Source organism: Dermacentor albipictus, chromosome 3, assembly GCF_038994185.2.
Source record: "Dermacentor albipictus isolate Rhodes 1998 colony chromosome 3, USDA_Dalb.pri_finalv2, whole genome shotgun sequence".
Taxonomy (NCBI): Eukaryota; Metazoa; Arthropoda; class Arachnida; order Ixodida; family Ixodidae; genus Dermacentor; species Dermacentor albipictus.
Window position 1 is genome coordinate 18,627,547 of NC_091823.1, and position 117,256 is coordinate 18,744,802.

Here is a 117,256-nt window from a genome sequence, read left to right on the forward strand (position 1 = left end):
AGAACGTAGTTACTTTGGCTGGCTTTAGTGTCTTGACATGGATGTTCTGGCGTAGGTTAAAAAAAATGTTGATATTTTTTTATGTGACATGACGGCACAAATGAACCACCCCAATGCTTCGTCTCATTGGACCTCACTGCCTGCTTTGTCAACTCGTCTGCTAGTGTGTTGATTTGGCTTGTCTCGTTGTATGTTCCGATGTAAGACTTTAGAAAAGTCAATAGACCTATGGCGTCAAATGTTTATAACAACATTAAACTCACAAAGTTCCGCAATTGAAAACCCAAGCACAACTTTGGAAATGTCAATGCAGCTTTCACATCAAGAGCTTATGAGATTTATACCCATAAAGTTTCGCAATTGATATCCATGCGCTCCATAGATTCCGTGGCCTCAGTGAGATGCCGCAGCGAGCCCGCTCACCATCAAAGCGCCCTTGAAGCTTTGTGCTCGGATGGGACTGCTTGGCGTTATGCGACTCCCGGTGTATGGGCGTTGCCACGAAATCCAGCCCGAGTTTGCAATCTTCGCGGTTAAATGTCTTTTCGAGCGTCAAAAAGACATTCTAGACAAAATCCAGAGTGATTTCCCGCGCCGGGGGTCGCTTTGGTCAGCGGTGCATGGACAGCACGAAAAAATTTCGGGGGGGGGCTGAAGCCCCATAAGCCCCCCCCCGGCTACGCCCCTGGTATGTATGTATATATGTATGTATGTGTGTGTGTATGTACATATGTGTGTGAGCGTGCAAGCACGCGCACATAACTATATATATGAATGAGAAGGGACTGTTGGCTTCTTACAATATAGTTTACTGATCTGCTTCTCCTAGGCCATGCAGAACGCAGAAAAATTTACCTTTTTTTTTTGCACACAAATGCCACAAGTTGTTTGCGCTACAAAGTGGTTTTTAACACACTGATCGCAACGCTAACTCTAGATCCCACGTCACCCGGACGCGAGACCACAGTGCACCTTGCATGCTTTAAAGTGCTTGTACACAGTGCCGATTGAAGTGTTGGTAAAACACTCCTACAATATGAAAAAATTGCAAGGCCTCACATGTTTCACATCTACCACTACCTGCCATGTATTACATAAAAAATTAAATTATGGGTTTTTATGTGCCAAAACCACAACATGATTATGAAGCATGCCGTAGTGGGGGGCTCGGGAAATTTGGACCACCTGTGGTTCTTTAGCGCGCACCTAAATGTGTGTTCTCGCATTTCGCCCCCATCGAAATGTGGCCGCTGGGGCCAGGATTCGATCCCGCGACCTTGTGCTCAGCAGCCCCTCCACTAAGCAACCATGGCAGGCATGTATTACATGGCGAAAACGTATGAGCACAGCCATAGCGGTATCAATGAAAGACTGTAAACAGTGAAATGGTGAACCCAAGAGGATTAAATTATGACTATAGAGATCTCTAAAACGATGTGACAGAGAGCAGTTGAGACATTTAAACCCTCCATTCGGTACAAAACAAAGGACACCAGAGTAAATATGTATGAACAAGTGATGACTTTATTGGTCATGCACTGAATGGGCAAAAATACCACTGCTTTAATGGGAGAAAAAGTTGCACAAAAATATCAACTAAACATCAAGGTCTCGATGACTCCTTGCTATAAGATAGAGTCCACTGCTTTTGATCTATAAATGCTCCAGGTTCCTGCAAGAGAAAGGAAAAAAAAAGTGTTAATTGTTTTTCTGAAACATGCTACATTCTAGAGCAGTTCCTCAGATGCCTAACAATCTGTGATCTCGCAATGATCTGGGAGGTACATGTGACATTGGCAAGCTGAACCTATGCCTTGAAGTTGACCTCTTAAATATTGTCACTATATCTTGGTGTTATTTCTTATCAACTGTTTATATCTTTAATATTGCTCATAACAATGACGGCAAGAAAATGGCAAAATGATGCAGCTTCTAAACAAATGCGGTGTGTTAGTTGACAAGATTAATAGTAGTTTACAATCCAGCTTCTTTCTTAAGCATACAACAATGCATTTTATCTGACAGTATGATGCGATACAGATATTTAAAGCTGCACATTTAGGGTTGTCACTGTTGCCAAGCAAAAGAACTGGCACCGAGAAAGGGTGTGGGTGCGGGGTATGGTGATATATACTGAATGCAAAAATAAAAAGAGAATGAAAACAAAATAATGTAGCGATATGCTGAGTAGGAACTTTGCATGACTAAAATTTATTGAAAGCCTTCATATCAAATTTGGTATATCGTTAAAATTTTCATACGGATGCTGCTGCAAATAACTGCATGTCAGTATTCTACTAAAACACAGTAATATGCATGTCCAGATGACAAATTACTTCATTCTTTAATTAAGTATTCAGGGAAGGCTTAATAAATTAGGAATAAATTTGTTTGCGGCAAGTTCCTTGCTATGTATGAATGCTCGACAGAGAGCTTGCAATGCAACTTATAGTGCACCAATTTAGAAGGACCTTAAAACTGGCAAATAGTGCACTGATGTGAGGGCGGAACCAGCACCATAGAAGAAATACCGGTTGGGCCAGTGAAAGGCCAGCCAGGTGGCAAACCTATGCACACATGTTGTTCCAGTTAATGTAGACGGCAGATTCTCTGTAACTCATGAATAACAGCAGTAAGGGACTGAAGTATAGCGAGCCAGCAGCTTAGCAAGGACTGCATGTTTCTTACACGTGCAACACTTTTAAAGATGCTGCACCACTTGCGGGAAACCCATAGGTGATGCCACTGGGGTCATCTAGTTGACATGTGTACCCCATGCGAGGCTCGTGCTGCATAGGGCAAGTTGACCTTTGATTGTTTTTGCATGTTTGGTTTTTGAATGTGGGAGAGGGTTCATTGTACTGTCGGTGTTGATAAGCACGTCCCTGTCACTGTATGTCTTCTTAAGTCTGAACCGGACCAGCCACCTTTCAGTGGGGTTGCTATTGGTTGTTAGTTTGTCACTTGTGGGCCAAACTCCCGTGCTTGATGACACCTGGAAAGATTGTTCGAGGCTTCTAGTCTAAAGTCAAGTGCTATACATCTTCAGCTTTGCTGAGTGGGACAGGTTCTTAGTGTCAGCCAGTTCCAAAAGTTCTCTCCATAACTATGTCTTGCCTGTAAATTTTTGTATGCAAAGCTGCATTACTGTAACAACTTCAAGCCTTCTCCAGTCTTTACAGTCATATAATGATCAAGTAGCTCGTTCCTAGCAGGCACACCTCTAGTGTAACGGGGAGAATCTGCCTTCCTATAGTCACTGATTAGACAGTCTTCAGTGCTTCACTGAAGTTGCAGACAAGAAGAAACAATGAAGAATACAAACCAAGGTTTACTACAACACTTGTGAATAAGAGATATGCAAGTACGCTTCCCGACACATTTCGTTTAACCTACATATGATGGTGGACATTGTTCTAGCAATGGAATTAAAGCAGGAGTGCATGAGCTGATGCTACTATCTTTGCCACCATCTCCTTCTCACTACTATGTCCTCACTGTTTGCTAGCCTACTCTCAGCTCAATGATGCTGTGAGTGCAGTGGTCGACCATCTTGTGTAGGTGCAAACCAATATTGAAGGAAAAGCCTCCTTCTAGTATTTCGTGTATCCCCTATGGCAGCGACTTAACATGAAAAAGGGCTTTCCTACCCCATAACTAGCTAGGTGGAGGTTGAGAGCCGTCATGCTGGCGAGGAGGGCTGTCTTCTGATTCAGTCCTTGGCACTGCTTCTTCATGGGAGACTTCTGATGCATCCTGGTGTAGTAAGGAGGAGAAGCACACAGAAAAGAGTGGCAATCACTACTTTTATCAACTGATTGTGTTCGACGCCCTTAAGCAAAATATGGGCTATGAGACACAGTGAAGGACTCCAGATTAACTTTAACCACTTGATGTACTTAACGTGCATCCAAAGCATGGTAAACTAGCATTTTTGCATTCTGCCCATGTCGGAATGCGTCCACTGTGGCTGGCAATCACACCCACAACATATTGCTCAACAGCAGAACACTGTAGCCACTGAGCAATTGTGGCACGTATTTACCATTTCAGACAGTTACTCTTAGTACTAGACTCGAACCCGGATATATCGAACCCACATATAAGGAATTATTGTATATAATGAATATATGCGAATGTATACATGCGAATGTATAGGGCTGGTGCACATGTATATAGAATGCCCGCACACCAGCACATTCAATATATCGAACATGGCGCCTGGAGGTGGAGAAGAGAATCGCGCGCCGGGGAAAGTACGGAGGAGCATGCTGAGCGCGCGGCAAAGCAAAGTTACCTAGAGAAAAGTCCACAACCTGGTGGACACAACGGTCCACCAGGTTGTGTCCACCAGGTTGTGTCCCTCCACGTGCGACAGGCAGCTTCGTAAAGCCTTAGGCCTAAAGCGTCGCTAGCCTGACAACAACCGGCATCCAACAAACAACACCCAAAATGGGCGCAAAACAGGCAGCCGCGAGGAGACGTCAGCTCTGTGAGGTGGTCCTACTCCGCTCGGTGCACACAGCATCCGAGTTGACGGCGCCCACCGTCCCAGACGGTGTCGGAGTGCCCGGTGCCAGGCCGCAATACCAGTCAGCCCGTAGTGGCACCCGTGGCCCGCGGCCACTCGGCTCCCAGAGCCGCGACTCCATCAGAGTCAAAGAGATAGAAGAAGCTATTTACATAAGAAATTCGGACCACCCACGAGGCTTCCGTACTCACTCGCTTCAGGCTTGCCAATATGCTCCGCGGGCGCTATGCCTCGCTCTCCCAGGATGCAGACCACGTGGCTCTCGTCCCGACGAATGTCATTAAAAAAAACGCTTGCGAAAAGGCTTAGCATGTTGACATGTTCAAACACACTACAGCCACCGTCACCTCGCTCAAGAAAGCATGCTGCCGATGCTAGCGATCAAAATTCACGCTAGGCCTACGCTTCGGTTCAAACAAAGGTCGCGAACGAAGCAAAACTGTTAAAATTATCGTCCAATGCCCCAAGAGGTCCACGTTGGGCAGCCAGATGTGGGGTACTCCTCCGTGCTCTTGGGACAAAGGAACGACAACACAGTAGTGCAAACAATCACAAGGGCATTTATTGCACCTTTCATACATCAATGCCTGCTAGCCGAGTTGCTATCCACAAAACATGCCGATGGGCACGCGACAAATCTAGAAGTCCGACTCACCGCGACCGGAAGCGAGCGAATATGTTCGCCCCATGCTGGATCCCAACGCCTGGTCGTTCGCGTGTATAGTCACGCGAATCGTGGCGCGTTCGAAGGCGGCCACGTGAGGCGGTCTCGCAGAAACATGGGTCGGCGCGCACGCGGGAGACGTCCCCGCCGTGCGCCGACCCGCCGGGAAAGAGGGTCGCTGCACGTGCGGCACGGCACGTCCGTCCCGCTTGCTGTATCAAACCCCAGAGAGAGCGCCTTGTCTCTCCCGCACCCAAGTAACCCCGCAGCAGCGCAAAACTAGCGCCATCTCTCGGACTGCGCTTCAACCACATCGACCGCGCGGACATCACGCAGGCCACGCGGCGAAGCAGGATTACAGGAGACGCGCTATGCGGGAAAAACATCAGGGGAGGCGCGAGGGTCGCGCATCCCCACAATATACAGACTGACCAGATTGTAGGCAAGCGTACAAGTGCACAGTAACGCACTGACAAATTTCAACTTTATTTTTGAACGATCCCTTTTGGGAATGCTTTCAGTTCCACGGCATTTTACGTAACTAGCACAGGAGATGTCGACGAATGATAGTGTTCCTGACACAGTGCCAAGAATGCAGCCACTCATAGACACCGATGCGTCTGATGATATGATGCGAAATTCTGCGAAAGTGAACGTATCCCTGAAAGTGGCCATTCTAGAATATGGCACACTTTCTTAGCCACTTGTGGAATAAAGTCGCCTGTTTTCTGGCAAATTTGGGTACAGTCGAACCAGACTATATCGAAACCGTTTACATTGAATTATTCTATATATAAAAAAAAAATAGCAGCGACTCCCCATATATCGAACGTCAAGTGGCGGAAATGTGCCCCCAGAAGTTGGCTTTCCCTCGCGGCGACAAATAAACGCAGCGGTGCGGCTTCATGCAACTGCTCTGCCTATCATGACCGCGCTGCCTCGGACAAGCCATCGACACCCCCCTGCAAAAAATGATCCTGGCCCGCCCGCAGTGCTTGCTCAGACAGCCAATCAGGGGCTCTTGTGCCCTCGTCGTGCAAGATGGCGAAGGTGCGTGTTGTCTCGCTGTTTTTCTGGTTCATTGTGTTTGTGCCTTGTGGGCCTTCTCCCGCAGTGTAGCCGTGATGAAGCGGCAGAATTTGCCTTTCGTCATGAAGCTCGAAATCATAAATCGGGTCTAACGCAGTCAGAAGTCGGACGTCCCCACAGCGTGCAAGATTCTGAGGAGCACTCTCAGCACTATCTTGAAAAATAAGGGGGAGATTAGGGTTAAAGTGGCCAAACGCGCAACCTGGTGCCTGCGGCGCCCGACGCGCACACGCGGCCGTGTACGAGTGGTTAATCCGAAATTGCTTCAGCCGTGGCGGCTTCCGCATGCTCGGTGATGACTGTAAATTCTGATGAATGCGACGAAGCCGTTGCCTGTGCTGCCGAAGTTTGGAGCGAACTGTCAGAATTTCCGGAATCTGTTGACGAATCAACAGTGGATGAGTTTGTGAGTGCAAATGATGGTGTCACGACCATGGGAGAGCCAGAAAACGAAGACTACATTGCCGACATCGTACCGAGCACAAGTGAAAGTGGGCAAAATGAGGAAAGCAACGATGGTCCTTTGCCCACATCCTCTGAAGCGATTGGTGCGCCCTGCACTAGTCCGGTGCTTCTGCACAAATGCGGAGTTGCGGCCTCAGCTGCTCCAACTTCTTAGACAATATGGAGAAGTGCGTGCGTCGCAGGCAGAGAAATCGCTTAAGCAGAAAAAAATGCAAGACTATTTCATGCGAAACTAAGCTAGTTTCATCAATAAAGTGATTTTATAAATGGTATGTGCTTTCACGACATCCAATTATTTAGCAGGCTTATATCGAACTGATAGGCATTTTTTTGTGAGTTCGATATAGCCGGGTTTGACTGTATTTCGGACTCCCGATTATGCGGACATTTAGGCAGTCTCCATTGAGCCTTAATTATCGGTTTGCAATGTATAGATAACATAAGTTCGATTTATTATGTTGCTTTAGTCATGAATGCTATGCACGTTGGTAGACCACAGTGCCAACACACATATTGCACGGTCACTAATTTTGGTGTACTTCGGCGCAAAATTGTGCTTTTTATAAGGATGGTGCAGGAAATCTTGTTTGGTGCAGGAGTGGGAGCACTGAGTGGTGGAAAGAGTACCACAAATGTTTTATTTACCTACAACAATCTTTCTACCGATAGCTTCTAGATAATGAACAAAGTTCTACAATCTGGCAAGTCTCATAATTAGACCGGTGAATGAAAATTATACCACATAAAGCAACCTTCTCTTCAAATACCAAAAAAAAACTTCAAGGGGCCCTCAAACACTTTTCTAACTAATCATAGAATGGCCTCACTATTAAAGGGGGTTGTCTTGCAAATGTCACGCAGAAAACACTTTTCGAACTGTTCGAGTATAAGTAGAGTTATTGCACTGACACGCGACTTTCTCTCTCTTTTCGTCTTCGCTATGCGCTGAAAGCTACACAGAGGAAAAGTCAAGGGGGCAAAGCCTCACCCAAAAGTTGAGTGTGTTGACGGCGAAAGGGCTTATACTGGCACCCATGGTGACTGCAGTAAGCTACACTACACAGCATGTTGCTGCTATCTCGGAGACCATGCACAGCAGACACTGCTATGCGCATCTGTCATGCGTAGACCGGCAGGGCAAAAATAAAATTATCTTTCTCTCTTCATTAGTTCAGTGACACACAAATGTTTCGTTAATTTATCTAAAAGTTAGCAATTATGTATTACTGAGAATTTTCTCACACTAACAAAATCAGCCAAATTGGTGGGTCCAGGTGTTTGTGATGTGTTTGCAGACAACATTCTGGAAGCAAAGGCAAGCAAGTTTTCACTGCTTTCAACACGAGATTGTAAATTTGTGCTGCATGCAGTGCAATAATATTTGGCTCATACGTTTACAGGAAACTCTTGTACAGGTAAACAATGTTTCCTTACCGTTAAATATTATGCTCTGGAAAAGAGGAGAAGAAGTTACAAGCGAGCGTGGACATGAGCGTACATCTGCATTTTTTTAGTTGTTTCTGCAAGTGTGCCATAACCAACATGTTCTATACTTCGCCTCGCTTTGTGTTTTTCAACAGTATGATGCTGTGACCAGGATAAGATCCACAGTTGTAGACACCTGACGATGAAAGGAGCTCCCTGGAGAATCACTGATTGACACGATCAATGCAATGATGCTGCGACAGAAACAAAGAATGATCCCTGTAATCATGAGTCCTCCGATTCCCGATGTGACATAAACATGCTACTGCTCGAGCGGCGGTCACCACGATCATCAACGACATGACAACTCTTATGCAGATGGAACCAACACCAACTGATGAGCTGCCCAACCATCTTAGCCTATTGAAGATAAAGGAAACTATGCTTATGGATCTTTATAACCAAGTAGAAGAGCAGGTTACCATTGATAATATTGAGGACGAGCTTCAAAGCATTGGACAGTATCAAAAATCTATCGTCCTTGCGAAGTCTCACGAACGCATTTTATCCATGCTCCAAGCAATGACTATGCATGTTTCTCATGATGACTCTCATCAAGCACCTGCACAGGTTAAGCTACCTAAGCTCAATGTGCCGAAGTTTGATGGTGTCCCCATTAAATAGCCAGAATTTTGGGAACAACTTGAGTCTACCATTCACCAGAACCGGTACCTCACCAACATAGACAAATTGAAATATCTTCAGAGCTACCTGAAGGGTAAAGTGGACGGAGTAATCAGCAGTCTGCCGACAACTAACGAGAGTTATAGCACAGCTACAGAACTTCTCGAAGAAAGATTTGGTCATAGGTTGCTGTATGTTAACGAACATATGTGCCGTCTTCTAAACCTACGTAAAGTTCATTCCTATGAAGAGCTCGAAGGGCTTCAAAGGTTGCATAAAGAAGCGCAGACTTGTGTGAGGTCCCTTTATAACATTGGCGTCAAAGAAAAGAAATATGGATTGCTTTAGAAAACTGCTATAATACCGAATCTTCCACAAGGAACGGTACTCTGTTACACTCAGCACATCTTATTTTAATCAAACACAAACATTACTAATGACAGATTAGATGAAATGTTGGTTCTTCTAGACTTCTTGAGCCTTGAAGTAAGAAGCTGGGAACAGGCCATACTGATGGCTGTTGACAAGAGAGAACAAGCCTTAAATGCAAAATGACAATCCAATGAACATTTCCAAGGTTCTGCATCTATGTTAACCTTGAAACTTACTCCAGAGAGTTGAATACTATGCTGCGACAAAGATCACTCAGTAGATGTTTGCCAAGCTGAACTAACATCAGATGAGATAACAGAGAAGCTACACAAATTAGGATGCTGCTTCCGCTGCGCTAGACAATTTCACAGAGCGAAGGAATGCAGAAGCTGGAAGAGATTAAGCTGTGCAAAATGCAAGGGGTGACATATCACATTGATGTGCAACCCAAATTGGAAGCAGAAAAATACAGAAACGGAGACAATTGCTTTCAGTTCATAAACAAACTCGCTAAAGCACACAGTTCTTCTGCATACCACACAAGTATGAGTTCAGTGCACTGTAAGCAATGGCCTTGTAAGAATGTTGATTGATGGTGGCAGTTAATGCAGCTTTATCACGGAAGAGTTGTCTAGGAAGCTGAAAGCCCCTGTGTTAACCGAAGAGCAGCTTACCATCTCGGGATATAGAAACATTTCAGCACCTCAGAAATATTATTGGAGAGTAGAAGTCATGCTGTGTAGTCAGTACAAACTCACTTGAAATAAAGGCTAGAGAAGTTCCAGAAGTATGCAACGACTTGTCAGCATTGACAGAGACAAATGTACTTGAAAAGGTGAAATGCAAGGACTTATGTTTGGCTACCGCCACCGTATTTCAGGTCTTGTCTGAGCATGGGATAAGTGTGCTTGTAGGAGCAGACTGGCAACTCGTCAGCGGAAAAATTCATAGACTGGACTACTCCTTGAATGCCATCGAAACTATCATAGAATGGACACAAGCATGCGGCCGCATTCTTTTTAGCTGTTTTTGCAAGTGTCAAATAAACTGGACATTTCCTACTTCGGCTCCGCTTTCTCGTTTTCGACAGTTACTATGCTCAAAAAGTGTTTTGGGCCCGTTTAAAAGCTGCATGGCACAATGATGCAACAAGACAACAAAATGGTGGCTGAGAAAGGAAGCCCAGAAAGTGATTGTTTTCATCAAAGCAGGGGGGTGGGGGAGTAATAATAAAAGTAAAGAACTTCGTACAAACGTGGTAACTGGAAAGAGAGCAATATGCTTACGGATGCTGCCTGCCTTGAAGCAGCATCATCAGTAGGCTGTTCTGCCGCACCACTTTCAGCTCCACCAACCGCCTGCATGGATGCACAAAAGACAGCAGTGAGACTACAATCTCTTCAAATGTGAAGATGTGAGTACAATCATCAACATCAAAACAAGTGTTTTAGTGTGATGTGTTAATAAAGAAAGAACAAAAATTGGAGGACGCTTAAGCTTCGCCTTCAAGAGTGGAACGCGATAATGTTACCCGTTCGCACCGCCCACTCATTCGCTCGGCATGCTCTTGATGAGACGAAGGGGAGAAGCGGGCGAGTGGCACGCCACTTGTCGGGGCAGCGCCATACATTGCGAGGAGGGGGTCTTCTGTGTTTGCCGCAAGATGGCTCTGCGTGTGCGCCAAGCGCATTAGAAATGTAGCAAAAACGTACTTCGCTACTTGTTTAACTGCGACTTCTGTAATTTACATGTCCATTATTACCGATATACACAGCAGTATAACTTTCTACGGCACGTTTCTAAGGCAACACCACATTCACTAGAGGTGCTTTTGTCCCGATTTGAACCATCGAACTCATGGCTGAGTGGTAGCGTCTCCGTCTCACACTCCGGAGACCCTGGTTCGATGCCCACCCAGCCCACCTAGCAAGTTGTTTTTATTTATGAATTGCCTTCCGAGATTTTTCACTCACGGTCAACGCCGCCGACACCGGCATTTCTGCAACACGATCTCCTTAACGCGGTCGCATTAAAACAAGAGGTAGTGTTGAATATTATCGACCTCTTAGCCTGTAGCCAAAGCTGCCTGCCCATTTCATGAGCTATACCCCTGTGAAGCGGGGAAGTCAAGTGCACTTATAGAGAGTACACATCGGAACCTTTAGGCTACTTTCGGCTACGCGGTGCTAAACGCGAAAACAGAGTGCACTAGCACTAAAAAAAAAAATTTGGCGCCAGCCTAAGAGCCTGTTTTTTGATGATGTAGATTAAAAAGAAAGAACTTCTAAAAAGATATTGCTTTACATTGTATTATAGAAAAAAGCAACCATAACATAGATTTTCTCAACAAAAATGAAGATTTTTATTATAAGAGTGTTACAAGTCAATGCCGGCCAAGACTAATGTCTAGCCAATCCAGAACATGGTGGCATGCAACGAGATTGCATTTTATGCTGCTAGAAAAGAATATGAGCAAGTTCTGTTCTGATTGTTTTGGTAAAAGCTGTTCAAGAACTAAAATGACTCATAATGGCAAGACCTTGAGCGCAATTCAAAAAAGACAGGGATGTGACAGGGACACAGGACAGCCCTGTCCTGTTTCTGTCATGTCCCTGTCTTTCTTGAATTGCGCTAAAGGCCTTGCCATTACGAGTAAACCATACCGACTAGCCTAAGAATCAGTCTTGTTGAACTAAAATGAACTTGTGCATCCCTTTTTTATGAATTTCCTTTTGTACCATTCAAACTGCTGGCGGTGAGGCTATGCACTCGGCCAGCAAAGTGCATTCTTCGGCACAAACACTCCACTTGCGACGTTTAGATTTGGCAACCTGCACTTAAACCGAGTGACACTCTCCGTAAGTGCACTTAACTTGCCCGATTGACAGGGGTATTACACAATGTGCATCATTCTCAAAATTGAGTTGGAACACCAAGGACAAGGCTAGGCATGTTGTTAGGGAAAATAATTTTTTCGCGCTTTGCTTATGATACAAGTCAACAGCACTGCAAGGAACAAACACCTGTAGACTTTAGTAACAGCAGCTGGCACACCATTTTTAACACACCAAATACTGAGTCTGACGTACCGTGTTTATTCATAAATAGGTCGGCTTGGCAATGATGGTAAATTGCTCTCCCTTAAAAGTGTTTTATTGCGATTGGCCCATTTTTGCCATCGCCGTGATGTTCCGTATAAAGTCCAAGGATGATAACACTGCCACCGTGCGCTGTATGCTGTGTGTGTGAGTGAAAGCATGTTAGGGTGAACTGACAACTGCGGCTCAATCTCGCATGCACAAGGAAGGAAAGCGGCAAGGAAGCGCGCCGTCTTCCGTAGTGCGCAAGAAACTGGGGGGAGGGGAGGTTGGGGGGGGGGAGGCTGTACTTTGGCAGCGACTGTGTATGATGTGCAGTCGTGCGGGTCTTATCTTGAAAGTGATCTGTTTTGGGGCAAAGTTTAGGTTGGTTGACAGCTCGCAGCTTTGCATGTGCTATGTTCTTGCCACTCAGTTTACGTTTACGCAACAGACAGCACATAAGTCACTTCGCTCGCTGCTGCCGTCCTTCCTCATGCCAGCGTTCTGACAGCGAGTGTCTGAAGTCATTGAATGTGATGTGTGCATGTTTGCCTGTACACGCTCATGCTATGCTTGTTAAGTTAGTTACTAAGCGAGTGTTTGCAAGTTTATACAGCCGATAAAGCTGCTATCCTTACTTATTATGGCTGTCTACTAAATTGCTATAGCAATCAATGCTTTGCCTTTCAGGCGAAACTGCAACTATTTTATTGAAGTCGAGAAATGCATTTGATGATAAAATAGGCTACTTCAGAAATATCGTACAGCAAAAAGTACCTCAATGCTCTCAGCAGAAGTGGAGTTATTGATAAGTAAAGATCCCCTTCGTGGTGCTTTCGCTCTTTCACTGTCTTGCACTGCGAAGGCTATGGCAAGGCGGAGCGTGCCCACAGTGGTTCGCCTACTGATCATCACTGTGGTGTGTACTTCATTACGAAGTGATGTCTGCCAAGGCGTCTAGCCAGGAGCAGCCAGGAGTGAGCATGTTGCAAGCGTACATGCAGTCTGACCTTAAGCAGAAGAGGAGTTACTGGTAATCAAAGATCACCTTTGATCCCCTTCGCAATGTTTCCACTCCTTCTTCAATGCCTAGCACTGCAAAGGATACGGCGGAGTGGGGCGGGCACACAACAGTCTGCCTACTGAATGTCATTGTGGCTGGCAGCTCAAATTTGATTTTGGATGTTTACATAGGCGCCACTACTTCCGATTTTAGCGCCTACGACAGGATTTCCAGAATTTTGCATTCTTTTTCTATTTGGCACAGACTGCCAGATTCAATCGTTATCATCAACAATGTGGCATGGGAACATTTAGTAGGCAGGCTTATTTTACTAAAGAACAGAAACAAACATTAATGGTGCAGTGGCTGCTCATTGTTATATTCGAATATTGCTAAATCCAGGAATTTTACAAGTAGTAGGTTCGACTGGACTTTCAGCCTAATTAAAATATTTAATGTTGGTCCCTTCTTTGATATTTTTCCTGTGCAAACCGGTTATACCAAATATCGGTTGTAGCAATAGAATTTTCTTGCAACTTAAAACTGAGTTTAATTGTGCAGTGGATAACTTGTGGATAAAATCTGTGATAACATAAACAGTTCAGGGACCCTTGTTTAGTTACTAAATATTCAGCAAACTGTTCACACAAACTCCTCATAAACAGATTTTTATGGTATTTCATATGTTTGTCCTAAAGGGTATCTACTGCAAACATGGTAAGCAATACATTTTACATTGATTCATTCTCATAAATAAAGTTTAAGTTTTTTGACACAGGATGTACTTAACTGTCTCTGAATTCTTTGTAACTGGATTACCCTGTGCCTTTCATACATGTTGTCTCCGCCACTAACCCTAATGGCTGCTTCAGCAAGCAAAACCATGCAAAGTGGCACAACTTACCCCTAACAATGCTGGTGCTGCCACATCTTCAGGCTGCTGGTCTGCGGCATCTTGCTCAGCAGCAGGCGACTGATCTGCTTCGGCCAAATCTTGTGTTCCCTCAGCCTCAGGCTCAGTTTCCAGCTCACGATCTTCGTCGTCTTCTGCTTCCTCGCCTTGCTGCTCACCGCCAGGTGCAAGGCCCCTGCAATGGACGATACACTAATTTCTGCAAGCAGGTTTTCCTCTGTGTGTTACCTGCCCTAACCAAATAGTCAACCCCTCCCGCTAGTTGAACTGTTAGCCGTGAAAAGCATATTTTTAAAGTTTGGATGGTGTGAGGAATGGAGTGTGACAGGGATGCTTGCATCAGACTGCACACTGACGAGTTATTTACGATTTTAGTTTGAAGTCTGCCATCTTGGTTAAGTCAGATGAGACATGTGGAGAAGTACACTTGCAGGTTCTGCACACCGTAAAACCTCCTTAAAACGAAACCACATAGAATAAGTTACCCTTCAGGTGTGTGTTGGGGGTGTGTGTAATCATTTAACTCTACCTCAAAGATTCCAGTAATTTGGGTATGGCTCGTTCTACTGTATGTACAAGTGGAAGGCACCTTTTCAGGCATGAACAGGCCACCATTACAATGATAATGGGCTTCGTTCCTTCACTACACAATTTAACAGAGCGTTCCAAGATAGACACATTGCAATGTGAGTTCAGCAGTGTGCACTTGTAGTTGGCTGTTGGGAAGAACTACAACGGCACAGCAGGCCCATGGGACTTCTGTACCATTTTTACTACTTGAAACAGTGAAACACATTTCGAAATCAATTCTACTGAGCTGCTACCACAATTCTGTGAAAGGTTCTATTGGACGCAAGGTCATGAAATGATTTGCATGGCCATTTATAATTTCTATAATCCAGTGTTAGGTGTTCCAAACAGCTTGACACCCAGACAAACTGGAAACTACCTTAAAAGGGCAGCGGTTTGGGCTAGTTGGTGTGTCAATTAGCGAAAGCTATAGCACTAAGCTAAGGACGAGTGTACAATATGACAGCACCTGTTGTCTGTCACATTGTGTATTCGTCCTTTGCTTCGCGCTATAGTGCTCGCTAATTGTGGGAACTACCATTAGGTTAACACCTTTTCCAAATGTTTTTATGACATGAGTGGTGCCAAAATCTTTCCTAATTTAACCCTTTCAGTGTTACGTTTTTTCTCGGATATTATAAAACAGACAGAACGGTTTATTTCTGGTTGTGCAGAAATGAATAAATGACACAAATAATGGCAAATTCTCTCTTGGTGTGGTCCTCACATTCCTATCTGAAAAAAGAAATGTCAAAAGGAACATGGTGGGACACAAATGCAGAAGTGTACCGGTACATCACTGACACTGAAAGAGTTAAGCTAGATACAGCAGAACTTTGTAAACGTGGGAACTTTAGATTGATCAAAATCGGCAGACTACACTTCACTTAGTTAATCACAGGGGCCTCTTCCACCTCCAATGCACTTCGGTGTAACAAATTTCATATTTCCCATGTTTCATCTGCTGAGTAGCAGAGTTTTCTATGCAGAGAAGCTGGTCAAAACTTCAATTCAGGCCAACCTTCAAGCAAACCAACTACAACAAATTACTCCCTCTCATGTTTTCAACTATGCCTCCGCCAAATGCATTCAGGTGTTGTTTCATGAATCACGTTCAATGCACATAGACTGGATAAATGTTCGTGAGAGTGCTATAAAGACTGGGTTCAGTTTTGTCGGAAAGAGATCTTACACATCATGAAAATGCACTCTGTGACCATAAAGTCACCTAAGGTGCTGTAAGTGTGGAGTTGCGTGCAAGTACATTTGAATAATATGTGTCACTCACTGTTGCAGAAACGCCAGTTCAATGTTGTACATAGCCTGCTGCACATCTTGGTTCACACCACGCAGCGCATGGGCCTGTAAATATGATAGAAGACATATGTGTTAGTTTGACTCCAGTTAATTTGATTTTTTGGTCAATTCAATCTTGGCCGAAGGTCCCGGGCAAATACTGCCAAATGAATCAGCAGTGTTTTGGCTTTTTAACAGCGGAGCTGCTTAAGCTTTCGTTCCGCCGTGCAGCGTTACCAGAAAACTCAGCCCAGCTGTGGGCCGCCTCACGTTGCCTAACAACCACCCATGAGAGAACCGAGCCACGTAACCTCCTTGCACCCCACGCGTGCAGGGTGGAGTTGTGACATCGCAGGTGAGTAAAAACTCGGGCCGGCGTGGTGCACATCTCTCGCCTCCTCTACTCCGTGCGTATGCGCTGCGCTGCTGCCATGGGAAGATCGAAGAAAGTCTGGATGCCCGAAGAAGAAGTGGCTTACCAGGAAGAGCGCCGTACTGCCAAGCGAGAAGCAATGCATTGCCACTGAGCTGATCCGGAACACCAAGCCGAAGCTGCGGGTGAGAAGAGGTGACGCCGTGTCAAGGATCCCGAGTTTCAGTCCAGGGAACGCGAGAGTCGGCGCCTGAATGCTCGACACCGCCGAGAAAGCGATCCCGGCCTGCGACTGCTCGAAAACTTACAGCGTCAAGCCTGCCGAGACACGGGGGGTGTGAATGGCCAATTACTGCATGAATTTCTGGGCATAGAGTTTGGGCACAGTTGTCGCGTCTGGGACCTACAAGGAAGCTCTGTGCATGGCTCAGAGGGACTACGATCGATGCCATCGTGCCAAGGCCACCGCCAACAAGCGTCGTCGCCGAGCCGAGGATCCCAAGTTTCGGGTTAGAGACAATGAACGCTGCCAACTGAATACTTGGCGCCGCCAGAATTGTTTCCGGGCCTGCACGTCACCAAGAGCTTCCAACACCAAGCCCGCAAATCCATGGGAGGTGCGAACGGCCGCTTCCAGCACAAATTCCTTGGCATAGAGTTCGGGCACAGCTGCCATGTCTGTGACCGGCTCTAGTTCGACGTGACTCTCTCCCCGGTGAGCTCTGAGCGGAACTTTGAACAGCAGAGTTTAAGCTTACGAGTGCTTCGCAAAGCCTCCCCCGATGCTACAGACCACGACGACGACCACAAGAACGGTCGGATGTTGAGGACAAGGAACGGATTGATGACGATGACTGGTATTGAAGCACTGCACATATTAAATTGTGATGCACATACTGTGGCTTGTATGTGTGTGTCTTGCTAGGGATTATGTGGCTTATCGACCTCGCAAAAACTTGGCGAAACTTAGCAAATCTTGGCGACACTTAGTATAAGCAGAGTTAAGCCATGCATAACCTCGTAAGACTTAGCAAAACCTAGCAACACTTAGTCTACCTACCCGAGGCATGTATAAGCTAGCAAAACTTAGCAAAACCTAGCAATACTTAGCAAAAGCCAAAACTAGCTCTGCTGTGACCCAGCCTTGCACCCCTAGTGCAAACTGCCCACATTTCTTTTTTCTGAATCTTGTTTAATTAGACCTGCTGATAATTCGACCAATTTCGTCGGTACTGTCAGGGTCGAATTTACAAAAGTTGACTGTAGTACTACATGGTGGCACAAAGTCTAGGACAATACTCAATGCCCTGAAATATATATTCACTGAGTAAAAAGAACTATAAACATAAATTAACATGAATACTCCCTTCAGTCAACAAATCATGATGGACTCTTAATAATTGTATAAGCATTACATAATTTTATTCAAAGGTGCTGCAGACTCCCTCGAAAGAAGGTCGAAGTGGCAGGATGATCCTTTGTGTACTTTCACAAAAGCCCTCCTAATTAGAGAATAATCAGATACTGATTTAGTGAACAGTGAATCATACCTACTTAAAATAAGAAAGGAAGTCAATAATTGGATCAAAGCACATGCACAAACTAATTATTCGCTGTAAGCTTTACGAGGAAAAAGAAAATTTTTCCTTTAAATTACTGATGGAGTGCGGCATGTTGCACATCCTGTCAAACACAACAGCGCTTTCAGTAAAGTGATTGTGTGTAGCAGTATATACTGCAGACTAAAGTGAAGTGGAGTCACAATAGGTAAGCAGGTTAAATTGAGGCCAACTGTAAAGAAATACTGGACGACACAGAATGCCTTATTTCAGATAATTGAGCCTCTGTCGAAAATTTTACACTTTAAATTCAAGTGGGTGCTTCATAAAACGATCGCAAAAATATATGTTTTTCATACCGAAACTGAAAAAAGCGCCGCCATTGCCCTTCACTGGAATTGATGTACTAGACTCTAGAGAACCAGTGCCCAGGTTGCCTGCTTTCCTTGCCTGTATACCGTTCCCATACATCAGCAAACAGGTCTCGCAAGCCAGCTAGCCACAGAGTTATGGTATACTCTGCTAGCGGCTATGTGCATTGTGCCCGTGCCGTTGTGTGCTCGCTATGCTGTTTTAATGAGAAATATTCATCGAGTCAAGCAGGTTTTCTGTATCTGGTTGTCTATGTTTAATGAGAAGAGCCTTGATGCGTTCTGTCTATGCTCGGAGAAGAAGAGTGCATTGGGGGTGACCAAGCTTAAGGCGTGAATATAATCTGGTGTAACGCGGACACAATTTCACGTGTGGTGCAGTTACGCTACGTTAATGAAAATTGGACCCTCTGAAGTCTAACGTGGCTGACGTGGGAATAGAACATGTCCTTCCTCACGCTGGAGCCGCTGGAGCATAATGCATCACGCGCTAGCTTGGCTGACCAGCAGCATGCTGGCCTATATACAGTTTGGGTTCACTAAAGTGAGCGTCTTGAGTTTGAGCCTTCGACAAACAACAAAGCGCTCGTTTGCTGTGCCCTCACTTGTGCTGCGCCAACAACTGATTGCTGCGCTGCTGCAAGTCACGCTTAACACGGAAGGTAAAATTTTAGCAATATTAAGGTCTCCGGCATGATGTATCTGACTTCACTGGCCATTGCCTGGCATGCTGGAAATGCCGGACATGTCGACCAATTGAAATACTAATGCCATCTTTAGTAAAGGATGAGGAGTAGCTGAGGCCCAGCTGTGGGCTTGACACAAAGTGTGTGTAAGCTATGAAGTCACAGTCATACAGGCCCGACTCTGGCGGTGGTAAAGTTTCGCCCATTTCACTCTGGCGGCATTGCATACCTGCACGGCTTTCCGCCGCATCTACACCACGGCCGCCCCATCACATACTCCTTCGAGACAAATGCAGCGTGCGGTTCCTGCGGACAGCGTTGCTGGTATTGTGTCAGAAAGGCTTTTGTTTGTCTATTTCGACGCGTCCGATGCTGAGACGCACGAAATGTCTTTGCTTTTTGTGTGCCAACAGGGCTTACAGTATCTATAGTCATCCTAAGAAAGTGTTTGGCGAGATCTCGCACAGGTAAGTGACTGTGCTCGCGAAATGTAGCTTGTGTAGCTTTGTCAAGTACAGTTTACATGCTTTGTGCACGTTGACTGGTCTGTGTTGCAAGCTGTGGCGCAGTGCATGCTTGCGCTCTGAAAGCTGGGACAGGAAAGATGTGTTCAGCCTTCCTCTACACAGCATTGTGTACTGCACAGCCATCGCTCGTGTTCGAGTACAGTTAGACAATGATATACCGAACTTCAATATAACACAATTACCAATATAATGAAGTATTGAAATTTTCATAACATCTTGTCCATAGAACACCATGTATTTAGAACGTCAACTTAACGAAGCGTGCTTGTATGCGATTTCGATATCATGAAATTTTGCTTCTGCTGAAAAGGAATGCCGAGACAATAAATTTAAACTTCCATGGATGTAAATGGTCAAATGGTTGAATTACAAGCGGCTGCTTGCAAACGCACCTCTCAAATAGCCCATGCTATAAGAGCGAACAATGCAGAAGTGGAGCCGCATCACGTTTCATATGCCCTGTGCACTTTGTGCTTTAAGTGGCTTCTCATGTGTCGCCTTCCTGTGCGAGCAGAGGTAAAGAGGGGTGGTGGGGGAACTCCAGTAACACGATCAAGAATGTGCGAAGTGTGGCTGAGTGCAAGCGCATCAGCGCACACTGCTTTAGAGATAATCTGCGGTGTGCGCAGACCGTGTGGCATCCCGTAAGCTGCCTTACCAGTGGGTGGACAGTGGGCTAGTTTCGGTATTCACAATAAAGTGTCGCCATGACACTCGTAGCCAAAGAAAAATTCAACAACTTTTGCATATGTTGCTCTATCTTTTCAACCCACATAGCAATTAAGTAAAATAATGCAATTATGTGTAGAAATAAAATGTGCCTTTGGCTATTTTCTTTTTCGGCGTCTCATATCTTTATTTAGTTGCTTCATTTGTTGCGCCAACAGGCGGTGCTATCACTCACCGCTTCGGCTGCCATTCTCTTAGTCTGCTCATGCCGCTTTCTATGCACGTGCACCTTTTTTCCTGTGTTCTGCAGTTAAAAATTTCTTCCTGTGCCCGCAAATGTTCTGGCAATGTCGAAAAAACTGAGGAAAGGGCACAAGGCACGCGTCACGGCTGCGTGTTGTGAAGACTCTGGGAGGAACAGTAGAGTGAAATTTTTCAGTTTTCCAGCAGACGAGAGGCAAGCACACTTTTTCTGCAGTTGCTATGAAGGAACAAGCACAGCTATCCCTATCAAAACAGCTATAGGTCGAAACGAAAAATCTTCCACGGTTGTTTGCAAAGGGGTTTGGTTTGGCGCGGTGAGTTTTTCTGCTGTGTTGTAAGAAACTGAAGCTACTTGTTGACAGTTTCACATAGGCCGATTGATGCTAGCCGACATGCAGATGGAAATTTCACTTCATTATATGTGAGTGGTTGCCCTTCATTTCTTCCACGAGTAGAAAACTTGCAATGTATATTTGCCGAAGGTATTCAAATGCTTGCTGCACAAACTGGTTATGCTGGAGAGTATTCCGGTGACCAGTGTTTTGTTGCCATTACAACCTTTGAATGTTTATGAACACGGCAGAGGCTGAAAGAAAAAATCTACTGCGTAGCAGTCACCCATGTGATGACCTAGGTTTGATTCACTTTTCGACCTGTGCCTATAGAAGGACAGAATTTTTTGTCGCTTCTTCACACTCTCAACTTTGGTTTCGCTTTTAGATGTTTTTTAATCATGATTACGCACTATTTTGCCCAATTTTCAGATATGACATGGCGAAATGACGCTAAATGGGGAGTCCTGACGGAGGTGACATGGGAGTAGATGTAGTACGATGGCTACCACCTGTGCTTGGACCACTTCACAGAAAGGGCCCTCACCAACCTGACCAAAACAAGACTGTTGTGGTCAGCTGTGCAACTGTTGCAGTGGAAGAGTGGTCCCTGATCGATGAAGGTAAGGAAAACAAGTCATTAGTGGTTGCAAATCTGTGCTTCTGTAGCTCATTATTTTCGTAGAGAAACCACAGGTCGTTTGTTACGGTGCCGGGTGCCTTGTGGCATTACGCAGCGAAATTTGCTCCGCGTGCGCCAAGAAACCACATACTTGCCAGTTTATTTTTATTGCTTACTCGTCTGTGGTGCGCTATGTTGCCGATTATAGACAAAAATAAAAAGCCGAACAGTTTTCGCTGACAATGAGCGAATTCGCTTTAGTAAAAGGTCACGCTGCGCTTGGCACTACAGCATATGATACGGCGAACACAGTTCTTGCCTCGCGCTGACGCGTTCTCCCCAAGTTTGGTTTGCCGCTTTATAGTAGAAATTCTTCCGGAGCAAAGCTTCCAATGCTCAGTTGACCAGCAGCTTTAAACTATTGGAAGTTAGTTTGCCTCTTATGGGTATTCTGCAGAAAAATTAAGTCAAATATTATGCTCAATTACATAATCTTTAACCCATTGAGGGTCGACGCCGTAAATATACGGCGCCGCGAACAGGTCCGAAAATGGTCGATGCCGTATATTTACGGCGCCGTCTGTACGTTTAAAACGCGCGCTAATTTCCTAACTTTTTCTTGCCTGGAATGTGGTGCTACTATGTGGGAATACATGAAATTTTTTTCTCGCGTCTCTCTCTTTCAGTTTTCGTTCTATAGTTTTTTCTTGCTCCGGCGCGTCTGCTACCGCTCGCGCATTGGCGCGCTCGCGGGCGCGCGGCGGTTAGTTTCGGTTTTGTTCCGCACGCGGTTTCGGCTTCTTTTGCTCGCAAAGCTGATGGCTATCTCCTTCTTGTCACTCAAAGGGTGACCGCCTGTTACCCGCTCGGTTGTTGCTCACAGGGGTCCGCATACGAAGGATGCCGCCGTGCATGCGTTTCCTTTTTTTTGGCCCTTTATTCCGAAGTTGCCTCCCACGTCTGCTCAGGGAAGCAGTACCTAGAGGAGGTGCCATGTCTGCGCCAACACCACTCGGCAGCAAAAATATCGCGAGGACACAAGGTACATGCGCGCTGAGTGCAACAAACCGATCTGCGTGGAGCCATGCTTCAAGAACTACCACACGCTGAAGAAGTATTAGTGCAAAAGGAACATTTGAGACTTGCAAAAAATTTTCGTGTGCGCATTCTTCTTGTGTATTTTTCGCGTGTGCACATTGTGTATAACAATGCGCCAATTTTTTAAAAAATCTTATAACTTTATTTGCTATTTTTTATTGTTTTTCATGAATAAACAGCCCATATATGCCAACGCCAAACATTTTTTTCTCACTTTACGGTCACCCTAGAAAAATTACAGTAATTTTTTTTCGAAATAGCTCCCTCTGAAGAATTTAAATGAGCAATAAAAAAAATCGACCCTGAGTGGTCGCATGTGGCGAAAAAAATCGACCCTCAAAGGGTTAACAAGATGAATCGATCATAAAAACTACCTCTAGGAAACTGATGCCTAGTAGTCCACCTAGTGGACTGTCCATTTCAACTGCCGCTGATTGGCTGGGGCCGCTCGTCTCCTCCTCACTTGCACAGCTCCATCCAATCAGCACATCAGCAGCAGTCGAAATGGACAGTCCACTAGGTGCACTCTTACGGAATACTCCTGCTGTTCTGAGCAGGTTGCCTTAACGTATTGAATGCAGCTGACTTACGTTGCTTTTAAAAAATATTACTCCTTGTTCCAAAGCTACTCATTCAATAATACCTTTGTGCATCACTTTGTCCTTCATTGGCACATGCTTCTCTTGCATTTTCTATTTCTCAACAAAGAAATTTGGCACTATTTGTTGTTATTGTCTTGGAAATGTGCCATTTATGTCTAGATGACGATAGAACAAATGAATTGCATTACAAATTTTATGAAACATCTCCAATATGCTCGAGAGGAATTTTTCAATGAAGCTTTAGTGGTCTTACATATTGTATCGCGAAACAAAATCATATATGAAAAAAAAGCTATACACATTTTCAATATAATTTGCTGAATAGTTATTGGCACATTAGCATCAAGAGAGATGTGCAGAAAATTGAATAGTTATGGCATGGTTTTTGGACAAGCAAGTATACTGGTTGCATTAAATAAAAAATAAAGTTGTTTTTACTGGTATGCGAAAAATGTTAATCTGCTGCTCTTGATAACCTTTTTATTATGCTCAAATAACTGTTGTGACAAATATTGTAGAGTTGTGTGGTACACAGCAAACAAACATGGCCTATGTAGAAACTTGTAGGAAGCTGCCTTATGTATGCATGATCGTAGTACAGAATGCACCCATTTGTACTGAATAATGAGATACTCAGCTCTACATTATTGTGCTGTGTATAGAATGTCTTGCTGTGCGATAGGTTGCTAATAAAAACAGCGAATAAACCCCATTTTTCTGCCTCATGTATTGCCCAAACAAAATAGCCGCATGCCATGGCATGCTGGCTCGCGCATCTTGAACTGAAAAAGACAACTTTTCACACAGATGCGTTGCCTATCAAACGCATAGATGTGTGTACGTCAAGCACATAGAAGACAAGTGAAATGGCATTTCCCCCTCGCACATAAGCAAAACTGTTGCTATAACAGCATGCTTGATTCAAAATTTTTTTTTTCAATTTTGGAGTTCGGCCTAACAAGCACCAGGGGAGAGATTGGCGCTTGTGACGGAATTCACGTTTACCTGGGGGGTGTACCAGCTGACCTAACCATGGAAAATCCCAACAGCTATTCATATGTTTATATGAAAGAAATGTTTAATATTTTTGTTGAATATCAGACAATTCAAAGTTGACAGAAATGCTTATAGATAGGTTAAGAAGTATTCACATGGGGGATTTACAGAGGAAATAAGGAGAAGGGGAGTCTTTTCTGGCTACCGTACTCTTGCCTAACTTTATTTCGGCTAGGTAAAAATCTGCTCTTAGGATATGTTAGGCAAGTGTAGTGTGTTTCAACTGAACTGTTAGTTATCTAACAAATGAATCAATGCACTGACCTCTGCAAGCATGAGCATGTTGTCCAGTCCTGGCAATGGCTCTCCAACAGGGCCCTCGCCACCAGGCTGAGGCAGCTCTGCAGCCTGATAAAGAAGCATAAATATAAGTGACAATAATACAATTATGACTCAGCGAAATACACAGCTGAATCCCACTATGATGCAGTTTTTGCTACAAGGAATGGTTTTCAATTCTCCTAACAACAAGCCAATGGAGGCAATACAGAAAGAGCCCTGAAACAAAAAATACAAGATGGCCTTTTCATTTGAGCAAAGTTTTCAAAGTAATGTAAACCTAAATTCTCCAGCAAAGAAACAAAACTATACATATAAAAAGATTAGACAGAATGAGCGACAGTGAGAAAGAACATATAACCGTGAAGCTCTGTGAACAACAAAAAATTATGAAGAGCGCACCAAGAGAGTTATCACAGCCTGAGAATCCAGTCTCGATGCTGCATGCAATGGCACAGTTGAGCTGCCTGCAGCAATGAGCAGTGACAGCCATGTGCTCATGCAAGCCTCCTGACCCTGAGGTAGGAACACAGCCACAGATGGACATGGTTTTGATTACGATTGCATGATAGTCTGTATGATGATGTCGATGTGGGCATGATGCATCCCAGCATTTTTAGCTAGCTTTTGGACTGGAGTGCAGTACTGCGCTGTATGACAGCACGCCTCTACAGTAGAGGTCAGGGCCGGGATAACGTAATGATTCTGTCCCAATCCTATTCCTTTTCATTCTTCATCAGCAGTCTAAACATCACTTTGGCTACATTGTCAACACTGTTGGCTGACCGTTAACAGTGGATGATAAAAATGGAATACAATCGAGCAAATGGAATGCATACATTAACTAAATCAGTGCACATGTACATCCTTTTCGACATGCTCTCCAGCAGGCTAGTGCTCGAAGGTGGACTGCTTGCACCTTCACCACAGATTGTAGCAGGCATTCTCAAGTGAACACACTTGTGTGCATTGCAAGGCAGATTGCTGCATTTGCGCAAGCTTGTGTGGGATCCCCTGATGCTTCAAACAAACTTTTTGTCTATTTGTGGGCTCACAGTGCCATTAGCTTAGCACTCTGAATTGTGATAGGTTGAAACATGTAGCGCCCTACAAAGTGTCCAAAGCAATAACTCATCTTAAGGTTGAGGTGATTGTTGAAGCTATCAATGACTGAAGCAAATAGTCAAATGATTAGTAAAGCAATTAATGATCTGCCTTCCTACCTACCCAAATGCCAAGGCTGCTTCCCTCAAATGGCTGCAGAGTACGAATGCTGCTAACCTTCACTGAAATGGGACTGTTCTATGGAAAAAGGCCAAAGGTCGAGCTGCCATTATGGATGGGTCATAAAGGACTTAATTTAAGTGAAGCAATGGATGGCTATCACATTTCAAAGAATGAAATAGCCTCATTTTCCCAACGTTTGTGGGGAAAGCTGCAGCACCTACACACATTTTGTTGAGGAATGGAGGAAGTATACCAGTGCGTCAACAATACAAAGACAATTTTCACAGCTTCGATGAACCTTGCCTCATGTTTTAGTATAAGGTGCTTTTAATGAATACATTTGCCATGGCGGCACACACCCAGTGCATCTGCAACACAGCCTGCTAAGTCAGGTTGCTGTCCATGAGGAACGTTTGTGATGTGGGTTCGATTCCGCTCAGCATCGAAGAGGTTTAAGGGATCTTTTTCGTCATTGTAGAATGGCACATTCCCAGTCGCACATACCTAGTTACCCTAGTTGCTGTGAAAGGCATTCAGTGAATAGCAGCATACACCTACCGGCACATACACAGTGACCCAATTTTTCTTTTACATGTATTTAGATACGAGCACCCGAATTAACGCTTCCTCTTGAGAGGAAGCTTTGGCTCAGGTGCTCTTATCTAAATACATGTAAAAGGAGAATTGGTTTTTCTCAGTAACCACTGCACCAAATTTGGCGAGAGTTGTTGCATTCTAAAGAAAAACCTAAAATCTAGTGGCTGTTGGCTTTGAATTTTTTTATTCAGGCCGTCAATTCTTTATAAAAAATTGGAAAAAATCGACAATTTTCAGCAAACAAAACAATCAAGTTTACAACTCTGTAACTCAGCAACGAAAAATGGTACCTCAATTCTGTGAATTGCATTTAATAGTAAATTTAAAGAGGACTAAATTGATATGTTACACATGAATCTCAAAAAATTTAGCAATATGGAAATACAGCTTCTGCAGAACCTTTGTAAACACCGTAACAAATTCACGTAATATATAAATTTACATATCGAATTTGTCCACTTTTAATGATGTAATGGATGCCGTTTACAGAACCACAACATTGGTTCTTGATGCAGTGCTATTCATTTGTAAACATTGTGCTTCAATTTTTTCTTAAACGTCCGAATTATTGAAAATCTTTTTAACAAAATTCAGGCCCTAAATCGAAATTCTGCTTCCAACAGTGACTAGAATTTAACTTTCTTTCTCAAGTGCAACAAATTTCATTAATATCGGTCTAGGTGTTATCTCAGAAAAACGTTCTTGTGTTTTACATGTACTTGAATAGGCCGCATCGTAGTTCGGCCCGAGCTAAAGTTTCCTCTTAAGAGTGGAACGCGATAGCATTTAATAAACCCTGAGTGTTTCTTATGCTTCTTGACAACTGCAGCTTATATAACCGTAATGTGTACCAAGAAACGTTGACGGCTAATGTTATGCACGAAGGCGAGCTTTGTGGTTCTTTTTTTTGATGGTGTGCAAGGAACCGAGGGGGCTGTGCCATTCCTGCCAAGACAGACCTCAAACAGCAGCTGGAAAACACTATCACGTTGAAAGGGGTTTGTGTTGGAGTTTCCGCATAACAGAATTATGTTTTCTCGTATATTCAAATTACACTCCAATGCTATCATGTTTGTAGGTTGTGTGTAAGCCATACGTAACATTTTTCTAAGTATTTTACTTCAAGAAATTCAATTAGTTCAGTAACTTCCTTGTGCCACATGAAGGGCCTGCATAGTTTTGTATGCGTGGTTTAAAATTATTTTTGCCGAAGCGACGTCCGATGCCTGATGCCGGAACACCGACACCGGATTTTCTGCGACATGGGGCCCTCGATGCTATCGCGTTACAGCAGTCTAGCAGATGCACAACTCTTCGACATCATATCTTTGGCCAGTGGCTCTGTTCCCCACTTCTTCGACGACACTGATAACATGCTACACACTGTAAAGGACTGCGTTGAGCACAGCTTTTATGACTCGAGTGTTGTGGTTGAGACGTCTTTGAACCACCGTTTGAGGCTCAATTGATACAGTGTGCATTCCAGACAAAGTTCAATGGTGAAATTGTGAAGGAACCCCGCAATCGGCCATTTCTCAAGCATGGTACCATTTCTACTATATTTCTGGACACTCCGAAGTACTTGCTGCCAAAGAAGCGGAAAAAACACAATTTTTGTGACCAGGTACTTGACATGCCAAAGCAAAGACAACCTAGTTCTTCCCAAAATGAAGCGGCAGAAAAGTACACCGTAGACGAGGACGGCCATATGCCGGTGAGGTTGCGGATGCAAATAATGCAGAACAAACCTTTTTGAGACTCAAAATTCTCTCATCTTGGTAAGAAATTGTTCTCCCAGACAGCAAATATATATTTGTGCCTGCTGAGTGCCAAATTGATGCCGCAGAGCCCAAAAGCAAACTAGCAGCGAGTAAGCTCATCAGCGTTGTAGCATGATTCAAGTAAAGAGGGGCAAGAGGACTGCAATAACAAAAGTACACTTGAGAGGGAAAAGTTGACAACTGTGATTTGCAGACAACTGTGCTTCATTCAATGGAAAATTACCTTAGAAATCTGCCTTGGTTTCAGGCCTACATAATAATTTTGCAATGTTTCTTTAGTGCCAACATTTTCATGACAGCATCTATAAATCTGTACAGCACAAGTGAAACGTCTGCTACATGTGTGGCACTGAAACACGCTGTGCATGACAGGCTGAGTATCACATTTGCTTCTAATCATGTGTTTCTAGTCTGACATGGAGCTTATTTACAAAGAGGGCAAACACACGAAGTAGGTTAGACGAAATAAAACAACTGAGTTGGCAAGAAGTACTTCGATATGCCCTCCTATTTCCACCTTGCTTAATACAAATTCTTGCTCACCACTTTCTTCCTTCGTTATGCGAATGAAATATATTTTTTTCTATGCTAACTGTGACTATGTTCTCCCTTATTTTTTTCTTATTCTGCTGCTGCAGATACACATTGCTTAAACTTTTCCCCAAGTTCCGATATATATGCACACAAACTCTTATTTCTGCTACTAATTTTCGAATTTCTTATTTATCAAAGCATTAATATTTATTTTTGCATAAAAATGTTTCAAATAAACATGGGACACAAGGATTCCCACAATTTCCACGTCTGGCTTGCGTATCTTGCTTTGCATGCAAGGCCCGAGCTGCACGTGATCTGCACCAGCCAATCTTTAAATTGTGTTGTCTTTAAGTAATGCGCAATGCATGACGATGCACAAGTTATGCCTACTGGACGATGTATTTTGAGCACACCTGCAGCGAACAGTGCCACCTCGGGGCGTCATTGAGGAGAGGGTCTGCTCTCGGCCCATGCACGGTACGCTTCCCAGTATTCTAGTACACCATAATGAAAGGGAAGGGAAGAAGCTTCAACATGCGAGCGCGGGCTTTTGCAAGAGATAACAAAACTTCAGATGGTGGAGAACGTTTCCTTGAGCTGTGGCTTCACAGCAGTGTGCGTGGCACTGATGTGAAGCCACGCCTCAACGTGAAATTTGCATATAGTCTTATGACCTCTGACTTTACTGCTACATATTTCAAATTTTTGGTGTGTGTTATATGCATAAAAATACGGTACACACACATGCTCTGCAATGCCCCAAATACGCAATCATGCAATCAGTGTTATCACATGGGATCTGCATGTTCACTTACCCCGAGTGCGGTCCAACAAACCAAGCCACTGATGAAAACACGCACCCTTGTCCAGTTAGTGTGACTTCAAGTTGCTACTGTGGAGTTCCACCGCTGGCAGAACTCCAGAGGAGACTAGACAGGAATCCATACTCTGCTACTATGACCGTTAATCTAGCCTGTGCATCTCATCTTCCGCTCAATCGCCATTAATGTCTACGAGCACAAACATACTGACAGCGACCATCCGAGAATGGCTTGTCACCAGCCACTTTGCCGGCTGCCCTGCTTAGGCCCCAAAATTAGCATACTGCACTTGTGCGCTTGGTATATGTGGGCGATGACTGCAATTGGAGACCACGATGCGCCGCTGTCATTGTGAAAACTCAGGAAAATAAAATTTACCTTCTGTGAAGGCAAATTCTACACGTCTTGTTTTTTCTAATTGCAAGTGTGGGGGCATGCTATATTTTTCTATTATAAATCGGGCACATGTTACATTAGGTGCACTTTTATTTTCTTACTTTAAATCCACAAAAATTGGGTTTGCATTTGATTTGGTGGCACGTTAGATTCATGCAAATAAAGTATCTGTTACAATAAAAACACCACAATCCAAAATTTGCGCTGGTACTGCTTTAACAAAGCCTATAACAAGGTGCGCAAAGAGAATTCATAAGAAATTTTGAACAGATGCACAAACTGATCAAAGATATCAGTATTTACAAAGGGGTGAAAAACAGTGCTCTTGAACACTCACCGGAGCTGAAACTGTTGTGTCTTTCTCTGGCCAAGTCTGCTCAAACACAGGCTCTATTGGTCTGGCCAAAGCTGCTTGATCCTAGAGGTAAGAATGCCAACTAAGCTGTACATCACGCATATGGGATGTCCATAAAGTAATACAGCCAGCCAGAACAATAAAAATAATGATAGTTCCAAAAGGAGTGTACCACAGCAATAATGACTACACTGTGTGTGTTTTTTTTTTGTATATAACGAGAATGCAATGAGGAGAATTGTACGAACCTCATTGGAGCCGCAGTCCCGCTCTGCTACCATTTGCTCGGCAGGAGCCTAAGAGAAGGGATGACGGCAATATATATGTGGTGCAACGGAGCTTTCACCACAGTGCCGCAATTTTGTAGCAATACCTTTTCTGGTGCTATTCATTCTTGTGCTTCATCAGTGGTCAGAGCAATGCTCTGCCTGTGTTATCCATGGGATTAGTCCGCCGTGAAAAGTGGATGATAACAGTGGCATAGAATCAAGCAGAAGGCATTGCTACAAAATTGTGACCCACACTTCTTTAAGCTATGCAACCATGTGAAGCATTCAAGTTTCAAGTAAACTACTTCACTCTTTTGCTTTAGCATGCCTATTATGACAATTTCTATGTAGTTGCAACTAACTATAAATTATAGCACTACTAAGCAGGTGGCAACAGCATAATGCCAAAGAAGAATTAAGACATTATTATAAAAACATAGTTGGGGCATAAGTAAACCAGAATGAGTGAAGGTTAAAAGGTAATGCAGAGCACTGGGAGAAGTTCTCACCATGCAGTAAAGTTGATGATGACTGGTTTTGATGATAATGGTCATAGGTGACAAAAAGAAAAAAAGGCTATATATTATGTGATGGCGATGACAACTTATAGTGCTTAATATTCCAAGCCAACACACCAGCTGTAAAAAAACCCTTTAGTGGCGAGCTCCAGATTAATTTTGACTACAAGGGGTTCTTTTATGTGGACCCAATGCCTGGTACATAAAGATTTTTGCATTCCACTTTTACCAGAATGCGACCATGGCAGCCAGGAATCGAACCCATGACTTTGTGCCCAGCAGCAAAACATTACTACTATTAAGCAATTGCAACAGGTTTAAAGGGACACTAAAGAGAAAAATGATTTAAACTGCGTTAATTAAATTACCATTCCACAATAGCAAAAGAGGCACTCTCACTGCAAGAAGATGCTTGGTAAGTGAGAAAAGACGAAAAAAACAAAAGACCAGCATGACATAACGTCATTGATTTTGACGACAACTGCTTGGGCCTAGTTAAATTTGGGCATGCTCGTGATTTCTGGCGCACATCTCGGCCGTAGCTGCGCATGGCTGTAAGTGTGGCTGAGCGTATATGCAGCCACGCACCCTGTTTTAGAGGTAATCTGCCGTGTGTGGAAAGAGTGGGGGTGCCGAGATGGCATGGCATCATGTAAGCTGTCTTTCCGCGCATTTAGAATTGGAAGTTGCGTAATCTCGAGTTTTGGTGACTCGGAGCAAGAGGCAGACGAAGCATTCACTCCCCGCTGCCGGCGCTTTTCACGATAGCATCGTCCCAGTGCAGGAGATACTATCAGCCACGAGATGGAGTGCACACGAAAGCATGGCTGGCTTCGCTTAATTCATACCGCCGATGTGAAGATATCGTCTGTGTGGCTTAAAACCATATCATTCGTCACCGACCCCCAAATTCATCAAAATGAATTGTTTTCTTATTCAAACTTGCTTTTCTTTTATTGCCTGATAATTCAGAAAATTCTGAGGCCCTTTCCCGTGCAAGATAAATAGGTCGGTGACTGTACTTATTTGCACAAAAGGTAGAATTTCGATAAAACGAAGCAAATTGCCAATTTTACCCACTTTGTTATATTGTGGTTCAACTGTGTGTGTGTGTGTGTGTGTGTGTGTGCGTGTGTATGCGTGCGTGTGTGCGCACGTGCATGCGTGCGTGTGTGCGTGCGTGTGTGTATATATATTGTTAGAGAAAACGGCTGTTCATTATTCGAAAACTATTCAATATTCGATTCGATTCACTTCTGGAACTATTTGATTCGTATTCAATTTGGTCTCAAAAATCTCTATTTGCACACCCCGGAATTTTGATGAACTTTACTGAAAAACAATGGCCAGAATACGAAACAATGTTTTGTAAACCAAGACGTCATACTGACGTACTGCCACAGAGGGTTTCGGTGTGAAATTCAAAACTGAAACTTTGAGCGCAATTTTTTCTTCTAATAACCCACCTACTACTGCAAGATCTGCAAAGGTAGAGTCATTCAAGAATTTAATTAATCTAAACTCATTCATTGTTTCACTTTAGCATTCATTTCATGAAGGTGTTCTGATGAATGAAGTTCAAGTCTGTGTAGGTCCAGTGGAGATAACTAGAACAGCAGCAAGACAAGGAAACGGAATGCAATCAGAATGCCAGACCCACTCACAGCTCTCTCTATGGAAGCAGCGGACATTGTGGAAAGCTGGGGAGGCTGGCCGTCGGAGCTGCAGAGTGGCTTGGCCCTCTTGCGTGCTGTAACTGCCGCCAGAGGCCTCGAAATGTTCTTGTCAAAGGTGGAGTCTGACAGGGTTTCCTAGAGAATCAACGAAATGTGGAAAACGAAGTTGGATGTTGCTCGAAAGCAACACACAATTTTCAATGTGCGCTCAAACACATCATTAAAGGACAACTAAAACAAGACTGGCAAGAAACTTTTTTTAAAGGAATCCTTTCCTCATACAGAAAAAGTGCAAAGTTCATCCAAGTGAGCCGAGTAAGTTTTCTTGAATAAAGTGCACTATTACCTGTGAGGAGAGACAGTGAACTGGCAACAAGACAGTGAACTGGCAACACTACACACACTGCAAACCGTGCTATTTGCCCCTTCAAATGCTTACACCAGCCTATCAGTGTAGTTGTGGGTGCAAATGGTAAGCACATCTTCATGAGACAGCCAGAGTATCGCTTTCCCATGTCCATGCTGGGCTTTTATCTGCTAAAGATACGAATGTTACAAGTTGCTAAGTGGCATTCAATATGCCATGCTTATGAGCAAACCCTGCAATGTAACAATTCACAGCATTGTTGCATCCTGATCAATGCTGATAAAGCAATATGCTTCATGCTGCATTTACATGCACACCAAATAAACAATAAGAAAGTCTGTTAGATATTCTGTGGATATAATGCAGGCACACGGGAAACACAATACTTGTATTTACTTTTATGTGAGAGCGCTACAGCTGCAATATGAGCACACATTGAGCGCACGTTGTCGCATACCAGTTTTGGTTATTTGAATAAAGTTACTGTAGAATTGAATTGTATTGAAATGAGGTGTTGACATTTCAGCATGGCAATGTCAACACTGGACATTTTCTTGCTGTTTTAGGTTATGAGCATATGACAATGGTAGCCCACAATGTTACTTTACCTACATATCTGCTTCTGTGAAACCTGCACCCAGTGCTGAAGACCGTAATCTAGGCAGCCAACAAGAATTATTTGTTACTGGATATATTCACCATTACCAACTGATTTTCAAATTTTAAGCTGTTGCGAACCCATCAATAGTCAAGAGATCTCCTTGCACAGCTTAGTTTTATTTTATGCAGAAACATGTAGTGCAGCAAAGAAAACATCAAGCTTAAAGTCATGGCATAGGTGATGTGGCATTTCAGTTTGTGGTTTATACATATTTCAGTTAAGTTAAATTCCTTAACCAGTACACTAGGCCCAAGTGAAAGTAAAGGTAACTGAAGTTGCGTGCCTAGAATAAAGGTTTTAGAAAACACAAGTTCACTTGTAAAGGTTGCTGCAGCATGCCTGCCAAACATTTCATTTCACCCGATCCTTTAGCAGCTACTTGTCAATGCCATATTTTAAGAGGAATCTCTGCAGAGCCATTTGAGTTCCCTCGAAGACAGCAAAGGATCCATTAGTCCAATGAGTAACTACGCCAAGATCAATTTAGTATTCAGCTATGCAATAAGAAAAGGGTTCACCTCAATCCGGGAACGGCTGTCAGTTGCAAATTCTACGCTAGCCACAAGGTCAGGTGACGACTCGGAGGCGCCTCTTTGAAACATGAGGTGGTGGTCGCCATTTCGTGCACGGTTCTCTTTGGGGATGTTGCTTTTTGTTGACGATGGAACCTGTTGAAGCAGTTGGTAAGTAAAAAGAAAACAGTGAAGGTCATTCAGTCTCCAAAGCTCGCTGAAATGCTTTCATTTTATCCAACATGCCAAAACACAATCATACTATATAAGAGTTTTGAATAGCAACAGTGACCTCTTTCATTATCACAAGAACGAACACACAATAGCTAACAGTAACATGCATTTTTTCTCCCAATTTGCTTCTGAGACATGCACCTTGTATGAAAGCCTTGAAATAAATCTGCGCTGTTATTTTGCATTAGGCTGGGAGGTCACGTGAGTACAATTGTTGATCTATAAACGTTCCACACAAAATAGAGCACATGGAAGCTAAACTCAGCCAGGAGTTTCCACTCATTCAAGTGAAGCTGGAAGGAAGCATGACCTGAACTCTGCCAGCCAATGTGGTCCATGTTTCCAAAATAGCACAATGCCCAATAAAATTCTCATACTGCTTTCGAATGATGGCACTTTCTTACTCTTCTCTTTTGCACTGGCTGAGAACGCAAATTGAAGAATGCAGTTTTGCTACAATACAGCTTGCAACAAGCGACTTCATGCCACGTGAAGAAAATGGGTGAACTTTTTGAGAGTTGGTGTGTGCAAGGCCACTGCATTGCCAAAATATTCAGAGAAGTACAGAGTTGTATTGTCATTGATGATGAGTGTCTTTAAGAGAGACGCTGTGGATGAAGTTTTTAGTGGTCAGCAACTATGGTCCTTGTGGCCTGTTCTCTTTTTCAATTTATAATGTACTTTTAAACACTGGGGTAGAACTAAAGAAAATGTTCTGTGCAGAGGCTTGGCATATCAAAGTGACGAAATATGAAAATTTACTCATAACCTAGGGCTACCTTCAAGGGTAATACAGTCTCCTTGAGACTTCTGTTTTCTGCAAGGTTCTGATAGTGCCTGTATGCTAAAAGCCTCTAGATGAGTTATGCATATGCCTCAATGATCGTGAAAGGAGCTCAACAGTTGCAATGATAACAGAATACATTTGGCCATGTCTTTTTATTTTTTGTTGTTGGCACCAGGCAACAAAGAATGGTTGATTGCTGGGAGCAGTTGGTGGAGACTTATTGTGCAATGGAAGTGAAGCAAGAGGACACATAAATGAATGGGACAGTTTGCGACATTAACGTACCTTACGTCGTGCACCACCACAAGCCTGGCCTGAAGTGAGGTCAGGCTGAGGACTGTTGAGGAGCTGCAGCTGGTGAAGCACTGCAGCCAGGCTGGCTGCATCTTCTTTGCCCTCAAGCAATCGTGAAACTTCAGCACCAATGGACATTTTCAGGACATCACAAGCGGGCTGCTGCTGCTGAGACGAGGGCCGCCTATTGATTGAGACAATGCCAGGAAGTAGCTATTCTTACACTGCATGGCAAGAGTCCTAAATGTGCTCCAAGAGCACCTATAGAATGTTCTAGATTTGATTGACTGATGAGCTTTAACGTCCCAAGACAACACAGAGGCTATGATAGACACTGGAGCGGAGGGCTCCCGGTCAACTTTGACCATCGCAATGCTCAGGATCCTTGCATTCTACCTCCATTGGAATGCAGTCAGGAATCAAGTCTGTTGTGCACAGCAGCAGAATCCCAGCCAATGAGCCAATGTGGCAGGAACTCAAGGTTGTGGGAATCAAGGCGAACCTCATGGCTTTGAGCAGGTGTTCGCTTATTCTGCCAGCCCTGCTACTCTCCCCTTTCACCTGTGATTGTCTCTGGGAGTGGGCTTTTACACGGAAAGTTTTTTGGCAGTGTTGCTTTACGCAGTCAGCCACAGTAGCGTAACCGGTGCGACTGGGACAGCGAGCACGAACGAGAGAGGCATCTCAGGGAGAGTACAGGACACGTACATGTCTTTCTTCTTGTCCACCTGGCCCTTTGTTTGGGCACCACTCGAACTCGAGACTGCTTACGGTGCCCTGCCCTTATGGCAAGCGTGTACTTTGTGTTGATCCGTTCCAAATGTTCGTGCATGGTTGTACTACGTCGGACTGCACTTATTGGAGGCTCAAACTGACGGAGATAGCCCAAGCTCTCACGAGAAGGCCCATTCGTTATTGCGAGAGTGTGCAGCATGACCGCAGGGACACCTTGCCCTTAGCGGCATATCGTGGGGAGCCATTGTCCCACAGTGACATGGTAGCGGCGCCCTTTCTGAATTTCTGTCCTTGTTGTCAGAGCCTCTTCCTCTGCCACCCCAGAACTGGGCGTTAATGTAGTGTCGGGAGTAGCTGGAGGCGAAGAAATTTGTCTGCGTTACCTTGGGGCAATACTGTGTTTCTTGCGGCACAGTGCCCGGTGTCCTTTGCAGGCTAAACGCATGCGAGCAGCGGTGCACTAGATCATGCGAGGTGACCAGTGACGGGGCCCTGATGCTCATTAGGCCGTAACTCTTGGTGGTCGGTATTCATGTGAGATACAAGAGCACCCCAAAAAAGTTGTGACCACATAGACTAGCTAAGTTTCAACAAGTCAATGAATTCCTCCACAGGACTAAGATACATCCTGTACAAGCCATGCTTACCCCTCTGATTTCGTAATTTCACAGTTTTTCTCAGATAGCCAACAAATAAAAAGACTTGATAACTCTCAACCAGATGCAGGCTTCTGCAGCTACTTGAGAGCATGTGAGTGCATCTTGTTTAGGTTAGAAAAATATAAAAAAATAACAGTACCTTGGTGATACATTGAGGACCTCAGCAGCATGTTCCATACCAGATACATGGCCTTGAATACCTAACAGGAGGAAAATACAACATAGATAAAGATATAAAGGAATGCTTGCATATAACTACTGCCCCAAAATTCAAGATTTCAAGAATTCTCCTACTCCCACTATGATCCACTACCCTCACTCCTCCAAAGCTTCTTTGCCAGTTCTAGAAGAATGTCACAAAAGAAAACATTATAGGGCATTCCCACCATTGGCTTGCTTTGAGTCATTTGTTCGATTTCCGGCCGACTCCTGAGGCCACACATTTTGCACAGGTCTCACATGGCTAGGCTGGCTGCAAAGGAGAGAGAGAAAGAGAGTGAAAAATAAAAAAAAACACTGGTGACATGAGTCAAGAAGAGTGGTTGTTGACACAGGCTAGACATTAGGCTTATCATGAAACCGTGAAGCAAGCACTACAATAAAATATTGAATTAATGTTGTTTCGGGGTTAAATCTAAAACCACGAGGAAAACTACTCAAGCCTCGTGGCAGCGCAGGAAGACAGAGTAGACAATATTGAGGTGCAGTGCAATGATAGCAAAGATATCGCTTGCCAATGTGAGTTTGAGGTGGCAACATTTAAGTTCTGAGGTACACTGTACAGTTAAAGTTAAGACTGTTGAGAAGGACACAAAAGTGTTGCTTTGACTGGGTGGTAATTTTCTTCACTCAACTGCATCCTTTTTGTGAGGAATGTTTCAGAAATACTGTTCCTAATGTGCACAATCAGAACAGTTTGATTATACAAATCTTTTATTTCATGGGATGGGTCTCTGGCCTAATATGGAAAATGGGAAAGGGGAGAAAGTGTGTCATAAGTGGAAGGCATGATGCGAGGAGCAAGAATTACAACCAATGTAAAAGCCAGGAGAAACTTCACTTTTATAAACTAAATAAAACGACTTGTTTTATCTAGGGACCTTAGTTTGACCAACGTCTCATAGTTCAGTATCTCTTCCTGCCAGAGGTGCTTTCTGTATACTGCTTTGTGTGCCAGACATTCCCACATTAGGTGTTTGGCGGTGGGTTGTACTGGTTGTTTGCAGTAGGGGGCCGGTGCAGCCACCAGTTGGGGGCACCATGTGCTTGCCGTCAGCGTGAACATCTTGCTGACTTGCCTCAGCCCGATGTCTTTGGTGTGTGTGCCACTTTTCCGGCATGTCTGGCGTGAGGTCAAAGCCAGACGGCAGTCTGAAAACATGTAGACCACATGTACCGCAACATGTACCCCGCACCATGTGAAAACATGGTGCGGGGTAAACCAGGAGGCCGTGGGTGACAGTTCCCAGGTACATCACTTCGCAAGTGCTAAAGTGTGGTTCAGTGATGCTTGTGCTTGCCATAACTAAAAGTTGGATGCTAGCTTCACCCATATCTGGAGCTTATCTTGACACAGGCTTGCAGAGAGAATGCTTACTTGGAGTTAAATGTTGAGGCCAAAGGAAGTTAATTGTCAATTACTGTTCCAAAACACTTTTACAATTAAAACTTTGGCCTTAGCTTTACACCACACTCTGGAAGGAAAAGGTAACAAACCTGCTGGAAGTAACTGATGTAAATGCAGGAGGGTAATCCCTTGAGTCACGTGGGGAAGCCCATAACTTTGTCCTGGCTGAAGCTGCTGTTAGGATTGGGGCACTGGGATGTGATTGCTGAACCTGTGAAAAAGGACAGAGATGGATAACGTTTTGGTGATTGACAGTGCCATAAAGCTCCACTTTCCACTTTATTCATTTCATGGTACTCACTGCTGCCCCTTTCCGAGATATTGTGCAAGTGGACGTACTTGCATTTGTTGATTCTCTAATTTGATTTTTTGTTAAATATTAAACCTGCAGTAGCATGCCAAGCCTTTTGCTCAACTAACCTCTCCCCGTATCATTAAAATTTCTCTTATAAGCACGCACATATTTTGACATATTGGTTGGCATATATGGTTTCCTTGCGATACATTCTTGGAATGCGCAAATTGTGCGCCATGGTGGGTTGGCTATGCGGTGGGAATAATGTGAGATGGCAATGTTTGTTAAAAAGACTATTGCCCTAGGCTAGTGGCCTGGCGTAGCGCAGCAACATTCTGGGCAGTTTAGCTCACAGGACCCAAATGCGAAATATCATATCTTTGTTCACTACTGTAACTAAACTGCCAATACAAAAGTGAGAAAAAGTGATATAAGGAATTAACTGTATTTCAGGTCAATAATCTCAACACACACAAAAAAAGAAAAAGATCTGAAGAAGTTCAGGCACAAAGTGAGTTCACTGATTATATTCAAGTTTTGCCTTCAGGTGCAGCTTCATGACAATGGACACTACAATGTAGTGAAACAGCTCATGAAGGCAGAGTTTACATTCACATTGTCAGAAGGCTACACCTGTTATGGTGTAAGAGGGTGAAAAAAAAAATAATAAAGTGTCCTGAGAACAGTACAGAAAAGGGTGTTCCTTCAACACCTCAACCCTTACACAAAGAAACAAGGCTGTTTCTGGAGGTTTGCTTTGCACTATTACAGTTGTGGCAGGCTGCTCTTGCAAAAATCTGAATGTTGCAGTATGTAGTTATTCATTGGGTTCTGTTCATGGGTTGTTCTTTCCATTTCTGACGATTGTAATTCACACTGCGGACACTACATTCAGGAATTAGTTGTGTATTAAATGGGTAGATACCCAAGGCTTGATTACAGCCGCTTCTTAATGCAGTGGCGTTGCAATACAATAAAACCTTGTTAATTCAGCCCCTGTTAATTCAGAAATTTGGATAATTTGGCATCCCCACTCCCTCCCTTCAAAAATGTAGAAAGCCCTATGGCAGCAAACGTTAGTTAATTTGATGAAAAACTGTGTGTGCACCGGTTAATTCAGACTGGTGGCAAGCCAAGGAAGGGGCTAGTATACGAACAAGTGAGTTCAGAGCACATATCACTACTGTCATTATTTTTCAAGGGCCAGAAACGCCGAAACCGCTTTTCTTTCCAAAAACGTATGAAAGGAGGCGCTGCTATACGTTCAAGGTAGGGTTTTGAAGCATGCATCGCTACTGTCATCGGTGTTGTGCTGGTGCGTGAGGTGGTACTGTGCTGTTGCTCTCTGCAGTGATGGTGGTACTGGCTAAGCGCATGAAGTACGCAGCCAAGGATTTAGCGACCAAAGTAAAAATTCTCGAAATGCTGAAAGACTGTGCTTCCCAAGAAGAGGTTCTGTGTCAGTTTGGTGTAAAAAGAAGCACTCTACTCACATACGCCAAGAATGAGGCACAAATAGTGGAAGCCTTTGAGAGCGAGAAATTTTATGCCTGTCTAAAGCGTTTACGAACCACAGCCTCCACACAGTTGGAGGAAGCATTGTTATGGTGGACTGCTGCTGCATGTGACACGAAGCTGCCGTTTAGTGGACCACTTATCTGTGTGTAAGCAGAGAGCTATGCCTTCTGAATGAATACTGATTTGTTTATGGCATCAGAAGGCTGTGCGCAGGGAGAGGGATGAGGTCAACGAAGAAGTTGTTAAAGATTAGCAAAACTTCCAGCTTAAAGAGCATGTGGCAGCTTACGAACTCAATGATGTCTTTAACAATGATGAAACGGCACTCTTCTTCAAAGCGCCGCCTGACAAAACAATTGCATTCAAAGGGGACCCTTGCACTGGTGGTAAAAGAAGCAAGGAGCAGGTGAACATGCTGGTGGCATCAAACATGACAGGCACGAAGCGCCTTACACTTCTCGTTATCAAGAAAGTGCTGAAACCGAGATGTTTTTACATCAAGCGCCTTCCTGTCAAGTACCATGCAAATCACAAAGCATTAGTTTGTGCCTGGCTGCAGGAGCAACCTGGATTGACACTTAAGCACCAAAGAAGTGCAAGGTGCTGTTCATAATAGACAATTGCACTGCACACTGCAACGCTTCGAATTTGGAGGCGATCTGGCTTGTGTTCAGTCCTCCTAACACTACCGCTGCCCTTCAACCGATGGATCAGGGAATCATCCAATATGTCAAGAAGAGGTACCATAAGCAAGTGTTGGAACGCATGCTGCTCTGCACATACCAGAAGTAGCAGTACAACATCATGCTTCTGAGTGCGCTACATATCTTGTTGCACGTGTGGGTGAATACACCAACAGAAGTGGTGGCAAACTGTTTCAGACATAGTGGATTTGTGCAGGCCGAGACATCTGAAAGCTTGGAGTCTGCAGCACCAGAAGAGGAGGACGATTTGGCATTCATTGGCCTGCTCTCCTTCGAAGTTAAGCTTGCTGACTACGTTGGCATTAATGACAGCACTGTCATCGCCGGCTAGTTAAGCGATGATGAGATCATCAGCGATACCCTCGGTGCGGTAGATGAAGTGTCCGATAAATATGACCCGAGCAATGTACTCCTGGTGCGTCGTACTGCAAAAGAAGCTGCAGATGCTTTACCTGTTTTAGAGGAGTCCTGCTATGATGCTCCATGCAATACGCTTGAACTGGAGGGATTGTAGCTGGTCTGAAAACTAGTAGTCCTTTCCGCTCAGCTATCCCCGAAAAACAAATGGGAATGACCGACTTCGTTGCGAAGTAAAGGTAGACAATAAGAGAACTGTAAATGTGCTGTTTTTGTTCATTCAATGATTTGACACTCGGACATTTTTTTTGCTCCCTTGAGATCCGTATTAACAAGGTTTTAATGTATTACTACTATTACTACCGCCTCAGCTTATCTACTTGCCACAATCTCAGCTACATTTTAATCAGCGATACTGGTGAAAAATATATTGTTTACAAAAAGCCGTAGCACCTCAATACATAGGATCAGAAAGTACAGTTACTTAAGTAAAAAGTGAAAACATTAATGAAAAAGAAGTTGAGAGCAACTACAAATATCCTACACCTGGTCACCTATCAAGTACACATGCCAGCCTGTCACATATTTGCAAAAACAGACCTGAAAATTGGCAGGTAGCTCATTGGTCTTTGGTGCTGTGCCAGGATTAGACAGAAGGTTTTGACGAGAGTAGCTCCTAAAATTATCCCAAAAATTGTTGGCACGACTACCTGGAACCACCTGCAAAAGGAATACAGGCAAAGCAGTTGGTATGTTTAATACAGAGCATACACACGTGAAATATGACTTCAGAGTTAAAACAAATTCACCTTATTTTCATTTTTGACTTAAAAGACAAATGTCAAGTCCCAATAGCACACGTGAGATATTAGCACAAGTATATATTATTTCAATGGTGCACAACATAGAGTGAAATTCTGTAAAGAAATGATTTTTTTTGCTGCACTGCTGTTGTAAGAAACAACAAAATTTGATTACAGCATCAATGTTCATTTCTTTACTGCTTGATTATTAAAACATTTTCGCAGTTCCATCTGCGTCAGAAAAATCGATCGGCGACTGTACATCTGAGAACTACACCTCTGCAATAAGCAGAGGTGTAGGATTTCGAATAAATAGCAACATAAATGAGAATTGTTTCATTAAGGTATGCATGTGTACATGCATTCAATGTGCGTGTTTTCTTAAGGCTAGGTTTTAAACTATACTTACAAACAGTGCCTCAAGCTTTCTTGAATACCACACACTAATTTTATTTGTACCTGTATAGCAAGAGTCCAAGGTACAACCAAAGAACTGCAAGAGGCTGGAGAAACCGTATGGCTGCCATCTAATGGGAACTGACCTGGTTGTTGAGGGTGGCTCCTGGAGGGGCACCTCTGCCTTCAGCCGTTACCAGAGGACGATGTGCCTGGGGACCAGTGGCATGAAGGGCAGCTGCGGCTGCACCCTGCATCCAGGTACCAGTGGTGGGATCCTGCTCCGCCAGGTAGGGGCTCCCTTGCTCTAATGGCTGCAGGTTGGGCCCCCTCAGGCCTTCATCTACGTTTGGTGAGCAGCTTTGCTGCAGAAGTTTATCAAAGCACAGGCACACAGTGAGCACACAACTTTAAAGCCTGGCATTACAGTGCTACATGATACACATGAAATGTCTGACAATGGGGGCACCACCTAGCCACTTCATGCACTTTTCAAGTGCATTAGATGCCATCCGCACAGGCCAGTCAGTGGATTAAACAGACAGTTTACAGCGGTTAGGTTGTGGAGCGCAAATGAAATGGCACTACTGGCTCCGATGCCATACGACACTTTCTGAGTGGAGCTGGACGCCTAAATTGGCACAAAAGGGGAATGGGCTTGTGCTAAGTCTATTGAATCTACAGGATAGCATATTGCACATATGAAGCAAAGTGTGCTGTGGTACACCTGAGAAAATATCCTCCAATACTATGCCACATCAGCATACTCTGCAGTACCAATAAGGGGAAACAAGAGTTCTTGTGTTGTGGGGACAGTGTCTTTTACCAAATAAAAGGCTACCTTTGACTGTTTTACGGATTACTACTGTTTTTACGGATTAGGCTACTCGGCTTTGAAAAATAGATGTTTAACTCCGCTACGAATGTGATGTGAACAGTTACGAGTATGAGTGAGTTGGGGATGATTAAGTGACTTTCCGTGCATCATGTCATCACACTGCTGTGCTTGTTATTCTTGTCCCCTAATGCCCAATTTATTAACAGGAAGAGACAACTAGCGAAGGCTTGTATGTGTGCTTAATTGCGATACAGTCTTGATGACAGACCGAGAATGTTGCATGTGCGAACATATATTACTGACTATGTTTTGGCAACTACCGGAATTAAAAAAATGTTGCTTCACTGCAAATTTTGTTCTGAGCACATAAAGCATAACAATACAGTAGAATTTAGTTTTGTAGGATTGCCCAGTGACAATGGTCACTATCTAGAATGCAAAAAAGTTACACTTCTATTTCACCGGCTTAACACGTTCCCGAAAAAAAAAAAAGAAATCTTTCTGCACCAACGTTTTTTATATCGCCAAACTGTAATTGTATGGTACGTTTTCCAGCCACGAGATCCCGTGTAAACAAGAAAAGTTGCAAGGCATGTACGATTGAGAGCAGTAGGCACCTGCAATGGCAGCTTGCTCACAGTACTTGACTGCCCATGTCATGGGAATTCGAGGAGCGCAAACGTAAGCTTGCCAAAGCCGCAAAAACGACAATGCGCATCTCGGGCCGCTCGAGTCGCACAAGATCAGGGCACACCGGCACCCCGTGTTGTAACTATTCATACAACGCTTCACATTACGCAGATGTCGATTACACTTGAGACAGCTGAATTTTTTGAGTGACTTCCAATCGTATGCTTCCCCGGTTAGTATGTTTATCTTGTGTTTTTTGTAAATACGTGTGAATGAGGCTTTACTGTAGCATTCTCAACCGACTGCAGTTTTTGTTGAAGTGCAACATACCAAGGCACTATGGGGGAAAATTGGGACAGTTGGTGCGTGTCTCCTTGTCTAGTGCGGCCGTGGCTGCATGTAGCTCTCAGAGTGGGCACGGCCTGTTTCAGAGGCAATCTGCCGCATGTGCAAAGAGTGGGCATATCGAGATGGCGTGGCATCATGTGCGCTGTCTTAACATGGGTTTAGTGCTGGAGGCTGTGTAATCTCGAGTTTCAGAGACGCGTTGAAGCGAGATGCAGATGAAGCATTCACTCCCCGCTGCCAGCGCTTTTCATGATAGCATCGTTCCACTGCGGATGACCCTACCAGCCGTGAGGGCGGAGTAGACGTGAAAGCGTGGCTGGATTTTTGGATTTTCTTAATTCTTACCACCGATGTGAAGATATCATAGACATGCCATGAAACCATATCTTTTATTCCCCATTCTGACGTTCAACAAGATGAATTTTTTTTCCAGTTAAATTTGCTTTCTTCATTTGCCCAATATTCAGAAAAATTTTGCAGCCCCTTCTGTGTAAGAAAAAATCTATTGACAACTGCACTTGTTCGCATAAAAGGTTAATTTTATAATAGAACCAAATTTCGATATAACGAAGCAAATTGTCGATATTACCAACTTCGTTATATAGAGGTTTAACTGTATGCGTAGAATGTCACTCAGTTCGTCAATCAATGGTGTCGCTCCAAAACTTCACAATGTGGACAAAAGTCTTTTTTCCCTTCTAGAGATGGCTTTTGCTTTCTTAGCTTTTCTATTTGACTACGGTAACTTAGAACTAAACATGGCACCAGGTCACTGATTCGACCCTTGGCAGCACAGTAACATTTTGACAGCAGCATAATGCAAAAGACAAATGCACTAAGGCTGCATCTATGCACTAGGTGCACCTATGTTAATCAGTCAACCCTACACAAGGTACATATCACGGAAAGCTAGAATTTCTTGAAGTAAAATTTATTACAAGCACAAAACAACAACAAAAAAGCAGTAGCTACATTACCACCACACAGATCTGTTCAGTATGAAAGGGAGGGAACACCTGATCAAAGTTCAAGAAATGGATGTTGCAGAAGTATGATCTGAAACTAATATGTACCACAATGACTGGTTACAACAGATACAACTAAATATGAAACATGTATTCTTTTCAGTCACAGCATACACATTTGTGCAAGCAACTTGTTTTTGCAAGTTGAACCCAGCAGTGACAAGGGAAGAACTAGGGAAATTCAGCAGCAAGTAAATTAAACCCCCTGTTTACCCAATGTGTCTCCATTTCCCGTTGTGCACAGAGTATTGCTACATGCGACTACTTTACTGAGGGCACTACCTTGCCTGATGGGACACTTGAAGAGCTGTATTCCATTGACAGTGATGAAGGAATATTTTTTTCTTCCTCATATTGCCTGCAGCCGATGATTCACTGGTCCACGTTTTTTCAGCTGAATATTAAATTATTTTCATGTAGAAATGCATCGTGAATGCATGCAAACATTTACTCTGTAATTATAAGGACTCACTAGAAGATACACAAGGATCACCCTACCACTTTGACATATTTCGATGGAGTCTGTGGTACCTTAGTACTATACTAGTATTCTGTAAATTTGACGCATTTTTGAGTCTATCATAATTCGCGACTGCAAAGAATATGTGCACCAGGAATGAGCCAGCTAACCTGGTGGGCTGCCTGCTGCAAATGGCTGATCTCCATCTGCTGGATACTCAAGAGTTGGTAGCAGTGAATGATGCTCAGAAGCAGTTGCTGCTGAATTGCATAGTGGTGCAGGATGTCCATGTTTGGAACTCGAAATTGTGGACCTGAAATGCAATCAGATTTCTTACCACACTATGACACACTTTGTAAATCATGTGTCAAGAAGAAAAAAAAAAAGCGACAGAACAAAAGAAAAAGCACTCCTAAGTTGCACACCGCATCCTTTTGGGCTAATCTTTTCCTCCTGCGTCATAGTCTTCTGACGTTGTTTATGTATCTGACGAGAGTGTTTATTAAAATCCTTCCTGGAGGGCGAGGTAACAAAGCTGGTTCAGGACAAAGCCAGTCCGCACCATGTAGCACAGCCAGACAGGAGCATATGAGCGTGAGTGCGCACTCAAGCCCTGTTGTGCACAAAGCAAACGCTGCACATACTCGCTGCAATTGCATGTAGTTGTAGTTTGCTATGTAGCATAGATACCGGGGCCGCCGTGGGATGCCACGACAAGTCCACTGGATGAGCACACTGTGGTTTGCTGAGCACAACCATATTTGGCACGTTGTAGGCACCAAAACGGAAATAGTGGCGTTTATATGAACACCCAAAATTAAATATGAATTGTGCACCATGATGACGTTCAGTAGGAGGAGCGCTGCGGACACACCCTGCTTCGCCGTAGCCTTTGCAGTGAAAATCATTGAAGAAGGAGCAGAAGCACCGAGAATGCTGTTTTAGTGTCAATAATTACTTCTGCTGAACGCACTGACAAAATTTTTGCGGCAATGTATTTCTGAAATAGTCTAATTTAAGTTCACGTGCATTTCTTCGATAAAATGTCGTTCAGGGCCCTCTTAAAGGCATATCACCTACCTAGGCGGCACAAAAATGCCCATTAAACAACTTGTGGCCATACTTCACATCATTATGACTGTGAATTAAGAAGTCGGGAGAAGCATATGCTAGCCCAATGCTCCGAGTTGTTGGGAATCCATGAAAAAGCCTTCAATAAGCTGACAAGAACTCCTCTGAAAAACTTTTCTTGATTTTTGCATGTCTTTTATCATTCAGAAGCACAAAACACAGTGTCAGTTCAGCAAAAAAAGGAAGGATGATTATAAAACACTGATCAAGAAGACTTAGCAACAAATGCTTCAATGTACCCTTTTGTTGGGCTACAGAAGACATTGGAGACGACAAGGTTTAAAGGGATAATAAAGAAGAAAATATCCTACGCTGCATTAGTAAATTAACTTTCTTCAATACCAAAAAAAGTCACTCTTACAGTGTGAAGGGGCTTGATATGCCAAAAAAGATGCAAATAAAAATTACGACAGTACCCACCTAACAATCAATGCTGACGTAAATTCAGTTTGCAATCAAGAAATGTAGCAACACGCTGTATTGCCACCGCTTAAACACATCATGTCTGAGATGTGTATTGCAGCCTCTCTTACTTCCCTCTGGACACACTGCACCGCCTAACAGAGTGACCGCGAAGATGGCACTTGGCCTCCAAGATGCGTGGCATGCCGGAGTGCGCATACACTGAGAAAGGCTTCATGTATGGGACGTGTACTGTGTACCGATCCCTTGCTCCTCTCTCATGCTTCCCTCTGGACATGCTGCGCCATCTAGTGCCGCCGCCGCAAAGTCTGCACGTGACCTCTGAGAGGCGTGGTGCGCCAGTGCTCACAAACATTGAGAATCATTGCCTAATTGGCCGCAGGCATTTGTAGTGCAGCATGCTAAAGCATCAAACTACTGTGCTTGAGGAACCTGTGTGACGCAGCTTCAATTCCACCCAGCACAGAAGAAATTTTAAATACTTCCTTTTCACTGGAGAACAGCATTAAAGAGCTTAGATAAGGACAGCATACATACATAAATTCATTCTGCAAAGTGGGTGAAGTTCCTTAAGAATGCTAACTGCATTGAAACAAAAGACCTTGTAGCATTGCCAGCTTGAAGTTGTAGCGCCAGCTTGCCATGACATCGTTAACTTTGACAGTGTCTGCTCAGGCCTAATTAGTAGGGGTGTGCGAATACCGAATAGTAGATTTCAAATCCAATATTGAATCGACTCAAATACCGATAAACAAAGCCGAATATCAAATATCAGAAAATTTAACACCAGTTCTTGTGCTTCCAAATTTTGTGCAAAAAACATAGTGCTGCACATGCTCAGGAAGCTAATCACATACTTAACAAGAATCTTGCCAGCTATCAGTAACTAAGGTACTTATGAATCGAGATGCATGGCATGCACTGCTCTTATTAAAGGGAACAACAAATTAGTATTCCAGCACTAATAAAAACTCAGTTCATATACGAAGGTGTTGAAAATATTTCTTATCGATAGAATGTCCATGAAATCAAATTAAGTGCTTTTTTCCTCCGTGAAGCTGAACAAATAGCGAAGTTGTCCTAAATACTGTTACGTATACAGATGCACGAGAATGACTATATACAGGAATATGTACAAGTGCATGCACATGTGTTCTTGCCCAGAACAAACAGCCCATGCCAGACTATAATGTCGTCCTTATCATCTCTATAGGCCTGGTCTCGGTCAATGAAATAACTTTTCCGTAGCATTACCCCCGGCGGCAAAAGCACCGTCCAGGAGCTCTAAAAAGAGCTGTTGGAAGCACAGTGGTAGATCTTGAGCCTTGATACGTGAACAATGTCACTGGATGGAAGGAGAGACGACGAGGTGGAACTGACAGGGGCAATCTTGTAGCTGACAGGTGTCACTTGGCGCAGCACACGGTACGGTTCCGTGCACTGGGAAATAAGTTTTTCGGAGAGGCCCATACAGTGAGAAGGGAACTAGAGAGGCAGAAGCACAGCAAGAGAGGAAGTCACTTTGTGGTGCAAAGCATCATACCATCTCTGGTTCCTTTGTGACGCGGTAAGCCAAGCATGGGCAAGCTGAAGGACGTGGTCAGCCCGCGTGATGGCATCAGGTGCATACTTGCTAGTGGAAGTGGCAGATGGTAGGAGCACAGTGTCGAAAGGTAAAGTCAGAACTCGTTTGTACAATAAGAGGAAAGGCGAAAATACAGCGATGTCATGACGAGAGCAATTACACACAAAAGTTACGTAGGGAAGAGCAAGGTCTCAATCGTGGAGGTCCGGCAATACATATATAGCAAGCATGTCTGTCAGAATTGCGGTTAAAGCGTTCCATAAGGCCGTTGGTCTGGGGATGGTAAGTGGTCAGTTTGTGTTGAGTCGAACACAGTATGTTGGCAATGACACGAGAGAGAAAGTAACGGCCACGGTCAGCGAGCAATTGTCTCGGGGCGCCACGACGCAATAGAATGTCACGTAACAAGAAGTCCGTGACACCAGTTGCACAACTGGTCAACAGGGCTAAGGGGAGTGACACTGGTGGCATTGGGGCGAAGGCAAGTGCGAGTAGCAAGGCTCAGCCACATGTTCTTGAGGGGCAACTTGGTCAGAGCTGGGCATATACTAGCAATAGCGGCCACGTGCAGTAAAGTAACCAGAAAAACTTTTCTGTGATGTAGAACTCCAGCGACTTCGGCAGTGATGGGAGATAAGGCCAACACAGTGATAATGAAAACATATAGGCTCGTCGTCAGGAGTTTGCCATGTGGACGCATAGAGGAACTGTGGAGGGAAGTCGGATAGGGGTTGAGGTGGAGTTGCAAAATGTGGCTGGACATCAGAGCGTGGAGCTGAGGAAACAGAGTAGATACCCATGCTGGCTATCTCCTGATACCCATGCTGGCTATCGCCCGCCTTGAGTTCAAGGCGAAGGATGCGTGTAAGATTACCGCAAGTGCTGGCTGGACGAAAGAGACCATCACACGATGATGCCACTGCAGTATTCGGCAAGTGCTGGAACTGATGTGCAAGGTGTCGGCTTTTGGCTCGTTCAAGAAAGCAGCATTCTTTAATGATGGCGTGAACAGTCGCGACATTTGTAAACACAAGCAAGTTGAAAGTCTGTAATACCTTTAAAGAAGCACTTGCTTGGTATTGTTCTGATAAGACATAGTGTCATTTAGACCCTTTACAAACGAGGCGGAGTGAAAACCTCGCACTCAAATAAAAGAGAGAGAGAGAGAGAAATAAATAGTTATGCATGAATCAACTCGCAACAGTTCAACTTGCGCGAAGCCACGTGTAAAATAAATGCAATAACATGAAGTGCGTGACAGCTGGTGTGAGGATTTACTAGGCCGCATAAAACCAACAATTTCAGTTCTTGCAAGCTTCAGCAGCTTTAATGTACAACACAATGCCCTCGTGCAGTTGTGCTGCCTAGCTAGCTCCACGTGGTAAAGAAGTGGTAACGGTAGCAGCAGCGAACAGCATTCGGAACTTTAGCGAAATGCCTTTAAACTGCATGTTGCACTGCAGACGAACTTCATTGCTTACCCGTCTAAATATGATCGAGTGTAGAAAACACCGACACGACAAAGGAAAGGATGAGAAGGCATTTCCTGCTGAACGGGGCAATCCATTGCTACCGTTGCTCCCGCTGATGAGGCTTTGCAGGGAATGATTAGAACCGTACCATCATCCCGTTATTGCCGGTATTCGGCACCCCACCGCGCAACTATTGTTCTTCGACATTCTTTGAAGCTTTGGCCGCCCTACACATGCAAAGGTTGTTACTTATTTTGCTTTGAAAACGTGAATATGACAGGGAAGCAAGATCACTGACACAGAAAACTACGGCATGTGGATGGTTCCTTTCCCCAAGTGTACTACGCAGGGCCGCCACCAGTGGCGCGTCCATCGGCTCGCACTACGTGCATAAACGCTGTTCTCGCCAATGTGACGTAGCACTTGCGCAATCATGCTTTGTTGGCCTATATATGCGCCTTAACCGAGCTATTTTTTTTCTCTGACTTTCATTAGCTTGAATTTCGTATAATTTGAATTTTCGTAGAATCCCCGCAGAATTAACGAGCATTTACTGCATTTCACAAGGATGCCAGCTGTGAATATGCAACGGTCATCCCGTGCCCTCGCTTTTGTTGGTGAGGTGGTTTGTCGGCTTTCTGAGGGTTGTGCGACCGCTGTGAACAGAACTGCATTGAGTTGGTAACCATAACTTTAGTCACGAACACCCGACAATGTAGCTCTGATCAGTCCTAACAGGCTAGACAGTATGAGTGATGGAGTAGTCATGACAAAATTCGCCACTGGCCACTGTGATAACAGGCGCAAACCGCCGTGGAAAGCTTGTCGTGGATATGTTTCTACAGGTAGCTCATTAGCTATCGGTTGTGAGATCACGCATATGGGTTATATTGACGGCCGTTGAAGTGGTGTTCGGGTCTCACCGCATGCCCGCATGCCAAATTCATCTGTGTGCTAGCATGTGGGTAGAAAATTTCTAACTGTGTGAATCTGCGTGTGTGATCACTGAACTCGCAAATTGGGTGCAATTGGTATACTTTCCAGTGGCTGATTGACCCAATCTTTACACATGCTTCCGCGCTTCTTTTATTGGTCCCTCTGTTCGCGTAGCATTAATAGTTTCTTTATCGGTCCAGTCGATCTGGTCAAACCTCGTATCGATAAACATCACATGCCGTGGGAATGCTGCGCATGTCAAGGCACCGACCACGGCCGGATCGTTCATCGAAGGTGTCGATATTCGAAAAATTTAATATTCGAGAAATTTAATATCAGATATCTGATTTGCAATTTGAATTATTTGAACGCTAATATTTGAGTATTTGCACACGCGTAATAATTATAGCTTTTTATAGGGAAAGATAGACTACTGCTGTAAACAAAGAAGGCAAGCATTGAACATAGTTACGAAAGCTTTTACTGAGCCTCAATGACACAAATACAAAAAAAAGAACTCTTAAACGTGTCACACTGGCATACCAGAACTAGGGTTTCAGCATGAAATTTAAGAAATAGAACTTAAACCTCCCTTTTCTCTATTATAATCAACCTATTACTGTGAAATTAATGAAGACAGAGCTTTGAAGGGATACCTCATCAGCCTAATCTAATTTACCGTTTCTTTTTAGTGTCTTTTTAAATGTTGAACTTGAACTATAGACATACATTTTCTTCCCTTCTTTCTTATTTTTTCAAAGTGCTGTAATTTGAAGTGCAGGCCACAGATGTGAAAAGATTGTAAGTGTCTTGGGAGAGATGCATGCCATCTTCAGGCTTCACCTGGTGACATGGCAGCTGCAGAGGTGCTAAATGCCTGTTGCTCTTGCAGAATTGACTGGCACATTGCATTGGTGTGCTCCAGCTGCTGCAGAAGGTGGTGTGAGAGCTGGTGCCATCCTGGAACCGTTGGAAGCCCCGATACTCCAGGCATGGACTGAAGACCTTCAACTTCAGGAGGTGCCTGTGACTATGTACAACAAAGCAATGCAAAAGCTTTTATTTAAATTCTAAAAAAACTGGTATAATATGAGAGTTATTTAAGTTAAGTAATATGAAAGTTATTTTAAGCAAGCTGAACATGGGTTTTTATTTTTATCAATGGGGTTTAGTGGCACAAAGGCTACAATGGCTAGAGATTGCCAGTATGCACAAATGTTTTATCATGACTCAGTATAAAAGTTATTGCAGTTCAAATTTGCAGGGATTGTAAAGGGCTTAATAGCTGTAACTTGCAAAGGCTGCAAAACATTTTAAGGCATGTTTTTTACCACTTTTCAGCTCATCTCTCGTACCTCAATGGAGAAATGAGACTAGCACTAATTCTGGTGCCCCTATGTTCCTACTAAAACACGGTTGCTGTGGAGGTTAGCCAAATGTGGAAAATTCTGCTTTAGATAGTATGTGATCATTCATCATAGAAGGGCGAATCAGAAAGTCCTTGCCCCTATTTTTTATTAGCCAAAATAAGGTACATGCAGGCAATTACAAATATACATACTATTCTACGTACCTTACACTATTTTCAACATAGCCCCCCCCCCCCCCCCCAGAAATATATGCCACAACACTGTTTTTTCTCCTACCTTTAGATATTGCTTCTCTGATATGTAAAGCTATGCTAACACACCAAATAGAGCCCAAATTGAGTAGCACCAAAAGCAAATTGAATTGAATACCGAATGCTTTTTAAATGGTTTTCGAATATTGAACAGCCATTTTCCCTGGCAAGTTGGTCCTGAATATATTCGAAGGCAATTAAGTGTTCAATAGAGTCGAACCCACTTGTAACGATACCGGTTTTAACAATACATCAGTTATAACAATGAGAAGCTGCTGCACCGTCAACTTTTGTATGTTTTCCGTGCGGAAATAAGCCACTTACTACAATGCCCCAATGTCACATTATCAGTTATGACGATAAAGTCTGGTTGCTGGGTGTCTATGCCGAAAGGCAGTAAAATGGGAAATCCTTGAAAAAGAAGAAAGAGAAAACGAGAAATTCTAGCTGCGGCATGATGGACCGCTGCTTCAACAGCCGCCGCGTGCTCATTTTCCAGCCATCTCTGCGTGCCTCTTTCCCGTCGCCCTTCCACATCTCCAAACACAAATGGGCTGTGCCCATAGCTCTAAGCTGCCCCACCCTTCGAAACACGAATGCATAGCGCCAACTGCACTACTCGCAGATTGCTCGCTGGTTCCTCATTCAGCGCAGTTCTGCAAACAGCTTAATTTCTCATGTTCGTCTTTGTTGGCTGCGTCAAAATTGTTCCTGACCACGCGGTTTCTCTGCCTCATTTGACCAACAGTTGGTTCGACTTGTCGCCGAAGCAGAAGATGGCTGATACGCCCGATGATCATTAGCAACGCACGATGTTGCCGGTGAAAAGAAAGCGCATGGCTACAGATTTGGGAACTAAGTGCTTCTAACCGATGAGGCGATCGGTGCGAACATTCTCGCATTGGATAGCGACGGCGACGACTGCAATGATGTCACGGTAAGGCAGGCTGCCTCAAGGCCCAGCAGAGGATTCAGTTCCTCCGGGGCTTTGTTTTCGTGAAGAACCTTCCGCTGCACTACGTGGAGCACCTGGATGCCTTGGAGAAGGATGTCACCAAGCTTTGCAAAGCATTCAATGCTGACGGTGATAGGGTTTTATCATGCAAGCCATGAGAAGTACGTGGCGAGATGCTTGTGGCGATCTTGCCTCAGCGTTGCCTCTGGATTTTTCAAGCTGACAGGCTGCTGTGGCAACCTTCTCGCAATTTTTGAAAGGCCCCTTTTGGAGCCACCACAAAACGATGCCTCAGTGGTGCTCACATATCGCTTGCCACCCATGACCCCTCTTTGCAGTTGTTATAGCAGTGCCATTCTTTAATGCTGACAGCCACGGCTTGTCACACACGATCGGCGCGCCCAGGTAGCAGTTACTGATGAGGCAATCGGTGCGAACATTCTTGCATTGGATAGCGAAGGCGACGACTGCAATGATGACACGGTAGGGCTGGCTGCCTCAAGGCCCGGCAGAGGATTCAGTTCCTCCGGGGCTTTGTTTTCGCGAAGAACCTTCCGCTGCACTACGTGGAGCACCTGGATGCCTTGGAGAAGGATGTCGCCAAGCTTTGCAAAGCATGCAAGGCTGACAGTGATAGGGTTTTCTCGTGCAAGTCATGAGAAGTACGTGGCGAGATGCTTGTGGCGATCTTGCCTCAGTGTTTCTTCTGGATTTTTCAAGCTGACAGGCTGCCGTGGCAACCTCCTTGCAATTTTTGAAAGGCCCCTTTTGAAGCCACCACAAAACGATGCCTCGGTGGTGCTCACATATCACTTGCCACCCATGACCCCTCTTTGCAGTTGTTATAGCAGTGCCATTCTTTAACGCTAACAGCCACGGCTTGTTACACACGATCGGCGCGCCCAGGAAGCAGTTAAACGAATGAACACAATCTGCAGCCGGATGGAGGAAGGTGGTGGGGAGGGACACTGGCGTGCCCGCCATTATAGTTTTCTCACACCATCTCTGCTATCCCCCTATTTTGATTTTTTCATGCAACCCAGTTATAACAATTATCGGTTATAACAATGTAATTTTCGTGGCACTTGAATATTGTTATAAGTGGATTCGACTGTACATCGATAATTAGAAATACTATAAAATATGCCTATCTGAAGCTTATTTGAACACTCTGCCATGGACAGTTTCCTGAAATTGTCAAAAGTGGGAACCTACCAATTTATTCCTCCAAGGCCATGTTGAACGTACAAATGTTAATTTTTTTGCACACAAATGTCACAAATCACTCATGCTTAGGAATGGTGTTTGATATGCTGATCACAATGCTAACCCTAAAAAGCCCGCATTGACTGGCCACAAGACCGATATGAGTGCAAAGCAAGTTGCGCGCCTCCAAGTGCCTATCATGCGTTTTTATGAGGATAAGTTTTTCTTGCTGTGCAGAAAAAGAGGTTCCAGAGAGTAGAAACAAAACTTGAATATCAACACTCACCGGTTCACCCTGGAGGCCAGATGAATGCTGACGTTGCAAAGGTGCACCGATGATGCCAGCAGCACCATGCCAAAGGCCCCACTGACTGCTCCCACTATATGTGCCGTTAACTGCAGCAAAAGTAACAATAGGGAGAAGCACCATTTTAGAATTCTGCCAAGTGACCCAACTAACAATGATCACAACTAGCAAAATTTGACTATGGTGTGCTGAAAAGAACGCAACCTGTTTTTTACAAGAGAACCAAAAGGGTATAGATGAGAACTCAAGGAAGATACGAAGCAGTCAACTGCATGACAAATGGACACAGAAATCTAGAAAAAATTAATTCAAGGTTTTTGTTTCTAACACGAACAATTCACATGAAACTAAGAATAAAGTAAAAGAGAGTTTGCTGTGATCAGTTGTAGATTGTCATCATCAGGCTGCTACTAAGTATGAATGAGCAGATGAGCACAGTGGAAAACTCTACTTGAAATGTGTGACGAACATCAAGGAAACCGAGATGCTCAATATTTCATCATCATCATCATAAGCCTATCTTTATTTAAGTCCGCTGCAGAATGAAGGCATCTTCCTGCGATCTCCAATTACCCCCGTCTTGTGCTAGCTGATTCCAACTTGTGCTTGCACAAATGCGAACGTTGTTAATTTGAATCCTCCTCTAGTCCACTACATTTTCAGGCTTGGAATGGCGCCTGACACTGAAAAAAAAAAAGGACATTGGCAAGAGCCAGTGGTGCTATACTAGACCGGGTTCAACCAAATCAGGAAGGTCCACTAAGCTTCAACAAAGGCACTGCCTCAAGAGAACAGGAATTAGGGAATTAGTCTCCCTGGTGCAGTATTCGGCCACTACTTCCCTCATGACTCATAAGCTCAATACTATTTAGTACTACGTAAAGCTAACAGACATGAAAGCTAAGCAAAGCTTGAGGGAAACGAAGTTCTTTTGTTCAAATAAACTGTCTAATAAAATGTAGTGAAGAAGTATAGTTAAATTGACAACTTGATGTCAATGCGAACAATACCCATGCCCTCTGCATGACATGTGCTGTGGTGCCTCTGATGACGGACTGTGGTATATGCTACGTGCCTTCATTTTCTTGGGTATTTACGTACAACAGTGTCACCTCATTAATTCAAATTTCATGGGACCGGAAAAAAAGGTCCGAATTAATCGAATGCCAAAATATTGAGGGTATCAAGAAAACAATTAACAAATGCTTACTACGTCAATACGCTTTTATTTAATGAATGAATCAGCAAATCTTAATTTTATTTTGCTGAAACGCATTCCGGAGACCGCAATTCTTGTCATCTCATCACTGATTAGCGGTTACAGCGGTGAAGGCCTCGTGACTTCCTTGTCAGCACAGCTGCATCTGAGAATGCTTTTCACTACCATGCGACATCCAATAATTATTTCGCCAGTGAACTGCTCGCCAACAGATCATCCGTCCATCACAATGTAGCCAGTGCTTTTTTTTTTAGGCTTGTGGTGCAGCTCAGAACAAGCAAAAACGAAGATGGAAGGGGTAATGAAAAGGAGCGGAGAACAGGGAGCACCCACCCTGTTCTCTGTTTCTTTTCATTACCCCTTCCACCTTCCTTTTTGCTCGTTCTGAGCTCCCTGTTCTCTGTTCCTTTTCATTACCCCTTCCACCTTCCTTTTTGCTTGTTCTGAGCTGCGCTACATGCCTAAAAAAGTCATGACATACCAACTCGCCCAAACTGCTACACTTTTAGCCAGTGCTCTTCATCTTTGACAGCTTTGTGCAGAGTCAAAATGACGCTACTGTTTGCCGCAACCGCAGTGGATGAAACTGTGGTCGCTATCAACACCATCATGGATGGCATCTATGCAGTTTTGAAGGCCCGTGACTAACGCATGCACAGAGTCACTATGAAACTACTGTTTGCCACAACCGCTACAAATGTAACCGCGGTCGCTATCGATGCAATCATGCAGGGATGGCAACTACACAGTCATGAAGGCAGGCGGCCAAAGCGTTGTGATGCGTGGAGGTAAACGCAAGAATAAAGGCTTTAAAAACACAAATAGGGGACAAGCATTTCGGCGTTGCTGTCATTCACATACTATTTTCGATGATGACTATGGTGATGCGGACCCTGCTACTTTGTTTCTGTTGGATGCTGGCGCCAATTTTACTCTTTTGTGACGTATTTGCAGTGCTATGGGCTCAGCTACAGCCCCTTTATCCACATGCCAGCGCAGATAGTGCCAACCTTTGATGTGCACCGCTGTTCCCTGATTTGCCACTCATACCAGTTCCGCTTCTTCAACTTCCGCTTCTGGTGTTTCTGTTTCCGGTCATTTGGCTTCCGGGATATCTGGTTCCTGAATTTTCGCTTGTTGCACGCTTGCACCTCTATTTAGCAGCGATGTTGCTTTCGCCTAAAACTAAATGCTGGGACTATGCAAGTTCTGTTTGATGCCGGAAGCTGAGGGGGTGAACGAGGGAGAAGCGTGGAGGAGGAGGGTAGGCTGGCTAAAATGTTTATGGAGGGGCTTTAGGCTCGCCGAGCTCTGGGAGTTGTTCGAATTCACTGAAGTGCAGCCAAATACGTTTGTATTAACGAGAGTCTGGCTGCATTAAATAATGGATATGCCTGCTGGGACCAGAGAAAGAGCCTGAATTATTCGATTTTTTAAGTTAATGAGAGTCGAATTAACGAGGTTTTACTATACCAGCATCAAGAATTCATGAGGTCAGGATCTACGAAAACACTTAATTGCCATGAAACCTGAGGAAGCAGCCTGGGATTCAGAGTTGTGGCCACTATAGTAGAACGTCCAGCATGCATACTGATCTACCTATTGACAAGATGCATGGCCAAACTTCATGAAAATTCCTCTTCTTCAGGAAAGCCATGCCCTGCTAACTTTTGGTGCCAATGACATGCATGTTTAACCTCGCTTGGAAAATGTTAGCTTAGCTCACAAAAGCTTCACTCGAATTTCAAATTTCCAGCGCTAAGATGCACAAATAATTATATAGATAGTAACTCGTGCTAGCATAACCTTTCACATTATGGTGGCCACACATCTCAATGGCTGAAATGCTTCTTTCATTTATTTAAATCATCAAGCCATATCCTAAATGCACTACATCTCTCAGGTTCATGACTGCCACTTCTGAGTGTTCGATGCTGCTTATAGAACCATACAGATGCAGTGTAAGCAAATTTAGTTCTTTTTGTATGCTGATGTACGTAGACAGTAGTACCTGCGGTGCAAGACATCTCAGGTGTCAGACACCACAGGTGTGAAAAACGGAGCTGCCAAAATGATGTCCTTCTGCCTCACCTCTGGACGGATGCGTGTTGGTCAGTCGATTGTCTGTGCGCCCCGTAGGCGGAGCAACTGGCTCTGCAGCTGTGTGATGCTGTTCTTTCCCAGCAAGAGATGATGGCATAGAGCGCCCGTTGTCGTTTTCAACGTCACTCCGGCTTCCTTAATGGCAAAAAAGAGAAGAGGAAAGTGGACATGGGAAAACATTCGTAAAAAAGAAAGAAAAGTGAGGTAGCAACAAAAGTCAAACAAATGGAGTTACCACTCTGATCACGCTGCAGTATTGGAAGATGTGCAGTTCACTCCAAAAGAACCGAAGAAGGTATAAAAAGTTTTGAGCAGTACATAAAGTGACAAAACCAATATACAGTGGAATCTCGGTAAATAGAAAGCTCTTAAACGAAACTGCTGCTTAAACAGAACGCCATCCTCATGGTTGGTTGGTTTTGTATTCATGCAATGCTCTCTGCAATGTCTCTCAGTAAATGGAACTCCTGATAAATGAAACCAATTCCCCTGGTCCCTTGAGGTTCCGCTTTAAGAGAGTCCACTGTACTAGTAAGTACGGTGACATAATACAGTTCATTTTACTGCAGCTTTACCGTAGAGCTTTTACCAGATAGTTACTACAGAGTGTGACAACTTTTTTATTTTAACAACTGTAAAGGAAGATTTTGAGCTTACCACTGCTATTTGCTCATAGTTTGCAACAAGACTGTGTTTTCTGTACTGTTCAATAATACATTTCGCATTGTTGTTGACATAGTTTAATTGGCTACAGTTTTGCAAGGTGGCAAAATCAGACCACCTCACTGTAGCAGCTCACTTCAATGCTGAGATATCCATAGGACAGTTGTTATTGCACACAACAGTTGTTTTTTAAAAACAAACCAGGCAAGCAAACATGCAGTGAGTTTTATCTGCCAACACAATGACTGTGAAGTATCCAAGTTGGCAAAAATTCATACCTTACATGGCTAGTACGACAGAACTCGGTCAAAAACAAGAGAACATGAAAAACAATGTTGAAAAACACAGATTGTTTACAAAAAACATACATTGGCGAACCCTCCGTCATACAATTTAGGGGGGAAATGTTTACCTTCAGAGTCATGTCCTGCGCCAACACTGCCTTCCTGCCGGTCCTCGTCATCCTCCTCATCGTCTTCCAAGTTCTCCTGTGTACTAGAGCCACCCCAAGTGGCAGCGATTGTTGTGTTTCCTCCAGCCATGACGCTTCCTGGCCCTGAAGCACAGCAGTAAGGCAGGTCGCACGGGCTCAAGAGATTGGTCTTAGTATGCGCTGCAAACTAAATCCTACTGAGGACAGGTGGGAAGAATCCTGTGGCAAGAACTACAATAACTGTGCCAGCTGACACTTTGAATTTCCTTTAATGCTGTCACAACCCAGGAGCACACTTTGTTTTCAACATGCCTGCTAATGGCCCATAACTAACCACAAAACACTATTACAGAGTATGCCACTGCTTTCTGCTCAACACAACTTCTAGCACAAAAGGCTGTTGAATGGAGCTGCATTTCATTACATCCAAAGGCAACACAAGGTTCTCCTTTTTCTTTTTTAAAGTATAACCTACATTGTGCAGTTTAATGTCTTGAAGATGCACATTGAGTTACGAAGGACAGTGTAGTGAATGGCTCTGGATTAACCTGGGTTTCTTTAACATGCACCTAAATTGAAATACCCAAGCATTTAAGCATTTCGACCCATTTAAAGTGATGGAGAGGAATCGAACCCACAACCTCACACTTAACAGCTGAATGCCACAGCCACTGAGTCACATTGGTGGGTGTTCTTTATTTTGGGCTGGAGCTTCTTTCAGATGACTGAGCATTCATCCTATGCTCACTGCATAACGGACTTGCCACGGCTAGGCAATTGAGCAATTTGTATTGTATTTGCCACCTGACTTCATTCACCAGGTTTTCAACGTGATGCAGAGACCAACCACTAAAATTAGCAGCATTCTGTCAGTGACTGACACATCAAGATGGAAACACAACTGCATGTCACAGCATCAAAACTTAGAAATGGGCGAGTTGCTGTGGTTCCATCTTAACAAAAAACCAGCGCAAAAAAGACGTGGACAAGCAAAGAAACGACAAACAGAGTTGCGAGCCAGTGCCCATAGTTGTAGTTTTTTTTGCGTGTCTACATCTTTTTCGCGCAAGTATTTTCTTAAGATGATACATGCCACAGATCTATGTCCTACACATTTCTTTAAGTGGTAAAAATGTGGCACACAACAGGAGAAAACGACAAGAAAAGTAGACAGGCTGTCACACTGTGTTATACAATTACACCTCCATACAAAAGACTTCTTTATAACGAAATTCTCAATATAATAAAGTATCTAACTTTTTATAACTTCTCGTCTGTAGCACACCATGTATTTTGAACCTCAATACAACGAAGTGTGTTTATACAGCTAATTCTGGATATATCGAACTCAAGAGGCACCACAAGATAGTTCGATATAAAGATAACTGGAAATATAAAATGTGCCTATCTGAAGCTTATCAAGACCTCCACATGCTCGGATAGTTTCTCGAGACCACGGTGAAAGGCGTAAATTTACAAATCTGCTTCTCTAAGGTCGTGTCATACGTAAAAAAATTGACTTATTTTTTGCACATGAATGTCTGAAGTCTCTCGTGCTGCAGAATGGTCTTTTGATATACTGATTGCAACACAACTCTAAAAGCCCACATCACTCGATGGGACGCATAACAAGGTGTGCCTCGCGCGTGTTGAAGTGCTTTTTGCACATATTTATTCAAGATAAGGTAGAAATGGGCGCACCGTGGAAGTAAACTAGACTGTTGAATATGTGCTGTGTTGCCAACAGTACACTTGTACTGCAAATCGCGTGTGAATGTGCCCCGCCGTGTGTTTGCTACAATATCAAAAACATGCCTTTCAAATGCACGATTGTCACACGTGGGCTATGAGCCAGGCGGACTGTTGTGTCGGGTTTTAGAACCTTCCTGTTAAAACCAGTTGTGTTCACTTCTCGACCACCCCAAGTCCGCACATGTGCTTTTGCGAGCATGAATAAAGCGTGTTCAGCGCAAACCCCCCAATCGCACAGCGATGAGTCTTGTGTGCCGATGTCACAATGGTCTTCCTGCGAAAGTGCATATTCAGTGTGCAGTGGTTGCTAAATTTCAACTAAAATATGAAAATATGTCCAACTGGGGGTGGGGGTGGGGGCCGGATTTGTTTTGCCTGTGCGCAGAACCATAAAATGCCGTTCACAAGTAGCCCTTGTCTACAAGAAGACAAACCTGGCAGCACAGATATCTCCAGTTCAGCAACCTATGCCCGGAGAGGCGTTGAAGCGAGAGGCGGATGGAGCATTCACTACCCGCTAACGGCACTTTTCATGATAGCGTCGTCCCACTGTAAGCGACCACATCAGTCACGGGGGTGAAGTGGGTGCAAAAGCATGTCTGGTTTTGCTTCATACTATCGATGTGAAGATATCGGCGACGTGGCATGAGATCGTACTTTTTGTCAACTCCCAAATTTAACAAAATGACTTTTTTTTCATATTCAAACTTGGTTTATCCGATGGCGCAATAATTTGAAGACCTCTACAGCACTTTCCGTGTAAGAAAAATTCGACATTCGATTATCTGGACACTATCCGTGGCTGTAGCGTATGCCAACTCTGCCACCATTATCTCCTCTAGCAACCTCGACGAGACATCAAGTATAGCCTCAGAGATTACATGCTAGACTTTAATCTCCGAGGCGTTACCTTGATTGCCGCTCTATGCCTCTGAGATTTAACTGCAACTGCCGATCTTGGAGGCTTTGCCTGAATTGTGAGGTCGCATCAACACCGCGATCATCAGATCCTTTTCTGGCTCGCCTTTTCTGCCCCCCTTCCCCCCCCCCCCCTCGTACATGGCTCGCTATTGCGATTCCATTTGTTGAGTTTGCCTTGGGCGCAGCGTTCTGCTATGCTGTGCTTGTTTGTTTAGTTTGCGTTCCAGACAGCGCTCTGTTGGCTTCAACAAGTTTTTCTCGTGAAGTTAAAGATAGGCCACGTCAAATGGCACCAACAGTGCCCTCAAAGTCCGACTCCAAATGAGACTTGAGTCACAGTCCGAATGAGCCCGACTCAGCAATTGAAGAGGCCGAACTGCCGCCTACCACAACGAGCTCAAATGCAGACATCATTGATGACCTGCTGGGCTGCAATGTACCGATTCATGCCTCCATTAGAGTTGAAGACTTTGCATATGGCAACAGCGCGGTTTCGTCGTGTGCCAAACTAAGCAATGACGAAATATTTGAGCAAGTTCTTCCACTGTCAAACAGCGACTCTGACCCGGATGACGATGTGCCGTGTGCTCCGGAGCCTTCCACATGTGGATCTGACTCAAGCCTTTGCAGTCCCTGCATCGGCATACGGTGAAACTCAAAACTGGCAGAAATACAGGCGGACCTGGTTGCATGTAAGCGGAAGTGCGTGCAGCAATACATCGGCCACTTGTTCCGTGCATGGGGACCTTTTAACATAAATAGTGATATTTTTTTTATACATTTCTTTCTTCAGTCATTCAATAGTCCAGACTTATTTATGCTCCCCGTGGAGTCTGAATTATCGGTCGTTGACTGTATAATTAAATTTCCATATAACGAAGCAAATTGGCGATTTTACGGACTTTGTTGTACAGTGGAATCTCAATGGCACAATCTTCATGCGAACCGGAAAATAAAAAGTATCATTTAAAAATAGTATCATCCAATGTGAGCTCCCAGAAGTGAGAAAATATGCCCATTGGGGATAAATTCAATGGCAAAGGCTTGTGCTGTGTCGAATGATACTGCTTCGCATAACTTTGTGCGGAGAAGCAGTATCACTCAACGCCACACGAACAGCTGCCAACACACCTTTATTCAGCAACATTAAAATAGCTTGCCTGTTTGCGCTAAACTTTCTTTTTTTTCAATGTCCATAAATAAGTTATTCTGAAAGTTAAAATAAAAAGCCGCCATTTCCTCACTCAGCTGTACAGTGTCGCACTGACGGTGTGGCTGCACCGCCACAGCAGGGCGTTACCGCCGCTGGCATGCCGTGTGCGTTTTTTATTGTGGCTGTGGATTGAAGGGACACAAAAGGCAAATAAATAAGTCGACGTGGACTGTTTAGGTATCAGTGAAGGAACGTCGCAGCTTGTTTCGTGCCAAGAAAAGACTTCATCACAATTCAAATCTCCCGCCACTTAACTGGGAAGAGGTGACACTGCATATGCCATCACGGTCCTTTGCTGCTGCCAGTAAGTAATATGGTGCCGGACAGACAGTGCTACGACATTTTGTACAAAACGCAGAAAACGAGCTGCCACAGACAAACCAAGTCAAGAACGAGCGGCGGATTGGCCGCAGCAGCTGCTTTTGAACAAGTAGCGTGGACCATACGGGCATCCCGCAACATTACATGGATATTGAATTCTCTGCGACTTGCAGTTTGTGCAAGTTTCGCGAGCCAGAAAACCAGCGCAGCACTATGCGATAACGAAACTATTGAAACATAAAAGTGCTGGCGGGGCAAAGTCAAGCAAAAACGAAACCTTTTCACCGCCTGCATCGTTGTCCAGGGTAATGTCAATTTCTTTTTTCTAAGCATGAAATAGAACTGGACAGGTATCATATCCTTTCGTCTTACAATGCAATACAATAACGTTTTTATAATGAGTAGATGAGCACTACTGACAGAATTTAAATGAGTGCCTTCGTCATTGGGCAAGTACTTGAATGTCCCAGGGGAATCTCTGATCGTGTCCTGCATTTACCTCAATTTCTCTATTACTAAGGCTCTGTTCGCGATAATACAGTTACACCTCGATATACCGAACTTCATTATAACGAAATTCTCTATATAACGAATTATTTAACTTTTCATAACCTCTTGTCCATAGAACACCGTGTATTTAGAACCTCAATATAACAAAGTGTCTGTATGCGATTTCAATATAACAAAATTTCGCTTTGGCTGCCAAGGAATGCCAAGACAATAAATAGAAACTTCTGTGGATGCAGATGATCAAATGATTGAATTACAAGTGGCTGCCTGCAAATGCACCTCTCAAATTGAGGGCAGCGCGACAAGAGCGACCACCTAAGTGAAGCCGCATCAGCGAGCTTGCGGTAACGTGATCAAGTGCGCACAAGGGGTGGGCGGGTTGGCGCAGGTCTCCGCTGTGTCTGCGCATGGCTGTAAGCGCGGCTGAGTGTATACGTAGCCGTGCACCCTGATTTAGCCTGATTTAGAGATAATCTGCTGCGTGTGCAAAGAGTGGGCATGCCGGGACGGTGTGGCATTATGTAAGCTGTCTCCCTATGAGTTTGTTATTGGTGGTTGTGTAATCTCGAGTTTCAGTGACCTGTTGAAGCGCGAGACAGAGAGACAGACGAAGCATTGGATCCCTCGGTGCCGGCGCTATTCATGATAGTGTTGTTCCAGTTCGGGCAATGCTATAAACTTCAGGGGCGGAGGGCACATGAAATCGTGGTTGGCTTCGCTTAATTTGTACCGCCGTGAAGATATTGTCAACGTGGCATAAAATTGTATCATTCGTCGGCGACTCCCAAATTCATCAAAATGAATTGTTTTATCATTCAAAGTTGCTTTGTTTGACTGCCGTTAATTCCAAAAATTCTGCAGCCCTATTCCAAATAAGAAAAATCGATCGGCGGCTGTACTTATTTGCATAAAAGGTCAAATTTCAATGCCACGAAATTTCGATATAACAAAGCAAACTGCCGATTTTGCCTACTTGGTTGTATCGAGGCTTAAACGTATTGACACCTTAGATAGACCTGATCCTCCAGCACAGGTTTATCATTTTAGCTTAACCTATTATTTGCCTTTAATGTCCCTTTAACATGTTGTTCATGGGTCATCGGGATGTTATTTGGGTTAGTATACTGGAATTTAAAGCTACAAGTTTTAGAGATACCAGTAAAAGACCACTTCTGCAGTTGCATTATCTAATTTCATGTGAAAACGGGATCACAATAACTGTATGAAAATACACTGCTCTTATAGAAAGCCGGGAAAAGAGGGAAAACAAGTTATCCTGAAAAGCATATTACTTATTACGTAGAATAGTATCAATGAGATTCCACATTGTCGGGCTTAAACTGTACTGTAATAAGTGTTTAATTTGTTGCCACAATACTGACCACAGCCAATTAAGTGTGGCACAAGATGATGCAGCATGTCAAAGTGAATATCCTTAGAAAATGTAGTTCTACGAATGCATTTAAGACAAGGCAATCAAAGTGGCTTTAGAGAAATAAGCACTTGTGCTCCAAAACATTTTTTTTTTACTTAGACATAACAAGATTACTTCACTGGAAAGCCTTTGCAACCAAGTACTAAGCAGTAGGCACTAGATAAATGTTACTTCTACTTAGGGAAATAGATGCATAAACCAGATATACAACTCTTGCCATAAATGTGAATAAATGTGAACTGTGAATAGCCATTTTTCATGCCTGCTGATAAGGCAAAGCTTCTTGAGAAAGGACCACATTCAAGCTTACTGCTTTAACTTTGCACATGCCTTTACAAGGTGGACCATTACATAAAGGACTTTCCACTTACTTCTTACAAGTGTGTTCAACAAAGACTTTATGGAACAGAAAACATCATAGACACAAGATTGCAAATTGACGTAGTAGTTCTGCGGAAACCCGCAAGGTGGAGAGAAGTAATTAATAAAGGGAAAATCAGACATCTACCCATTCGTAGCAATTGCTCCAAAGGAAAACCATACGGTTTCCTCAAAAGAAAAGCCTCAGAGTTGAAGAAAAATTCGTCCTAGTTCGGGACTCAAACCCGGGACCTACCACCTTTCCGGGGCAGCTGCTCTACCATCTGAGCTAACCAGGAGGCTAGGAGATGGCAGTGATTTTTGTAGGATGAATTTGTGCGAAGCAAAGGCAAGTGCGAAGCAAAGCCAAGTGTTTGACATAGTAGTTTTACGGAAACTCGCAAGTTGGAGAGAAGTAATTAATAAAGGGAAAATCAATTGCTATTCAAAATCAAAATCAAAAGCAACTGCTACGAATGGGTGGATGTCTGATTTTCCCTTTATTAATTACTTCTCTCCACCTTGCGGGTTTCCGCAGAACTACTACATCAAACACTTGTCTTTTTCGTGCTGTCGACAAATTCGACTACCATCTGCTAGCCGCCTGGTTAGCTCAGATGGTAGAGCGGCTGCCCCGGAAAGGTGGTGGTCTCGGGTTCGAGTTCCGGACCAGGACGAATTTTTCTTCAACTCTGAGGCTTTTCTTTTGAGGAACCCGTATGGGTTTCCTTTGTAGCAATTGCTACGAATGGGTGGATGTCTGATTTTCTCTTTATTAAAGATTGCATATTGTAACTTTAAATGTATAAACACTGCTCCGCATTTATTCACCATCAAAGAAACCTGTCACTGAGCTTGACACAAATATCTTCTTAACTGATGTGGTTGTGTTCCACTAAGAGAAAAATGCAAAAAGCTTGCATGTTGCAATTATGGAATGAATGAAAGAGTCCCAAATTTTTTTCATAACCGTTTTATAACATAGCTGAAGTGGTGCCGGCACTATGATGCACCATGAGCCCTAGAAGCAAATGGAATGCAATTTTTTTTTTGCTATTGAAGAGCAACCATTTCAATATTCAGAAAGAAATCAAAACTGTATTTTTCCAACGATTGACACCTGTTTTTTGTAATTTATTTTCTGTTTTTCGACTGATATGCAATTTCATGCGTTGCAAGACTTTTTGTTCCCATTTGGCTTTTAGCCTTCCTGTATCTTTCTGTACGCACTTTATTTCTTCATTTTCATTATTTATACTTATTGTGTTGCATTGATTTCTTGTATGTATAATTGAATCATTCGTATATATAAGTATGTATATGTGTGTATTATGTGTATATAGGTATATATTTTTTTGCACTGTTGTCTGCTGTGCTCGTGGCGCCAGGGGCCTAGTCAGGCGTGTATAGTCTCGCCTTTTGCTCCGGCGCCATGACAATCTTGTATTGTCAAAATTGTAATAAACTTCAAACTTCACACTTCAAAGACACACAAACTAGTAGGTATTGTGCAATGTGTTGATTTGATGCTGTGTTTGAATGGTTGTGCTCGCCATCATTATTTGAGGTTAATGGATGGCGCAGAAGGTGGGTTGATGGGCACATAGTGGACTTAACAATGTGAAGGCTTTTGATGTGTGCCCTCCCCAGGTGACTCAATTTCTATTCACTTCTTACACTTCTCAAGTTACGATGCACAACCATGGCTTGATCAAGCAGTTACACTCAAAAGACAGTACCAGGATGGAGCAACTACTAGCAGCCGAGGCAAGGCTAGGCCTGCCATACAGCCATCTTTTCTCCTCCTCTTTTTAAAAACTATGTTCTATTTAATTTTGGGCCACAAAACACAGAAATACAAGTTCAAATAAAGTGAAGGACGTACCAAATGGCAATCCCTCCATGGGTTCAGAGCTAGCAGAACACGAGCTGGGACTTCGCACATCCTCATTGTGGGAGTAGGAAAGGAGCTGCTTACTTCGCTCTTGCTGCAACAGCTCCTCGAGGATAGCCTTGTCTCGACTTAATCCCTTTGACTCAAGGTTGGAGGACGAGTTCTCCTGGGTAAAACAGGAACAGGCCATGTAAAGAAGCTCTGACTGCATTCAATTCTCTGATCGTTTGCAGAAGGTGCAGCTCGTCTCATGTTCTGAACCTATTCAGTGATAGGAAGCAACGCTTCTTTCCACTACAAACAGTCAAACCTCGTTATAACCTATAGTCGGATACAACTTTAGAAAAAAGGGGGCGTTTACTCCTCCGACGCGGATGTACACGAACAGCCACCAATGGGCGCGCACTCTGGACTGACGTCATGCGCCAGACGGCCGGTGACCCCGCCGTCGGAGAAGATGGCCGCCCGGGCTTCGAACTGGGCGAAGTCGCGTCAGCTGTGCGCGTCGACGCCTCGTCACAGTGAATTCCCAAACTGTTTGTGATTGTCTATCATGCCGGAAATATTACTGCGAGTTTACGACGCCTCATTTGTGCCGCGTGCGTTTATTCCAAGCCATGATCCGGCGAAGAAACATTGAAGCGAGCATCGCTGACGCTGCACTACGCCTTGCCTGAAAACAGGATCCCACGGCGACCGCTGCAAACACATATCCTGCTTGTTTGTTCCATGTCTGTTTTTTTTTTCCGCTCCCGAGAGAAGTTACGACGAGAAAAGTTTGCCAAAGTCTGGTGCCTACTGTCAGCGGTGGGTGTGTTCCTGTACTGTGCCGCTGCGTTTCTCGTCGGACGGGGTGAAGTGATGGAGCAAAACCATGCTCAGGAGAAATGAGAAAAGCGTGCGCGCATGAAACAAACCTACGAGCGTCTCAACAGAAAATATTTGCAAAAGAAGCCTCCAACGCAAATATTTGTCGCCGTCAACTTAGCGTGAACGATCGTTTTCAGTAGTGAGATGGCCGAGCATCTAATGGCCGTGCTCGTGCGTTGTGTGGCACCGTCGATTGATTGCTTTCCACCAGTGCTCACCGTGCGCGCAAGCTGCAGAATGCGTGGTGTGGCACAGTCATGCATAAGTTGTGTTGCCAGCGCTCGACATGGTTTCCCACAACATAGCTTCGCGCTGTTTTTCAATTATTGTGTTATGTTGCAATTAAAAATTCCCAAGACAGTGTTAAGAGAACGGTTGAAAAAAAAAAAAAAAAACATACGAGAAGGTAGGCACAGCAGCTTGTGAACCCGCTCCTATAATACCTCTACCCAGGTCTGTTTGTAAATGTGTGTATGTTTTCTTGCGTTTGTGATTTTTTTTTATTTCGCACATTTCTTTATATTTGAGTTTTTCTTAGTTTTCGCGTTTGTGTGCCTGATTCCATGCATGTTTGCGCATACTCTTATTTCTGTCCTTTTATTTTATATTAGCATTTGTTTTTGCTAGTTTTCTTTCAGCAACGTCTTTACACATTTTCATTAACGAATCTCATTCAAAGCACTAACTCCTGTACACTGCAGGGCTGGCCTCTTCCATCTCATTAAAACCTTTCTCACTGGTCTACCTCGTCTTCTCAATCAGCCTACTTGCTGTGTTTTCTGTCCTTCCTTCTTGTGTTGTTGCTTCAATGTAATTAACCAACTTGCTCAAAACAAATTTTGATCGCCTATGAAAACAAAGCTTTAGAGATACATTTTCGTAAAAGCGTCATGTGGGTTGCACAGCAACTTTGCCTCTTACCTTTGTTCATGTTTATGCATCAGTACATGTGGCAGCTCGCCAGAAGTGCACATGAAAGGCTGCATATTGCAAAGCAACATCGTTCTATGCTGTTGCATTTTCATGCATTCAGTCTTAGTAAACAGACGGTTTCGCTGCCCATCACATATGATGGTAAAAGTTTTCAACACGAATAACATTGTGCAGTGGGGAATCATTTCCTGTGTGACGCTTTCGTCGTTGCAAAGGCATTTTTCTGTGAATGGAGCCCAGCGAAGCAGTGCACTGAGAGCTTTTGCAACTTTCACCATTCATTACTTCACAAATGTCATTGTCTGAACCTGGCTGTCCATCAGTATGCCGATGGCTTGTGAATTAAATAATTGCCTCAATAAAACACATTCAACTTCACTCAGCATATTTCAGTACTAACAATGCTAGCAGAGCTATTCAGGGTGAATAATTGTGCTTACATTGGTGTTACTTGCCCGGTCAGATAAACAAATACAACAATGGCTGTGGCATGACTGTGATTTGATGTGCAGACTGCAAACAGTGCCATTCAAGTGTGCCCTCGACTACTGCTATTAATAGTTACCCGAATGAGTATGTTGGGCCTCACTAAGCTAATGATGCTTGGTAATTGTTGTCTTATTCGCATTACTTGCCTGGGTCAGATAACCAGGTTAAACAATGCCACCACATGAACGGGCTTTTTCATGCAAGCTGCCAACAGTGGCTGTCATTTTCGTATTGATTGCTGCCACTTCACCAACAGTGGCGACGACATGACTGCGCTTTGACGTGCAGACTGCTAATGGTGCCTTCCAAGTGTGCCCTCGACTACTGCTATTAATAGTTACCCGAATGAGTATGTTGGGCCTCACTAAGCTAATGATGCTTGGTAATTGTTGTCTTATTCGCATTACTTGCCTGGGTCAGATAACCAGGTTAAACAATGCCACCACATGAACGTGCTTTTTCATGCAAGCTGCCAACAGTGGCTGTCATTTTCGCGTTGATTGCTGCCGCTTCACCAACAGTGGTGACAGCATGACTGCGCTTTGACGTGCAGACTGCTAATGGTGCGTTTCAAGTGTGCCCTCGACTACACTCTAAGAAAAGCTTACACCCTTTGGAGTGCCCCTTCTGCCACACAACAATAATCGTCATCTGCTTTAATGCGTTTCCTTTCTTTAACGCTGCGAGCCCGGTACTTTCCAGTAACGAACGGCATGCGCGTTATCAGCATGATAGCATTCCTGACAGGAAAGTAGCGGGCGCGGCATTTTCAAGAAAGGAAACGCATCAAGGCAGATAACAATTATCATTGTGTGGCAGAAGGGGCACTCCGAAGGGTGTAAACTTTTCTTAGAGTGTACTACTATGAATGTCTACCTGAATGAGTATTTGGGGCCGCACTAAGCTAATGATGCTTGATAATTGTTGTCTTCGCATTACTTGCCTGGGCCAGATAACTAAAATAAACAATGCAAACACATGAATGTGCTTTCGAGTGCAGGCTGCTAAGAGTGGCTGTCAATTTCACGATGACTACTGCTTTTTCCTGTGAAGCTGGATAATGGCTGCCCGAACGAGCATTTTGGGCCCCACATATTTATTCAGGGTTAATAATTGTATTTGCATTCAGATTTTCCAGCATTTCAGCACGATCTGTGCAGCACATTGCTTTTTCAGAATTGAGCTTCTGTTAAAAGGAATGTGTCACCAAATGAACTGCTTATTTATTTGAGAGGTTACGGGAGAACGCTTGGCTGCTGCGAACCCACCGGCGAAATTTGGGTAGCCCTAATAAGGGCTGTTCTTTCATTAATAAGAAGCTGTTATTCTTCACTGAGTGGCTCAATGCCGGACAGCTCGCAGTCGGAGTCGCTTTCTTCACTGTCATCTTCACCCAGCTGGATGATGATGGGTTGAATATGGTCACTCCCAGATGTATCAAGCCTGAACTTTGCCTCCAGATCCATCACGTGGTGAATGTTCTTCTTCCAGTCTTCCGCCGTTACACGCTTTATTTTTTCCCTCAAGACGTCTTCGACCGTAGACAGCTTGAAATCTCTGTTGTCCGCAGCGATGCCATTTTTCACCTTTGCCCACACAAGCTCAATGGGATTAAATTCGCAGTGGTATGGTGGGAGCCTGAGTACAATGCAACCGGCCCTTGCAGCTGCATTGTCTACGATGTAGCTCAGAAAGCGTGGCTTTACAGATGCTACCAACTCAAGCAGCTGCTTTTTAACCATCCTTTCGCTGTAGGTGATGTTTTTGCTTTTGAGCCACTCCTGTATTTTTTCCTTCTTCCAAGCTGTCGTCGGTAATTTCTCTTCTCGCCGGGAATGATAAGGTGCATTGTCCAAAACAATGACGCTACCAGCAGGCAACTTCTGCAGAACGTTGTTGAACCATCCCTCGAAGCGATTGCCGTCCATTTCTTCGTGGTAGTCGCCCGTTTTTTGGCCTCGGAATATATTTAAGCACCCGTCGACGAAGCCATCCTCGCTGCCGATGTGCGTCACAATCAGGCGCTGGCCTTTCCCAGAAGGTTGTTTCAAACCCGTCGACAGACCATTTGCTCGCGCATATAGGCGTCCGCGCTTCTGCACCACGGTGTCTGTCCACACGATCGACCGAGTGTGTCCCGCCGTCACCCATGTCTCGTCCAGGAAAAAGATCTTTCGGCCTTCCGCCCGGTAGCGTTCCACGTCACGAAGGTAGCGATTCCGCCATTCAGCTATGTCATCGCGGTCGATAAGCAGCGAATTGCGGCTCCTCTTCTCGTGCTTGAATCCGATCTCGACAAGCAGACGACGCACAGTACACCACTTCAGTGATGAGAGATTCATACGCTTCGCGAACTCGTTCTTTATCTTCTCGACTGTCGGTATCTCGTTGCGGCGAAAGAAATCGTGCACACATGACCTCAGCGCGCACAACGTGAAGCTGTCGTACTTCGTGCTGCGTCTTCTTTGCTCCGCATTTCGTGGGCGCTTTCGCGAGGGCGTCGACAGTTTGCCACCCGAAATATGCGATGCTTTGTCCTCCCTCCTCACCTTGTACACGGTGCTTTCGCTGACACCGAGCATCTCGGCGACAAACTTGGTCGTGGCCTCCACGCTGTCTTCAGGCTCCCTGTTACGCCAATACGTGTAGCAATGGAGGATCATATTGCGTGAATCGCTGTTCAGAATGTGGCCACTCTTGTTCTTGTCGAGGTTCTTTGGTGGTGTGGACATCGAGGCTACACAAGGCTCGTTTGGCAACAAAGAATCGCATTCCGATGTCACCTCGTTGGGCTCCATGTCGGAAAGTTCGCACGGAATGCCTTGCGCGAACTGGCGAGATTTCAGGCTCGCAAAAAAAAGAGAAAAAAAAAAACAAGGTAAAAAATTTGTGAAACACAAAAACAAAAAAATATAAATTTTATGCTATTTAACACCATTAGTGTTTATTTATTACGATAAATGAAGCATTTTCGTACCTTTCCTGCCTCGAGTATTCACGCCCCAGGTTTGTAATGGTTGCGATAAATGCATTGTTTTATATAAGTACTTGTCCAATAGCAACTGATTCACTTTAAGCTAGGAAAAAGAGTAGTAAATGTGCCGTGTACATGTAAACAAACGCAAAATCCATGCAGAGCTGTTCTTTCTACTTTTGTCACTTGCAATGAAGCGAAAGAGCAGACGACAGGAAGCATTGTGGAAGGCACGGGGTTATTTTTTTGTCGTGATCCGGCATGTGCTGTAGCACATGAGAGCTCTACTAAACCAGTCATCAAAATACTAAAGTCTTTGTTTATACCGAGCATTGCGCGTTTCAGAAGCACGATTTCTTTAGCGGGACTATTTTAGTCGCGGAGGCAATCGGCTGTCGCGCTTCGGTCGTCTGGGCGGGGCCTCCCCTTTTTTCTTAAGTTGTATCCGACTATATGTATCCCATACATGTTATGAGCATATATTCATTACATGCTGATATTGGTGAGAAACGCTATAGGTTTACTTTGTTTTATCAGGCAGTAGGTTATAATTGTGTTCATTATATCAAGGTTTGAACATACTTAATTCATTTGTAGCATCATCATTCCAACAGGTTGGGTAATGTACAGCTTAAAACAGTGTTTCGACTTATAAGAATTTGTTAGTTTTTATTTAACTACAGTAGACTTTTGTTAATTCGACACTGGTTAACTCCAATTTTTCATTTAATTTGACCCTGGCCGAAGGTCCTGGCTGGTGCCAGTGTATTTCTATGGGCCCGAACTTTCATAACTTGAATCTTAAAACTGGCCTTCGCCAGATAATTCGAACTTGACCAGTCAGCACGCACCTGCATGTCCCCTATGGTGACACCAAATGCCACCCCTTTAATGCAACCATCTGTGTCGGCGGAGCTTACAGGACAGTGAATGCACTGAACAATCATCTCCTTTTGAAAACACCTATTTCTAGCCTGCCTTATAAAGATTTTCAAGCAATAACCGTAACTCACGATGTCTGCTTTGTGATTACGGTATTTACTTGATTCTAATATGCACCCTTTTCCTTTTTTTTTCTTACTGCAGGAAAATTGGGCGGAAAATTGCCTGTGCAGTGCCATCAGAAACGATACCAAACCATGTTCATGGCAATCATACTGTCACAATGTCAGAAACAGGGGTCGTAGAGCGCTATTCAGGAGGCACAGCGGCAGGTCGCCTTTTTAATACCGAGTGCAACTGTGACTTCTTCTTCACTGTGCCTTGACAAAACGCTAATGGCTACTCGCGTTGTCCTCTTCTTCATGGAGTACTGGCGCGGCAATATTCTTTACCGCATGGCAAAAACGTATTGCGGCGAAACAGACTTAAGGAATGTTGTTGCGCGGTCATTGTTGCGCAAAACATACTAGACCCTTGCCCATTTTTTTTTTTTTGCTAAGAAACTGCGTGCATATAAAATTTCCATTTTGCTTAGATGCTGTAATGGCATTCCTATGTTCATTTTCTACTTTGGACACATATAAAGTGAACGTGTGTTTGATTCAGGGACACATTAGAATCGAGAAAATACAGCCAAATGAATCAGTGGTATGTTGTGGTGTTTTTTCTGCGTCTTGTTTAATTCAACCTACCGTATAATTCGATTATTTTCGTCGGTCCCGTCAGGAAAGCATTAGGGAAGTTGACTGTATGAAGCGAAACAAAGTATACACCGCCCTGCAAAGACAGGAGCTTTGCTAAACTCCCCTAAACAACAAAAGAAAAAGAAAATGTTCATTCAGCTGACTGTAACAAAGAGCTACAAGGGATACTCACATGGACTACTAAATAAACTTGGTGGAAACTTTAAATAGTTTGACAACTTTCCTTTCACAGATCAACCTTTAATTCTGTTAATCTATGTAATAAACTTAAAGTGACTGGTTGGTGTGTCAATTTGCTCTTCTCTAAACCCCTCTACAAATAGATCTGTAAACTTTTTGTATTGAAATTTTACAGCACCCAATTTACAATAGACTTCATAAGGTGTATGAATGTTCAAAATTCGTAACTCTGGTAACAATGCCCAACAAAACATGACATATTTATTTAACCACATTGAATTTCAGTTGACTTAGTTGAAGGTTTATCATTGTATTAATAAATTGTGCTTAAAATTATGCATAATTTCTCTAATTAACTGACTGCTGCATGCTACAATTAAAGACTATTTATTTTTTATTGGGATATCTGCCTGGCAGTTTTTAAATTTGGGGCGTCTTATCATGCTACTTATTTAATATTTGCTCATATGTATAACAATACTGCAACAAATCAGAGAAATTCTACATTTCCATTGCACTTGAAAGTGAAATGGAAGTCTGGACATGGATAAAGCTTTTTTATAGAGTTCATGCCATGCATGGTGAGGAGGGTACCTGATGTCACAGTTTCAACGTTTAGGCTCTTTTCAGTCATTCTGTCTTTATGTTTAGACAAACTTTCCACACTAGTTTTGTGGTAGAACAGAAATTGCACAGTGCAGTCTGCAGAGGAATTAAGAAATTTTTAATTATCATGATTTCCCTGTACTCAGCAAAAAAAAACGCACACTATAAAACCCAAAAATATTGAGATAGTGCATGTTTGTGACTGCTTTCAACAACTTTTTCTATGGTGTCTAATCCCACACGATTTCAATTAAATCCTGAAACTCTTGTAACTTTCCTCACTCTATCTTATCAAGAAAATAAAATAAATTCCACAAACCAAGGGTTTAGCGGGCTGAGTTCGTTAGAAAATTACAATTTATATTCAGATGCAGGGAGAAAGCTCTTATTGAGCCTACACATGCCTAAAAGACAGTATTAGGGGCCTATTACTAGTATCTTTTATATGTGCCTAAAACAGCATCTTTTAGTGCCTAAACATGTGGTCTTGCGCAATGACTAGATTTGTGCAAATAGAAACATGGTCACTTCAGACTTTTAACGCTGCTCCATGTGCCTGCATGATGCACACTATGCCACCACTCTCCCAGACAATGCTCACCATTATACACAACACCGCTTGTGACAGGTTTGAGATCCCTGCTTTAGGGAAGCATGGTCATGCCACTTGTCACTCACATGTAAACGATTGCTGGTCTTGGTGCTATCATACAGATTCTTGGGCAAGGTCACATTCTCCTTTTTGGTTGGAGAAAGGGCCGCATTGGCATCTGCCAAGGTCCCTCTGGGGCTCGCTGCAGGGGGCAGCAAGTGTTGGGGCCCTTCGGGTGCAATGCGGAGCTGGTTCTTCGCCAGTGGTGCCTGGCTCGATGCAAGCTGTTGCCTCAGCAAGGACAGACGCATTCGCTGTTCCTGCAGCTGCTCTAGGTTGTGCCGCTGCTTCTGCTGCTCCTTTCGCAGGTCAGTCTCTCCACTACATGTGATAATGCAACACGTCACTGATGGAACAGCTGTATATATGTCTTCATCGCTCAGTTGTTTACAGAAAAGAATAAAAAAATTGGGATAGAACTCCCCACTGGGGAACTATCGTATAGTGCATAGCATTCTTTGGAATCATTACTTATGAAGCTTATACTGTATTTACTCACATGATGATCTCACTTTTTTGTCAAAATTTGATCCTAATTCAGGGGTGCAATCACTACGCAGGTTAAATTTCCCATAAAAAAAAAAAAATTTTTTTCCTTCCCGCATTTGCTGCGGGATGACAACAGGTCAACAAACAGGTGGCTGCCGCTATAACAGTGTCGGACACCACAACAAAAGTGGCAGCCGGCGGAGCAAGCTGAATGGGCCGATCGTGTTTTTTTTTTTTTTTTCCTCCCGAGTACATTATGCGCATTGAAACAGTTCGTTCTGTATCAGAAATGAATATTATTGTTACTATCGGCAAGTTTGCGGCAATAATGTAGCCACGTCCACTATGAGGGAACAGAAACAGAGATGGGCGCATTTGGCTGCCAGTGACATAGAAACACATGGTGGGCATGCTGCGAAAACAGCGGCATCCCTAATCTATCCTAATACGGCATGTTTCCGCTAAGGGTGGGCAAATAGCTATGTTACAAGCGTCAGCATATGAATAGGGTACCCTTCTAACGCATCAGTGTAAACGTGGCTACTATTGTTGCCGCTCGTGATTAGTTTCGTGCCCACGAGTGCAGACGAGAAGAATCAAAAGGTGCCTTTTTTGTTGTTGTTGTTAACCACAACCATTATAAAGCCTACGAATAATAAAGCCAAGGCAAGTTTGGTTAAGTTCGGTTGTAGCTTTTTTTTTCATGGAAGTGCTGAAAGTGATGAAGGAAATGAAATGGGGCATCAGCTTAAGAACGTTTGATGAGTGCAGACCGCTTGGTATGTCTTGAAGAGTCGTTCGCATAGCATTCGATAGCATTCGACAGATGGTAAGGGCGATTATCATTAGCTAGACCTGGCAGACAACATATCGCTGCAGCAAGTTCGGGGCGAGATCATTACACGGGAAAGAAAAAAAAAAATTGAATTTTGATGACAAAATTTAGGGGTGCAATCATTACGCGAGTGTGATCATTATGCAAGTAAGTATGGTACTCTACCCTTGAAACCAAGACTGCTGTATTTTAAGAGATAAGCAGCTCCAAAGAATACCATACAAACTATGACGATCACACACTTGTTTACGTTCCAACTCTTCTTTTGTAAGGGCTCTCTGTTGTTGTAGTGCTTTCTTTCTCGCATAATTTGCCTGCCGACGCGTTCACTTGAGTTCTAAGGTGTCCTCCTTATAAGTTTCTCTCTCTATGAACACACTTGACGGTGAGCATCCCGTGACAACATGTCACCAGCTACCGCACTCGCAGCACTGCTCATTCTGCTAGGCCTAACCAGTGCTGCTTTGTTGAGAGTCGGCAACCAAATTTGTCGGTTCTTGCCTAACCAACATCGTGAAAACTTTGTTCAATGAGGCATTTTACTGATAAAAATTATACTTTCTGTAATCTCGTTCGGCAGGACATAACGAACCACTGGTTATCTTCTGTTATACAAGCAAGCAGGAATGAGTTGGGTTGTGCTGTAGCTGATGCAACAATGCCCCTCACCTTGATGACACACCACTCCTTGGGGCACTAGCTGCAGGATCAGCACTGCCATCTTGGAATGAAGCAACTAGGGACTGTAGGTACTGCAGCTGACTGCGTGTTGTCTGGAGCTGTCTGTGGGCCAGCAACAAAACAAAGCATGATGTAATGCTTAAAATGAACACTCAAACCTGGTCCGCTTTCCAGGAAAACCTCCAGGAGCAGCAAGGTGCAAAGGGTCACCAGTTACTATGGCCTCATCGAGAATGTCACGATTTGTCAACGTTTTGTTTACGTAGTCAACAACTGCTGATAATGGGCTGCAATGGTTGCAATAATGGTTGCAACTTCATACTTTTTAAGCTGCAGCTACACGAAAAATGTAGCTTCCCAGCTCGTGGTGCACTCAGCCTCGCGTGGCTGATTCACAGCTGCAACAGCGAGACCTTTGCAAAATGGCGGCATGCGATAGTAGGCAGTTTGCATTTCCAACCAACTAGAACACGTCACTCTCATGTGCAGAATCCACGCAACGGTTCCCACTGATAGCACAATATATATCAAAGCCTCCTGAAGAAAAGAAATGGCAGCAGCTGCACTCACAGTTTTGAAATGGCACGTGATCGTAACCATTTTAAAGGAGCCAAGATGCCAGATTTCATTTTTAGGACAATGTTACGCACAAAATACCGTAACTTAGCATGTATAGCTTGTCCCCAAAATTTAAAAAGTTTAACAATAAAGTCAGGATGTGGGTTATATGCGAATTTCGTCTTGAGGTGTGGCCTTATGGCAATGCGCGCCTTGCTGCCATGAGACAACATTTCAAGGCAAGTTTTTTTTCTCAGGTTTCGTTTTTCCGAGGGAAACCCACCCTCTCCTCTGCATCACGCTGCCATCAAGCCACCTCTTAAGGCCAAGTTCTTCACCATTCAAAGTTTTGTTATCTCCTAGGGAACCCTACCCTCTCCCCACCCTTGCGTGCTGAAGCTCATTCCTCCCCTTCTTCATGGTCGCCCATTCTTCTCTTTACGGGTCACCATTTTACTTTCAGTAGTTGGTGAACAATGCACGCAGCGCCGGTAAACTCTATTTCCGCGGCACTCCCTTGGTTTGCATGAAGTACTTTGTGATACATCTGAGAGCCAAATCGCCGTTGAGCTCTTCAACTTGTTTGCATTTGCTCCATCGCCATTGTGCATATGAGGGCCACTCCATTCGTGCTGCCATAGTGTGGTGTGAATGCTAGCTGTGAAATGATCTGATTCATATCATGTCACGTGACTTATTTGTTCGCAATCATGTGCGTAGTGTGAATCCAGCTTTATCAGCATTGCCAAAGAAGGGGGGGGGGAAGGAAGGACAGAACCTCTGGTCGAAGATTGACGTGGATGAGTCATGCATCCGCGAATGGAAACTGTTTCTGCAAACATTTGAGTGTTGCATGCAGTTATTTCCATCGGATTTCATTCTTTTCTCTGAGGGTACTGGTTATATGTGGTGGTGGGTTCGCACAGAAAAATACAGTAGGCTTTCCTTTTCCATAAAAATTTGCAGTTAGGTGAAGAAAGGTGCCAGAAACAAAATGTAGATACAGCAAAACCTTGTTAAATCATACCTGCTTAACCCTTTTAGGGTCAATGATGTAAATATATGGCGCCACAAACAAGTCCAAAATGGTCGATGCTGTATATTTGCGGCGCTGTCTGTATGTTTAAAAAGCACGCCAATTCCCTAACTTTTGCTTGGCTGGCATGTGCTGCCACTATGCGGGAATACCGGGAATTTTTTTCTTGTGCCTCTTTCTCTCGGTTTTCGTTGCATGGTTTGTTTGCTCCTGTGTGTCTACTACCGCTCGCGCATTGGCGTGTGCGCGGACATGCAGTGGTTAGTTTGGGTTTTGTTCCTCAGGTGGTTTTGGCTTCTTGCCCTCGAAAAACTGATGGCTATCTCATTCCTAATCGCTCAAAGGGTGACCGCCTGTTATTCGCTCGCTTATTGCTCACAGGGGTGCGCATACAAAGGATGCCATCATGCATACGTTTCCTTTCGCGAAAACTAATTGCCTCTGTTTGACGATAAGATGAAGGATTAGCGGAAGTTTGTCACATGTTTTGCTTTTCAGGCGCACAACCACACAGTTTTCTTGAGTGCATTCACCTGTGCAATTCTATTAAGCTATCAACGCAAATATTAATGTAAGAGCAGGATCATTTGAGACTTGCGAAATATTATCATATACACATTTTTCTAAGCCTTTGAACGATGTGTATAACAATGCATCAGTTTCTTTAATTCTTATAAGTTCATTTCCTATTTTTATTGTTGTTATTCACGAATAAACAGTACAAATAAACCAACACAACATATATTTTTCTCACTTTACGGTCACCCAAGAAAATTATGTAATGTATTTTTTTAAATAGGTCTCTCCGAAGAATTTAAATCTGCAATAAGAAAAATCCACCCTGGGCAGTCACATATGGCGAAGAAAATCGACCTTGAAAGGGTTAAGCAGTAGTTTCCCCGACTCAACGGCTATTGAACATAATGCATTTTGTGTCCGCATAAACCACACCAGCTTATTGCGTACATATTGGTTAATGTGCACTGTTTCCACTTTTCGTCGCGCAATCACGGCGGTGCATTGTCCCCATTGGGCAGCCCGGCAGACTAACAAGCCTCAGAAATCAGAACAATGACCTCCGAGTGCCCTGTGCATTTGTGCATGAAGCCACATCAACATCAATGTCATTTCGATGCCGTGCCAGAGACTGGCGTCATGCCGAAGCTTGTATAAAAAACACCGGTTGCTCAGCATAGAAGAAAAATTGGGCATTATTCGTGCTATCGAAAGTGGCATAAAGAAGTTGGTGCTGGCGCACAATAGAAATCTACCATTGACTATGGTGTGTGGCATTTGGAATGCAAAGAAGTTGCTCGGCAATGCTGCGGTGACTGCGAAAAAATGTCGGCTAAGAAGTTCGACTTTTTGCCAACGCCGTCTCTGTGGTTGCCGAAGTGCCGCCTAATGACAGTAATGAGGATGGCATGGAAAATGACAGCACAGGCGATTCAGGCCTGACAGTGGCAGAAGCTGCGTGTTACGTCAGCTTCATGAATGCAATTGTCGCGACGGGAACAGCACCTCGCAATAAAATAACGTGCCCTGCGACTTCTGCAGCGCTACTGCGCCCGTGCACAGAGAATATGCAACGCCAATGAGGAATCTGCCATGCGAGTATTTGCCGAGAAGAAGGGGCCAGCTGAAAAGCTGGCTTGCAATTTCAGCAAGCTTGAGGCTGCTGTCATCGCTGCTAGGCCGCCTCGGCATCAAACGAAAATAACTGACTTTTGTTTTGCCCTTTCATCACACTCTCTCAGAGTTACATTTTTGACTGGTAAGTGGGCGATCTCATGCTATTTTGGTCAAGCAGTACTACCGTTTAGTACATGCTCTTTCTGAGCTCCAGCCAACTACAGTTTAACGAGGTTTCACTGTACTGAAAATCCGACTTTCAAACCAAAGCAGCTTCAAATTGTAGCTGCTGATGCTCGTGTGTTGTTAATTTTTTCGCAGGGCTTGTTCACATATAATGAACTACTCATACAACTCTTCACAGAGCTATCACATTTGTTATGCATAGGTATGACTGAGCACTATTGGAGTTTGAAATGTGTGGAAACATAGGGAAACTACAAAGAAAGGTGTAGCAATGGCTACAGATGTCTACATATTCAATTCATCACTTTGCAATATGGTGGGTAGCATGCTAACTGTATGTTACCTACTTTTCTGTCTCTTCTTTTATTAATCTATACACACAAAAGACCAGACCAGTCAATCTGACTTTGCCACATAGTCTTGCTTACATCAGCAACAGCAAGGCACACAGCTTGTCATCATTTTATTAAAATACTAGCACATCTGATGCAGCACAACACCAATATTGAATCTTAACAAGTGCATTTAAACATGCAAATTTTCAATAATCCATATATTAGTGGTACAATTGTCAATGAAAAACATTGGCACAGGTGACTAAAGACCAGAACAGTGACATTGTAGCATGTGGTGCTGCAAGTTATCCTGTAGATTGGTTCACAGACAGATGTCAATTTACCTGCATATGTCTGCGAGCCAAAAAGAAATTTTTTGAAAACAATAACTGCTCACTGAATCATCTGCATGCCTAAAGTACTAGAACAGCTCAATGCTATTATTGTTGATATGTTTGTGACAAATAGAGCCATGTGCTGTACCTCTCCAGCCGCTGGCCACTCACATGATTTTTTTTTCATCAATGACTTTGACAACAAATGGATAGTGCAAAGTCAAACTACCTGACTTTCTCGGCGAGGACGTCTCCACTAGCCCTTCCCTGAGTTGAACTTAGTGGGTCAGCAGCTTGTTGCACATTGACTGTGGCAGTGGCTGCTGCTCCAGCTCCAACATCGGGCTCCTCATTGGCTCTTCCCTCTGCTTCGTAGTGTCGCCGTGCAGGGAAGTCCCCTTGCAGATTATCCTTCTTATATGTGGCACCTCCCCTTGACTTCGATTGAACCTCTGGCCTGAGCACAAACAAGGGGCACAAAAACAATCAACACAGTGAAGCATCACTTGATTGACCTTAATTAGAGCCAACATCGCTAAGGTCAAAGTCTGAACTAAACAGCTGCAAGCTTTTCAGGGCAAACCACATGCAACAAACTTTGTTGAAACATGCATAACCTATTTAGTTACCTCACCTAAAAGCAGGAACTACACTAATGACGTGGACTTAAAAAATGCACATTAGAACTCTGTACTCTGTCTTGTCTCTTTGTGCACCTTTTCTACTACAGTAGACACCCTTTAAGACGAACTCAAAAGGATCATGAAAATTTGTTTGTCTTATCAGAAGTTAATCTTATCAGAAGAATAATTGGCAACATGACCAAGTGCCTCCAAATATCTTACTTAAACATGGTAAATGAAAGCAACTTACAACGGGAAAAAATGCCATAAAAGGCATTTATTTAGCCGAACTTAATAGAAAACTGTCTTCCAGTGGTACTCTTGCTTGGCTTCATCCGGTCCGTGATGGATGTTTGGCGCTTCTGTGCAACTAGGCAAGCAGCCACAAACAATGTCATCTCACCTAATGACCTTAAAAATCTTTCAGTGCTTTCATGCTGATGGAAAAAGTTCACTAGGGAGTTCAAGCAAGCTTCTGCCGCCTCAAAGGTCATCGGTGCAGGCTCCGAGCTAGTGCAGGTATGAAGGAGTGCACTGAGCATGAGGCAAAGCAATGCGGCTTAGAGGAAAGTCTAGATAGTGTTGAGCGAAGTGGGGAATGAGAAAAGAGGCGAAGCGTTGCGGAGGAGGAAAATAGACGGAGGCCCGCTGGTTTGACATCCTCTGGTAGTTGCTACAGGTTTTGCTTGTGATACGGAGGTACCGCATTCGTCTCGTGATAACATCGTTCTCGTGTGTCATATGCTGTGTGTGTGTGAGTGAAAGTGTGCGACAGTGAGCCAACGATGACGGTTCAGAGTGCTCAAAGGAGGAAATGGGAGTGGGGAAGCGCGCTGTCTTCTATCTCGCGCCTGGTACCGGGAGGGATGGGAGGGGGATGTTGTACTTTGGCTGAGCACGGGATTTATCTTGAAAGCAATGTGCTTTGGGGGCACAGTCTAGGTGGGCCGGTGGCTTGTAGCTTTGCGTGTGCTGTGTGCTCGTCGCTGCTCCTGTCGCGATTTCTTATGGCAGCGTTTTGACAGCAAGCGTCTGCAGTCATTGAGTGTGATGTGTTGATGTTTGCCTGTGCACGCTGACATCATGCTTGTCAATTTAGTTAGTAAGCGAATGAAAGAGGTGTTCTACTCCGACAACTGCTGTGTATTTCGCGGGCGCGCGAGCCCTGTCTTGAACATGATCTGCAATGCAGACAGTCCAGGCACAGCGAGGGCCGAAAGCTTTGTGTCCTATAGTGCCCATACGCTTGTGCGTCACCCGCATTCACGAAGTTAAACGTCCCTGTCTCTTTTTGTTTCCTCCTCTTGTTTTCGCCTGTGTCCAGTGGCGATGTGCGCTGCAGGCCTCCAGTAGGGTGTCCTGATGCGCGCGCCCCTGGGCGCGGCGCATCGAGGCACCCTGCCGATAGGATCGGTAGCGGTGCCGGTGACTCCGAATGTTTGTTTTAACCGAAGAGCACGTCTGAGGTGGTTCATCTTAAGTGGAATTTTTTTGCGCTGAGTCTATGGAAAACCAAACAAACTTTCCATGTTGTTTGTTATATGCGAGAAATCAGCTTAACCGAGTTCGTCTTAATGAGAGTTCACTGTATTGTGTCATTAACACTGGAACAGTGATATATTAATTTCGGTGTTTTCAGTGTACTGTCACCAGTGGGTTCCATTGCTTGCTCTGCAATGACGATAAAGAGTACAGCAATACCAGGCAAAGTGTGTCCCATGTAATTGCTCGGTGGAGCAGATACCCTGTGGTAAGTATATTGGCCGTGATAACAGTGTTGCCTCGGCAAAGTATAAAATGAACATGCCTATGCGAATAAAGAATGCTGAAAATAAATGCATCCCATTTAGTTGTGCTCTAGAAACTTGAGTGAAACAATTTGAACTTATATAACATTACCAAGAAAACTGCTTCAGAGAATTATTTATTTTAGGTCTACGATTTATTTTTAGTAAAACAGCAAAATAACATTTTTACAACAGAGGGGCATCTGAATGTCAGTTGCCTTTACCCTTTGTGCAAAGAAAAAAATGTCTTGCAGAAAGGAAGCATTAAAGGGGCTCTGAAACACTTTTCATCAAAGTTGACCAATGCATTCGTTAAAATAGACTATTTCAGAAATATGTTGCAGCAAGAAGTACTTCAATGTGTTCAGTAGAAGCGGAGTTATTGGCAATCAAAAATCGCTTTTCATCCCCTTCGTGGTGTTCCCACTCCTTCAGTACCTTGCACTGCAAAGGCTATGGCGAAGAGGAGTGTGCCCGCAACGCTCTGCCTACTGAATGTTACTGTGGAGCACAGTTCAAAGTTGATTTTGGATGTTCACATAAATGCCAATACTCCGGATTCTGGTGCTTACAATGTGCCAAACTCAGGCTGTCCGTCAAGTTATCGTTGATTTCACATTGTCTCATCCCTTTGCTGTGCTACAGTGTACTAGACAGCTATGCGTGGCTCTGCTTTTTGCACCAAGTGGAAAGCAGCACACATTTTTTCACACTTCTCTATGGCAATCACATTATTTCTGAGAGTCAAACAAAAGAACGTCTTTATGTGGGCTTATGCAAGTACGTCAGCAGCACCCAGATTGGGTAAGTGACAGATGCCACACTGTGGACTCTCATTGAAAGGATTCCTAACATAATGAGCTTCGATCATGATGGCAACAGACCTCAAAGGTGTGCAATTTAGGAAGCATCTGCTTACACCAGTTAGGCCAGTTACACCAGTTACACCAGTTACACCAGTTAGCTACACCAGTTAGGTGTTGGTGCTTCCAATGTGATGATTTCATAAAGCAAATGTAGAATCATTCAATGATTATGGCCTTCCAATGAGCAACACTATTATCTTACTACAGTTGACTTCTATTAATTCGACCCTGATGGGACCGATGAAAATGATCAAATTATTTATCTGGTGAGTCGAATTAAAGAAGGTACAGAAACAACACGAAAACACACTGCCTACTTCATTTGACCGTATTTATTCAATTCTAACACAGTCCCAAATCAACCACGAGTCCACTTTCTATGTGTCCAAAGCAGAAAAATAATGTAAAATGACATTAAATCTCCTAAACATGGTAGAAATCTAATGACACATAATTTTTTAGCAAGGAAAATGGGAAAGGGTCTACTATATGTTGCACAATGGCAGCCGGTTTTCTAAAGTCCGCTTTGCCAACAGTAAGTCCGTCTTACGCGATAAAGCATATGAATGTTACGAAGTTAACGAGAGCAGCATTCCGGGCAAGTTGGTAATCCATTACTCAAATGATATTGCGCAACAAAAAACGACACGGACGTAAGAGAGGACGACACACCAAGCGAGGTGTGTCGTCCTCTTTTACGCCCGTGTCGTTTTTTGTTGCACAATATCAGTTGAGTAATGCTACGAAGGCAGTTTTGATAGTGCGTCTGACTGCACCACACAGGCAATCTTTAGCCTAACTTTATGGGAGGGAGGGGGGGGGGGGTAAAAAAAAAGGCGCATGTTAGAATTAGGTATATACCGTAGTTGGATATTGTGAGTTATGGTTATTGCTGGAAAATCTTCCTAAAACAGGCAGAAAATAGGTGTTTTAGATGGGAGATGACATGTGCAATGCATTCACTGTCCCTAAGCTCCATTGAGAAAGATGCTGCCACTAAAGGGGTCGCCATTGAGGTCACCATAGGGGCCAGGCACATGCATTCTGACTGGTCAAGTTCAAATTACCCTGCAAAATCCAAATTTAGGATGAAACAACGAATGTTTGGGCCCATAGAAATGCAAGGGCACTGGTTGAGACCTTCAGCTAGGACCAAATTAACAAAAAAATCTAATTAGCTGGAGTCAAATTAATGGAAGTCTACTGTATTTGCATTGTTCCTTTGATAGTGTCCATGTGATCGATTGATTGAATATTGATTATGTATCTGATATATATATATATATATATATATATATATATATATATATATATATATATATATATATATATATATATATATATATATATATATATGTTATTGGTTTGGTTTGTTTTCCGATAACACCAAATCAACCGTGCTCCTGGAAAAGCTTAAATATGCCACACAGGCTCAACTTACAAGGCACTCGAAGAATTGCCCATTGCACCTGATGGACCTCCATGGTCAAGATTTTTTACTGCCGACTTGAGCTGTTGTAAAGACTTGCGCATCTCACTCACTTGCCTGCATTAAGTAAATAGCATAAATAAAAATTGCACTAATACTGGCATTCACAGGCATAAACAATAGCACATAGTATGAGAGAGTGCACATTAGTACAAAAGTGCATTATAATAGTGCAGTAGTTCAGTCAATTCCAGTGACACAAGTTCTGCCCCAAGTAATAACATTTCACCGTCAGTATACAGTAACTATTAAAAAAGAAGCCAGCAAATTAATTATTTATCATTTTAGAATAACCTATCAAATGATGTGAAGTGCTGAGTATCTTATGCCTTTAAAGGTAACATTCACTACTGTGTTACATATTCTGTTTAATAGTTTTGGTATTCCAGCCATTGCTGTTTCATTGAATGCAGTATTCATTTCTATATCACCTGCAGTAATCACAGTGGCTTGATCAGCTTTTTTTTTTCTTGCATAATGAAACAGGAGGTACACCCTACAGCCTGGCACTGCAAAATGTTTTTCTGCATGCTTCTTTATATGTACTTAAATCTCAATATAATAAACTTCAATATAACGAAATTCTCAACATAACCAAGTATATACTTTTTTATAACTTCTGGTCTATAAACACCATGTATTTTGAACCTCAACATAACGAAGTGTGTTTATACATGATTTCAATATAACGTAATTTCATTGCCGCCACAAAGGAATACCGCCCTGCATGCTGTATGCTTTAGGTGCGAATGAAAGCGTGCCAAAGTGGGCCGAGAAGAATGCTGGTGCCGTGATGGGCACAGTCTTGCTGCAAGCAAGGGGAAAGGAGGGAAGGGGAGCGAGCTCACAACACACTCAAGCGCATGCAAGGGGAGGAAGAGGAGGGGGGAAGGAAGTGGGGGACATGTTGGAGGGCATCTCCTTTTCTAGCGTGGCCGTGGCTGTGCATAGCTGGCAGTGTGGCTAGATGCATGCACAGCCCGCACGCCCTGTTTTAGAAGTAATCTGCTGTGTGTGCAAAGAGTGGGTGTGCTGAGATGGCATGGCATCATGTGCGCTGTCTTCCCGCGTGTTCAGTACTGGAGATTACATAATCTTGAGTTCGAAGACACATTGAAGCGAGAGGCCGATGAAGCATTCACTCCCTGCTGCCAGTGCCTTTCAGGATAGCGTCATCCCACTGCAGGCAACACTACCAGCCGTGGGGCCGGTGTGGATGTGAAAGCATAGCTAGCGTCGCCGATGTTAAGGTATCGTTGACACGGCATCCTTCGTCGTCAACTCACAAATTCGATTTTTTTTTTTGCCATTCAAATTTGCCTTTTACAACTGCTCAATAATTCGGCAAATCTTGCGACCCCTGCAAGTTTTATGAGCCAGCAAAACCAGCACAGCACTACGCAATAATGAAACTACTGAAACGCGAAAGCGTGGGCGGTGCAGACTGGAGCAAAAACGAAACCTTTTGACTGCCCACGTCATTGTGAAGGATAATTTCAGTGAGTTCTTTCTAAAAATGAAATCGAACTGGACAAGTAGCATTTTATTTCGTCTTACAATACAATACAAGGATGTTTTTTGCAATGAGTGGTTGAGTACTAGTGACAGAATTCAAGTGAGAAGTGCTTTCGTTATCGGGCAAGCACTTGAATGTCCCAGGGGAGTCTCTAATCATGTCCTGTGTTTACCTCAATTTCTCATTTATTAAGGCTATGTTTGTGATGATATTGACGCCTTACAGATTCTCAAGCACTAATCTACCCCTTTAGCTTGGCTTAATATTTGCCTTTAGTCTTCCTTTAACTCTTTCGCTGCCACGCCTATTCAAATTGACCACCGGTGATTGATGCTCTTTGTCGCCGATTCCGACATGCTGGAGCCATTTCTTATCCACTTAAGGCCATCCAGTAGTCAGTACAGGCACTGAACTTTCAGAATCAGTTCAAATTTTCGCGCTCTGGCAGTGCTGTGATTTTTAACAGACCGTTTTGCGAACTAATGCGCTTATGTTGTAGCAAAAAGAGGAGTGGCTGTCACCTTCTGCTGTGCTCATGAAAAAAGCATGCCGCTCACGATTACGCAGCACTAGCATCAAAATTTTGTAATCAAATGACACCCAGGAAGTCAAGAATTAAATTATATCGCCGGCTTTGCTGTCCGACAGTGCTGAGCGGTGAAAATTAACCGAAAATGATACCAGCTGTTCACTAGTGAGCTTTGGTTTGGGGTCCGAGTTGTTCTTTCCGCCAAAGTTTATTTCTGAAGGTCTGCCGAAGTCCAACGTGCGGGCCTGGCATTTTCAACCAGTTTCCAAGAGTTTCGATTTCACTACTCTCGTAAAATGCTAGAGCAAAGGGGCGCTACCGGTGTCACTGCACAGTTATTGAAAGTCGCTCCCATGGCGTTGCGCGCGCTGCTGCGTCGCCAGAAAAGTGTCGTGCTCGAAACTATGCTGCACCCACACTTCAATTGAATGATGAGGACTCGAGTTATGATTCCAAAGGTGACAGCAAAGCAGATTCGAGCTCTAACAGCGGCAATGTTTTGAGTCAGTATGGGACATCCGCAGTTGTTCACTGGCGAGTTTTCTTTACGGCCTTGAGCGGTCTCCTTCCTTGTGTGCGCTTATCTGCCAATCTTTTTGGCACAACCTAAGAGCTCTACTGATTATCTTCAGGGTGCATACTCCGCTTGGTTATGATGTGCTGCCACCAGCAGCAAAGAAACTTCATCTCACACCAAGAAGGCCAACCGTAGCACATTTCGGCCTAGCACTATGGATCAGCGCAAGACAGTTTACAACAGCATGGGATTTCTTTCGGCTCTTCTCTGCAGAGGTGATAATGACAACCTGCAAAAATGCAAACAGATATGCCTGGATGCATAATCTTGTAGTTGCCCAGCTCGGCTGAGAGCGTTCAGTCCTAGAAGAGGTGCACGACTCTAGACGAACTGGTGAAGTAAGCTCCTTAGACTTCTCATTGGACCATCCTCAGAAGATGCCGAAAAAGCGGAACAGCAAAACATGTTATGAGGACTGCAAAGTTGAACAAGAACCAGACGTTTTGTGGGAACAGTGCAGGGTGCATCTATGCTTCACAAAATCCAAGTACTGCTTCACCGCATGGCATGAGCGAGGAACTGGGCTTAGTTTCTTTTTTTGTATTTGAAGAACGGCAGTGTACTGAGGATTTATTTTTCAAACACTATTCCTGGGTTATTTATTTTTGAAATGTATATTCTGAATTTTCTTTTATATTAATATTTTTGTAGATTTATCTTTAAAATGTACTTTCATTTATTTTCATTTATTGGTACTGTCAGCCCAACTTTGGGCTATTACAGGAGTGGTAGGTCACAATACAAGCAAAAATATATTTACACGATAAAGAAAATAAAGTAAATTTTGGGGAATGCACTGATAGTAGCACCATGGCAATAAAACAATGGAATCTATTATCAGACTCAATAGTAAGGACGTCATGTTTACACGATTTTCTTGAAAATGTCAAAAGCCCCTGTGTACGCATACCATAACTCGGCCTAATGGTTATACTGCACACCTGGGTATTGTATTACATGCTGTATTTGCCAAGGTGCTACTACTAGCAGTGCATTTTCCTTTAAAATGTATATTCTGAATTTTTTTTATATTAATGTTTTTATATTGTTTTTATCAACAGGCAGCAAACATGGAGCTTTCTAGAATTTTTGTTTTACCCGATAAATTCTTTTATTTCGCAATGTATGTTTTTGGAAAGAGCATTTCATCATGCACAATATGCTACGCTGCAATGTGTGCTGGAATATTATTTGTTGTGGTAAATAATTTTTTCACTAGACCAATAAAAAATTACCCTTTTATTGCAATAATGAAAGCGTTAACTAAGCAGAAAGTACATTTCCTGTATGCTTTCCTTGCCTTCAATGTCTGCAAGCTGTGCGGAAGCTGCATCCAAGATCTTACAAATTAAGAAACTGCAGCCTGGTCAAAAGGGAACTTTGGGACCTCCTAATTTGTTGAACTTGGAATTCCAAGTGATGTTATGAAATCATGACCTCTTCAGAACACATTGGCAATTCAGCCTTCTGTGATTCCAGTTTGTGCGCTCATTCTTTCAGCGGTCTGAAAATGTAGGCAAATTAGGTTGTTCTGCTATGGTTTGAGCATTCCTGTGACACAGTTAATAAGATTAAGCAAAATGTAATCATGACATCACCTTCTTTTTTCTCTCATTGATGGCTGCTCATAAGGAGTAGAGAATTTTGCCGGGCCTCTCACTGAAGAATCCTTGGAACCTTCATTTGGACTGCCAGCATTTAGGTTACCTGAATAGTAAAAACAGCACAAAGAGCAACTCATTCAAACTTTTAAGTTGTTGCAAAAGGAAACGTGTGAATGCATTTAATGTGGAATACTAAAAAGATCAGCAAGGATATAAAAAAGCAGATATGGCCATAAGCAAGTTTATTCATACAACCTTATGTTACATTCTCTTTCTTTCTTTTTTTGTTAGCCATTAGAGTGAGACACTCACCGACATCACATTTCACTGGCACGAGCAGTGAATACAGTCAACAACCATAACTGTAGGCTTATGCTAATGCCATTCTTTTTCTTTCTTTGAAAGTGCAGTTGAAGTGAACAGTAATTAGTGCCGAATAATTTCGAAGCTATGGTTGTAGGATTTGCATAAAACCTTGACACAAGTGCCAGATGTAGAAAATAAAAAAAAGAATGTTGGTTTCTTACCTGCCAAGCAAACAAACAAAACAGGTTCATCTTTGAAAACAGTTTATTTTGAAAGCACTGCCATTTAAATATCCTGATGCAGAATGCGAGTTAAACATTTTTTACACCAGCGGCACAAGAACTTTGTTTATAGGTTCTTGCTCACTGTTGTGCTTTAGGCTACTTGAAATTTCGTGGGAGTCAAGGCCATGAGAACGTTTCACCTTCATCTGCCAAGTGTTGTCGCGATGCTGTAAAGGGCAAACTTGACAGCGCAATGGCAGCAGCTTATGCTATGTTGCGCAAATGCAGCTTGGTGCTTTCCCTCTACACAAGAGCCTAACCCATTACATTCTGTAAATGCGCAGACAAACTGGGTAGGCATACCACTTTTGAGGTCTTCTATATACCCTGTGCACATGCTCTCTGGCCCAATCACTGATGAGCGGGATCACTGACGAGACGGTTTTCCGCCCACCACCACGCCTGACTTGGCTATTAGGCCCAACCAGTGCTGCTTCCTTGTATTGGTAACCAAAGTTACGGTTTGGTGCTGCGTCGACGCAAATCTATTCGCAGCGACCATACGCCTCTCGGGAAACCGAAAAGCCAACTCACCAGTGAAAGCGAGAGTATAGGGTAAAGCCTGAATGGCACTATCTATGCATCCGCCATATTCAACAATATCGTGTGTGGATCACGCAGATCATGCCCAAAGAATTAAGAAAAGCACCTTACAGCATCAGAAATTTCGGTCGCTGTTATACAATGACTCAATATTACAATAATGTAGTGGTGCCGATGGATCGATGTTTGAAAAGTTGAGCAGGTGCGAAAATAAGTGAGCTTACCTTGGGTCCCAAGCCTCGAGGCCTCCATCTGCAGTGTGGTGAGTTCCCGGAGAAGCCGATCTACCTGAGATTTCTGTTCTTGCAGAGCCTGAATGTTCTCATTTATCTGGCTGGTTTGCAGATCGAAACACTCGCCATCCACTATGGCGCTCTCCAAGTCAGCAATACCAAACTGCATGCCATGAAGCAATTGCAGGGAATAAGACATAACATTTGTTGCATGTCTTGAAGACACGTGTGTCATATTCATCACATGTCACATACTCGTGTCATATTTGCTGTATATACCATATTTTTATGTTTAGTGTCAAATAAATTTATTTTAGCACTGCTATGCTGTGCAGCGCAGGTCTGTCCGTGACAGCACTGCTCCACCTTTACAGATGAATTTCTAGATGGGACAATAATTATATGCATGGAAAATCACACAATGTCAAGGTAGCTAATTCAAAGCACTCGCTGATTAACTTACTAATTATTCACCTCAGGGGACAGGTTACAATTGCGAAATTGAAGCTGAGCAGCTGTGAAGCTGGGTGTTCTTAGCAGAAATCCTGAGACTAGCACCCTTCGAGATACAGGGCAGTGAACATCTGCTTAAAGGGCCCCTCACCAGGCCACATTGCAAATTTCTGCCACAAACATTTTTCAAGTTGGTTCATTCATAGACGAAACAGAAATATTTTAGTGCCGCAAACCCATGATTTCAGTGGGCGAGTACCACTGCCAAGCGAGACACTCTCTCCACTTGCCCTGTCTAGCCTCTGCAAGCAAAATTTCTTCCCTTCGTTCTCCCATACCGAAGCTCAAGAAATGTGCGTCACATACATCATGGGCCCCGCCTTCATGTTTGTCTCCTTGTCTTTTTGCGGTGCATCGCACTTCCACTGAGGGCGTTGCGTGCGAGGTGTTGCAACTGTCTCGTTCTGCGCAGCGCACAATTTTGTGCACTGTGAACGAGGGCACCTGACAAGCGATATAAGTCACTGCTACGCGAATACTGAGGCAAGCACAACCAGATCACAGAGCATGATCGCAAGCTGGAACAAGGTAGAAAATGACATACTGTATATCATATACCAAACTCTAGGGTCGGCTTCGATTCAAGGATTTTTAAAAAAGCACCAGTTTGTAATAGAAAATGATAAATATGGTGCATAGCTAGCGGCATCTAGAAAAATCAGTAAGGCAGCCACGACTAGCTGACTCAGTAGCCAACTGAAGTACACGAGTGACGTTGCTCTTTTGACCTGTGTTGTATAGACGCGCGGTATGGCTCATAGCGTGGCGTTATCGTAATGGCACCAAAGAGGCGATGCCACTATAGGCTGCTTTCAAAAGTATTGCTAGCCGCAGAGGCATCAGCAAATGTTCAAGCCGGGCGGGACTTCATTGATGAGAAAAACGTCCGTTGTTGGAGGAGGCAATGGGAGATGCTTTTTGTGTGTGCCACAACAAGGAGATGAGAGCAACAATGAAGATAAGCGCACGACAACAGAGAGGAGCTGTTCGCCGAGATCGCGCTGTGTTTCGATGTGTGCGAGCCGTGACGCACTGTCTACGCATGCATGGGCATACGGACACGAGCTTGCGCGTGTCCGCAAACATGCATGTGGTCTGGGCCATAGTGACGAGACTAGCAGATATGATAACATGGAGTGAGCTCAGCATGTTCATATTGCCAGTCCCCGAGCTATTGTCGAGTACTTGGTGAGCCAGCAGTCCTCGACTTTTTCGCGGCGCCAGTCCCGCTCTGAATCTCTTCGACATTCTACGTCCCCTGTCGCACTTGCCTTGCCGTTCACGAGCACTTGCCGTTCGCTGACGGCATTGGGGGCTGATCCATCAGGTCTCCAAGCCCACGCCGGGGAAACTAGGAGCAGCGACCTCCGGGGGCAGAGCCACTGTTGATAGATCTATAAAACCTTCCCCCCCCCCCCCCCCCCCCCGATATGCCAGCCAAATGCCAACGATTCCCTTTTCATTGCTGCATGCCGTCGACTACAAAAGTGTTTCTGCAGACATCCCCATTCAAGTCGACAACTACCCGGTCACTGCCCTCTAGGACAGTGGCGCCGATTATTCTGTTATGAGTGCTGAACTAGCTGCTGAACTGAGAAAAGTCACAACGCCATGGCACGGACCAAGCCTTGTGGTCATCTCTGGAAACCAATTGGGAGATGCACCGCCAGGCTCCAAATCCGTCAGTCAACATACGTTGCTTCATTTATTGTGTTGCGTGAGTGGTTATGGAAAGTCATCCTTGGGATGGATTTTCTTTACGAGCACGGTGCTGTTATCGATCTTTGGGAGCTGATTATAATGTTTTCTGACAACTATGCCCCGGTACTGCAAGATAGTAACACGCACAAGACAGCACCGTGTGTTGTTGATGACACTGTGACACTCCTGCCGCGAACTAGTATGCTTGTAACTGTTGAAAGCGACTGTGAACATACTAGTAGCGGCATCGGTGAAGGATGCCTGTCGGTGCTCTTGGCTCGGCAAGTCTGTGTCGCCCGTGGCATTATTCAACTGAACTGCCGAATGACTGAGCTTTTAGTGACGAACTTCAGCGGCAAGTATCGACACTTGGCAAATCAAACGGCCATTGCTCACTTTGAAGATATTAGAGATGCAATAGGTCCTACGCTTGCTGAGCTTTCTGTGACCGCCAAGAGTGACCCCGTGGTTGTCAGTACAGTTGATGTAAATCCTGAGCTGTCAACCCCACAGAAAGAGCGAATACGAAGTATTTTATGTATGTTCAGTGATTGTTTTGCATCCACATCAACAGTAACACAGACCCCCGTCGCGAAGCACCATATCATAACGGACCCGACCGAACGTCCCATGCGTCAGCATGCCTATTGCATGTCACCAAAGGAGCAAGAGGCGATTCGTTGTCAAGTGAACCAAATGCTAGACGACAACGTAACTCAACCCTCAACCAACCCATGGGCGTTGCCCATTGTACTTGTCAAGAAGAAGGACGCCACTCTTCAGTTTTGTGTGGATTACCGCAAGCTGAACAGGGTGACAAAAAATGATGTCTATCCTCTTCCCTGCGTAGATGACTCTCTAGACCGTCTTCGACATGCCCAATACTTGTCTTCAATGGATTTACGCAGGGGATACTTTCAGGTGGAAGTTGATGAACGAGATCACGAAAAGATTAGTTTCATGACGCTTGATGGCCTGTATGAATTTAAGGTACTGCCCTTCCGATTATGCTCAGCTACCGCAACCTTTCAGCGGATTGTGGACACCATGCTGTCAGGTCTTAAGTGGGAATCATATCTCGTCTATTTAGACGACGTCGTCGTTTTTTCCCAGACATTTGAACAACAGCTGCAGCGACTTCAGTCCGCTTTTCTTGTAATTCGATCTGCAGACCTGTCATTAAAGGTAGAGAAATGCCAGTTTGGTTATCAGGAACTGAAGTTCCTCGGCCACATTGTAAGTAATGAAGGTGTTCAGCCAGACCCAGAAAAAAGTATGGCTGTTGCCGCATTTCCTCCACCAGCCAACAAACGTGACGTGTGCCACTTCCTTGGGCCTCTGTTCATACTACAGACGCTTTGTGGAGAATTTTTCCAAGATTGCAAAACCCTTCACTCGTTTAACAAAGGAGGATATCCCGTTTGTTAGGGGTCCGAAGCAGAGAGCTGCATACTCCGAGCTTCACTGGCGCTCCCAGACATCGCCCTTACTTGGACACTTTGATGAAGATGCCGACACTGAACTGCACACTGATGCTAGCAACATTGGCCTCAGAGCAGTCCTCATGCAGTAGCAAGATGGCGTCAAATGTGCTATTTCTTATGCTAGCCGCAGCTTAACCTCTGCAGAAATGAACTACTCTACCAGTGAAAAGGAATGCTTAGCTGTCGTCTGGGCAATAGCCAAGTTTCGGCCATATTTATATGGTTGTCCATTCAGAGTGGTTACTGACCATCATGCCCTTTGTGGGCTAGCCAATCTCAAAGACCCTTCGGACGTCTTGCCAGGTGGAGCCTTCGTCTTTGAGAATTTGATGTAACAATCGTCTACAAGTCTGGACAGAGACACACTGACGCTGACTGTCTTTTGTACGCTCCTCTTGCAATGGTGTCAAGTGATGCCGATGAAGATGGTCGTTTAATTTGTGCTGTCAATATATCTAACTTGGCTCGGCAATAGCAGGACGATTTAGAACTCGGGGAACTTAATATGCTTAATATGATGGTCTTGTAAAAGCGTACAACCTTGTGAACAGGACGTGTGTGCCTCGGCTGTTGTCTTTGCCAGCGTGGGGGCGAAGGACTCCCTCAAGCCATTCTTGAATGGCTTTTCCCTTCGCCTCCCATCACATGTATATGTATGTATATGTGATAAATCAATAAAGAATCAATAAAGAATCAATCAATCAATCAATCAATCAATCAATCAATCAATCAATCAATCAATCAACTTATTGACTGTCTTGAAGGCCGAAGTTCGCATCCTCCACGGACATTCATGCGTTCACCATCTTCATTCTGTCTCCGCAACAATGTCATGTCTAAAAAGAATTTCTACCTGTCAGCGATTGGCCATCTCCTTGTCGTTCCATCCGCGCTGCGTGCAGATATTCTGTCCGCCAGACATGAAGAGCCCTCTTCAGGCCATTTGGGATTCGCGCGCACCTTGGCCCAAATGCGACAACGCTGCTACTGGCCTAAGCTTGCTGCAGAAGTCAAGCATTACGTGAAAACTTGCTGTGACTGCCAGCGCCGAAAGACTCAGCGCCCAGCTGGTTTCCTGAAGCCTGTTACACCGCCAACACAACCATTTCAACAAATACGAATGGACTTGCTCGGGCCCTTTCTTAAGTCTTTCGCTGGCAACTGCTGGATCATGTTTGTGACTGATTACCGAAGTGATACTGCGAAACTGGTGCCTTCCAGTGAGCTCCTGCCAGCGACATTGCGCACTTTTTCATCCACAGCATAGCCCTCCGGCATGGTGCACCAGCAGTAGTAATTACAGATCATGGTAAAGCTTTCACAGCTCAGATGATGCAAGACGTCATTGCGAGTCACTGCATACCATCATCAGACCAAGGGTCTTACGGAGAGGTTAAATAAGCCAATCGCTGACATGTTTTCCATGTATGTCCACAGTGTACACAAGAACTGGGACGATGTATTGCCTTACCTTACATTCGCATACAACACTGCTGTTCAAGAAACTACTGGGTTCACTTCTTTCCGTTTGCTCCATGACTGTGAGGCAACCACCATGCTGGACACTATACTACTCCCCGAACAATACGACATTAATACTGATGCAAAGGAATTTACCCTGCTTGCAGATGCAGCTTGCAAGCTTGTACGCGAGCAAATCCAGAATCAGCAATCCGTAGACTCCCAGAGGTATAATGCTCGCCATCGCGAGGTTGTCTACCAATCCGGTAATAAAGTGTGGGTATGGACCACGATTCGCCAACGCAGCCGGTCGGAAAAGTTACTGCGCCGTTACTTCGGCCCCTACAGAGCCCTCCGTCCCCTGAGCGAGGTGAACTACGAAGTTCTCCCTGAAGACACGAGTTGGCGATCTCCTCCGCGCAGCCTGCAGATGTTGTCCATGTTTTCAGGATGAAACTGTACCACTCACATTGACGAGACCATTCTCACTTCCACTCGCCTTCAACTGCAAACTGGACTCAGCCTGGTTAACCTCCCTGCCTTTCCTTCCTCCCTTCTCTCTCTCTCTCTCTTCATCCCACTTGTGTGACACTTTCCTCTACGCGAACTTTCTCAGTGTTGCCGTGTATGTGCTTTGTTTTTTTCCCACTGTTTCGCCTTTGAAGCATCAAGACGATGCTTTCTGGAAGGAGAGTAAAGTCACGAGCATGAGAGTAGTGGGTTTGCTGCTTTTGCAGAAGCTGAGGCCAACGATGACGAAGACGCACTCTCAGTGAAGGTGTCGGGCAGGACCTGTCTGGTTCCATTAGATTAAACCTAATAGTTTTTGTCATATATATAGTAACGTGACTATATTAAATAAATGCTGTTTTCATTTTGTGACTTTTTTGTTTGGCCTAGATTTGAAGTAAGTTTTTAACATTTTTTTCTAGCTTCAGACATTCGCGGGTCAACTTAGAATCAGGGTCGGCCTAAATTTGAGTAAATACGGTAGTTTCGGTGTCCGCGTGCGGCTACACAACGTGGGAACAAGCAGACGAGACGGAAGTACATCTCTCTTGCTGCGGTGCGAAGTAAAACAAAAACGCAAAGACATTCAGTTTGTGTTTTATTATTGCTCTAAACATTAATTGGTCTATTCAAGCAACAGATTACAGAAATAAGAGACACTGCCTTAAATAATTCTTTAGGTCATGTGTCACTACAAGCGACATTACAGTACAAACTTCTGTACATAGGTGCACTAGCACGTGTATGTCACCCCCCGGCTTGGAGCACGGCGGCCGCGAGGGGAAGGGCAAACGACTTTTGGTTTGAAATTTTAGATCCTTCCACAGCACATAGCGAAGTAATATTTAGCAGACATAATAGTAGTGCATATTGTATGCTCTGCACTTGTCAGCTCAAAATGGCCAGACCTGAGAAGAAATGCACTGCTGTTCCAGTTAAGATTGTCCTGAACCGTTCTGGACTAACACGTTTTGGAATCTGCTGATTGGATTTCCAACGTATTTTGTAACACATATTAAAGACAAAAATATAAAAAAAGTTGCTAGTGTTATGATTTCTGCTAAGTGGACATGATTTTGAGGACAGACCTAAACATGGATCACAGAACAAGAGGACGTAATACATTGCACTAACTACCAACTGAAAGGTTTATAGGCACTTTCCACACAATAAACCTTTTAGTTGGCAGACAGTGCAGCATCCTGTGTCCCTTTGTTCTGGGCCTGTGTTCAGCACTGCTTGCCCCAAGAACCTGTACCAACTAGCTTAGGCACATTGAAGCCAACGTTACTCCAGTGCTGGCCACCTTCAATTTTTCCGTTTTGTGGGACTTAAAGAACATGTGTAAGTTGCATTCATGTGTTGCCTTAGTGTGTGCCCCTCAAGTCCTACTAAAGTGTTGTTGCCATGATAACCATCTAGGAAGGGTTAAACCAGCTACTCTAAGGGTATGAACACACTATTGACATGGTGTCTTGCCGCCTACGGGTGCCATTGGGGGATTACCGCTTCGCAGCACTTTCTTTGCAAAACAGCAACATTTCTCTGCCACTGAGCAAATAGGTTCAAATGTTATTTTTGCCGCTGCCATTCAAGCAAAGCAATAATCATCACCTTGAGCGGGCGTTGTCATAGAAAGGCACATACGGAGAATTGGGAAGCCGATAAGGACGACGGCATGTGGACCGCAAATGCGCATGCAATCTTGCACATGCGTGAGGGAACCAAGACCACTCGAGATCTCAAGTTCTGTCATGTAACTATTGTGTCAGCAAAACGGAAACACGTGTGACCAGCTAGTTGCTGCTTGCTGCAGGACAACGTCGACGCGCAGCACGCCGTTGTGGGAAGCTTGCCACTAGTGTGTTTCAGGCTTAACTGCTATAAAAGGTACCCACCTTGTCTTGCTGAGCAAACATGCTCTGCAGTTGCTGCACCCGTCGCTCCAACTCTTCAAATTCTGCATCACCAGCCAGGTGGCCACCTGTGGCTCCAACAAGAACCTCAGCAGAAGCCCCATCCGCAGCCAAATCGGCAGACCAGTTCCAAATGCCATCACCATGGGAGGCAACATCGCCGGGAGGTGCAGACGTACTATGGTGTGAGCGTCGTGATGGTGCGGTCCGTTTTGATTCCCGCAGCGCTGACGTTGGGGGCATTGGCAATGTCCCAGCAGCAGTTTCACGCTGCATCTCGCTCACCCACACACTCAAATCTGGATGGCTAGCAGCCAGCTGGTCTGTAAGGTGTGCAAATGCATGACAGTACAGTTAAACCTCAGTTTATGAAAATTTTGTTATACTGAAATTCGATGTTGTATGCAAATTTTCTTTCTCTATGCGAACTTTTTCTAATGCTGAAGGGGTTGTAAAATTTTTCCGATTATCAGGCAATTAGAAAGAACAAATTCCAATGAGAAAAAGAAATTATTTTGTTGAACTTGAGAGTTGGTGACCAAAGATACGGTTTCATGCTGTGGCGATGATATCTTCACATCAATGGTATGAAGTGAAGCTTTTGTGTCCACTCAACCACAGCCACTGATAGCGTTACCCACCGGAGGTGCACTCTTGTCTCCTGACAGAAAAGTGTACACACACACATACACAGTCTCACTCCCTCAAGCTCACATGCATGCACACAAAACTTAATTAAATGGAGAAGCTTGTAAAAGCAAGGTGTCAATATTTCAGTGTCAAAGTTCCACAGTCTACTAAAACACTTCTGGTGGTTGAAACATAAGTGCTTAGCAATGCAAGAATTTACTAATAAAACCCTAGAAAAAAGTTGAGGCATAATATTGAGTGCAAATACCGCCATGTTGTAAAACAACATGACTGGAAACAAGGGAAAAAAAGAGAGAAGTGACAAAAGAAATACTGACTCTATTGAATTTTAAAACACTGCCCTACAAGTCCACATAACTAAGCAGTGTTCATAAAGGTATGTTGTTTCTATAGTTCAAAATCAGGTTCTTGGGGCTTCACAAACAAAGGCAAGTGTACGTTTATGCTTGTGAATTCAACAATGTATGTTTTGTGACAGAGTTTTTACAGCATGAGCTGTTATGGGCTCAATCTAATAGTTGTTTCAATTGGTGATGGTCTCCGCTGCGGCTGCCAACGGTGTTCGTCACAGCTATCGCCAGGAATGAAAAAAAAAAAAAAATCTAGTTCCCACGGGGATTGAGCCCAGGCCCTCTGCGTGGAAGTTAGCTACTCTACCACTGCGCCACGCCAGCACTTGCTAGCTGCTGCGGAAACATGCTCTACGCAGGTGCCCTAGCATTTGAAGAGTCATGCGATATGAGATGCGCACCATGTAGAATTGATACGGGCGCACTTTGTATTGCAGTTACATATTATTGCACCAGGTGGCACGCCATGCAGCAGTTGCATTGTATCGTGCCACATGTCAAGCGATGTGACATATGCACCAAGTAGTCTCGTTACCTGTGGTTACTCTTGGGTGCATTTTATGGCACCTCCTCAGGTACGAAACGCTGCTGAACAAGCAAACCATAGATACAACTATGCGCGCAGCTGCCACCAAACAACGTCGGCCTCGGCAGACCACTGTGCAGAGAGCAGCACAAGGTGCAACTCGCCGTTGACGCCGGGCAGACAGTTCAGTTCATCCTCAAAAATGGGTGCAAATTATAACACTACTTTCCTTATACTCCCCAATTGCAATTATCATCTTCCAGCAGTTTACGACAGTCTCCTACGGAGCCGCTGCTCCAGCTTATGCTGTGACTGCACTGTGTGTGCCGCACAAGCCTGTGAATTTTTGTGAAACATGTGATAGTACAACAAACATAATTTATTTGTTTGCATGTGTACAATCTACATGTGATGGCCAAGAGAAAGTTTGACACTAACACACTTTTAGTGAAAATATTAGTGAAAACAAAGAGGCTATATAAGTACAGTAGCTTACCTTGGAAAGCTTTTGCCTCAGCCAGTTTATTTTCGGCTTTCTTTTGAACACTCCTGATTATATCATGCTGCTCTCGTAGTGCTGAAAGCTATAAATAGAATGAAGAAGAATCTTATTCTGTGAAGCATTTGTGATATAGACATAGAATACGAAAGAAGAACTCAAAGAACATTATGTTGCAACTCAATTTTGCACATGACATCGGGCTACAACCACAGGTTGATCTACTCCTCAAGGTATTCCAGCACTTCTTTTGCACATACAAACCTGAATGTGCAGTGAGATACCTGCTCCATAATTCACCATTCATCTTTATGAGAGCCCCTACTAGACGCTACCTCTGATCTGCCCCTGCGTACAAAATACCGTTTACAAAATGTTTGTGTCCTTTGTTGTTTTCTGCCAAAGAGAAACAAGAACTTTCCACTCCCTTTTCTCTGTTTATCACTAACTCAACGTAGCTGTAGACATTGAAACCTATGATAAAGACGTGCCCTACACATAAATTGTCGCAGTTAGCTTATTATTATTATTTTTCAGACGTAGAAGAAAGTTGAGCTGTAATATCAGAATCCAGAATCATGTTGTTTTACAGCTGGTAGATTCTTGTTCACAATATTACAACTCAGCTTCTTTCTACATCTATTTTTTTTTAATAAGCTGGACACTACCATTTATGCATGGTGCATGTCTTCGACCAATGGTTTAAATGTGTTGCAAAAAACATACTCTGAGGTTTCGATAATATATAAGTATGTTTTCTTAACATAACACTCATTGTAATTGTAATCATCTCACATATATGAATACATGGCTTATGAAAATGGTTTAGCCTGAAAAGTGGTTTGTAGAATTAGGTTACTTGGTTGCTATTGACAGTGCAGACTGCTACACCATAATCATAAAGCCTGAATTTACCGATGTAAACATAATAGGTGTGCAACATTATCTGATTAACTAGCAATTCTATAAATTTTACCTGTTCATACAGAATCTAATGAATGTTAGAGGTCACAATGACATGGGGGTGATATGTATGTCAGACACTCCCATAGGATGCTGCAAAATAAAAACGTTCTCCGGGTAATCGCATTACATAAAGGATATAGTAATTAAAATAGCTTTGTAAAGTGTTATATCCTTTGTTTTTAGTAACATAGCAAAGAAATCCACTAAAACCAAGCGTGTGCAAAAAGCAACTACTGCCAGATGATAGCACCGTTCAATTTGGAAAGTGCCAAAGCATGGAGATGCATCAGATAAGAACATCCTTACCTTTTTCTGAGATTCTATAATCTTTCTTATGACTACATTCTGCTCCATCAAACTTTCCTTCTCATCCTAAACGAGCAAAGAGAAGAGGAAAAAAAAAGTCTCATTTCTATAAGTATGCATAAAGCACAAAGTGCTTCTTTAAAGCATTTAGACTGTGATCATCTATCAGCCATACCTTTCTCATACTGACCACATATCTGACAGCTGTCACCACTTTCTTCTTTCCAGTCAGCTCACCTGCCCTTATCTCTCTCACTTTCTCACAGCTAATAAATGCAACCAACCATTCGTTCCAGCATACAGAAATCAGTGACAACCAGACAAATTTCATAAGACTTGCCTCACTTGTTTAATTTATTTCCAAACAGTGGAGCCAAAATGGGGGGCTAACAAATGCAAGAATGAATGCAGCATATATATATGACAACCTTGGTGAATTAAAGGCAGTTACACACCAACAATTTACAGCAGGAACATGTGCAAGGACAATATTTCAAGCAACAACATGCAACCTGCTTATGGATGCACAATGTTCCCCTGAATCAGTGCTACATGAGTGCTGCACTATGTATTACCTGAAGCATGTTTCGTTTGAAGAAAACTACCATTCTATTACAAGGCACTGTGGAACATTAAGGATGTGAAGTGAAATTTTAGCCTTGGTGTCTATATGTAATGATGCAGGAGATTACTGCATTAGTATCTACATAAAAAAGGTCAGATTCATTTGCATACTGGATATTTTTAAAAAATGAAAATTTTGTTGTATTATACCTCATGATTACAAACACCCCACAGAACTTCACGCTCCCTGTTAGAATTTTTAAACTACAAAAACACAAGAATGGCTAAGCAGAATAATATGAAAGCCAGCAGTAATTCCAGTGAGGTCATAAGTATATCTAAATTAGAGTATTCAATTTATAATGATACTTTCACTTGTAGAGATCATGGCACGCAAGACATTATGACAGAACAAAAGATGCAGGTAGTCTGTTCATCATTTCACCCCTTCCAACTGCCCTTCCCACACGGTTTAACATTACGCTGATTGACGTTTAATCACCTGCAATTACTGTTACTTGTGCCTTCATGCAAACTACATACTGCTTGAAATGTGCTGGTACGAAATAAAACATACCAAAGTTGACCTCAATATCATCAACTACCAGCTGTGTCCACCAGTATCTATTAATAATACAGAGCTGATTTTTCTATGCAAGAAAGTCTAGAAGAAATTTTTGCTAGCGGCAAGTTGCAACTCATGACTGGAGAGGTTAAGACAAAATGGAACTGAAAGAAAGCTACAGCCCAATGCAATAAATAGTGGTGCTAGCTACTATAATTTATGGCTCTAATAGCCTACGCAACAACCCCTAGGTTCATTCTTACTTGCAGCAGCTGTGCATACTGTGGGTCATCAGCCGTATCACAATTGAGGCAGTTGTCGAGGCCACCAGATGCAGATGCCGGAGAAGCTTCACGCCCTCCCGTTTCTAACAGGCGCTCATTAAGGTGGCGTTGTCTCTGGTCAAGGGCATTGAACTGCATGGAGAAGAAAAGCCACTCAGTCTCAAACCAAACCCATCTCTTGATGAACAAGATGCACATAATTGTTTTATTTTGGTGTCCTAATAAACAAAATTGTTGAAGAAAACAACCACAACAAAACAAATAATGACGGAAATATGAGTGCAATAAAAGTTGCACATCTTTGTGATCCGTATTCAATTTGTATTTTTTCTGACATTTGGTGGAAATGAAGTTCTGCTTTAGGGCTTAAAACACTTAAAAAATGAATGCCCAAAATTAGCACATTTATAAAATAGCTAAGTGCTAAGTTTAAAAGTTTAAACCCCGCACCTCCACCAAATTAATGTTACGTGAAGCTGAAGCCGAATACTATTTACAATTTATTTACAGGTAAGCTCACGGAGGCTAAAATGGCGACGCTATATCAAGCCGGCACACACATCGTCTTCGTCCTCCTCAGTGCAGCCACACTGTGGCGGCTGTTCCGTAGCAATATAACTGTATGTGCCAAAATGGATATCGCAATTGTGTATCCTGTATGAAAAAGAATGTCTAAAGCAGACATTCTGTAGAAATACTTTTCACAAGCTAGCATATTTCGAAGCAGCATGTAATGTAGCAATTTCGTCCAATAGGGATATGCCAATGGATAACCTTAGAAAGCGGTGTATGCCCTCAAGCAGCTACCGGTAAGGAAGTATGGGAATCTTGAGGGGTCGTCTGCTTCACTTGCAGCCACCTGCGTAAGGTGTGCCTCATCTAACCTTTTTTCTAGCGTCTTAGCTAACCATAGCACAACAGACTGCATAGCACAACAAAAATAAGCACTACCCAAGTGGCCACAAAATTCCATGCGGGTACTGCCTTCAACACGTCTCTGCACAGTCCGTGCACCGAGTGCATCCATGCTCTGCAACCCGCTTTTTGCCTGCTGAAATATATGCAGCAAAGGTCTTGAGTTGTTACCTGCTCTTCCTAAATGCACAGCCATGAGACACTGCAGTGAAGACAGTGACAAGCCATCGAAAAAAATAAATAATTATGGGGTCTTCAAAACCACGATCTGATTATGAGGCACACTGTAGTAGGGGACTCCAGATCAATTTTGACCACCTGGGGTTCTGTAACATGCACCTAAATCTTAGCACACGGGTGTTTGTATTTTGACCCCATCGAAATGCAGCAGCCACGGCTGGGATTTGATCCCCCGACCTCGTGCTTAGTAGCGCAACACCAAAACCACTAGGTAACCCCAGTGGGTAAGCAATCAGATCGTGAAGTCTTACACACACTACTACTTCATTGCACTTCAGCTGTCTGTAGGTGTGGAGACATTCTGGCAGCAATAGCAACGATTCAGTGCGTTAACAGTTTTCCATGGGACTGTTGCCATGTGTGCTATACACTACATTATGCCTCATTCCAGTCAGAATACCGAATATGTTATTTAAATAGATATCTGTGAATGCATGTGTCTTTCAACGTGTTTTGAACACTTTCCGGGGCCATCGACAAATAGCACGTGAACATTGCCGCCGCTGGCACTTACTTTCAAGCGCGTGCTGAAAGATACACCTTTGTGTATACTGGCAACATTTATGAGGTTCCTGTGAAAGTGCTTTTTATCTTTAAGAGAATGTGAGAGCATGTGAGAACACATAGTTTCACAAAACGTTGTACAACTGCTACTGATTGCAGCAGCGAGTCTGGTAATGGTTGCGAGCCTTGCGCACATTTCGTGGACAGGTGACTTCTCAGACATTTCTCACAGAATGGAGGTTGTGTCGGCAAGTGTAGCCGAAGACCCTGCAAAAAAAAAGCATCAGCTGCTGACCCCACACTTTTCCGTGCATAGGAACAGCGTGCGCAGTCTGTGTGACATTTCAAACCAAGCCATTGGCGGGTAAGGCACCAAGGGCATAAAGGGAATATTTAAGGTCAGTTTCTGTTTTGGAGGTCATGCGCTGCATAGCTAGAGACCGAAGCCGCCGTGGGGTGCCACGACCAGTCCACTTGTCAAGCTCACCATCGAAATGCTCGGATTCCTGCATGCTCTGGTTGGCCTCTGTGGGTGGGTGTGGCAACACGACCCAGCCCGAGTTTGCCGCTCCCAAATGCATACAATATGTATCGCGCTGTCTACACGCGCTGGCCCTATGCACGGACAAGTGTGGGGTCAGCAGCAGATGTTCTCTTTCACAGGCTCTTTGACTACACTTGCCAACGCAACTTCCGTTCTGTAAGAAATGTCTGAGAAGCTATCTGCTCACGAAAAGTGTGAAAAGCCTGTAAACACTATCAGACAGGCTACTGCAATCAAAGGCGCTGCACAGCATTTTGCTGCACTGTGTCACAGGCAGCGGTGACTTTTCTAACGTCGTCTATTGATACAGTTAAGAGTATTAAATATCTGCTTCGTTGCAAAGTAAGGATTTGCAATCTTACCGCTTGGATATTTTTTTTTATATCCCATTTTCAGCAATTTTTTTGTAAAAAACATAATGAAGGCTTACAAAATCTGTTTTAAATACTTGTCATATTTTCATTTTCTCTTTTATGTGCAACATATCTTATCAAAATTAGTTCAGTGTATACCAAGCAAAAATGACTTCTACTCTTCTATGCATTTAAAAAGGAGCTCCAAACGTAACAGTTTCACTGAACTATTCACATGCTGATGTCAATAAGGACACACATAGTGATGCACATCATACTGTGCTTGTCACTGCATGCCATTACGATTAATTTCTGGCTAACTAACTAAATATAGGACATAAAATTTCATGTCATGCTCATTTTGAATACACTGATGTGCAATCAGGAAGCATGTTTTTTGTCAAGATACTTGCACTCAGAACCTTGGAAGAAGACTGGAAGGGTGGCCCTTGTGCAAATATAATTACCAACAAGTGTATCAACAAGTGTAACAAGTGTATCAGCAAAGTGCAGAAAAGAGTTGTTAGAAGAAAAACACAGCAGCTAGGTTTCATACCCTTCCTTTGCGATCATCAGTGTTTGCATGTTCAATGTTCAGCTGATCCAGCATCTGGTGAAGTGTCAGTAACTGTTGCTGAGCCATCTAGATGTTAGGCAGGAAGGGAAAAAGCATGCATGTGAATGAACTGCTGAAACAGCAACATGCATTTCATAAACTACTGAACGGGCTTATGCACTAAAAATGAAATGTTTTCTGCAAACACAGGCACACACAACAGAGTCTCTATCACAGTGCTGATACAGAGAAATGTAAACAATGGAGCAACTTGCCCTTGGTGCATATATAATGCAAGCTGGAAACAAAACATGAGTTTGACAGGTCAACCGATCAGGTGATTGATTGGTTAAGTTCTATGTCCCAAAGCTGTGCAGCGGGCTGCTATGACATACTGTAGCTTTAATTTTGACGACCTGGACTTTTTATAAAGTGTTTATATCTTAGTACATAAGTCTTTGCAATTTACCCTCACCAAAATGCATGTGTCACACCTGAGAACAAAATCCACAACATCGTGCTCAGCTACTGGCCTTGAGGACATACCGTGGTGCCACCTGCTGGAATCTCTCCTTAATGTAGGAAGCAACATCACGCGATGCCGGCTGCAAAGTGCTTGGCTTCTCCAGCAGTTTGGCCTTGGTTAATTCCAAGTGTTTGCATATGTAAGCATTATATGGGTGGTGCTGCAGTTGCAACACAACCCAGCACGCACATCTCAGTCTGGTGTGTAGGGCAGCAAAGGCTTTCAGCGATTGAGCAACCTGATGCTTTCATACTGACTAGTATTCAGTTTGCATGACCTTTCATAAAAGCAGCTATATGCACTTCTACGGAATAACAGTGCTGTTCACACCCTTTGTTGCGGGGAGTGCGGCTCACCACTCTTGCCAGAATTATTGTGGGAGGATGATTTATCAACTGATTCAACCGATTATATAATTTTTTTACCTCAATCCATGCTTCAACCGTAGACACCCATGAAAGCCGCACAGGGTATTTTGACTGTATGAAACAGGCCTGCATGGTTATATTTAACTCCATTATGACGTTATGCCGCATTGCAACCCCCCCCAAATAAAGAAAGACTGATGTCACATCAAGCGGGCACACTAAAAAAACACTGTGTGCATTGCTTGTTCGACTCTTACGATCACCATGTTATTTTGTTTTCAGTGATGTTATTAGCCAAACTTTTTGCTGAAACTTCGTTTCAGGATATGCGTTATAACTCACACCAGGCTCAGTCCAATATGTCCATTACTGTGGCACCGAGCAGTAAACCATGCTGTAAGAGTGGGCAACTACCTTACTGCCTTGGGAATGAAACACATTATCTGCAATCCAATCAAGGATATTGCCCAGCCACCAAGGTTAGTTTCCTGCAGTAAATCGCGAATGCCAGTCACGTGACGTCACTTCCTACGTTAGTGCGATAGCAGCGCCAGTCTCTCCAATGGCAATCACTATTCAACTGGCCACTACCTTATCTTCTGCATGCATGCATTTCATGCACACAGGAACGATATACTCACTGCACCTTTCTATTTTTACAAAATTTCTGCTTTATGTAAATCACCCACACTACCCTAACTGACCATAGGAGAGGTGGCCACAAATCCTCGTGCTCGCAGTTCACTGCCTGACTGCACTGCATGTCCTGACAAATACCTGCTCCAGTGTTCATAGTTCAATGTACCACGGTAGTAGGGTTAGTCACAAAACTAAGAATCAGCTATTTCGGGCATACACAGCACACAAAGTGTTGGTCACTAAGTCACACCTGGTCCAAAAGGGACTGCATTGAGGCAGATTTGTCCACCAAGTCACTATGAAGCCTTTGCAAACGACACAGTTCTTCTTGAGCACGCTTCAGTTGCCGGAACAAATGCAAGTAAAAAAGCATACATACACAAAAGGCAATTTACACAGTGCCACTTAAACTGGTATTCAGGAAAGTCACTACTGAGAGCAGTTATAGAGCAGAAGAGGATGGACATAAGAAGTGCTGATTCAATGAAACTTGCAACAACATGATTTTTTAATCTTGAAGTGCAGTTCTGCAATGATACAATTGGCTAATCTGCACCAAACATAGTGTAAAATGAGAACCTTACGCAAACACAGCAGTGGTACAGGCCACTTCTGTTCCCTCCGCCCTAACAGGACATACAAAACTTGCTTGAATTGAACAATACTGAACAAGTTCTGAGCACTTGTTGGGACTTTTGAACACAGTGGGATTAAATGGCAAGTTTAATGAACTGCTCGCAAATGAGTAGAAGTTCGCTGTGATGTGCTTTGTTCTTAGCTTCTCAATGCCATCCGGTAAAATAAGAACACAGGCTTCACTTTAAAAAAGAAAAAAAAAGCAATATATACACACATGGCAAATCAAGGTTGGTACAATGTAAGGATGCTCTTCACTTGATTTTATTCTTTTCTTATCATTCACTGTTCACGGCCAGCTGATCCCGATAATAACATAGGCGAGCATCGCTCAGACTACTGACAAAGAACAAGAAGGAATAGCATTGGAATGGAATCATTGCATTAAGTTGTTCCAGGAAGTTCTGCAAAAATTCACAATTTGGAGGAAGATTCATGGAAGGAAAAAAGTTTTAATATAACCAAAAGTAGCGTGAAGCTACAATGCTTTCTAGTTTCATGCTACTGTGAAGCGGATGACAATTTTTCTCAATTTACACATGCCAGCCCATAGAAATCAAAGCTACAATACACCTCAATAATTAGATGCAGTACTGCAGAAGCTAAAAGCACAGTTCCGCGAATCAGAAAGGAAAGCACATTTTATCGCTGCATCCTGTTACACTTACTAGTGCCATGCTTGCTGCTTTTGAAGTCCCTTGCATCTCATCTCAAAATGACTTGAAGCTACCGCTCAACAAAAAGTCAATGAAATGAGTTGCTGCTAACTTCATCCCAGCACACACCAGGCACCCCATTTACCAAAACAGATAACCTGCACACATATAATTTGTATATGTATACACCAGGGAAGTATTTAATGCAAACAGATCAAAGCCAGTAAGCTTGTGCATACTCCCAGCTTCTCATGTGTTATCATGTGTCATTGACAGCACAGCTAATGCTAGTGCTACATGCAGAAAAAGCTTCACAACTTAGCTCAACATGTTGTTTTCTGCACTTATGAATGGAGCCCTTTCTTGAAATTATGAAAATATAGACAGGGCAGAATTCATCACCACAGTTTGTGGACAGATCAGCTCAGCCACTTTTCTATCATGTTGCCATGAAAAATTACCATGCATTAAGATGTTTTGCCATGATGAAAAAGAAAGAAGTAGCAAAATTGATCATACTCACAGGATCTTCAGACTTTTCAAGGTTTTTCATCAGGCTCCTGACTTGTCGCATGCAATCATCCAGGTGTTTCAATCTGTTGGTCAAGGCACTTGTGTCATGCTGAAAAACATGAATTCCAAATGAAAAAGCACTTGCATTCTTAAGCTCATGTAACTATTTATGTGTGAGATAACATGCACAACTTCACAACTCTGCCTATGAATGTGTTCAAGGTTAAGTAATGAGTCCAGTTGACAATGTTGATGAGCAACAAATGGCAAACCATGCAAGGCTAATTTTAACCACAACTAATGACCACATCAACTTTTCTTGCTGTAAGTACTGCATTTGCCAATCTTTAAAGTGCATTATTGCTATTGTACTCAGTTATTCAACTTGCTGCAATTTGTACACGTTCACACTTTCTAATGTACATACTGCAAGTTTGGATATATTCAATACTAAGCTTCCCATTCTGCCGAAAACGTTTGTGTCCTTGAAAGCTGGTAAATGGCCCTTTCAAGCAAGCAACTAAAGAAGACTGCTAGGCAATAAATTTTGCAAGTCAGTGGAAAACTCGACACACTGGATGTATGGCTGTTAACTCTGCAGTTATGGATGTATGCAGGCCACTAATTGATGAAAACAGTGTAAATTACATTTGTGCTGTGCCACAGTTTGAATTTATTGACAATAGCTGTAGTAAGGATGAAAAGATCTAAAGACTACAATTGACTTTGGTTGAGGTGTTAATGATATTCCTCTACAAAGAAATCACACAAGATTGCTTCTGTAAGGTCTACTTGCATGTGAAGGCATGAACAAGACTTCTTAGTACATATTGATAATGTTGGAAAATTTCAAATGGATGCTTCAATTTGAAATTATGGTAATTCAGACATTTTTCATGTACCATCAAGGTTGAATGAATGGAAGCTGGATATAATTAGGTGCACCGAAATTAAAAGCATGTTTTCATACCACAACGGTGCTTTGTACAGCCACATCTCTTTTCCTGCATTGTGTAGCATTTGAGTTGGTTGTTTCAGCCTTGTACACCAAAACAATGAGATTGAATACCCTATAAATGATGCTGATTTGATGTTTTGAATAGTCTGAATGCCTGTGGAAGAAGTCAAACGATCCATTCAAGGTACCCTTTTCTAAGCACATAATGCAAATGTTTAAAGGCACACTAAAGGCAAATAATAAGTCGACGTAGACTGTCTAAATACCATTCGAGAAGCCTCGCAACACTTGTTTCGTGCCAAGAAAAGACTTTGTTCATGAAAAAAATTGCATGTGAAGGGTTCGAATACCTTTTTCTAAACTAAATCTCCCACCACTGAATTGGGGGTGTGGTGACATTGCATACGCCATCCCCACTCTTTGCTGCCGTCAGTGAGTAAAACGGCGCCTGACAGACGGCGGTACCGAGCCAAGACAGAGTGGCGGATTCGCCGCTGCAGCTACTTTTTGGACAAGTGATGTAGGCTGTTCGATCATCCCGCGACATCACATGGAAGTTGAATTGCCTGCTACTTGCACTTTGTGCGAGTTTTGCGAGCCAGCAAAACCAGCGGAGCGCTATGCGATAACAAAACTATCAAAACATGAAAGTGGCAGCGGCACAGAGTCAAGCGAAAACGAAACCTTTAGACCACCTGCGTCGTTGTCAAGGGTAACTTCAATGAGTTCTTTTCTTTAAGAAATGAAATGGAACTCGACAAGTAGTATTTTATTTCCTCTGATAATTCAATGCAAGGATGTTTTTTGCAATGAGTGGTTGAGCACTAGTGACAGAATTTAACTGAGGAGTGCTTTCATCATCGGACAAGTACTTGAATGTCCTGGGAGAGTCTAATCATGTCCTGCATTTACCTCAATTTCTCGATTATTAAGGCTCTGTTGGCGATCATATTGACTGACACCTTAGAGATTTTCGAGCACTAATCTATCACTTTAGCATGGCTTAATAATTGCCTTTAGTGGCCCTTTAAGCATTAACTGTGGCGCTGGTAGGGATTTCGCTCCCAGTCTCAAGCTCACCAAATTTTTGGGCATCTAAAGCTCCTGCTTCCTGATGGCATTTCAGTGTAGAGGATGGCTTTCAGTGTTCTCATTGAAACTACTATGCTCCACTCCAATGCTCGAGTGCTCACTAAGCATACACTGGCACAGCCAGGCGCACAGCAGTCCACTGATTGAGGCACCGTCATTATTACTCCTGCCGTCGTTGTCATGCAGTCATCGCCTTGCATTCATTGTTATACCGGCGTCGTCGTTATCATTCCAGCTTAGTCATTCGACTGTTTTCATAGCACCTTCATCATTCTGTCGATGTCCTTCCTTCTTTGTCCATCCATTGTAAACATGCTGTTGTCAATCAACCGTGATCATGCCGCTGTCGCCATTGCTTTGTCGTGATACTGTCATAACCATCCCATTGTCACACTGTCACTGTTATATATCACAATTTAGAACTGTAATTCTATTGTCGTAACACCATTGTTATGCCGCCTTTGTCGTTTGATCTACACCATTCTTTATTTGTCATTACATCGTAATCACACTATAGTCATTCAATTGCGATTATGCCACCACTGTCATGCCATCGTTTTCATACCATCATCCTGATAATGTCATGGTTGTTCCATCGCTGTCATGCACTCATCATACCGTTGTCCTGAAGCTGTCCTGGTTGTCCCATCGTCGTCATTACAGCTTTGTCATCCAATTATCATCATGCCGTCATCACACTATCTTCATCATTTCATCATGATCATACCTCTGTCGTCATTCATCATGTCATAGTTTCCATTGTGTCATCATGCATGCAAGCATTTATGACATTATCATCACCCAGTTGTCGAACAATTGTCATAATTTGTGAATCATCATCCCATTGTCGTCACGCTGCCTTCATTATTCCATTGATGCCATTCTTTTGTCATCGCATCATAATCATGCCGCAGTAGTCATACCATTGTTGTCATTGTGTTGTCGTCACACAGTCATGAATTTGTTGCCATGCCATCGTCACTATAACTGCCAGCAGTCCTGGTGCCATGACCATGATGCAGCAATACTTCCATGACACTGCAACTGCAATGGGTGGGTTTCACTGCTTGTGATGCAGAGAGGCAAACATTCTTTGGTGGTGTTATAGGAAACTGAGCTCCTGCACACACATCACCAAACACTCTTCTCTTATTGGCGGAAGAGCATGCGGCGTCACATGCACTTCCACTAATGGAAGCACCTTCTGACAAGTATTTTGCCTCTCTTGCTGCAGACGGTGCAAACTGTGTAACAAGCTAAGCAAAGCTTACGCTTAAAAATATTAAAAAGAAAACTACAACTTACAGCGCGATTTGTGTTCTTACTGGCAGACGATGCACTGCCAACAGAAGCAGTGCTTGGAGATGCCCTGTCTGCCCTTGCATTTCGTCGGGCCTGATCAGGGTCGGCGTTGCGTCGTTGCATGTTTAGTAGAGATGGTCCAGCATCAGCCCTGCATTAGAAACTGAAGTACCACATGCAAATAGGGTAAAAAATCATCAACTTCCATAAATATAAACCTTAATCTGCACGCATTTGGTATATCCAGCACCAATTCAAACCAATCTAACTTATTATTACACAGAAATGGCATAAATATTAAAATATGTCCTTGCACAGAGGACATTATGAAATGGCAACCTCACGATACATGTTTTACTAAGGTTTTAGTCCTTCACACACTTGACACAAGCATTCTTTGTACACACTTTCACTCCTTCTGCAGATGGGGCTTAGGCTCTCTCACATACAATAAAAGGCTGGTCTTCCTGCCACAAAAATCAATGATGGATATTTAACGCTTGTACCTTTTACATAATGCGGCTTACATGTTTATGTTAGGCTTGTGGTCGACTGCGGAGACAGCTAAATGTGACCCTTTTTGCCCTACAACTATATGTTACTGGCTGGAGTAGGCTGAATCTTACCGCATGCAATGACTTGTACTTCTTTATACATTGTGTATTCGCGATCAGCAGCTTCAGTTCCCTAAAACTGACACACATATGTGTGGACATGTATGAACACCGCAAACACACAGGCAGCGACCACACCTCCATTTCTCGTTAAACGCTCTACCTTCCGGTTGTGCTTCAGTTCTAAATGCAATGCTCCACCATGTGTTTAATGCGGTACTATGAATAACTCGCGACATGCACGGTGCTGCATGATAAGCGACATTCACTGTGCTAAAATCTTAATGACAGATGACAGTTGCGAAAAGATTTACGTGCACGTTTACCGGCACCAGTTAAATGCACTGATGCGAACAAACGAAACGTTTTGAATCTTCAACTTATGAGAGGATATGGCTTTATGTAAACATTACATGTCTGCCGCCACGACACAATTCTTCAAAACCAGACACACGTTCACGACTGCATGCACAGAAAGGACAATACAACTGCACTACCAGATCTAGATCGCGGTGGCTTCAATATTGCGATCTTAGCACACGCGGGTTCCAATTGTAGAACGAGCTATTACACGATGCACGATTGTTCAAGATCGACTACAGCGCACGCCCATAAATTAATTCAGCGCGCGCGAAAGCACTTGGTATTGGTCGTATATGCTTTCCATAACCGGCCACTATAGTGAGAGGCAACAAGGAAACACGTGAATCAGGAGCATAACATCGGTCCATTTTAAGAAATAAAAAATACGTAGACAAGCCCACTTCAGATGACCTGATGTGAAAACTACATTACGTATAAAACCACAAACTTCGCTGGATGTTTACCAGATACCTACGTACCGACTGGAGCCCGGGTAGGCGCGGCGGAAGTATCACTAGGACGGCGGCGCCGTCACTTTGACTTGAAGAAAAGCAAAAACGTAAGTACTACAGACGGATGTCAATCTCTGTCGGAGAATTCATGCGTGAAAACACACAGGACTCCCCGGCATATCGGAGGGTCCAGCGGGCAAACGGCGATGCTGAAGCAAAATCCGGATCATGTTTCTTGGGAGCGTACAAATATAGCCGCAGCCTTTAGTTTCGTATGTAGTTCAACATTACAAAAAGTGATGTTCCGCACTTTTAAAACTACGTAAATTTTGATAAAACGCAAGCTTAGATTTCTGTAGAAGACGTTTTGACAAAAAATACAAAAATACAATTTTTGAAACTTTCTGTTTCGATCTCCGTGATACTTGCTTTCTCAGTGCAAGCGCTGCGAGCCTAAAGGCATTACACCCAAAAATATATTGACTTTGTAGCAATGTGCAGTGAATATATTTTTATTG

The 117,256-nt window shown here is 43.6% G+C and overlaps 1 protein-coding gene across 7 annotated transcripts; it reads right to left on the reverse strand.

Moving 5' to 3' along the window:
* Positions 1-1,502: 1,502 nt before the first annotated feature.
* On the reverse strand, positions 1,503-116,992 carry LOC135896952 (pericentriolar material 1 protein-like). 7 transcript variants are annotated; one of them, XM_070535172.1, is made up of 37 exons: positions 116,766-116,992; positions 115,313-115,472; positions 111,968-112,066; positions 110,403-110,489; positions 108,620-108,706; positions 105,487-105,639; positions 104,095-104,160; positions 102,820-102,907; positions 100,779-101,119; positions 93,203-93,374; positions 91,840-91,948; positions 87,572-87,676; positions 83,084-83,311; positions 78,761-78,874; positions 76,794-77,088; positions 68,409-68,583; positions 59,991-60,134; positions 58,904-59,050; positions 55,573-55,682; positions 52,348-52,534; positions 46,128-46,270; positions 42,803-43,021; positions 42,058-42,177; positions 38,673-38,794; positions 37,343-37,428; positions 37,096-37,156; positions 35,554-35,746; positions 34,254-34,403; positions 32,696-32,842; positions 30,493-30,540; positions 30,227-30,307; positions 24,516-24,599; positions 16,085-16,158; positions 14,218-14,401; positions 10,517-10,588; positions 3,651-3,756; positions 1,503-1,672 (listed from the first exon to the last, which is right to left on the reverse strand). In XM_070535172.1, exons 2-36 carry the CDS (start codon positions 115,430-115,432, stop codon positions 3,658-3,660), a joined length of 4,710 nt encoding a protein of 1,569 aa, XP_070391273.1. In that variant the 5' UTR covers positions 115,433-115,472; positions 116,766-116,992; the 3' UTR covers positions 1,503-1,672; positions 3,651-3,657. The 7 variants fall into 7 exon arrangements, with proteins under 7 accessions (XP_070391273.1, XP_070391274.1, XP_070391277.1 ...); XM_070535173.1 differs by having other exon boundaries at positions 116,762-116,992; XM_070535176.1 differs by lacking the exon at positions 108,620-108,706.
* Between the last annotated feature and the right edge of the window lie 264 nt (positions 116,993-117,256).

What these genes read in the sequence shown, in the direction of transcription:
- LOC135896952 (XM_070535172.1), bottom strand. Translation starts at nt 115,432, where the DNA reads ATGCAACGACGCAACGCCGACCCTGATCAGGCCCGACGAAATGCAAGG. An exon ending in TGAGGCAAAAGCTTTCCAAG is followed by an intron (nt 101,120 to 102,819) that starts GTAAGCTACTGT and finishes CACACCTTACAG; the next exon opens with ACCAGCTGGCTGCTAGCCAT. An exon ending in CTCGAGGCTTGGGACCCAAG is followed by an intron (nt 91,949 to 93,202) that starts GTAAGCTCACTT and finishes TTTACTATTCAG; the next exon opens with GTAACCTAAATGCTGGCAGT.